We start from the raw sequence: 141371 nt of genomic DNA on the forward strand, positions 1-141371 counted from the left end.
GGGTGATGGAAAGGAACAACTATCACTGCCCGGCCATCCTGTGTTCCCATAGCGAGCATTAATATCAGAATGACCGGTAAATGCATTTACAAGCATATTTTTGGGGGGGTTACCAGGTGCCTATTTTCAATCACCAGTTGCACAACATGCGTATCCATCAGAATATTTTAAACAGTCCATAAAGCACTCAGGACGGACCCCATAGATAGAGGGCCGTAGTAGGGTACTCCCATAGCGGGCATGGACAATAGGAGTCCCGGTAAATGCATTTACAACCATATTTTTATTTTTGGGTTACCAGTTGCACAACAATGCACGTGCATTTGCAATATGATTCTATAGTGAAAAAACATCACCAAATGGACATGATGAAATCAACACAACGAGTGATGGAAAGGAACAACTATCACTGCCAGGCCATCCTGTGTTCATCAGGCCAGTCAATTTCACATTCCTGCAGGATTTTTATAGCATGACAAATTCGTGATGGTACCTGCCCATTGAACCATATTGCAAATGCACAGTGACTTTGCAAAAGTGAGAAAACGTAAACAAATGGACATGATGAAATCAACACAACGAGTGATGGAAATGTACAACTATCACTGCTCAGCCATCATGTGTCCATCATACCAGTCAATTTTGCATTTTTGAGCATGTCAAATTTCATATGGTAAATGCACATTGAAACATATTGTAAATGCACGTGCACTTACAATATGATTCTATAGTGAAAAAAAATCACCTAACGGAGATAATGAAATCAACACAACGAGTGATGGAAATGTACAACTATCACTGCTCGGCCATCCTGTGTTCATCAGACCAGTCAATTTTGCATTTTTGAGCATGTCAAATTTCATATGGTAAATGCACATTGAAACATATTGCAAATGCACGTGCACTTACAATATGATTATATAGTGAAAAAACATCACCTAATGGACATGATGAAATCAACACAACGAGTGATGGAAATGTACAACTATCACTGCTCGGCCATCCTGTGTTCATCAGACCAGTCAATTTTGCATTTTTGAGCATGTCAAATTTCATATGGTAAATGCACATTGAAACATATTGCAAATGCACGTGCACTTACAATATGATTCTATAGTGAAAAAACATCACCTAATGGAGATGATGAAATCAACACAATGAGTGATGGAAATGTACAACTATCACTGCTCGGCCATCCTGTGTTCATCAGGCCAGTCAATTTTGCATTTTTGAGCATGTCAAATTTCATATGGTAAATGCACATTGAAACATATTGCAAATGCACGTGCACTTACAATATGATACTATAGTGAAAAAACATCACCTAATGGACATGATGAAATCAACACAACGAGTGATGGAAAGGTACAACTATCACTGCCCGGCCATCCTGTGTTCCCATAGCGGGCATTAATATCAGAATGACCGGTAAATGCATTCACAACCATATTTTCATTTTTGGGTTACCAGGTGCCTATTTTCAATCACCAGTTGCACAACAATGCGTATCCATCAGAATATTTTAAACAGTCCATAAAGCACTCAGGACTGCCCCCATAGATAGAGGGCCGTAGTAGGGTACTCCCATAGTGGGCTTGGACAATAGGAGTCCCGGTAAATGCATTTACAACCATATTTTTATTTTGGGGTTACCAGTTGCACAACAATGCACGTGCATTTGCAATATGATTCTATAGTGAAAAAACATCACCAAATGGACATGATGAAATCAACACAACGAGTGATGGAAAGGTACAACTATCACGGCTCGGCCATCCTGTGTTCATCAGGCCAGTCAATTTTGCATTCCTGCAGCATTTTTATAGCATGACAAAATCGTGATGGTACATGCCCATTGAACCATATTGCAAATGCACAGTGACTTTGCAAAAGTGAGAAAACATAAACAAATGGACATGATGAAATCAACACAACGAGTGATGGAAAGGAACAACTATCACTGCCCGGCCATCCCGAGTTCATCAGGCCAGTCAATTTTGCATTTCTGCAGGATTTTTGAGCATGTCAAATTTCTTATGGCATTTGGCCCACAAAAAAATTCCTTATACACAATTTAAAAAAGAAAAAAAAATATGATAATAAAATCGAAAGAATTTCAAAAAACGGTCCAGAAAGCACTTTTTTAAGGGTGTGTGAAGTTTTAAAGTGTTCAACGCCGAAAACAATGGCTTTTTACATTTAAAATAAAAAATAAAAACACAAAATGTGTTTCACACCAGTATAAAAAACAACATTGCCACTTTGCATGAATCAACGCCGAATTGGGTGGTAATTGGCCAATGTGTATATGGTTTGTCCGATGCCAATGACTTGCCATTCATTTTTGTCAAATACAGGGGGGTATTCCCTTACAGGGATTGAACGCATGTTCTTCAGATTAAAAGACCAAATTATTTAGCACATCTCTGTTTCCTGCTTAGAATTTCAACATTCTGGAAAGTAGAAGTTGGGTCTTTGCAAAAAAACATGGAGAAGCTAGGGATTGAACCCAGGACCTCATATATGCAAAGCATGCACTCTACCACTGAGCTACAACCCCTATCTGCAAAAGAAGAAATTGTTTCTTATTTTCTTAAATTTCTCCTTTATTATAGCAGGTAAGCCAGTTAAGAACAAGTTCTCATACACAACTGCGACCTGGCCAAGGTAAAGCAAAGCAGTGCAATTCATTTGCAGTCTGGATGTGGAGGGGTGAACATCTCCTGCTCTGACTGCAGCTGGAAGGGACTGCTGCGAGAGGACTAGGCCGCCTGTGATTGCCTTGATAAGGCGGAGCTTTACCTAGTATAGACTTACAGATGACCTGGAGCCAGTGGTTCTGGCGACGAGTTACACATGGAACAAACTAGCTCACAGTCAATAACAAAATAGAAGGGATTTTAAAAAAGGCAATAAATATGCCATAGTACTGAAGTAGTCACAATTTAGCAAATGAACACTGGAGTGATAGATGAGCAGATGATGATGTGCAATGTAAAGAATTGCTATTTCTTATGCAGGTGACCAACCTACTGCTAAATACATGGCTACAACTCACAGTAAAGCCTGTGGGGTCCCCTACAGGATAGCTCCCACATTACACACTAACTACCGAGGACATACAGATAAGACTCCTACACACATTGGCAGGGAGAAACAGAATAGGGAGAGACAACCTTGACTTGGAGACAAACCAGCGCACACACATAACCTCCTTTTTCTAGCTGAACATTGTGTGACTGAGAACAGGCATGGAGGGATTCTACGATGACGGACAGACAACTGAGCCAATGACGGAAGACTACACCCCAGCTTGAGCCTGAACCAATCCAAAGATCCGATCTTCCAGAATCAACCTACTTTCTGTTCTGTATATTAGTGGTGTACTGAATACAAACGCTCTCTTTTCCTGCTGTTCTGTGCGAGCGAACGGGAGAGCCGTAATTACGCTGTACTAGATATCTTCACTCTGAATAAACTGTCGCTTGTCATAACAATTTACCACTTTGTCTGAATCGATCCTTGACCGGCTCACCCATCTACATATCCTATTATCAACAGAAACTTGGTAGCAGGAGGATGGTTGAATAACGATCCAGTCGAAGTGAGTTGATTTGGGTGTGAGAGGGGCGAGTGGGTGAAAGGACGATTCTAAGAGGACGGGTGAAGACATTCAGGGGAGGACAACAATTCTGCTCAACTCGGGAAACTGATCTAAAAGGTGCACCATAAACAAGGTAAGCAAAACCTGTTAAATCAAACTTTGCATATTGTCGTATAGTCTGTCTAAATTTTGATCAGTATTTCCGAGTAAGTATGAATTCTTGTGTAAATTTATCATTTGCTGACGAGTCGAAAAGAACAGTGAAGTGAACATATGTAGTAACAAGCCGGCAACGGCCGGTGTGATATAAATCATTGATGAGATATCAGTAAGGGGATAGTTAATTACTATTCATTAAATCTGGCGCCGAGGGGATAAATTGTAATTTTGTCCCGCGACCCGGTCAGCACAGTCTGATAGCTTTCAATGATGAGAGATCACTTTAAGGCCTAGATAGTTCCGATAGGGGTCAGGAATAGAGATCAGTAAGGGGATAGTTAATTACTATTCATTAAATCTGGCGCCGAGGGGAGAAATTGTAATTTTGTCCCGCGACCCGGTACGGCTCAGTCTGATAGAGATTCTGATAGGGGTCGGACATGTGTAATAATTCTGTTATGGGTCAGCTCGATAGGGATCAGGAATAGAGATCAGTAAGGGGATAGTTAACTACTATTCATTAAACATAGCGCCGAGGGGAGAAATTGTAATTTTGTCCCGTGACCCGGTCGAGGATAGTCTGATAGAGGTTCACTGATAAGGACCGGCTTTCAGGGGTCAGAGATATAACGTGTTGTTTTGTCTTGTTTTGTCTATTTGTAACTGTTTATATTAAAATGCAATGTGGGTTAAGAGAGACGTTGCAGGAAGCTAGAGAGAAAGAGGCAGAAAAGAACAAAAATCACGTATAAGAAAGAAGGGTCAGATACGAAGGGAGCGAGATTAATGAGAATCCTAATTGAGGGAAAACTTTGGGCGTTTAAATTAGTGCTATTTTCTGTTGTTCAGATGCCGGAGTAACAAATACAGATAACTGAAAATTGGGTCTATTTGCGGAGAATCACAGTTCCGTAGCATTGGTGGTTCAGTGGTAGAATTCTCATCTGCCATGTGGGAGCCCAGGGTTCGGTTCCCAGCTGAGGTGTAAAAATAATTATATATGTCTGAGTTTTTGGTTGTAATTAAACTAATTGCTTTGCAGAGAAAGTTGTAGTCACTAGTATTGGTATAAGATATAAACTGAACTTTTAAATAGTTTGTTTGGTTCAAATTGAAAGACTAATTCATTCAACTTAATATAAGAACGGAGATTTTGATGCAAGGCGATGTCTGTTCACTAAATTATTTGTTGGGAATAATACATTGGGAAAAGAGTCGTAATTAAAATGCTAATTCAAAGACGAGACAGTAACTTAAATCAAATTAATTCTGAATAATAACGGGGGAACAATTACGATAGATTTGTGTCCATCGAAATGTTTTTATAAGATTAGCGAATTGAGAGATGTTGATTGATGTTGTAAACTCTAATTCAGGATTCAACAGATGTGATAAATTAGGTTTGGTTTATCGAACCCGAAATACTGTTGTTGCAGACAGCCAACCATTATTTACAATGAGTTGAAAATCGTTGCGAAATGAGTCAAGATTGAGCGCTTGTTGATGACATCACTCGCGAGGTTTCCGTCGCCACGGAAATGATGTCTTGACTGGGGGTGACAGAGAAAATGGTTAGTGTCTTTTAGAAGGAAATGCGTGCATTATTGTTGAGTCACTTTTCAGAAGTTGATAAACATTTCGAAATACATTTTTAAAAGGAGTATGTAAATCGTCAGGAAAGATGCTAAAAACTAGCAGCTGATTCGCTGGGTGGGTATCATTGATTTGTGGCGTTTATTTGGACTGTAAGTAGGCCATGAGAAAGATAGATTGAATGTCTGAATCATAAAACATCGTGATAATGGATTCTGATGGTTATTGATTATTGGTTTGATCGTTTAAATAACACCAGTGAATTTGAGCACTGTTTCCATTATGTGGAACGGTGTCAGGGTATTAATGGTGAAAAGCAACCTCTATAGTAAACCATAATTGTACATGTTTTGGTAAACTAGCTAGGTTGAATTTGGTTATTTGAGTATTTCCCTTGATACGTAGACATACGTAACAGGGGCAAGTTGTTTTTCCTTGAGGAACACGCAGATGGTGTTTTGTTTTATTGAGATGTAAATGTGAGTTGAAGGAGCCAAGGGAAAATACGTTATTTTTATTAAATATCAGGGGTTATAATCTTGGGGAAAATGAGGCCATAAACGACCAAATTGGAAAGGCCTGGAAGTTTTGATTAATCATTAAGGTTTGCAAATATATACACATAGAACATTTGTTAGGACCATTTGTTTTTGTGCAAAGGTATTTTAAAGAGACACGCTCAAATATGGAACTTTATGAGTTTTTATTTTATGAGTTTTAAATTACACAAGTGAATTTGGATTTTAAGGATAAAGGGTTCTTTAATATGTCTAATGTAGTATAGAACTGGACTATAAATGGGTGGGTTGACTTATTGACCTTATCATGACTGTCTTCTAAGGTCTGATCAGCCTTAGGGGAGAGTCATTGGTATAATGAATGTGGTCATAATGAGTGACTAGTTTTAAGGTAAATTCATTATAAAGGAGTTTAGGTTAGGAGGTTAGAATTATGAGAAAGTGGTTCAGGATTCTGTTTTATAACACTAGCTGTGAAGTTTTTGAATGGGCTATTGTAGTAACGAGTGATCACCAAAGTGCGAATAGAAAGTCATATGATGCGAACGTGATGCATTAGGCATGGCCAAGTGTGAATGACGGATATTTAAATTGATAACTCGGACTTGAGACCGATTTAGCCTTCGGGAAAGGGTCTCTCTAAGGTCCTAACAAAGCATAAGTGTGTGTGAAGTACATTGGGTAGTGAAGTAAGGGTGAAAATCCGGGGGACACTAGACTTCTTAATACCCTAGGGGACCCACAGTGCATAATTGAGTTCTTACTTTAGACCTAATTGGGGGCCGATTTAGCCGCAGGGAAAGGGTATCACTTGGGTTTCAGTAAAGGCATGGGTTGTTGGCAGTATTGTAGTGTACATGGAATATCGTTGGAAATGGAAAAGGTGTTGAGAACGCTGAAGTCCACTCTAGGATTAAATAAAGGCAGAGAGGGCAAGGAGTGGAGGAGACTGGGTGAAAAGCTGTACAGAGAATGGACAGAAGGTGGGGCTATTGCATCTCCTACTGGTCTGCTTGCTGGGGAGAATGAAGATTTGTGTGTGTCTGGTGTAAATTGAAGTTTACTGGCGTAAATTAAGATTTGTGAGACTCAAATCGTGTGCATGAAATACGCTTGATATTCAGTCGGGGACTAATATCGGTATGAATGAGGTCAGGGACCGAGTGAGTGTGGTACATTAGGTATTTCAGTTGGAGCTGGTACCGGTGAGAATGTTGAAAAAGACGCAGGCTTGCTGATGAGAGTAATATCATAGAATATTGAGGGGGTGTGCATGACTGTTGGAAAAGGTGTTAAACTCTATTAACGTAAAATTATGTGTGTAGAGTTATATTATGAGGTTTGAACTATACTAATATTGTGGAATTACATAATCAACATCTGAACATACTTACGATAAACATTAATTGAGCCACTGAGTAATAGATAAGATATACACTAGGTACGGGGCGACGGGTGTGGTTGATGTAAGACGGGAGTGGTGTTCTAACCAAGTGCTGAGAAATAAGGTAGATTTATTTTGTTCTTTTAATTAATTTACACAAGTACTCCCCGGTTATTGATTTTGGTTTGATTGTTCAGATAACACCACTGAAATTAAACAGGAGGTTAAGGTAGACTAACATTAGAATCTGTTTTCATTATGGGGAACAATGAAAGGCCCGCAGAGGGGATTGCAGGCTGAGGTTTTTATGTTAAAGGGACAGTGCACATTTATCACAGTTGTGTGTGTGTCTAATGGCTGGGGATTTAAGAAGTATTTTTGGGGAGACAATTTGGAGAAACACGAATAAAACATGAAACACCGAGACAAATTATTTGAGTTTGAGGGGATTATCATAATTATTAGGTTTTGTTTTTGTAGTAAACGTTTGGGTTAAGGGGATTTTCACGTTCCCAGAGACATGGTATTTTACAGATAGGGGAAAAGGCAGACGGAGGGGCCCTCCCCCGCACTGCAGAGACCTTGAAAGTTGGAGAGAAGAGAGGAGAGGTTTTTGGAAAGGGGGGGGGGGGTAGGACAGGCAAAGATAGCAGTTGCTGAATGGAGACAGGGGGGAGAGTTGGACATGTGGAAAATGAAGGGGGCGCTCCTACAGGATAATGTCAGAACATAAGGATACTATACTAATCTTACCTAAGTCATTATTTAGAGTAGGTAAGGTTGATACCTGGGCAGAGTCAGGTATCAAAAGGGGGATGGGTAAATTGTGGTCTAGGATAGGATGGGGCCTATTGGATAAGAAACTAATAATTTAAAAAATGTAAGCTAACAATTGGGCCTAGAAGTTAAAGATATAATCAGATAAAACATATGAGAAATTGTTTGTTTAACCAAGCCTGTATGTCCAGGATTTTATGCATTACAGGTGAACTACAGGTGAAGTTACTCAATCCAGTCCCAGAGGCTTGGGGACCATAGAAGACCCCTGGTGACAGCTAGCTGAAAGAGCTACCCAGATTCATATCGCACGGCGGAAGGGTAAGACACTTTTTCACTGTCAGACAATAAACAGAGTTCGGGAGAAGAACTGGAATTAACAGAATTCCGGGGGCCAACTCTCGAATGAAGTAACCCTCCCTGTCCTATCACCCCTGTTTTTGTTCATAGAAGTGAGGATGTATCTGGCTCTGGCTAAGTGATGTGTATTTTGTTCCAAAATGAACATAAGAGATCCCTAGATCTGGGTAGACAGGAAGTTAGAGTAGAGATTACATGATAACCGACTTCGGACTGTTCTAGGATTGGAGAAGAGGGTATCCTTATAGCATAGAGGATCCCACAAAGGTGGATAGGTTTTCCATGATATGGGGAAACCTGGGAGCAATGTTGAACTTTGTAAAGGTGATGAAATCCTACTAACCATAAAAAATATTAAGCTCTCTGATGCAGGCACTCACACCCTCGGACTACAAAGGACGAGGACAGACATGATGGGTGTGTTTTCTATTAAGGTACTGCCAAGACCAGAGGTAACCGGACACACTCCTCTACCACCACTGTGTTAAAAATACCATTCAGGTAATTACATTTACATTTACATTTAAGTCATTTAGCAGACGCTCTTATCCAGAGCGACTTACAAATTGGTGCATTCACCTTATGACATCCAGTGGAACAGTCACTTTACAATAGTGCATCTAAATCTTAAAGGGGGGGGGTGAGAAGGATTACTTATCCTATCCTAGATATTCCTTAAAGAGGTGGGGTTTCAGGTGTCACCGGAAGGTGGTGATTGACTCCGCTGTCCTGGCGTCGTGAGGGAGTTTGTTCCACCATTGGGGGGCCAGCGCAGCATGTTAGAGACTATTCGGCTATTGATCAATTAGGAACTGGGACTGGTTTTGATGGTAGGGACAATTTGTGGCTGTCTTATATGAGGTACACAGCTAAAACCCTGAGAAGAAAGGACTGCATTATTTGTAGTCATGCTAGACCTGTTCTGGCTACACACCCATTTGCTGTAGGTGAAGGAGAGGGGTGGTTGTGTATTCTGAGAAGTTTTTACCAGGTTAAGCCCAATTCAACCCGCTGTTCCTCTTTGAGCCTTGTGTTTCCTGCAGTACCTCCTCATCGGGCCTCTTGGGTTGTTGAGGCATATGGGGGCAATTACAGTTGCATCACGGGTACAGGTAATGGCATTGATTATGGGAGATTGCCTGAAGCTGATTGCAGTAGTAACATAACCATTAATTCCACTTGGCCAGTTACAGGCCTAAACCAAACTAGTGGTCTGGCTGATGTGTGGAGCCAAAAGAGTGCTGAGACCCATTCTTAGAGGAGAATGGCAAGGTACGTGTGGTCTGACCAGTGATAATTCCACTGACGATTGTTGATGTTGCTGCTGAACAGCTGCTGAGTTCTGTAACCAGGGGACCTGAAAACATTCCATCCCATGGGAGACATAGATGTAGTGCTCCATGGACAGAGGATGTAGTTGACATACACACTAACCTGTTGGGAGTGCCAGTGGGGGTTCCTCATGAGTTTCAGGCCTTGAGTAGGAATGATGGACTCTGGCACTTACTACCTATTATGGGTCCAGCCATGGTGGATGCTAGACAGACTGCATGGATTAATTATTTCTACTATAATCAACAGCGTTTTGTGAATTACTCCCGTGATGCACTCACTGGTATGTCTGAACAGCTTGAGGCCACATTTGGGGTTTCCAAACAGAATAGACTTGCCTTGGATATGCTTCTTGCCAGTCAGGGGGACGTCTGCAAGATGTTCGGTAAACAATGTTGCACGTATATTCCTAATAATACCAGTCCAGATGGTGGTATATCTAAGGCGGGCTTGATGCACTATCTGCTAAGATGAGGTCCACGGGGGGAGGGGTGGAGGAGTCTGTTCTCTTGGCCTGGTTTGGTAAGTACACTGGTATGGTGGTTACTGGATTTCTGACCCTAATTCTTGTATTATTTGTTATTGATGTGATGTGCTGCTTGCATCATACCGTGTTTTAAGAAGTCTGTTACAGATGTGATGAAGGCTTCAGGGAGGATGGGACTGACTGAGGATGACACATGGTATGCTGTGGGTGAGGTAGTAGAATACATTTTACACCACCACAGTTCCTTGTTATACATTTTTATGATTTCTTTCCAGTATGTTTGTTCTCCCTGTTGTGAAGGTTTAGAGTCCCTGGGTGGCAAGGAGCCCACCTGATACAGGATAGGAGTAGCTGAGAGGACCAGATGGTTTCTAATAATTCTTTACTCTGTTTTCCATGACCAAAGTTTTATCCTACATCTTACATGTCAATAACAATAAAGTTTTATCCTGTTTTTGATAAGTGACACCCTTGGGGGTGACAAAAGGGGGAAACAAAAGCATACAACAAAGGAATATATCACTTGTTATTAATAATAAACTTTTTATTATTTTCATGAAATGCTATGACTGCTGAAATAAAGGATAATGAGTGACACCCTAGCGGGTGTCAAAAGGGGGACTTAAATTTCACACTATTTTCTTTTGTTCTGTTTTTGAATGAGCTGTTCTCTTTTGACATGAAGGTAGTTTAAACTTTGTAACTGTTATATGATTCATTGCTGAATTTTTGTTCACACCCTTGGGGTTATTTTACAATATAGCCATTACCATATATAAGATTGAATATTATCTGCTGTTGCCTTGTGTGGATGTATGTATGTGTTATGCTACCTAGCTGATTTGAAACATTGTTAAAAGTATCAGGGCCATGGAACTTTCTCATGCTGGAAAAATACAGAAGGGAGGGCACATTCAGAGCGTGGGGTTGCGAGAACAAGCGGTCTTTTTGTTAGATAACAGGAGCCAGGTGCGAGATAACGGTATGGAGCATGAGACCCATCTTTCAGTTTTTGCAGCCATTTTAGGAGGGGGATCCAGTTGCTTTTATTGATTAAGCTTCTCCATTGTATGTCGTGTCCCATCTGGGATGGGAAGAGGGGGAAATGATTTTTTCTTTGTGGGCCATTTCCGTATAGACTTACCTTGTTTTGGCTATTTTTCCTTTTTGGATTATGTTTTCGTTTTTGCTTGGAGTAATGTATCTGGACTATATCACATCTCTTAGGAGATGTGAAGAGAGGGAATCACAACTTTTTCCTGCTGGAAAAAGTTGGCTTATGTGGACAATCATTTTACTTTTATTTTGAGCTGTTCTCCGCTCTGTTAAATGAGGGTTGTAAGTTCCTAGGTGGCTGGTAGCCAACTTAGTACATAGTGGGATTGAATGGAGAACATGATGGCAATACATATATCTATTTCTGTTTAATACCGTGCCTTATTTCATAGTCCCTTTGGGAGAAGTTTCTCTTTGTGTCTGGATCTAGTTAGTTTGTGTCACGTCCCTGGTGAGACGTGAAGAGAGGGTTTTGTAAAGAATTGCTATTTCTTATGCAGGTGACCAACCTACTGCTAAATACATGGCTACAACTCACAGTAAAGCCTGTGGGGTCCCCTACAGGATAGCTCCCACATTACACACTAACTACCGAGGACATACAGATAAGACTCCTACACACATTGGCAGGGAGAAACAGAATAGGGAGAGACAACCTTGACTTGGAGACAAACCAGCGCGCACACATAACCTCCTTTTTCTAGCTGAACATTGTGTGACTGAGAACAGGCATGGAGGGATTCTCCGATGACGGATAGACAACTGAGCCAATGACGGAAGACTACACCCCAGCTTGAGCCTGAACCAATCCAAAGATCCGATCTTCCAGAATCAACCTACTTTCTGTTCTGTATATTAGTGGTGTACTGAATACAAACGCTCTCTTTTCCTGCTGTTCTGTGCGAGCGAACGGGAGAGCCGTAATTACGCTGTACTAGATATCTTCACTCTGAATAAACTGTAGCTTGTCATAACAATTTACCACTTTGTCTGAATCGATCCTTGACCGGCTCACCCATCTACATATCCTATTATCAACAGCAAGTAGAAATACTGGTGTGCAAAAGTGCAGAAAGTAAATAAAAACAATATGGCGATGAGGTAGGTAGATTGGGTGGGCTATTTACAGATGGGCATGCCACTTCTGTTCTATAAATGTACTAACAGGGATTGAATGCATGTTCTTCAGATTAAAAGACCAAATTATTTAGCACATCTCTGTTTCCTGCTTAGAATTTCAACATTCTGGAAAGTAGAAGTTGGGTCTTTGCAAAAAACATAGGGAAGCTGGGGATTGAACCCAGGACCTCATACATGAAAAGCATGCACTCTACCACTGAGCTAAACCCCATTTCTGGGAAAGAAAAAACTGTTTCTTATTTTCTTAAATTTCTCCTTTATTATAGCAGGTAAGCCAGTTAAGAACAAGTTCTCATACACAACTGCGACCTGACCAAGGTAAAGCAAAGCAGTGCAATTCATTTGAAGTCTGGACGCGGAGGGGTGAACATCTCCTGCTCTGACTGCAGCTGGAAGGGACTGCTGCGAGAGGACTAGGCCGCCTGTGATTGCCTTGATAAGGCGGAGCTTTACCTAGCATAGACTTACAGATGACCTGGAATCAGTGGTTCTGGCGACGAGTTACACATGGAACAAACTAGCGCACAGTCAATAACAAAATAGAAGGGATTTTTTTTAAAGGCAATAAATATGCCATAGTACCGAAGTAATCACAATTTAGCAAATGAACACTGGAGTGATAGATGAGCAGATGATGTGCAAGTAGAAATACTGGTGTGCAAAAGTGCAGAAAGTAAATAAAAACAATATGGCGATGAGGTAGGTAGATTGGGTGGGCTATTTACAGATGGGCATCTCCTGCTCTGACTGCAGCTGGAAGGGACTGCTGCGCAAGGACTAGGCCGCCTATGAGTGCTTTGATAAGGCGGAGCTTTACCTAGCATAGACTTACAGATGACCTGGAGCCAGTGGTTCTGGCGACGAGTTACACATGGAACAAACAAGCGCACAGTCAATAACAAAATAGCCAGTGGTTCTGGCGACGAATATGTAGCGAGGGCCAGCCGACTAGAGCATACAGGTCGCAGTGGCCATATCAAGACAATTTACCTTTTCTTTACACTGTTGTGATGAAAGTACATTTCCATAATATCAGCTATCTACCATAAACGTCGAACAGGGATTGAACCCATGTGCTTCAGTAAACAAAAACAGATGGCTTTGCGCATCTATTTCATTTTTAGAATGTCAACATTGTAGAAAGTGGGAGTTGTGCAAAATCTAATTTAACAAGTGAATACTCTCAAAAGACAAGTTGGGGAATACTGTAGGACAGAAACCATGTAAAGCGGCTCTATCGTAGAGATACTTCCCCTTAATATAATAGTTGTGTTCAAATATTGATACAACATGATTTTTCTACAAAGTACTCCAATTAATGTAAATTTCCATGGAATTTAAAGCATTTTCTATAAAGGTACGGATGGGATTTGAACCCATGGTCTTCAGTTTACGAGACCGACACCTTACCACTTGGCCACCAACTGAGCTATTCCGGCAATTCACTCAACATGATTCTGTGGCACCCTTGACAATACACATGCATGTGACTCATAATTTTGACACTCAAAATGTACATAATAGCCAGTATGGGGATCGAACCCATGACCTTGGCGTTAAGCAACACACTCTAACCAACTGAGCTAACCGGCCATTTGCTATTTTGCTCAATTGTTGAAATGCACCGAGCCTCTGCAAGTTCTGGCACGTCAACAAACAAGTCCACCAACAGCATAGCCTGACAAGACTGGACCCTCTTGGTTGCTTCTTGCGGAAATTCCAAACGGCTGGGGAATTAGCTCAAATGCTTTGCACGCGTGAGGTAGTGGGATCGATGCCCACATTCTCCAAAAGCACATTGTTTTATGGATCCAAGAAAACTCCAGTTCACACTTCATGCAGCCTTGTCTTACGACAACCTACTGTCATGTAAACAATGACAAGAAACTGTCATGTAACAATGACAAGAAACTCTCATGTAACACTGATGTCACAATGTCAGATGAAAAAGAAAGACATTACTTACTTTCAGAGAGCAGCGTATCACACACTCTAACCAACTGAGCTAACCAGCCGCTGGCTACAGAGCACAATTGTTGAGATGCACCGAGCCTCTGCAAGTGCTGGAGCGCAAACTAACAAGTCCACCAACAGCATAGCCTGACAAGACTGGACACTCTTGGTTGCTCCTTGTGGCAATTCCAAACAGCTGGGGAATTTGATCAATTGGTATTGTGTTTGCTTAGCATGCTATAGGTAGTGGGATCGATGCCCACATTCCCCAAATACACATTTTTTTGTGGATCCAAGAAAGCTGCAGTTCACACTTCATGCAGCCTTGTCTTATGGCAACCTACTGTCATGTAGCAATGACAAGCAACTTTAATGTAACACTGATGTCAAAATGTCAGATGAAAAAGCAAGACATTACTTAATTTCAGAGGAGCAGCGTAGCACACAACATTGAGGCCCACAAACAAAGCTGTGGAAAGTTTCCTTGAAGCCAGAGCATGAAGAAAGAATAAATACAGAAGCCCGGGATCAAACCAGGGATCTTTATATATTCAGTCTAACGCTCTCCAAACTGAGCTATTCCGGTAATTCACTCAATATAATTCCGTGGCACCCTTGACAATTCACATGCATGTGACTCATAATTTTGACACTCAAAATGTACATAATAGCCACTATGGGGATCGAACCCATGCAATTGGCGTTATTAGCACCACTCTCTAACTAACTGAGCTAACCGGCCATTTGCTATTTTGCTCAATTGTTGAAATGCACCGAGCCTCTGTAAGTGCTGGCACGTCAACAAACAAGTCCACCAACAGCATAGCCTGACAAGACTGGACCCTCTTGGTTGCTTCTTGCGGAAATTCCAAACGGCTGGGGAATTATCTCAAATGCTTTGCACGCGTGAGGTAGTGGGATTGATGCCCACATTCTCCAAAAGCACATTGGTTTATGGATCCAAGAAAACTCCAGTTCACACTTCATGCAGCCTTGTCTTACGACAACCTACTGTCATGTAAACAATGACAAGAAACTGTCATGTAACAATGACAAGAAACTCTCATGTAACACTGATGTCACAATGTTAGATGAAAAAGAAAGACATTACTTACTTTCAGAGAGCAGCGTATCACACACTCTAACCAACTGAGCTAACCGGCCGCTGGCTACAGAGCACAATTGTTGAGATGCACCGAGCCTCTGCAAGTGCAGGAGCGCAAACTAACAAGTCCACCATCAGCATAACCTGACAAGACTGGACACTCTTGGTTGGGACTTGTGGCAATTCCAAACAGCTGGGGAATTTGATCAATTGGTATTGTGTTTTCTTAGCATGCTATAGGTACTGGGATCGATGCCCGCATTCCCCAAAAACACATTTTTTTGTGGATCCAAGAAAGCTGCAGTTCACACTTCATGTAGCCTTGTCTTACGACAACCTACTGTCATGTAGCAATGACAAGCAACTTTAATGTAACACTGATGTCAAAATGTCAGATGAAAAAGCAAGAAATTACTTACTTTCAGAGGAGCAGAGTAGCACACACCATTGAGGCCCACAAACAAAGCTGTGGAAAGTTTCCTTGAAGCCAGAACATAAAGAAAGAACAAATACAGATGCCAAAACCCGGGATGGAAACAGGGAGCTTTAGATCTTCAGTTTTAACGCTCTCCCAACAGAGCTATTCCGGCAATTCACTTAACCTAATTCTGTGGCACCCTTGACAATTCACATGAATGTGACTCATAATTTTGACACTCAAAATGTACATAATAGCCACTATGGGAATCGAAACCATGACCTTGGCGTTATTAGCAGCACACTATAACCAACTGATCTAACCGGCCATTTGCTATTTTCCTCAATTTTTGAAATTCACCGAGCCTCTGCAAGTGCTGGCACGTCAACAAACAAGTCCACCAACAGCATAGCCTGACAAGACTGGACCCTCTTGGTTGCTTCTTGTGGAAATTCCAAACGGCTGGGGAATTAGCTCAAATGCTTTGCACGCGTGAGGTAGTGGGATCGATGCCCGCATGCTCCAAAATCACATAGTTTTATGGATCCAAGAAAACTCCAGTTCACACTTCATGCAGCCTTGTCTTACGACAACCTTCTGTCATGTAAACAATGACAAGAAACTGTCATGTAACAATGACAAGAAACTCTCATGTAACACTGATGTCACAATGTCAGATGAAAAAGATAGAAATTACTTACTTTCAGAGAGCAGCGTATCACACACTCTAACCAACTGAGCTAACCGGCCACTGTCTACAGAGCGCAATTGTTGAGATGCACCGAGCCTCTGCAAGTGCTGGAGCGCAAACTAACAAGTCCACCAACAGCATAGCCTGACAAGACTGGACACTGCCCCAGGACAACCTGACATGATGACTCCTTGATGTCCCCAGTCCACCTGACTGTGCTGCTGCTCCAGTTTCAACTGTTCTGCCTTGTTATTATTTGACCATGCTGGTCATTTATGAACATTTGAACATCTTGGCCATGTTCTGTTATAATCTCCACCCGGCACAGCCAGAAGAGGACTGGCCACCCCACATAGCCTGGTTCCTCTCTAGGTTTCTTCCTAGGTTTTGGCCTTCTAGGGAGTTTTTCCTAGACACTGTGCTTCTACACCTGCATTGCTTGCAGTTTGGGGTTTTAGGCTGGGTTTCTGTACAGCACTTTGAGATATCAGCTGATGTACGAAGGGCTATATAAATAAAATTTGATTGATTGATTGACTCTTGGTTGCTCCTTGTGGCAATTCCAAACAGCTGGGGAATTTGATCAATTGGTATTGTGTTTGCTTAGCATGCAATAGGTAGTGGGATCGATGCCCGCATTCCCCAAAAACACATTTTTTTGTGGATCCAAGAAAACTGGAGTTCACACTTCATGCAGCCTTGTCTTACGACAACCTACTGTCATGTAGCAATGACAAGCAACTTTAATGTAACATTGATGTCAAAATGTCAGATAAAAAAGCAAGAAATGACTTACTTTCAGAGGAGCAGCGTAGCACACACCATTGAGGCCCACAAACAAAGCTGTGGAAAGTTTCCTTGAAGCCAGAACATAAAGAAAGAACAAATACAGATGCAGAAGCCCTGGATCGAACCAGGGATCTTTAGATATTCAGTCTAACGCTCTCCCAACTGAGCTATTCCGGCAATTCACTCAACATAATTCTGTGGCACCCTTGACAATTTACATGCATGTGACTCATAATTTTGACACTCAAAATGTACATAATAGCTAGTATGGGGATCTAACCCATGACCTTAGCGTTATTAGCACCACACTGTAACCAACTGAGCTAACCGGCCATTTGCTATTTTGCTCAATTGTTGAAATGCACTGAGCCTCTGCAAGTGCTGGCATGTCAACAAACAAGTCCACCAACAGCATAGCCTTACATACCTTAAGGGAAGATTTCGGCAGTACCTGTATGGTTAGTGAGAAAGTCCATATTGCAAATGTACGGTCCCTTACTAGACGTCCGAAATCGTTTCTAAAATTCGCGGACGGCGTCGGGCCGAGCGGCAGGGCCGGACCTACCAGGAAGTCATCAAATGAACTTTGTCGGACATTCGGTTTCCGTTTTACAAAAATAATAAGATTTAGGTCATTTTTCCGATGTCCCGGAAATTCCCACAAGAGGGCATAAGCAATCATATTGCTATTGGACAAAACATCACGATTCACGACGGGGCCTTATCTCGAAAACTGAATATATTTAGAAGCCGAAACTCGGTGAGCGTAGGGGCGGCATAATGGGCAGTTGGCCCCGAACAAGATGGCGTCTAGGCCTCAACGGTTTTTGAGTTATGGCCATTTATCTGGGATTAAAGGTCCAAAATGAAAATAGAGAAATTATTTTTCCACTTCACGTCAAAGTCAAGGAGCCTCCGGTGTCAATAAAAAAAGAACCAGCCATTTATCTATCGTCATTTAAGAGAAATCGTACAACGACACCTTGGTGATGTTCACGGATAGGTGTTTTTTTCAGTTGCAGGGTGTTCTTACGAATCTTTTTAAAGTGTGCTGCGGAGCTCTGCGAGATTTCTGTGATTTTCTATGATTTTCTGAAATAACACACACTCACTAAACCAGTTGCAGGGTGTTCTTACGAATCTTTTTAAAGTGTGCTGCGGAGCTCTGCGAGATTTCTGTGATTTTCTATGATTTTCTGAAATAACACACACTCACTAAACCCTCCGTAAATAACTCAGTTCTTAACGTAAAGACTTAAAACTCAGGATTCTGTAAAGGCATACCCCAATCATGATATGAGTTTATTTATAGCTTCCTGTGCCAACCGGAAGTGCCTTTAATGGTGTCACAGTGGCAGTTTCCATGGGTTAAAAATGTCAGATCTTTTCAAAACTTCATATGTGTGACTAGGTAACCCTCATGAACTGTAAATCAGTCATTTCTCCCAACAGATGTCAAAGAAAATCTCTCACACGCACACACAGCAAGGATGGAGTGAAAAGTGCGGTTCTCAAAGACACAGAGAGCAGGCAATGGCATAAACATAATAATCTCTAGGCCGTGCCGAGTTCAACGAGATATCCCGCTTGACCGTAGCTCGCTCGGTCTAAGCGCAGCGACCATTAGAAAATTAGGCCCAAAATGAAGCCTGCCCTACAACGTCATTTGCTTTTGGGTGACAGTGAGAGAACCGTTAGGGTGAGAAGCACAATTCGACCTCAGGTACGTTCCTAAGGTCCTTCCGATCCGTGCAAGCCTAACCTTGACCGTGTGGCATTAACCCTTAATAGTTAAAAGAAGGTGTTTACTTCAAAGAGTTTGCATTGACTTCTCTCCCCATAGGAATACATTTACATTTACATTTAAGAATACATTGCCTTTACCCCTAAATTCAACCTGAAGTCTATATGGGTTATGAATGCCGTATGAACCTGTCTTTGGTAACAGTCCATCAGGCCAGTATGAGGTCTACCTGTGTTGATTCTAAGCTTCCTGGACCAACCGGAAGTGGTTAAAATCACCCTAAAAGTGTTTTTCCATTACCTGCCTGCAGTTTGATAGACATAGTGCATTCAACCCTGTGTAAATCAGTCAATTCTTAACGTAAGGACTTAAAACTCAGGATTCTGTAAAAGCATAGCCCAGTGAGGATATGTGTTGACTTATAGCTTCCTGTGCCAACCGGAAGTGCCTTAATTGGTGTCTCAGGGGCTGTTTCGAGGGGTTAAAAAAGTCAGATCTGTCCAAAACTTCATATGTGTGATTAGGCAACCCCCATGAACTGTAAATCAGTCATTTTTCCCATAAAATTTCAAAGGAAAACTAAATCACACAGACACACAACTTGGAAAGAGGGACGTATTGGGGTTTGTAGAGACAGACAGTGCCTCCAATAGTTAGCTTTGTTCGAGCTAAAAAGAACCGTCAGACCTAGAGTTCCGAAACTTTAGAAACCTGTTCTAGACCTCGGGTCGATAGTGCGTGGTGAGTTAGGTGGCTCTAGAAGCTCTAGAAGGTTCTCGGACCGAGAAATAGCCTCGTACATTTGCAATGACTTCAATTCATTTTGACCATTACGAAAATGGCGACATTTAGAAAAGTCTCAGAGACACAAGACTAGGTGCATTGAAACCGGCTCGGCCCATAGAGACGGACCCCAACGTTTCGGTCCGATAGCTCATTCAAGGACCCCATAGCAAGGCATGGAAAAAGTGGATTTTCAGCACCAATTAGGGTTTTACTCGGGCACCGAAGGACCTATCGAGCCGAAACTCGGGATTCGGGGTCGCCTCACATAGGCCTTCACATAATGTCCGACCTGGACCCGCAGCTAGAACGTAACTATGTGTTTTACGTTTTTATTATGTTTTAAACTAAAGGCGCTGTGAATTATGGGCCTGCTCTGACATATATGATAGTTGGCTTCTAAATGAGTTGGAAAAAGTGGGTTTGGTGTCAATTGGTATCAGTTTGGTGTCAAAATGACATCTAATTGACTGATGGACACTGACTTGCTAGTTGACTTTTGTACATTTGCAATATGTTTAAACGGAGAGGGACCATCACCAAAATGGCATTCTGAAATCAACACAAAAATGGCATCACCATAGTCTCCAGACTGTGCCGAGTTCAACGAGACGCCCCGCTTGACCGTAGCTCGCTCTGAGTGCAGTGACCTTGAAAAAAAGCAGAACCAAAATGAAGCCTGGCCCTCAATGTCATTTGCTTTTGGGTGACAGTGAGAGAACCGTTAGGGTGAGAAGCACAATTCGACCTCGGGTACGTTCCTAAGGTCCTCCCGATCCGTGCAAGCCTAACGTTGACCGTGTGGCATTAACCCTTAATAGTTAAAAGAAGGTGTTTACTTCAAAGAGTTTGCATTGACTTCTCTCCCCATAGGAATACATTGCCTTTACCCCTAAATTCAACCTGAAGTCTATATGGGTTATGAATGCCGTATGAACCTGTCTTTGGTAACAGTCCATCAGGCCAGTATGAGGTCTACCTGTGTTGATTCTAAGCTTCCTGGACCAACCGGAAGTGGTTAAAATCACCCTAAAAGTGTTTTTCCATTACCTGCCTGCAGTTTGATAGACATAGTGCATTCAACCCTGTGTAAATCAGTCAATTCTTAACGTAAGGACTTAAAACTCAGGATTCTGTAAAAGCATAGCCCAGTGAGGATATGTGTTGACTTATAGCTTCCTGTGCCAACCGGAAGTGCCTTAATTGGTGTCTCAGGGGCTGTTTCGAGGGGTTAAAAAAGTCAGATCTGTCCAAAACTTCATATGTGTGATTAGGCAACCCCCATGAACTGTAAATCAGTCATTTTTCCCATAAAATTTCAAAGGAAAACTAAATCACACAAACACACAACTTGGAAGGAGGGACGTATTGGGGTTTGTAGAGACAGACAGTGCCTCCAATAGTTAGCTTTGTTCGAGCTAAAAAGAACCGTCAGACCTAGAGTTCCGAAACTTTAGAAACCTGTTCTAGACCTCGGGTCGATAGTGCGTGGTGAGTTAGGTGGCTCTAGAAGGTTCTCGGACCGAGAAATAGCCTCGTACATTTGCAATGACTTCAATTCATTTTGACCATTACGAAAATGGCGACATTTAGAAAAGTCTCAGAGACACAAGACTAGGTGCATTGAAACCGGCTCGGCCCATAGAGACGGACCCCAACGTTTCGGTCCGATAGCTCATTCAAGGACCCCATAGCAAGGCATGGAAAAAGTGGATTTTCAGCACCAATTAGGGTTTTACTCGGGCACCGAAGGACCTATCGAGCCGAAACTCGGGATTCGGGGTCGCCTCACATAGGCCTTCACATAATGTCCGACCTGGACCCGCAGCTAGAACGTAACTATGTGTTTTACGTTTTTATTATGTTTTAAACTAAAGGCGCTGTGAATTATGGGCCTGCTCTGACATATATGATAGTTGGCTTCTAAATGAGTTGGAAAAAGTGGGTTTGGTGTCAATTGGTATCAGTTTGGTGTCAAAATGACATCTAATTGACTGATGGACACTGACTTGCTAGTTGACTTTTGTACATTTGCAATATGTTTAAACGGAGAGGGACCATCACCAAAATGGCATTCTGAAATCAACACAAAAAATGGCATCACCATAGTCTCCAGACTGTGCCGAGTTCAACGAGACGCCCCGCTTGACCGTAGCTCGCTCTGAGTGCAGTGACCTTGAAAAAAAGCAGAACCAAAATGAAGCCTGGCCCTCAATGTCATTTGCTTTTGGGTGACAGTGAGAGAACCGTTAGGGTGAGAAGCACAATTCGACCTCGGGTACGTTCCTAAGGTCCTCCCGATCCGTGCAAGCCTAACGTTGACCGTGTGGCATTAACCCTTAATAGTTAAAAGAAGGTGTTTACTTCAAAGAGTTTGCATTGACTTCTCTCCCCATAGGAATACATTGCCTTTACCCCTAAATTCAACCTGAAGTCTATATGGGTTATGAATGCCGTATGAACCTGTCTTTGGTAACAGTCCATCAGGCCAGTATGAGGTCTACCTGTGTTGATTCTAAGCTTCCTGGACCAACCGGAAGTGGTTAAAATCACCCTAAAAGTGTTTTTCCATTACCTGCCTGCAGTTTGATAGACATAGTGCATTCAACCCTGTGTAAATCAGTCAATTCTTAACGTAAGGACTTAAAACTCAGGATTCTGTAAAAGCATAGCCCAGTGAGGATATGTGTTGACTTATAGCTTCCTGTGCCAACCGGAAGTGCCTTAATTGGTGTCTCAGGGGCTGTTTCGAGGGGTTAAAAAAGTCAGATCTGTCCAAAACTTCATATGTGTGATTAGGCAACCCCCATGAACTGTAAATCAGTCATTTTTCCCATAAAATTTCAAAGGAAAACTAAATCACACAGACACACAACTTGGAAGGAGGGACGTATTGGGGTTTGTAGAGACAGACAGTGCCTCCAATAGTTAGCTTTGTTCGAGCTAAAAAGAACCGTCAGACCTAGAGTTCCGAAACTTTAGAAACCTGTTCTAGACCTCGGGTCGATAGTGCGTGGTGAGTTAGGTGGCTCTAGAAGGTTCTCGGACCGAGAAATAGCCTCGTACATTTGCAATGACTTCAATTCATTTTGACCATTACGAAAATGGCGACATTTAGAAAAGTCTCAGAGACACAAGACTAGGTGCATTGAAACCGGCTCGGCCCATAGAGACGGACCCCAACGTTTCGGTCCGATAGCTCATTCAAGGACCCCATAGCAAGGCATGGAAAAAAGTGGATTTTCAGCACCAATTAGGGTTTTACTCGGGCACCGAAGGACCTATCGAGCCGAAACTCGGGATTCGGGGTCGCCTCACATAGGCCTTCACATAATGTCCGACCTGGACCCGCAGCTAGAACGTAACTATGTGTTTTACGTTTTTATTATGTTTTAAACTAAAGGCGCTGTGAATTATGGGCCTGCTCTGACATATATGATAGTTGGCTTCTAAATGAGTTGGAAAAAGTGGGTTTGGTGTCAATTGGTATCAGTTTGGTGTCAAAATGACATCTAATTGACTGATGGACACTGACTTGCTAGTTGACTTTTGTACATTTGCAATATGTTTAAACGGAGAGGGACCATCACCAAAATGGCATTCTGAAATCAACACAAAAAATGGCATCACCATAGTCTCCAGACTGTGCCGAGTTCAACGAGACACCCCGCTTGACCGTAGCTCGCTCTGAGTGCAGTGACCTTGAAAAAAAGCAGAACCAAAATGAAGCCTGGCCCTCAATGTCATTTGCTTTTGGGTGACAGTGAGAGAACCGTTAGGGTGAGAAGCACAATTCGACCTCGGGTACGTTCCTAAGGTCCTCCCGATCCGTGCAAGCCTAACGTTGACCGTGTGGCATTAACCCTTAATAGTTAAAAGAAGGTGTTTACTTCAAAGAGTTTGCATTGACTTCTCTCCCCATAGGAATACATTGCCTTTACCCCTAAATTCAACCTGAAGTCTATATGGGTTATGAATGCCGTATGAACCTGTCTTTGGTAACAGTCCATCAGGCCAGTATGAGGTCTACCTGTGTTGATTCTAAGCTTCCTGGACCAACCGGAAGTGGTTAAAATCACCCTAAAAGTGTTTTTCCATTACCTGCCTGCAGTTTGATAGACATAGTGCATTCAACCCTGTGTAAATCAGTCAATTCTTAACGTAAGGACTTAAAACTCAGGATTCTGTAAAAGCATAGCCCAGTGAGGATATGTGTTGACTTATAGCTTCCTGTGCCAACCGGAAGTGCCTTAATTGGTGTCTCAGGGGCTGTTTCGAGGGGTTAAAAAGTCAGATCTGTCCAAAACTTCATATGTGTGATTAGGCAACCCCCATGAACTGTAAATCAGTCATTTTTCCCATAAAATTTCAAAGGAAAACTAAATCACACAGACACACAACTTGGAAGGAGGGACGTATTGGGGTTTGTAGAGACAGACAGTGCCTCCAATAGTTAGCTTTGTTCGAGCTAAAAAGAACCGTCAGACCTAGAGTTCCGTTCCGAAACTTTAGAAACCTGTTCTAGACCTCGGGTCGATAGTGCGTGGTGAGTTAGGTGGCTCTAGAAGGTTCTCGGACCGAGAAATAGCCTCGTACATTTGCAATGACTTCAATTCATTTTGACCATTACGAAAATGGCGACATTTAGAAAAGTCTCAGAGACACAAGACTAGGTGCATTGAAACCGGCTCGGCCCATAGAGACGGACCCCAACGTTTCGGTCCGATAGCTCATTCAAGGACCCCATAGCAAGGCATGGAAAAAAGTGGATTTTCAGCACCAATTAGGGTTTTACTCGGGCACCGAAGGACCTATCGAGCCGAAACTCGGGATTCGGGGTCGCCTCACATAGGCCTTCACATAATGTCCGACCTGGACCCGCAGCTAGAACGTAACTATGTGTTTTACGTTTTTATTATGTTTTAAACTAAAGGCGCTGTGAATTATGGGCCTGCTCTGACATATATGATAGTTGGCTTCTAAATGAGTTGGAAAAAGTGGGTTTGGTGTCAATTGGTATCAGTTTGGTGTCAAAATGACATCTAATTGACTGATGGACACTGACTTGCTAGTTGACTTTTGTACATTTGCAATATGTTTAAACGGAGAGGGACCATCACCAAAATGGCATTCTGAAATCAACACAAAAATGGCATCACCATAGTCTCCAGACTGTGCCGAGTTCAACGAGACGCCCCGCTTGACCGTAGCTCGCTCTGAGTGCAGTGACCTTGAAAAAAGCAGAACCAAAATGAAGCCTGGCCCTCAATGTCATTTGCTTTTGGGTGACAGTGAGAGAACCGTTAGGGTGAGAAGCACAATTCGACCTCGGTACGTTCCTAAGGTCCTCCCGATCCGTGCAAGCCTAACGTTGACCGTGTGGCATTAACCCTTAATAGTTAAAAGAAGGTGTTTACTTCAAAGAGTTTGCATTGACTTCTCTCCCCATAGGAATACATTGCCTTTACCCCTAAATTCAACCTGAAGTCTATATGGGTTATGAATGCCGTATGAACCTGTCTTTGGTAACAGTCCATCAGGCCAGTATGAGGTCTACCTGTGTTGATTCTAAGCTTCCTGGACCAACCGGAAGTGGTTAAAATCACCCTAAAAGTGTTTTTCCATTACCTGCCTGCAGTTTGATAGACATAGTGCATTCAACCCTGTGTAAATCAGTCAATTCTTAACGTAAGGACTTAAAACTCAGGATTCTGTAAAAGCATAGCCCAGTGAGGATATGTGTTGACTTATAGCTTCCTGTGCCAACCGGAAGTGCCTTAATTGGTGTCTCAGGGGCTGTTTCGAGGGTTAAAAAAGTCAGATCTGTCCAAAACTTCATATGTGTGATTAGGCAACCCCCATGAACTGTAAATCAGTCATTTTTCCCATAAAATTTCAAAGGAAAACTAAATCACACAGACACACAACTTGGAAGGAGGGACGTATTGGGGTTTGTAGAGACAGACAGTGCCTCCAATAGTTAGCTTTGTTCGAGCTAAAAAGAACCGTCAGACCTAGAGTTCCGAAACTTTAGAAACCTGTTCTAGACCTCGGGTCGATAGTGCGTGGTGAGTTAGGTGGCTCTAGAAGGTTCTCGGACCGAGAAATAGCCTCGTACATTTGCAATGACTTCAATTCATTTTGACCATTACGAAAATGGCGACATTTAGAAAAGTCTCAGAGACACAAGACTAGGTGCATTGAAACCGGCTCGGCCCATAGAGACGGACCCCAACGTTTCGGTCCGATAGCTCATTCAAGGACCCCATAGCAAGGCATGGAAAAAGTGGATTTTCAGCACCAATTAGGGTTTTACTCGGGCACCGAAGGACCTATCGAGCCGAAACTCGGGATTCGGGGTCGCCTCACATAGGCCTTCACATAATGTCCGACCTGGACCCGCAGCTAGAACGTAACTATGTGTTTTACGTTTTTATTATGTTTTAAACTAAAGGCGCTGTGAATTATGGGCCTGCTCTGACATATATGATAGTTGGCTTCTAAATGAGTTGGAAAAAGTGGGTTTGGTGTCAATTGGTATCAGTTTGGTGTCAAAATGACATCTAATTGACTGATGGACACTGACTTGCTAGTTGACTTTTGTACATTTGCAATATGTTTAAACGGAGAGGGACCATCACCAAAATGGCATTCTGAAATCAACACAAAAAATGGCATCACCATAGTCTCCAGACTGTGCCGAGTTCAACGAGACGCCCCGCTTGACCGTAGCTCGCTCTGAGTGCAGTGACCTTGAAAAAAAGCAGAACCAAAATGAAGCCTGGCCCTCAATGTCATTTGCTTTTGGGTGACAGTGAGAGAACCGTTAGGGTGAGAAGCACAATTCGACCTCGGGTACGTTCCTAAGGTCCTCCCGATCCGTGCAAGCCTAACGTTGACCGTGTGGCATTAACCCTTAATAGTTAAAAGAAGGTGTTTACTTCAAAGAGTTTGCATTGACTTCTCTCCCCATAGGAATACATTGCCTTTACCCCTAAATTCAACCTGAAGTCTATATGGGTTATGAATGCCGTATGAACCTGTCTTTGGTAACAGTCCATCAGGCCAGTATGAGGTCTACCTGTGTTGATTCTAAGCTTCCTGGACCAACCGGAAGTGGTTAAAATCACCCTAAAAGTGTTTTTCCATTACCTGCCTGCAGTTTGATAGACATAGTGCATTCAACCCTGTGTAAATCAGTCAATTCTTAACGTAAGGACTTAAAACTCAGGATTCTGTAAAAGCATAGCCCAGTGAGGATATGTGTTGACTTATAGCTTCCTGTGCCAACCGGAAGTGCCTTAATTGGTGTCTCAGGGGCTGTTTCGAGGGGTTAAAAAAGTCAGATCTGTCCAAAACTTCATATGTGTGATTAGGCAACCCCATGAACTGTAAATCAGTCATTTTTCCCATAAAATTTCAAAGGAAAACTAAATCACACAGACACACAACTTGGAAGGAGGGACGTATTGGGGTTTGTAGAGACAGACAGTGCCTCCAATAGTTAGCTTTGTTCGAGCTAAAAAAGAACCGTCAGACCTAGAGTTCCGAAACTTTAGAAACCTGTTCTAGACCTCGGGTCGATAGTGCGTGGTGAGTTAGGTGGCTCTAGAAGGTTCTCGGACCGAGAAATAGCCTCGTACATTTGCAATGACTTCAATTCATTTTGACCATTACGAAAATGGCGACATTTAGAAATGTCTCAGAGACACAAGACTGGGTGCATTGCGACCGTGTCGGCCCATATAGACAGACCCCAACGTTTCTGTCTGATAGCTCATTCAAGGACCCCGTAGCAAGTCATGGAAAAAAGTGGATTTTCAGCACCAATTAGGGTTTTGCTCGGACACCAAATGACCGATCGAGCCGAAACTTGGGATTCGGGGTCGCCTCAGCTAGGCCTACACGTAACATAAGAAATGGACCTGCAGCTAGAACGTAACTATGTGTTTTATGGTTTTTTCATGGTTTGAACCAAAGGCGTTGTGAATTTTGGGCCAGCTCTGAAGTGTGTGATAGTTGGCTACTAAACAGGTTGGAAAAAGTGGGTTTAGTGTCAGTTTGTATCAGTTTGGTGTCAGAATGATATCTAATTGACTGATGGACGGTGACTTGCTGGTGACTCTTGTCCATTTGCAATATGTTTAAACAGTGAGGTACCATCACCAAAAGTGACATTCTGAAATCAACCCTAACGAGCCATTGAGATGAACCAGAATCACTGCCCAGCCATCCCGAGTTCATCGGGCCAGTCAATTTCACATTCCTGCAGGATTTTTATAGCATGACAAATTCGTGATGGTACCTGCCCATTGAACCATATTGCAAATGCACAGTGACTTTGCAAAAGTGAGAAAACATAAACAAATGGACATGATGAAATCAACACAACGAGTGATGGAATGGAACAACTATCACTGCCCGGCCATCCTGTGTTCCCATAGCGGGCATTAATATCAGAATGACCGGTAAATGCATTCACAACCATATTTTCATTTTGGGTTACCAGGTGCCTATTTTCAATCACCAGTTGCACAACAATGCGTATCCATCAGAATATTTTAAACAGTCCATAAAGTACTCAGGACTGCCCCCATAGATAGAGGGCCGTAGTAGGGTACTCCCATAGCGGGCATGGATAATAGGAGTCCCGGTAAATGCATTTACAACCATATTTTAATTTTTGGGTTACCAGTTGCACAACAATGCACGTGCATTTGCAATATGATTCTATAGTGAAAAAACATCACCTAATGGACATGATGAAATCAACACAACGAGTGATGGAAAGGAACAACTATCACTGCCAGGCCATCCTGTGTTCATCAGGCCAGTCAATTTCGCATTCCTGCAGGATTTTTATAGCATGACAAATTCGTGATGGTACCTGCCCATTGAACCATATTGCAAATGCACAGGGACTTTGCAAAAGTGAGAAAACATAAACAAATGGACATGATGAAATCAACACAACGAGTGATGGAAATGTACAACTATCACTGCTCGGCCATCCTGTGTTCATCAGACCAGTCAATTTTGCATTTTTGAGCAAGGTCAAATTTCATATGGTAAATGCACATTGAAACATATTGCAAATGCACGTGCACTTACAATATGATACTATAGTGAAAAAACATCACCTAATGGACATGATGAAATCAACACAACGAGTGATGGAAATGTACAACTATCACTGCTCGGCCATCCTGTGTTCATCAGACCAGTCAATTTAGCATTTTTGAGCATGTCAAATTTCATATGGTAAATGCACATTGAAACATATTGCAAATGCACGTGCACTTACAATATGATTCTATAGTGAAAAAACATCACCTAATGGACACGATGAAATCAACACAACGAGTGATGGAAATGTACAACTATCACTGCTCAGCCATCCTGTGTTCATCAGACCAGTCAATTTTGCATTTTTGAGCATGTCAAATTTCATATGGTAAATGCACATTGAAACATATTGCAAATGCACGTGCACTTACAATATGATTCTATAGTGAAAAAACATCACCTAACGGAGATGATGAAATCAACACAATGAGTGATGGAAATGTACAACTATCACTGCTCGGCCATCCTGTGTTCATCAGACCAGTCAATTTTGCATTTTTGAGCATGTCAAATTTCATATGGTAAATGCACATTGAAACATATTGCAAATGCACGTGCACTTACAATATGATTCTATAGTGAAAAAACATCACCTAATGGACATGATGAAATCAACACAACGAGTGATGGAAAGGAACAACTATCACTGCCCGGCCATCCTGTGTTCCCATAGCGGGCATTAATATCAGAATGACCGGTAAATGCATTCACAACCATATTTTCATTTTTGGGTTACCAGGTGCCTATTTTCAATCACCAGTTGCACAACAATGCGTATCCATCAGAATATTTTAAACAGTCCATAAAGCACTCAGGACTGCCCCCATAGATAGAGGGCCGTAGTAGGGTACTCCCATAGCGGGCATGGATAATAGGAGTCCCGGTAAATGCATTTACAACCATATTTTAATTGTTGGGTTACCAGTTGCACAACAATGCACGTGCATTTGCAATATGATTCTATAGTGAAAAAACATCACCTAATGGACATGATGAAATCAACACAACGAGTGATGGAAAGGAACAACTATCACTGCCAGGCCATCCTGTGTTCATCAGGCCAGTCAATTTCGCATTCCTGCAGGATTTTTATAGCATGACAAATTCGTGATGGTACCTGCCCATTGAACCATATTGCAAATGCACAGGGACTTTGCAAAAGTGAGAAAACATAAACAAATGGACATGATGAAATCAACACAACGAGTGATGGAAATGTACAACTATCACTGCTCGGCCATCCTGTGTTCATCAGACCAGTCAATTTTGCATTTTTGAGCAAGGTCAAATTTCATATGGTAAATGCACATTGAAACATATTGCAAATGCACGTGCACTTGCAATATGATTATATAGTGAAAAAACATCACAAAATGGACATGATGAAGTCAACACAACGAGTGATGGAAAGGAGCAACTATCACTGTCAGGCCATCCCAAGTTCATCTGGCCAGTCAATTTTGCATTTCTGCAGGATTTTTGAGCATGTCAAATTTCATATAGTAATTGTCCATTGAACCATATTGCAAATGCACGTGCACTTGCAATATGATTATATAGTGAAAAAACATCACAAAATGGACATGATGAAGTCAACACAACGAGTGATGGAAAGGAACAACTATCACTGCCCGGCCATCCCGAGTTCATCAGGCCAGTCAATTTTGCATTTCTGCAGGATTTTTGAGCATGTCAAATATCTTATGTCATTTGGCCCACAAAAAAATTCCTTATGCACAATTTAAAAAAATATATAAAAAAATATGATAATAAAATTGGTCAAAAGTATATTCATACAGTTCTTACACATGTGTAATTGACAAAAAAAATGAAAGAATTTCAAAAAACGGTCCAGAAAGCACTTTTTAAGGGTGTGTGAAGTTTTTTACAAAATTTTGACATTTTTGACTTTTGACATTTAACTTCCTATGAAATCATATTGAAATTGGACAAAACATATTCCTTATGCGCATGTAAAAAAAAAAAATTATGATAATAAAATTGGACAAAAGTATATTCATACAGTTCTTACACATGTGTAGTTGACAAAAAAAATCGAAAGAATTTCTAAAAACGGTCCAGAAAGCACTTTTTTAAGGGTGTGTGAAGTTTTTGACAAAAATTTCATTTTTTCAAAATTTTACTTTTGGACGTTGACTTGGGTTACATTTCCAATATGAACAACCCCGGTGGAGCGCATTCGCCCCCTGTTGAATTTTTAAAGTGTTACAACTGGCAATTGCCATATGGCATTTGCAATACACTTTGCATGAATCAACGCCGAATTGGGTGGTATTGGCCAATGTGTATATGGTTTGTCCGATGCCAATGACTTGCCATTCATTTTTGTCCAATACAGAGGGGACTTCCCTTACAAGACTGGACCCTCTCGGTTGCTTCTTGCGGAAATTCCAAACGGCTGGAGAATTAGCACAAATGCTTTGCACGCGTGAGGTAGTGGGATCGATGCCCACATTCTCCAAAAGCACATTGTTTTATGGATCCAAGAAAACTCCAGTTCACAATTCATGCAGCCTTGTCTTACGACAACCTACTGTCATGTAAACAATGACAAGAAACTGTCATGTAACAATGACAAGAAACTCTCATGTAACACTGATGTCACAATGTCAGATGAAAAAGAAAGACATTACTTACTTTCAGAGAGCAGCGTATCACACACTCTAACCAACTGAGCTAACCGGCCGCTGGCTACAGAGCACAATTGTTGAGATGCACCGAGCCTCTGCAAGTGCTGGAGCGCAAACTAACAAGTCCAACATCAGCATAGCCTGACAAGACTGGACACTCTTGGTTGCTCCTTGTGGCAATTCCAAACAGCTGGGGAATTTGATCAATTGGTATTGTGTTTGCTTAGCTTGCTATAGGTAGTGGGATCGATGCCCGTATTCTCCAAAAGCACATTGTTTTATGGATCCAAGAAAGCTGCAGTTCACACTTCATGCAGCCTTGTCTTACGACAACCTACTGTCATGTAGCAATGACAAGCAACTTTAATGTAACACTGATGTCAAAATGTCAGATGAAAAAGCAAGACATTACTTACTTTCAGAGGAGCAGCGTAGCACACACCATTGAGGCCCACAAACAAAGCTGTGGAAAGTTTCCTTGAAGCCAGAGCATAAAGAAAGAACAAATACAGATGCCAAAACCCAGGATCGAACCAGGGACCTTTAGATCTTCAATCTAAAGCTCTCCCAACTAAGCTATTCCGGCAATTCACTTAAACTAATTCCGTGGCACCCTTGACAATTCACATGCATGTGACTCATAATTTTGACACTCAAAATCTACATAATAGCCAGTATGGGGATCGAACCCATGACTTTGGCGTTATTAGCACCACACTCTAACAAACTGAGCTAACCGTCCATTTGCTATTTTGCTCAATTGTTGAAATGCACCGAACATCTGCAAGTGCTGGCACGTCAACAAACAAGTCCACCAACAGCATAGCCTGACAAGACTGGAACCTCTTGGTTGCTTCTTGCGGAAATTCCAAACGGCTGGGGAATTAGTTCAAATGCTTTGTACGCGTGAGGTAGTGGGATCGATGCCCACATTGTCCAAAAGCACATTGTTTTATGGATCCAAGAAAACTCCAGTTCACACTTCATGCAGCCTTGTCTTACGACAACCTACTGTCATGTAAACAATGACAAGCAACTTTCATGTAACAATAACAAGAAACTCTCATGTAACATTGATGTCACAATGTCAGATGAAAAAGAAAGACATTACTTACTTTCAGAGAGCAGCGTATCACACACTCTAACCAACTGAGCTAACCGGCCACTGGCTACAGAGCACAATTGTTGAGATGCACCGAGCCTCTGCAAGTGCTGGAGCGCAAACTAACAATTCCACCAACAGCATAGCCTGACAAGACTGGACACTCTTGGTTGCTCCTTGTGGCAATTCCAAACAGCTGGGGAATTTGATCAATTGGTATTGTGTTTGCTTAGCATGCTATAGGTAGTGGGATCGATGCCTGCATTCCCCAAAAACACATTTTTTTGTTGATACAAGAAAGCTGCAGTTCACACTTCATGCAGCCTTGTCTTACGACAACCTACTGTCATGTTGCAATGACAAGCAACTTTAATGTAACACTGATGTCAAAATGTCAGATGAAAAAGCAAGACATTACTTACTTTCAGAGGAGCAGCGTAGCACACACCATTGAGGCCCTCAAACAAGGCTGTGGAAAGTTTCCTTGAAGCCAGAGCATAAAGAAAGAACAAATACAGATGCCGAAACCCAGGACCGAAACAAGAACCTTCAGATGTTAAGTCTAACGCTCACCCAAATGAGCTATTCCGACAACTCTGTCAACATAATTCTGTGGCACCCTTGACAAATCACATGCATGTGACTCATAATTTTGACACTCAAAATGTAGATAATAACCAGTATGGGGATCGAACCCATGACCTTGGCGTTATTAGCACCATACTCTAACCAACTGAGCTAACCGGCCATTTGCTATTTTGCTCAATTGTTGAAATGCACCGAGCCTCTGCAAGTGCTGGCACGTCAACAAACAAGTCCACCAACAGGATAGCCTGACAAGACTGGACCCTCTTGGTTGCTTCTTGCGGAAATTCCAAACGGCTCTGGAATTAGCTCAAATGCTTTGCACGCGTGAGGTAGTGGGATCGATGCTCACATTCTCCAAAAGCACATTGTTTTATGGATCCAAGAAAACTCCAGTTCACACTTCATGCAGCCTTGTCTTAAACCTACTGTCATGTAAACAATGACAAGAAACTCATGTAACAATGACAAGAAACTCTCATGTAACACTGATGTCACAATGTCAGATGAAAAAGAAAGAGATTACTTACTTTCAGAGAGCAGCGTATCACACACTCTAACCAACTGAGCTAACCGGCCGCTGGCTACAGAGCACAATTGTTGAGATGCACCGAGCCTCTGCAAGTGCTGGAGCGCAAACTAACAAGTCCACCAACAGCATAGCCTGACAAGACTGGACACTCTTGGTTGCTCCTTGTGGCAATTCCAAACAGCTGGGGAATTTTATCAATTGGTATTGTGTTTGCTTAGCATGCTATAGGTAGTGGGATCGATGCCCGCATTCCCCAAAAACACATTATTTTGTGGATCCAAGAAAGCTGCAGTTCACACTTCATGCAGCCTTGTCTTACGGCAACCTACTGTCATGTAGCAATGACAAGCAACTTTAATGTAACACTGATGTCAAAATGTCAGATGAAAAAGCAAGACATTACTTACTTTCAGAGGAGCAGCGAAGCACACACCATTGAGGCCCACAAACAAAGCTGTGGAAAGTTTCCTTGAAGCCAGAGCATAATGAAAGAACAAATACAGATGCCGAAACCCGGGATCGAACCAGGGACCATTAGATCTTCAGTCTAACGCTCTCCCAACTGAGCTAATCCGGCAAATCACTCAAAACAATTCAGTGGCACCCTTGACAATTCACATGCATGTGACTCATAATTTTGACACTCAAAATGTACATAATAGCCAGTATGGTGATCGAACCCATGACCTTGGCGTTATTAGCACCACACTCTAACCAACTGAGCTAACCGGCCATTTGCTATTTTGCTCAATTGTTGAAATGCACCGAGCCTCTGCAAGTGCTGGCACGTCAACAAACAAGTCCACCAACAGCATAGCCTGACAAGACTGGACCCTCTTGGTTGCTTCTTGCGGAAATTCCAAACGGCTGGGGAATTAGCTCAAATGCTTTGCACGCGTGAGGTAGTGGGATCGATGCCCACATTCTCCAAAAGCACATTGTTTTATGGATCCAAGAAAACTCCAGTTCACACTTCATGCAGCCTTGTCTTAAGACAACCTACTGTCATGTAAACAATGACAAGAAACTCTCATGTAACACTAATGTCACAATGTCAGATGAAAAAGAAAGACATTACTTACTTTCAGAGAGCAGCGTATCACACACTCTAACCAACTGAGCTAACCGGCCGCTGGCTACAGAGCACAATTGTTGAGATGCACCGAGCCTCTGCAAGTGCTGGAGCGCAAACTAACAAGTCCACCAACAGCATAGCCTGACAAGACTGGACACTCTTGGTTGCTCCTTGTGGCAATTCCAAACAGCTGGGGAATTTGATCAATTGGTATTGTGTTTGCTTAGCATGCTATAGGTAGTGGGATCGATGCCCGCATTCCCCAAAAACACATTATTTTGTGGATCCAAGAAAGCTGCAGTTCACACTTCATGCAGCCTTGTCTTACGACAACCTACTGTCATGTAGCAATGACAAGCAACTTTAATGTAACACTGATGTCAAAATGTCAGATGAAAAAGCAAGACATTACTTACTTTCAGAGGAGCAGCGTAGCACACACCATTGAGGACCACAAACAAAGCTGTGGAAAGTTTCCTTGAAGCCAGAGCATAAAGAAAGAACGAATACAGATGCCGAAACCCGGGATCGAACCAGGGAGCTTTAGATCTTCAGTCTAACGCTCTCCCAACTGAGCTATTCCGGCAAATCACTCAACCAAATTCCGTGGCACCCTTGACAATTCACATGCATGTGACTCATAATTTTGACACTCAAAATGTACATAATAGCCAGTATGGGGATCGAACCCATGACCTTGGCGTTATTAGCACCACACTCTAACCAACTGAGCTAACCGGCCATTTGCTATTTTGCTCAATTGTTGAAATGCACCGAGCCTCTGCAAGTGCTGGCACGTCAACAAACAAGTCCACCAACAGCATAGCCTGACAAGACTGGACCCTCTTGGTTGCTTCTTGCGGAAATTCCAAACGGCTGGGGAATTAGCTCAAATGCTTTGCACGCGTGAGGTAGTGGGATCGATGCCCACATTCTCCAAAAGCACATTGTTTTATGGATCCAAGAAAACTCCAGTTCACACTTCATGCAGCCTTGTCTTAAGACAACCTACTGTCATGTAAACAATGACAAGAAACTGTCATGTAACAATGACAAGAAGCTCTCATGTAACACTTATGTCACAATGTCAGATGAAAAAGAAAGACATTACTTACTTTCAGAGAGCAGCGTATCACACACTCTAACCAACTGAGCTAACCGGCCGCTGGCTACAGAGCACAATTGTTGAGATGCACCGAGCCTCTGCAAGTGCTGGAGCGCAAACTAACAAGTCCACCAACAGCATAGCCTGACAAGACTGGACACTCTTGGTTGCTCTTTGTGGCAATTCCAAACAGCTGGGGAATTTGATCAATTGGTATTGTGTTTGCTTAGCATGCTATAGGTAGTGGGATCGATGCCCGCATTCCCAAAAACACATTTTTTTGTGGATCCAAGAAAGCTGCAGTTCACACTTCATGCAGCCTTGTCTTACGACAACCTACTGTCATGTAGCAATGACAAGCAACTTTAATGTAACACTGATGTCAAAATGTCAGATGAAAAAGCAAGACATTACTTACTTTCAGAGGAGCAGCGTAGCACACACCATTGAGGCCCACAAACAAAGCTGTGGAAAGTTTCCTTGAAGCCAGAGCATAAAGAAAGAACAAATACAGATGCCGAAACCCAGGATCGAACCAGGGACCTTTAGATCTTCAGTCTAACGCTCTCCCAACTGAGCTATTCCGGCAATTCACTCAACATAATTCTGTGGCACCCTTGACAATTCACATGCATGTGACTCATAATTTTGACACTCAAAATGTACATAATAGCCAGTATGGGGATCGAACCCATGACCTTGGCGTTATTAGCACCACACTCTAACCAACTGAGCTAACCGGCCATTTGCTATTTTGCTCAATTGTTGAAATGCACCGAGCCTCTGCAAGTGCTGGCACGTCAACAAACAAGTCCACCAACAGCATAGCCTGACAAGACTGGACCCTCTTGGTTGCTTCTTGCGGAAATTCCAAACGGCTGGGGAATTAGCTCAAATGCTTTGCACGCGTGAGGTAGTGGGATCGATGCCCACATTCTCCAAAAGCACATTGTTTTATGGATCCAAGAAAACTCCAGTTCACACTTCATGCAGCCTTGTCTTAAGACAACCTACTGTCATGTAAACAATGACAAGAAACTGTCATGTAACAATGACAAGAAACTCTCATGTAACACTGATGTCACAATGTCAGATGAAAAAGAAAGACATTACTTACTTTCAGAGAGCAGCGTATCACACACTCTAACCAACTGAGCTAACCGGCCGCTGGCTACAGAGCACAATTGTTGAGATGCACCGAGCCTCTGCAAGTGCTGGAGCGCAAACTAACAAGTCCACCAACAGCATAGCCTGACAAGACTGGACACTCTTGGTTGCTCCTTGTGGCAATTCCAAACAGCTGGGGAATTTGATCAATTGGTGTTGTGTTTGCTTAGCATGCTATAGGTAGTGGGATCGATGCCCGCATTCCCAAAAAACACATTTTTTTGTGAATCCAAGAAAGCTGCAGTTCACACTTCATGCAGCCTTGTCTTACGACAACCTACTGTCATGTAGCAATGACAAGCAACTTTAATGTAACACTGATGTCAAAATGTCAGATGAAAAAGCAAGACATGACTTACTTTCAGAGGAGCAGCGTAGCACACACCATTGAGGCCCTTAAACAAAGCTGTGGAAAGTTTCCTTGAAGCCAGAGCATAAAGAAAGAACAAATACAGATGTCAAAAGCCGGGATCAAACCAGGGACCTTTAGATCTTCAGTCTAGCACTCTCCCAAATGAGCTATTCCGGCAATTCACTCAACATAATTCTGTGGCACCCTTGACAATTCACATGCATGTGACTCATAATTTTGACACTCAAAATGTACATGATAGCCAGTATGGGGATCGAACCCATGACCTTGGCGTTATTAGCACCATACTCTAACCAACTGAGCTAACTGGCCATTTGCTATTTTGCTCAATTGTTGGAATGCACCAAGCCTCTGCAAGTGCTGGCACGTCAACAAACAAGTCCACCAACAGCATAGCCTGACAAGACTGGACCCTCTTGGTTGCTTCTTGCGGAAATTCCAAACGGCTGGGGAATTAGCTCAAATGCTTTGCACGCGTGAGGTAGTGGGATCGATGCCCACATTCTCCAAAAGCACATTGTTTTATGGATCCAAGAAAACTCCAGTTCACACTTCATGCAGCCTTGTCTTACGACAACCTACTGTCATGTAAACAATGACAAGAAACTTTAATGTAACACTGATGTCAAAATGTCAGATGAAAAAGAAAGACATTACTTACTTTCAGAGAGCAGCGTATCACACACTCTAACCAACTGAGCTAACCGGCCGCTGGCTACAGAGCACAATTGTTGAGATGCACCGAGCCTCTGCAAGTGCTGGAGCGCAAACTAACAAGTCCACCAACAGCATAGCCTGACAAGACTGGACACTCTTGGTTGCTCCTTGTGGCAATTCCAAACAGCTGGGGAATTTGATCAATTGGTATTGTGTTTGCTTAGCATGCTATAGGTAGTGGGATCGATGCCCGCATTCCCCAAAAACACATTTTTTTGTGGATCCAAGAAAGCTGCAGTTCACACTTCATGCAGCCTTGTCTTACGACAACCTACTGTCATGTAGCAATGACAAGCAACTTTAATGTAACACTGATGTCAAAATGTCAGATGAAAAAGCAAGACATTACTTACTTTCAGAGGAGCAGCGTAGCACACACCATTGAGGCCCACAAACAAAGCTGTGGAAAGTTTCCTTGAAGCCAGAGCATAAAGAAAGAACAAATACAGATGCCGAAACCCAGGATCGAACCAGGGACCTTTAGATCTTCAGTCTAACGCTCTCCCAACTGAGCTATTCCGGCAATTAACTCAACATAATTCTGTGGCACCCTTGACAATTCACATGCATGTGACTCATAATTTTGACACTCAAAATGTACATAATAGCCAGTATGGGGATCGAACCCATGACCTTGGCGTTATTAGCAGCACACTCTAACCAACTGAGCTAACCATCCATTTGCTATTTTGCTCAATTGTTGAAATGCACCGAGCCTCTGCAAGTGCTGGCACGTCAACAAACAAGTCCACCAACAGCATAGCCTGACAAGACTGGAACCTCTTGGTTGCTTCTTGCGGAAATTCCAAATGGCTGGGGAATTAGCTCAAATGCTTTGTACGCGTGAGGTAGTGGGATCGATGCCCACATTGTCCAAAAGCACATTGTTTTATGGATCCAAGAAAACTCCAGTTCACACTTCATGCAGCCTTGTCTTACGACAACCTACTGTCATGTAAACAATGACAAGAAACTGTCATGTAACAATGACAAGAAACTCTCATGTAACACTGATGTCACAATGTCAGATGAAAAAGAAAGACATTACTTACTTTCAGAGAGCAGCGTATCACACACTCTAACCAACTGAGCTAACCGGCCGCTGGCTACAGAGCACAATTGTTGAGATGCACCGAGCCTCTGCAAGTGCTGGAGCGCAAACTAACAAGTCCACCAACAGCATAGCCTGACAAGACTGGACACTATTGGTTGCTCCTTGTGGCAATTCCAAACAGCTGGGGATTTGATCAATTGGTATTGTGTTTGCTTAGCATGCTATAGGTAGTGGGATCGATGCCCGCATTCCCCAAAAACACATTTTTTTGTGGATCCAAGGAAGCTGCAGTTCACACTTCATGCAGCCTTGTCTTACGACAACCTACTGTCATGTAGCAATGACAAGCAACTTTAATGTAACACTGATGTCAAAATGTGAGATGAAAAAGCAAGACATTACTTACTTTCAGAGGAGCAGCGTAGCACACACCATTGAGGCCCACAAACAAAGCTGTGGAAAGTTTCCTTGAAGCCAGAGCATAAAGAAAGAACAAATACAGATGCCGAAACCCAGGATCAAACCAGGGACCTTCAGATCTTCAGTCTAACGCTCTCCCAAACTGAGCTATTCCGGCAATTCACTCAACATAATTCTGTGGCACCCTTGACAATTCACATGCATGTGACTCATAATTTTGACACTCAAAATGTACATAATAGCCAGTATGGGGATCGAACCCATGACCTTGGCGTTATTAGCACCACACTCTAACCAACTGAGCTAACCGGCCATTTGCTATTTTGCTCAATTGTTGAAATGCACCGAGCCTCTGCAAGTGCTGGCACGTCAACAAACAAGTCCACCAACAGCATAGCCTGACAAGACTGGACCCTCTTGGTTGCTTCTTGCGGAAATTCCAAACGGCTGGGGAATTAGCTCAAATGCTTTGCACGCGTGAGGTAGTGGGATCGATGCCCACATTCTCCAAAAGCACATTGTTTTATGGATCCAAGAAAACTCCAGTTCACACTTCATGCAGCCTTGTCTTACGACAACCTACTGTCATGTAAACAATGACAAGAAACTGTCATGTAACAATGACAAGAAACTCTCATGTAACACTGATGTCACAATGTCAGATGAAAAAGAAAGACATTACTTACTTTCAGAGAGCAGCGTATCACACACTCTAACCAACTGAGCTAACCGGCCGCTGGCTACAGAGCACAATTGTTGAGATGCACCGAGCCTCTGCAAGTGCTGGAGCGCAAACTAACAAGTCCACCAACAGCATAGCCTGACAAGACTGGACACTCTTGGTTGCTCCTTGTGGCAATTCCAAACAGCTGGGGAATTTGATCAATTGGTATTGTGTTTGCTTAGCATGCTATAGGTAGTGGGATCGATGCCCGCATTCCCAAAAAACACATTTTTTTGTGAATCCAAGAAAGCTGCAGTTCACACTTCATGCAGCCTTGTCTTACGACAACCTACTGTCATGTAGCAATGACAAGCAACTTTAATGTAACACTGATGTCAAAATGTCAGATGAAAAAGCAAGACATGACTTACTTTCAGAGGAGCAGCGTAGCACACACCATTGAGGCCCTTAAACAAAGCTTTGGAAAGTTTCCTTGAAGCCAGAGCATAAAGAAAGAACAAATACAGATGTCAAAACCCAGGATCGAACCAGGGACCTTTAGATCTTCAGTCTAGCACTCTCCCAAATGAGCTATTCCGGCAATTCAATCAACATAATTCTGTGGCACCCTTGACAATTCACATGCATGTGACTCATAATTTTGACACTCAAAATGTACATAATAGCCAGTATGGGGATCGAACCCATGACCTTGGCGTTATTAGCACCACACTCTAACCAACTGAGCTAACCGGCCATTTGCTATTTTGCTCAATTGTTGAAATGCACCGAGCCTCTGCAAGTGCTGGCACGTCAACAAACAAGTCCACCAACAGCATAGCCTGACAAGACTGGACCCTCTTGGTTGCTTCTTGCGGAAATTCCAAACGGCTGGGGAATTAGCTCAAATGCTTTGCACGCGTGAGGTAGTGGGATCGATGCCCACATTCTCCAAAAGCACATTGTTTTATGGATCCAAGAAAACTCCAGTTCACACTTCATGCAGCCTTGTCTTACGACAACCTACTGTCATGTAAACAATGACAAGAAACTGTCATGTAACAATGACAAGAAACTCTCATGTAACACTGATGTCACAATGTCAGATGAAAAAGAAAGACATTACTTACTTTCAGAGAGCAGCGTATCACACACTCTAACCAACTGAGCTAACCGGCCGCTGGCTACAGAGCACAATTGTTGAGATGCACCGAGCCTCTGCAAGTGCTGGAGCGCAAACTAACAAGTCCACCAACAGCATAGCCTGACAAGACTGGACACTCTTGGTTGCTCCTTGTGGCAATTCCAAACAGCTGGGGAATTTGATCAATTGGTATTGTGTTTGCTTAGCATGCTATAGGTAGTGGGATCGATGCCCGCATTCCCCAAAAACACATTTTTTATGGATCCAAGAAAGCTGCAGTTCACACTTCATGCAGCCTTGTCTTACGACAACCTACTGTCATGTAGCAATGACAAGCAACTTTAATGTAACACTGATGTCAAAATGTCAGATGAAAAAGCAAGACATTACTTACTTTCAGAGGAGCAGCGTAGCACACACCATTGAGGCCCACAAACAAAGCTGTGGAAAGTTTCCTTGAAGCCAGAGCATAAAGAAAGAACAAATACAGATGCCGAAACCCGGGATCGAACCAGGGACCTTTAGATCTTCAGTCTAACGCTCTCCCAACTGAGCTATTCCGGCAATTCACTCAACATAATTCTGTGGCACCCTTGACAATTCACATGCATGTGACTCATAATTTTGACACTCAAAATGTACATAATAGCCAGTATGGGGATCGAACCCATGACCTTGGCGTTATTAGCACCACACTCTAACCAACTGAGCTAACCGGCCATTTGCTATTTTGCTCAATTGTTGAAATGCACCGAGCCTCTGCAAGTGCTGGCACGTCAACAAACAAGTCCACCAACAGCATAGCCTGACAAGACTGGACCCTCTTGGTTGCTTCTTGCGGAAATTCCAAACGGCTGGGAATTAGCTCAAATGCTTTGCACGCGTGAGGTAGTGGGATCGATGCCCACATTCTCCAAAAGCACATTGTTTTATGGATCCAAGAAAACTCCAGTTCACACTTCATGCAGCCTTGTCTTACGACAACCTACTGTCATGTAAACAATGACAAGAAACTGTCATGTAACAATGACAAGAAACTCTCATGTAACACTGATGTCACAATGTCAGATGAAAAAGAAAGACATTACTTACTTTCAGAGAGCAGCGTATCACACACTCTAACCAACTGAGCTAACCGGCCGCTGGCTACAGAGCACAATTGTTGAGATGCACCGAGCCTCTGCAAGTGCTGGAGCGCAAACTAACAAGTCCACCAACAGCATAGCCTGACAAGACTGGACACTCTTGGTTGCTCCTTGTGGCAATTCCAAACAGCTGGGGAATTTGATCAATTGGTGTTGTGTTTGCTTAGCATGCTATAGGTAGTGGGATCGATGCCCGCATTCCCCAAAAACACATTTTTTATGGATCCAAGAAAGCTGCAGTTCACACTTCATGCAGCCTTGTCTTACGACAACCTACTGTCATGTAGCAATGACAAGCAACTTTAATGTAACACTGATGTCAAAATGTCAGATGAAAAAGCAAGACATTACTTACTTTCAGAGGAGCAGCGTAGCACACACCATTGAGGCCCACAAACAAAGCTGTGGAAAGTTTCCTTGAAGCCAGAGCATAAAGAAAGAACAAATACAGATGCCAAAACCCGGGATCAAACCAGGGACCTTTAGATCTTCAGTCTAACTCTCCCAACTGAGCTATTCCGGCAATTCACTCAACATAATTCTGTGGCACCCTTGACAATTCACATGCATGTGACTCATAATTTTGACACTCAAAATGTACATAATAGCCAGTATGGGGATCGAACCCATGACCTTGGCGTTATTAGCACCACACTCTAACCAACTGAGCTAACCGGCCATTTGCTATTTTGCTCAATTGTTGAAATGCACCGAGCCTCTGCAAGTGCTGGCACGTCAACAAACAAGTCCACCAACAGCATAGCCTGACAAGACTGGACCCTCTTGGTTGCTTCTTGCGGAAATTCCAAACGGCTGGGGAATTAGCTCAAATGCTTTGCACGCGTGAGGTAGTGGGATCGATGCCCACATTCTCCAAAAGCACATTGTTTTATGGATCCAAGAAAACTCCAGTTCACACTTCATGCAGCCTTGTCTTACGACAACCTACTGTCATGTAGCAATGACAAGCAACTTTAATGTAACACTGATGTCAAAATGTCAGATGAAAAAGCAAGACATTACTTACTTTCAGAGAGCAGCGTATCACACACTCTAACCAACTGAGCTAACCGGCCGCTGGCTACAGAGCACAATTGTTGAGATGCACCGAGCCTCTGCAAGTGCTGGAGCGCAAACTAACAAGTCCACCAACAGCATAGCCTGACAAGACTGGACACTCTTGGTTGCTCCTTGTGGCAATTCCAAACAGCTGGGGAATTTGATCAATTGGTATTGTGTTTGCTTAGCATGCTATAGGTAGTGGGATCGATGCCGCATTCCCCAAAAACACATTTTTTATGGATCCAAGAAAGCTGCAGTTCACACTTCATGCAGCCTTGTCTTACGACAACCTACTGTCATGTAGCAATGACAAGCAACTTTAATGTAACACTGATGTCAAAATGTCAGATGAAAAAGCAAGACATTACTTACTTTCAGAGGAGCAGCGTAGCACACACCATTGAGGCCCACAAACAAAGCTGTGGAAAGTTTCCTTGAAGCCAGAGCATAAAGAAAGAACAAATACAGATGCCGAAACCCAGGATCGAACCAGGGACCTTTAGATCTTCAGTCTAACGCTCTCCCAACTGAGCTATTCCGGCAATTCACTCAACATAATTCTGTGGCACCCTTGACAATTCACATGCATGTGACTCATAATTTTGACACTCAAAATGTACATAATAGCCAGTATGGGGATCGAACCCATGACCTTGGCGTTATTAGCACCACACTCTAACCAACTGAGCTAACCGGCCATTTGCTATTTTGCTCAATTGTTGAAATGCACCGAGCCTCTGCAAGTGCTGGCACGTCAACAAACAAGTCCACCAACAGCATAGCCTGACAAGACTGGACCCTCTTGGTTGCTTCTTGCGGAAATTCCAAACGGCTGGGGAATTAGCTCAAATGCTTTGCACGCGTGAGGTAGTGGGATCGATGCCCACATTCTCCAAAAGCACATTGTTTTATGGATCCAAGAAAACTCCAGTTCACACTTCATGCAGCCTTGTCTTACGACAACCTACTGTCATGTAAACAATGACAAGAAACTGTCATGTAACAATGACAAGAAACTCTCATGTAACACTGATGTCACAATGTCAGATGAAAAAGAAAGACATTACTTACTTTCAGAGAGCAGCGTATCACACACTCTAACCAACTGAGCTAACCGGCCGCTGGCTACAGAGCACAATTGTTGAGATGCACCGAGCCTCTGCAAGTGCTGGAGCGCAAACTAACAAGTCCACCAACAGCATAGCCTGACAAGACTGGACACTCTTGGTTGCTCCTTGTGGCAATTCCAAACAGCTGGGGAATTTGATCAATTGGTATTGTGTTTGCTTAGCATGCTATAGGTAGTGGGATCGATGCCCGCATTCCCCAAAAACACATTTTTTATGGATCCAAGAAAACTGCAGTTCACACTTCATGCAGCCTTGTCTTACGACAACCTACTGTCATGTAGCAATGACAAGCAACTTTAATGTAACACTGATGTCAAAATGTCAGATGAAAAAGCAAGACATTACTTACTTTCAGAGGAGCAGCGTAGCACACACCATTGAGGCCCACAAACAAAGCTGTGGAAAGTTTCCTTGAAGCCAGAGCATAAAGAAAGAACAAATACAGATGCCGAAACCCAGGATCAAACCAGGGACCTTTAGATCTTCAGTCTAACGCTCTCCCAACTGAGCTATTCCGGCAATTCACTCAACATAATTCTGTGGCACCCTTGACAATTCACATGCATGTGACTCATAATTTTGACACTCAAAATGTACATAATAGCCAGTATGGGGATCGAACCCATGACCTTGGCGTTATTAGCACCACACTCTAACCAACTGAGCTAACCGGCCATTTGCTATTTTGCTCAATTGTTGAAATGCACCGAGCCTCTGCAAGTGCTGGCACGTCAACAAACAAGTCCACCAACAGCATAGCCTGACAAGACTGGACCCTCTTGGTTGCTTCTTGCGGAAATTCCAAACGGCTGGGGAATTAGCTCAAATGCTTTGCACGCGTGAGGTAGTGGGATCGATGCCCACATTCTCCAAAAGCACATTGTTTTATGGATCCAAGAAAACTCCAGTTCACACTTCATGCAGCCTTGTCTTACGACAACCTACTGTCATGTAAACAATGACAAGAAACTGATGTAACAATGACAAGAAACTCTCATGTAACACTGATGTCACAATGTCAGATGAAAAAGAAAGACATTACTTACTTTCAGAGAGCAGCGTATCACACACTCTAACCAACTGAGCTAACCGGCCGCTGGCTACAGAGCACAATTGTTGAGATGCACCGAGCCTCTGCAAGTGCTGGAGCGCAAACTAACAAGTCCACCAACAGCATAGCCTGACAAGACTGGACACTCTTGGTTGCTCCTTGTGGCAATTCCAAACAGCTGGGGAATTTGATCAATTGGTATTGTGTTTGCTTAGCATGCTATAGGTAGTGGGATCGATGCCCGCATTCCCAAAAACACATTTTTTATGGATCCAAGAAAACTGCAGTTCACACTTCATGCAGCCTTGTCTTACGACAACCTACTGTCATGTAGCAATGACAAGCAACTTTAATGTAACACTGATGTCAAAATGTCAGATGAAAAAGCAAGACATTACTTACTTTCAGAGGAGCAGCGTAGCACACACCATTGAGGCCCACAAACAAAGCTGTGGAAAGTTTCCTTGAAGCCAGAGCATAAAGAAAGAACAAATACAGATGTCAAAACCCAGATCGAACCAGGGACCTTTAGATCTTCAGTCTAACGCTCCCAACTGAGCTATTCCGGCAATTCACTCAACATAATTCTGTGGCACCCTTGACAATTCACATGCATGTGACTCATAATTTTGACACTCAAAATGTACATAATAGCCAGTATGGGGATCGAACCCATGACCTTGGCGTTATTAGCACCACACTCTAACCAACTGAGCTAACCGGCCATTTGCTATTTTGCTCAATTGTTGAAATGCACCGAGCCTCTGCAAGTGCTGGCACGTCAACAAACAAGTCCACCAACAGCATAGCCTGACAAGACTGGACCCTCTTGGTTGCTTCTTGCGGAAATTCCAAATGGCTGGGGAATTAGCTCAAATGCTTTGCACGCGTGAGGTAGTGGGATCGATGCCCACATTCTCCAAAAGCACATTGTTTTATGGATCCAAGAAAACTCCAGTTCACACTTCATGCAGCCTTGTCTTACGACAACCTACTGTCATGTAAACAATGACAAGAAACTGTCATGTAACAATGACAAGAAACTCTCATGTAACACTGATGTCACAATGTCAGATGAAAAAGAAAGACATTACTTACTTTCAGAGAGCAGCGTATCACACACTCTAACCAACTGAGCTAACCGGCCGCTGGCTACAGAGCACAATTGTTGAGATGCACCGAGCCTCTGCAAGTGCTGGAGCGCAAACTAACAAGTCCACCAACAGCATAGCCTGACAAGACTGGACACTCTTGGTTGCTCCTTGTGGCAATTCCAAACAGCTGGGGAATTTGATCAATTGGTATTGTGTTTGCTTAGCATGCTATAGGTAGTGGGATCGATGCCCGCATTCCCCAAAAACACATTTTTTATGGATCCAAGAAAACTGCAGTTCACACTTCATGCAGCCTTGTCTTACGACAACCTACTGTCATGTAGCAATGACAAGCAACTTTAATGTAACACTGATGTCAAAATGTCAGATGAAAAAGCAAGACATTACTTACTTCAGAGGAGCAGCGTAGCACACACCATTGAGGCCCACAAACAAAGCTGTGGAAAGTTTCCTTGAAGCCAGAGCATAAAGAAAGAACAAATACAGATGCCGAAACCCAGGATCGAACCAGGGACCTTTAGATCTTCAGTCTAACGCTCTCCCAACTGAGCTATTCCGGCAAATCACTCAACATAATTCTGTGGCACCCTTGACAATTCACATGCATGTGACTCATAATTTTGACACTCAAAATGTACATAATAGCCAGTATGGGGATCGAACCCATGACCTTGGCGTTATTAGCACCACACTCTAACCAACTGAGCTAACCGGCCATTTGCTATTTTGCTCAATTGTTGAAATGCACCGAGCCTCTGCAAGTGCTGGCACGTCAACAAACAAGTCCACCAACAGCATAGCCTGACAAGACTGGACCCTCTTGGTTGCTTCTTGCGGAAATTCCAAACGGCTGGGGAATTAGCTCAAATGCTTTGCACGCGTGAGGTAGTGGGATCGATGCCCACATTCTCCAAAAGCACATTGTTTTATGGATCCAAGAAAACTCCAGTTCACACTTCATGCAGCCTTGTCTTACGACAACCTACTGTCATGTAAACAATGACAAGAAACTGTCATGTAACAATGACAAGAAACTCTCATGTAACACTGATGTCACAATGTCAGATGAAAAAGAAAGACATTACTTACTTTCAGAGAGCAGCGTATCACACACTCTAACCAACTGAGCTAACCGGCCGCTGGCTACAGAGCACAATTGTTGAGATGCACCGAGCCTCTGCAAGTGCTGGAGCGCAAACTAACAAGTCCACCAACAGCATAGCCTGACAAGACTGGACACTCTTGGTTGCTCCTTGTGGCAATTCCAAACAGCTGGGGAATTTGATCAATTGGTATTGTGTTTGCTTAGCATGCTATAGGTAGTGGGATCGATGCCCGCATTCCCAAAAACACATTTTTTTATGGATCCAAGAAAACTGCAGTTCACACTTCATGCAGCCTTGTCTTACGACAACCTACTGTCATGTAGCAATGACAAGCAACTTTAATGTAACACTGATGTCAAAATGTCAGATGAAAAAGCAAGACATTACTTACTTTCAGAGGAGCAGCGTAGCACACACCATTGAGGCCCACAAACAAAGCTGTGGAAAGTTTCCTTGAAGCCAGAGCATAAAGAAAGAACAAATACAGATGTCAAAACCGGGATCAAACCAGGGACCTTTAGATCTTCAGTCTAACGCTCTCCCAACTGAGCTATTCCGGCAATTCACTCAACATAATTCTGTGGCACCCTTGACAATTCACATGCATGTGACTCATAATTTTGACACTCAAAATGTACATAATAGCCAGTATGGGGATCGAACCCATGACCTTGGCGTTATTAGCACCACACTCTAACCAACTGAGCTAACCGGCCATTTGCTATTTTGCTCAATTGTTGAAATGCACCGAGCCTCTGCAAGTGCTGGCACGTCAACAAACAAGTCCACCAACAGCATAGCCTGACAAGACTGGACCCTCTTGGTTGCTTCTTGCGGAAATTCCAAACGGCTGGGGAATTAGCTCAAATGCTTTGCACGCGTGAGGTAGTGGGATCGATGCCCACATTCTCCAAAAGCACATTGTTTTATGGATCCAAGAAAACTCCAGTTCACACTTCATGCAGCCTTGTCTTACGACAACCTACTGTCATGTAAACAATGACAAGAAACTTCATGTAACAATGACAAGAAACTCTCATGTAACACTGATGTCACAATGTCAGATGAAAAAGAAAGACATTACTTACTTTCAGAGAGCAGCGTATCACACACTCTAACCAACTGAGCTAACCGGCCGCTGGCTACAGAGCACAATTGTTGAGATGCACCGAGCCTCTGCAAGTGCTGGAGCGCAAACTAACAAGTCCACCAACAGCATAGCCTGACAAGACTGGACACTCTTGGTTGCTCCTTGTGGCAATTCCAAACAGCTGGGGAATTTGATCAATTGGTATTGTGTTTGCTTAGCATGCTATAGGTAGTGGGATCGATGCCCGCATTCCCCAAAAACACATTTTTTATGGATCCAAGAAAGCTGCAGTTCACACTTCATGCAGCCTTGTCTTACGACAACATACTGTCATGTAGCAATGACAAGCAACTTTAATGTAACACTGATGTCAAAATGTCAGATGAAAAAGCAAGACATTACTTACTTTCAGAGGAGCAGCGTAGCACACACCATTGAGGCCCACAAACAAAGCTGTGGAAAGTTTCCTTGAAGCCAGAGCATAAAGAAAGAACAAATACAGATGCAAACCCAGGATCGAACCAGGGACCTTTAGATCTTCAGTCTAAAACTCTCCCAACTGAGCTATTCCGGCAATTCACTCAACTTAATTCTGTGGCACCCTTGACAATTCACATGCATGTGACTCATAATTTTGACACTCAAAATGTACATAATAGCCAGTATGGGGATCGAACCCATGACCTTGGCGTTATTAGCACCACACTCTAACCAACTGAGCTAACCATCCATTTGCTATTTTGCTCAATTGTTGAAATGCACCGAGCCTCTGCAAGTGCTGGCACGTCAACAAACAAGTCCACCAACAGCATAGCCTGACAAGACTGGACCCTCTTGGTTGCTTCTTGCGGAAATTCCAAACGGCTGGGGAATTAGCTCAAATGCTTTGCACGCGTGAGGTAGTGGGATCGATGCCCACATTCTCCAAAAGCACATTGTTTTATGGATCCAAGAAAACTCCAGTTCACACTTCATGCAGCCTTGTCTTACGACAACCTACTGTCATGTAAACAATGACAAGAAACTGTCATGTAACAATGACAAGAAACTCTCATGTAACACTGATGTCACAATGTCAGATGAAAAAGAAAGACATTACTTACTTTCAGAGAGCAGCGTATCACACACTCTAACCAACTGAGCTAACCGGCCGCTGGCTACAGAGCACAATTGTTGAGATGCACCGAGCCTCTGCAAGTGCTGGAGCGCAAACTAACAAGTCCACCAACAGCATAGCCTGACAAGACTGGACACTCTTGGTTGCTCCTTGTGGCAATTCCAAACAGCTGGGGAATTTGATCAATTGGTATTGTGTTTGCTTAGCATGCTATAGGTAGTGGGATCGATGCCCGCATTCCCCAAAAACACATTTTTTATGGATCCAAGAAAACTCCAGTTCACACTTCATGCAGCCTTGTCTTACGACAACCTACTGTCATGTAGCAATGACAAGCAACTTTAATGTAACACTGATGTCAAAATGTCAGATGAAAAAGCAAGACATTACTTACTTTCAGAGGAGCAGCGTAGCACACACCATTGAGGCCCACAAACAAAGCTGTGGAAAGTTTCCTTGAAGCCAGAGCATAAAGAAAGAACAAATACAGATGCCGAAACCCAGGATCAAACCAGGGACCTTTAGATCTTCAGTCTAACGCTCTCCCAACTGAGCTATTCCGGCAATTCACTCAACATAATTCTGTGGCACCCTTGACAATTCACATGCATGTGACTCATAATTTTGACACTCAAAATGTACATAATAGCCAGTATGGGGATCGAACCCATGACCTTGGCGTTATTAGCACCACACTCTAACCAACTGAGCTAACCGGCCATTTGCTATTTTGCTCAATTGTTGAAATGCACCGAGCCTCTGCAAGTGCTGGCACGTCAACAAACAAGTCCACCAACAGCATAGCCTGACAAGACTGGACCCTCTTGGTTGCTTCTTGCGGAAATTCCAAACGGCTGGGGAATTAGCTCAAATGCTTTGCACGCGTGAGGTAGTGGGATCGATGCCCACATTCTCCAAAAGCACATTGTTTTATGGATCCAAGAAAACTCCAGTTCACACTTCATGCAGCCTTGTCTTAAGACAACCTACTGTCATGTAAACAATGACAAGAAACTGTCATGTAACAATGACAAGAAACTCTCATGTAACACTGATGTCACAATGTCAGATGAAAAAGAAAGACATTACTTACTTTCAGAGAGCAGCGTATCACACACTCTAACCAACTGAGCTAACCGGCCGCTGGCTACAGAGCACAATTGTTGAGATGCACCGAGCCTCTGCAAGTGCTGGAGCGCAAACTAACAAGTCCACCAACAGCATAGCCTGACAAGACTGGACACTCTTGGTTGCTCCTTGTGGCAATTCCAAACAGCTGGGGAATTTGATCAATTGGTATTGTGTTTGCTTAGCATGCTATAGGTAGTGGGATCGATGCCCGCATTCCCCAAAAACACATTTTTTATGGATCCAAGAAAACTCTGCAGTTCACACTTCATGCAGCCTTGTCTTACGACAACCTACTGTCATGTAGCAATGACAAGCAACTTTAATGTAACACTGATGTCAAAATGTCAGATGAAAAAGCAAGACATTACTTACTTTCAGAGGAGCAGCGTAGCACACACCATTGAGGCCCACAAACAAAGCTGTGGAAAGTTTCCTTGAAGCCAGAGCATAAAGAAAGAACAAATACAGATGCCGAAACCCAGGATCGAACCAGGGACCTTTAGATCTTCAGTCTAAAACTCTCCCAACTGAGCTATTCCGGCAATTAAACCAAAATAATTCTGTGGCACCCTTGACAATTCACATGCATGTGACTCATAATTTTGACACTCAAATTGTACATAATAGCCAGTATGGGGATCAAACCCATGACCTTGGCGTTATTAGCACCACACTCTAACCAACTGAGCTAACCATCCATTTGCTATTTTGCTCAATTGTTGAAATGCACCGAGCCTCTGCAAGTGCTGGCACGTCAACAAACAAGTCCACCAACAGCATAGCCTGACAAGACTGGACCCTCTTGGTTGCTTCTTGCGGAAATTCCAAACGGCTGGGGAATTAGCTCAAATGCTTTGCACGCGTGAGGTAGTGGGATCGATGCCCACATTCTCCAAAAGCACATTGTTTTATGGATCCAAGAAAACTCCAGTTCACACTTCATGCAGCCTTGTCTTACGACAACCTACTGTCATGTAAACAATGACAAGAAACTGTCATGTAACAATGACAAGAAACTCTCATGTAACACTGATGTCACAATGTCAGATGAAAAAGAAAGACATTACTTACTTTCAGAGAGCAGCGTATCACACACTCTAACCAACTGAGCTAACCGGCCGCTGGCTACAGAGCACAATTGTTGAGATGCACCGAGCCTCTGCAAGTGCTGGAGCGCAAACTAACAAGTCCACCAACAGCATAGCCTGACAAGACTGGACACTCTTGGTTGCTCCTTGTGGCAATTCCAAACAGCTGGGGAATTTGATCAATTGGTATTGTGTTTGCTTAGCATGCTATAGGTAGTGGGATCGATGCCCGCATTCCCCAAAAACACATTTTTTTATGGATCCAAGAAAACTGCAGTTCACACTTCATGCAGCCTTGTCTTACGACAACCTACTGTCATGTAGCAATGACAAGCAACTTTAATGTAACACTGATGTCAAAATGTCAGATGAAAAAGCAAGACATTACTTACTTTCAGAGGAGCAGCGTAGCACACACCATTGAGGCCCACAAACAAAGCTGTGGAAAGTTTCCTTGAAGCCAGAGCATAAAGAAAGAACAAATACAGATGCCGAAAACCGGGATCGAACCAGGGACCTTTAGATCTTCAGTCTAACGCTCTCCCAACTGAGCTATTCCGGCAATTAACTCAACATAATTCTGTGGCACCCTTGACAATTCACATGCATGTGACTCATAATTTTGACACTCAAAATGTACATAATAGCCAGTATGGGGATCGAACCCATGACCTTGGCGTTATTAGCACCACACTCTAACCAACTGAGCTAACCGGCCATTTGCTATTTTGCTCAATTGTTGAAATGCACCGAGCCTCTGCAAGTGCTGGCACGTCAACAAACAAGTCCACCAACAGCATAGCCTGACAAGACTGGACCCTCTTGGTTGCTTCTTGCGGAAATTCCAAACGGCTGGGGAATTAGCTCAAATGCTTTGCACGCGTGAGGTAGTGGGATCGATGCCCACATTCTCCAAAAGCACATTGTTTTATGGATCCAAGAAAACTCCAGTTCACACTTCATGCAGCCTTGTCTTACGACAACCTACTGTCATGTAAACAATGACAAGAAACTGTCATGTAACAATGACAAGAAACTCTCATGTAACACTGATGTCACAATGTCAGATGAAAAAGAAAGACATTACTTACTTTCAGAGAGCAGCGTATCACACACTCTAACCAACTGAGCTAACCGGCCGCTGGCTACAGAGCACAATTGTTGAGATGCACCGAGCCTCTGCAAGTGCTGGAGCGCAAACTAACAAGTCCACCAACAGCATAGCCTGACAAGACTGGACACTCTTGGTTGCTCCTTGTGGCAATTCCAAACAGCTGGGGAATTTGATCAATTGGTATTGTGTTTGCTTAGCATGCTATAGGTAGTGGGATCGATGCCCGCATTCCCCAAAAACACATTTTTTTATGGATCCAAGAAAGCTGCAGTTCACACTTCATGCAGCCTTGTCTTACGACAACCTACTGTCATGTAGCAATGACAAGCAACTTTAATGTAACACTGATGTCAAAATGTCAGATGAAAAAGCAAGACATTACTTACTTTCAGAGGAGCAGCGTAGCACACACCATTGAGGCCCACAAACAAAGCTGTGGAAAGTTTCCTTGAAGCCAGAGCATAAAGAAAGAACAAATACAGATGCCGAAACCCAGGATCGAACCAGGGACCTTTAGATCTTCAGTCTAACGCTCTCCCAACTGAGCTATTCCGGCAATTCACTCAAAATAATTCTGTGGCACCCTTGACAATTCACATGCATGTGACTCATAATTTTGACACTCAAAATGTACATAATAGCCAGTATGGGGATCGAACCCATGACCTTGGCGTTATTAGCACCACACTCTAACCAACTGAGCTAACCATCCATTTGCTATTTTGCTCAATTGTTGAAATGCACCGAGCCTCTGCAAGTGCTGGCACGTCAACAAACAAGTCCACCAACAGCATAGCCTGACAAGACTGGACCCTCTTGGTTGCTTCTTGCGGAAATTCCAAACGGCTGGGGAATTAGCTCAAATGCTTTGCACGCGTGAGGTAGTGGGATCGATGCCCACATTCTCCAAAAGCACATTGTTTTATGGATCCAAGAAAACTCCAGTTCACACTTCATGCAGCCTTGTCTTACGACAACCTACTGTCATGTAAACAATGACAAGAAACTGTCATGTAACAATGACAAGAAACTCTCATGTAACACTGATGTCACAATGTCAGATGAAAAAGAAAGACATTACTTACTTTCAGAGAGCAGCGTATCACACACTCTAACCAACTGAGCTAACCGGCCGCTGGCTACAGAGCACAATTGTTGAGATGCACCGAGCCTCTGCAAGTGCTGGAGCGCAAACTAACAAGTCCACCAACAGCATAGCCTGACAAGACTGGACACTCTTGGTTGCTCCTTGTGGCAATTCCAAACAGCTGGGGAATTTGATCAATTGGTATTGTGTTTGCTTAGCATGCTATAGGTAGTGGGATCGATGCCCGCATTCCCCAAAAACACATTTTTTATGGATCCAAGAAAACTGCAGTTCACACTTCATGCAGCCTTGTCTTACGACAACCTACTGTCATGTAGCAATGACAAGCAACTTTAATGTAACACTGATGTCAAAATGTCAGATGAAAAAGCAAGACATTACTTACTTTCAGAGGAGCAGCGTAGCACACACCATTGAGGCCCACAAACAAAGCTGTGGAAAGTTTCCTTGAAGCCAGAGCATAAAGAAAGAACAAATACAGATGCAAAACCGGGATCGAACCAGGGACCTTTAGATCTTCAGTCTAACGCTCTCCCAACTGAGCTATTCCGGCAATTCACTCAACATAATTCTGTGGCACCCTTGACAATTCACATGCATGTGACTCATAATTTTGACACTCAAAATGTACATAATAGCCAGTATGGGGATCGAACCCATGACCTTGGCGTTATTAGCACCACACTCTAACCAACTGAGCTAACCAACTGAGCTATTTGCTATTTTGCTCAATTGTTGAAATGCACCGAGCCTCTGCAAGTGCTGGCACTTCAACAAACAAGTCCAACAACAGCATAGCCTGACAAGACTGGACCCTCTTGGTTGCTTCTTGCGGAAATTCCAAACGGCTGGGGAATTAGCTCAAATGCTTTGCACGCGTGAGGTAGTGGGATCGATGCCCACATTCTCCAAAAGCACATTGTTTTATGGATCCAAGAAAACTCCAGTTCACACTTCATGCAGCCTTGTCTTACGACAACCTACTGTCATGTAGCAATGACAAGCAACTTTAATGTAACACTGATGTCAAAATGTCAGATGAAAAAGCAAGACATTACTTACTTTCAGAGGAGCAGCGTAGCACACACCATTGAGGCCCACAAACAAAGCTGTGGAAAGTTTCCTTGAAGCCAGAGCATAAAGAAAGAACAAATACAGATGCCAAAACCCAGGATCGAACCAGGGACCTTTAGATCTTCAGTCTAACGCTCTCCCAACTGAGCTATTCCGGCAATTCACTCAACATAATTCTGTGGCACCCTTGACAATTCACATGCATGTGACTCATAATTTTGACACTCAAAATGTACATAATAGCCAGTATGGGGATCGAACCCATGACCTTGGCGTTATTAGCACCACACTCTAACCAACTGAGCTAACCGGCCATTTGCTATTTTGCTCAATTGTTGAAATGCACCGAGCCTCTGCAAGTGCTGGCACGTCAACAAACAAGTCCACCAACAGCATAGCCTGACAAGACTGGACCCTCTTGGTTGCTTCTTGCGGAAATTCCAAACGGCTGGGGAATTAGCTCAAATGCTTTGCACGCGTGAGGTAGTGGGATCGATGCCCACATTCTCCAAAAGCACATTGTTTTATGGATCCAAGAAAACTCCAGTTCACACTTCATGCAGCCTTGTCTTACGACAACCTACTGTCATGTAAACAATGACAAGAAACTGTCATGTAACAATGACAAGAAACTCTCATGTAACACTGATGTCACAATGTCAGATGAAAAAGAAAGACATTACTTACTTTCAGAGAGCAGCGTATCACACACTCTAACCAACTGAGCTAACCGGCCGCTGGCTACAGAGCACAATTGTTGAGATGCACCGAGCCTCTGCAAGTGCTGGAGCGCAAACTAACAAGTCCACCAACAGCATAGCCTGACAAGACTGGACACTCTTGGTTGCTCCTTGTGGCAATTCCAAACAGCTGGGGAATTTGATCAATTGGTATTGTGTTTGCTTAGCATGCTATAGGTAGTGGGATCGATGCCCGCATTCCCCAAAAACACATTTTTTTATGGATCCAAGAAAGCTGCAGTTCACACTTCATGCAGCCTTGTCTTACGACAACCTACTGTCATGTAGCAATGACAAGCAACTTTAATGTAACACTGATGTCAAAATGTCAGATGAAAAAGCAAGACGTTACTTACTTTCAGAGGAGCAGCATAGCACACACCATTGAGGCCCACAAACAAAGCTGTGGAAAGTTTCCTTGAAGCCAGAGCATAAAGAAAGAACAAATACCGAACCCCCGGATCGAACCAGGGACCTTTAGATCTTCAGTCTAAAACTCTCCCAACTGAGCTATTCCGGCAATTCACTCAACATAATTCTGTGGCACCCTTGACAATTCACATGCATGTGACTCATAATTTTGACACTCAAATTGTACATAATAGCCAGTATGGGGATCAAACCCATGAACTTGGTGTTATTAGCAGCACACTCTAACCAACTGAGCTAACCATCCATTTGCTATTTTGCTCAATTGTTGAAATGCACCGAGCCTCTGCAAGTGCTGGCACGTCAACAAACAAGTCCACCAACAGCATAGCCTGACAAGACTGGAACCTCTTGGTTGCTTCTTGCGGAAATTCCAAATGGCTGGGGAATTAGCTCAAATGCTTTGTACGCGTGAGGTAGTGGGATCGATGCCCACATTGTCCAAAAGCACATTGTTTTATGGATCCAAGAAAACTCCAGTTCACACTTCATGCAGCCTTGTCTTACGACAACCTACTGTCATGTAAACAATGACAAGCAACTTTCATGTAACACTGACTGCCCGTTCCATGATCTTTCGCCATCAAAAACCAACTGACAACTCCATTTGTCCTCCTCCCAGAGCGCAAGAACCTTGGCGTGATCCTGACAAACAAAGCTAACATGCAAGTGGCTTCCTGATGCTCACAACAAACAGAGTCCCCTGCCTCACACAACAGCCTAATCCAGGCACTTGTCAAGACTGGATTACTGCAATCTTTGGCTGGGCTCCCTGCCTGTGCCATTAAACCCCTTCAACTCATCCAGAATAATTGGGGTGTTCAACCTTCCCAAGTTCTCTCACGTCACCCCGCTCCTCCGTTCTCTCCATGGCTTCCAGTTGAAGCTCGCATCCGCTAGCTAAAACACATTGTTTTAAGACCATGGTGCTTGCCTACGGAGCTGTAGGGGACCAACTGAGTACCTCCATTTCTGATCAGGCCCTAACCCAAAAAGGGCACTGCGTTCATCCACCTCTGGCCTGCTCGCCTCCCTACCAAGGAAGTCCACCAACAGCAAGCCCAGTCAAAACTGTTCACTCTTGGCCCCCAATGGTGGAAAAACTCCCTTGGCTGCCAGGACATTAGTCAATCACCACCTTCCGGAGACACCTGAAACCCCACATCTTTAAGGAATACCTAGGATGGTTAAGTAATCCCTCTCAAGAAAACTCCAAGTTTTAGATGCACTATTGTTAAGTCCCACTGGATGTCAAACCAATTTGTCATGTATAACAATGACAAATGTAAATGTAATGTAAATGTAATGACAAGAAACTCTCATGTAACACTGATGTCACAATGTCAGATGAAAAAGAAAGACATTACTTACTTTCAGAGAGCAGCGTATCACACACTCTAACCAACTGAGCTAACCGGCCGCTGGCTACAGAGCACAATTGTTGAGATGCACCGAGCCTCTGCAAGTGCTGGAGCGCAAACTAACAAGTCCACCAACAGCATAGCCTGACAAGACTGGACACGCTTGGTTGCTCCTTGTGACAATTCCAAACAGCTGGGGAATTTGATCAATTGGTATTGTGTTTGCTTAGCATGCTATAGGTAGTGGGATCGATGCCCGCATTCCCCAAAACACATTTTTTATGGATCCAAGAAAACTGCAGTTCACACTTCATGCAGCCTTGTCTTACGACAACCTACTGTCATGTAGCAATGACAAGCAACTTTAATGTAACACTGATGTCAAAATGTCAGATGAAAAAGCAAGACATTACTTACTTTCAGAGGAGCAGCGTAGCACACACCATTGAGGCCCACAAACAAAGCTGTGGAAAGTTTCCTTGAAGCCAGAGCATAAAGAAAGAACAAATACAGATGCCGAAACCCAGGATCAAACCAGGGACCTTTAGATCTTCAGTCTAACGCTCTCCCAACTGAGCTATTCCGGCAATTCACTCAACATAATTCTGTGGCACCCTTGACAATTCACATGCATGTGACTCATAATTTTGACACTCAAAATGTACATAATAGCCAGTATGGGGATCGAACCCATGACCTTGGCGTTATTAGCACCACACTCTAACCAACTGAGCTAACCGGCCATTTGCTATTTTGCTCAATTGTTGAAATGCACCGAGCCTCTGCAAGTGCTGGCACGTCAACAAACAAGTCCACCAACAGCATAGCCTGACAAGACTGGACCCTCTTGGTTGCTTCTTGCGGAAATTCCAAATGGCTGGGGAATTAGCTCAAATGCTTTGCACGCGTGAGGTAGTGGGATCGATGCCCACATTCTCCAAAAGCACATTGTTTTATGGATCCAAGAAAACTCCAGTTCACACTTCATGCAGCCTTGTCTTACGACAACCTACTGTCATGTAAACAATGACAAGAAACTGTCATGTAACAATGACAAGAAACTCTCATGTAACACTGATGTCACAATGTCAGATGAAAAAGAAAGACATTACTTACTTTCAGAGAGCAGCGTATCACACACTCTAACCAACTGAGCTAACCGGCCGCTGGCTACAGAGCACAATTGTTGAGATGCACCGAGCCTCTGCAAGTGCTGGAGCGCAAACTAACAAGTCCACCAACAGCATAGCCTGACAAGACTGGACACTCTTGGTTGCTCCTTGTGGCAATTCCAAACAGCTGGGGAATTTGATCAATTGGTATTGTGTTTGCTTAGCATGCTATAGGTAGTGGGATCGATGCCCGCATTCCCCAAAAACACATTTTTTATGGATCCAAGAAAGCTGCAGTTCACACTTCATGCAGCCTTGTCTTACGACAACCTACTGTCATGTAGCAATGACAAGCAACTTTAATGTAACACTGATGTCAAAATGTCAGATGAAAAAGCAAGACATTACTTACTTTCAGAGGAGCAGCGTAGCACACACCATTGAGGCCCACAAACAAAGCTGTGGAAAGTTTCCTTGAAGCCAGAGCATAAAGAAAGAACAAATACAGATGCCGAAACCCAGGATCAAACCAGGGACCTTTAGATCTTCAGTCTAACGCTCTCCCAACTGAGCTATTCCGGCAAATCACTCAACATAATTCTGTGGCACCCTTGACAATTCACATGCATGTGACTCATAATTTTGACACTCAAAATGTACATAATAGCCAGTATGGGGATCGAACCCATGACCTTGGCGTTATTAGCACCACACTCTAACCAACTGAGCTAACCGGCCATTTGCTATTTTGCTCAATTGTTGAAATGCACCGAGCCTCTGCAAGTGCTGGCACGTCAACAAACAAGTCCACCAACAGCATAGCCTGACAAGACTGGACCCTCTTGGTTGCTTCTTGCGGAAATTCCAAACGGCTGGGGAATTAGCTCAAATGCTTTGCACGCGTGAGGTAGTGGGATCGATGCCCACATTCTCCAAAAGCACATTGTTTTATGGATCCAAGAAAACTCCAGTTCACACTTCATGCAGCCTTGTCTTAAGACAACCTACTGTCATGTAAACAATGACAAGAAACTGTCATGTAACAATGACAAGAAACTCTCATGTAACACTGATGTCAAAATGTCAGATGAAAAAGAAAGACATTACTTACTTTCAGAGAGCAGCGTATCACACACTCTAACCAACTGAGCTAACCGGCCGCTGGCTACAGAGCACAATTGTTGAGATGCACCGAGCCTCTGCAAGTGCTGGAGCGCAAACTAACAAGTCCACCAACAGCATAGCCTGACAAGACTGGACACTCTTGGTTGCTCCTTGTGGCAATTCCAAACAGCTGGGGAATTTGATCAATTGGTATTGTGTTTGCTTAGCATGCTATAGGTAGTGGGATCGATGCCCGCATTCCCCAAAAACACATTTTTTTATGGATCCAAGAAAGCTGCAGTTCACACTTCATGCAGCCTTGTCTTACGACAACCTACTGTCATGTAGCAATGACAAGCAACTTTAATGTAACACTGATGTCAAAATGTCAGATGAAAAAGCAAGACATTACTTACTTTCAGAGGAGCAGCGTAGCACACACCATTGAGGCCCACAAACAAAGCTGTGGAAAGTTTCCTTGAAGCCAGAGCATAAAGAAAGAACAAATACAGATGCCGAAACCCGGGATCGAACCAGGGACCTTTAGATCTTCAGTCTAACGCTCTCCCAACTGAGCTATTCCGGCAATTCACTCAACATAATTCTGTGGCACCCTTGACAATTCACATGCATGTGACTCATAATTTTGACACTCAAAATGTACATAATAGCCAGTATGGGGATCGAACCCATGACCTTGGCGTTATTAGCACCACACTCTAACCAACTGAGCTAACCGGCCATTTGCTATTTTACTCAATTGTTGAAATGCACCAAGCCTCTGCAAGTGCTGGCACATCAACAAACAAGTCCACCAACAGCATAGCCTGACAAGACTGGACCCTCTTGGTTGCTTCTTGCGGAAATTCCAAACGGCTGGGGAATTAGCTCAAATGCTTTGCACGCGTGAGGTAGTGGGATCGATGCCCACATTCTCCAAAAGCACATTGTTATATGGATCCAAGAAAACTCCAGTTCACACTTCATGCAGCCTTGTCTTACGACAACCTACTGTCATGTAAACAATGACAAGAAACTGTCATGTAACAATGACAAGAAACTCTCATGTAACACTGATGTCACAATGTCAGATGAAAAAGAAAGACATTACTTACTTTCAGAGAGCAGCGTATCACACACTCTAACCAACTGAGCTAACCGGCCGCTGGCTACAGAGCACAATTGTTGAGATGCACCGAGCCTCTGCAAGTGCTGGAGCGCAAACTAACAAGTCCACCAACAGCATAGCCTGACAAGACTGGACACTCTTGGTTGCTCCTTGTGGCAATTCCAAACAGCTGGGGAATTTGATCAATTGGTATTGTGTTTGCTTAGCATGCTATAGGTAGTGGGATCGATGCCCGCATTCCCCAAAAACACATTTTTTTATGGATCCAAGAAAGCTGCAGTTCACACTTCATGCAGCCTTGTCTTACGACAACCTACTGTCATGTAGCAATGACAAGCAACTTTAATGTAACACTGATGTCAAAATGTCAGATGAAAAAGCAAGACATTACTTACTTTCAGAGGAGCAGCGTAGCACACACCATTGAGGCCCACAAACAAAGCTGTGGAAAGTTTCCTTGAAGCCAGAGCATAAAGAAAGAACAAATACAGATGCCGAACCCGGGATCGAACCAGGGACCTTTAGATCTTCAGTCTAAAACTCTCCCAACTGAGCTATTCCGGCAATTCAAACCAATAATTCTGTGGCACCCTTGACAATTCACATGCATGTGACTCATAATTTTGACACTCAAATTGTACATAATAGCCAGTATGGGGATCAAACCCATGAACTTGGTGTTATTAGCAGCACACTCTAACCAACTGAGCTAACCATCCATTTGCTATTTTGCTCAATTGTTGAAATGCACCAAGCCTCTGCAAGTGCTGGCACGTCAACAAACAAGTCCACCAACAGCATAGCCTGACAAGACTGGACCCTCTTGGTTGCTTCTTGCGGAAATTCCAAATGGCTGGGGAATTAGCTCAAATGCTTTGTACGCGTGAGTTAGTGGGATCGATGCCCACATTCTCCAAAAGCACATTGTTTTATGGATCCAAGAAAACTCCAGTTCACACTTCATGCAGCCTTGTCTTACGACAACCTACTGTCATGTAAACAATGACAAGAAACTCTCATGTAACACTGATGTCACAATGTCAGATGAAAAAGAAAGACATTACTTACTTTCAGAGAGCAGCGTATCACACACTCTAACCAACTGAGCTAACCGGCCGCTGGCTACAGAGCACAATTGTTGAGATGCACCGAGCCTCTGCAAGTGCTGGAGCGCAAACTAACAAGTCCACCAACAGCATAGCCTGACAAGACTGGACACTCTTGGTTGCTCCTTGTGGCAATTCCAAACAGCTGGGGAATTTGATCAATTGGTATTGTGTTTGCTTAGCATGCTATAGGTAGTGGGATCGATGCCCGCATTCCCCAAAAACACATTTTTTTGTGGATCCAAGAAAGCTGCAGTTCACACTTCATGCAGCCTTGTCTTACGACAACCTACTGTCATGTAGCAATGACAAGCAACTTTAATGTAACACTGATGTCAAAATGTGAGATGAAAAAGCAAGACTTTACTTACTTTCAGAGGAGCAGCGTAGCACACACCATTGAGGCCCACAAACAAAGCTGTGGAAAGTTTCCTTGAAGCCAGAACATAAAGAAAGAACAAATACAGATGCCGAAGCCCAGGATCGAACAAGGGACCATTAGATCTTCAGTCTAAAACTCTCCCAACTGAGCTATTCCGGCAATTAAACCAACATAATTCTGTGGCACCCTTGACAATTCACATGCATGTGACTCATAATTTTGACACTCAAATTGTACATAATAGCCAGTATGGGGATCAAACCCATGAACTTGGTGTTATTAGCAGCACACTCTAACCAACTGAGCTAACCATCCATTTGCTATTTTGCTCAATTGTTGAAATGCACCGAGCCTCTGCAAGTGCTGGCACGTCAACAAACAAGTCCACCAACAGCATAGCCTGACAAGACTGGAACCTCTTGGTTGCTTCTTGTGGAAATTCCAAATGGCTGGGGAATTAGCTCAAATGCTTTGTACGCGTGAGGTAGTGGGATCGATGCCCACATTGTCCAAAAGCACATTGTTTTATGGATCCAAGAAAACTCCAGTTCACACTTCATGCAGCCTTGTCTTACGACAACCTACTGTCATGTAAACAATGACAAGAAACTTTCATGTAACAATGACAAGAAACTCTCATGTAACACTGATGTCACAATGTCAGATGAAAAAGAAAGACATTACTTACTTTCAGAGAGCAGCGTATCACACACTCTAACCAACTGAGCTAACCGGCCGCTGGCTACAGAGCACAATTGTTGAGATGCACCGAGCCTCTGCAAGTGCTGGAGCGCAAACTAACAAGTCCACCAACAGCATAGCCTGACAAGACTGGACACTCTTGGTTGCTCCTTGTGGCAATTCCAAACAGCTGGGGAATTTGATCAATTGGTATTGTGTTTGCTTAGCATGCTATAGGTAGTGGGATCGATGCCCGCATTCCCCAAAAACACATTTTTTTGGTGGATCCAAGAAAGCTGCAGTTCACACTTCATGCAGCCTTGTCTTACGACAACCTACTGTCATGTAGCAATGACAAGCAACTTTAATGTAACACTGATGTCAAAATGTCAGATGAAAAAGCAAGACATTACTTACTTTCAGAGGAGCAGCGTAGCACACACCATTAAGGCCCACAAACAAAGCTGTGGAAAATTTCCTTGAAGCCAGAGCATAAAGAAAGAACAAATACAGATGCCGAAACCCAGGATCAAACCAGGGACCTTTAGATCTTCAGTCTAACGCTCTCCCAACTGAGCTATTCCGGCAATCACTCAACATAATTCTGTGGCACCCTTGACAATTCACATGCATGTGACTCATAATTTTGACACTCAAAATGTACATAATAGCCAGTATGGGGATCGAACCCATGACCTTGGCGTTATTAGCACCACACTCTAACCAACTGAGCTAACCGGCCATTTGCTATTTTGCTCAATTGTTGAAATGCACCAAGCCTCTGCAAGTGCTGGCACGTCAACAAACAAGTCCACCAACAGCATAGCCTGACAAGACTGGACCCTCTTGGTTGCTTCTTGCGGAAATTCCAAACGGCTGGGGAATTAGCTCAAATGCTTTGCACGCGTGAGGTAGTGGGATCGATGCCCACATTGTCCAAAAGCACATTGTTTTATGGATCCAAGAAAACTCCAGTTCACACTTCATGCAGCCTTGTCTTACGACAACCTACTGTCATGTAAACAATGACAAGCAACTTTCATGTAACAATGACAAGAAACTCTCATGTAACACTGATGTCACAATGTCAGATGAAAAAGAAAGACATTACTTACTTTCAGAGAGCAGCGTATCACACACTCTAACCAACTGAGCTAACCGGCCGCTGGCTACAGAGCACAATTGTTGAGATGCACCGAGCCTCTGCAAGTGCTGGAGCGCAAACTAACAAGTCCACCAACAGCATAGCCTGACAAGACTGGACACTCTTGGTTGCTCCTTGTGGCAATTCCAAACAGCTGGGGAATTTGATCAATTGGTATTGTGTTTGCTTAGCATGCTATAGGTAGTGGGATCGATGCCCGCATTCCCCAAAAACACATTTTTTTGTGGATCCAAGAAAGCTGCAGTTCACACTTCATGCAGCCTTGTCTTACGACAACCTACTGTCATGTAGCAATGACAAGCAACTTTAATGTAACACTGATGTCAAAATGTCAGATGAAAAAGCAAGACATTACTTACTTTCAGAGGAGCAGCGTAGCACACACCATTGAGGCCCACAAACAAAGCTGTGGAAAGTTTCCTTGAAGCCAGAGCATAAAGAAAGAACAAATACAGATGCAAACCCAGGATCAAACCAGGGACCTTTAGATCTTCAGTCTAACGCTCTCCCAACTGAGCTATTCCGGCAATCACTCAACATAATTCTGTGGCACCCTTGACAATTCACATGCATGTGACTCATAATTTTGACACTCAAAATGTACATAATAGCCAGTATGGGGATCGAACCCATGACCTTGGCGTTATTAGCACCACACTCTAACCAACTGAGCTAACCGGCCATTTGCTATTTTGCTCAATTGTTGAAATGCACCGAGCCTCTGCAAGTGCTGGCACGTCAACAAACAAGTCCACCAACAGCATAGCCTGACAAGACTGGACCCTCTTGGTTGCTTCTTGCGGAAATTCCAAACGGCTGGGGAATTAGCTCAAATGCTTTGCACGCGTGAGGTAGTGGGATCGATGCCCACATTCTCCAAAAGCACATTGTTTTATGGATCCAAGAAAACTCCAGTTCACACTTCATGCAGCCTTGTCTTAAGACAACCTACTGTCATGTAAACAATGACAAGAAACTGTCATGTAACAATGACAAGAAACTCTCATGTAACACTGATGTCAAAATGTCAGATGAAAAAGAAAGACATTACTTACTTTCAGAGAGCAGCGTATCACACACTCTAACCAACTGAGCTAACCGGCCGCTGGCTACAGAGCACAATTGTTGAGATGCACCGAGCCTCTGCAAGTGCTGGAGCGCAAACTAACAAGTCCACCAACAGCATAGCCTGACAAGACTGGACACTCTTGGTTGCTCCTTGTGGCAATTCCAAACAGCTGGGGAATTTGATCAATTGGTATTGTGTTTGCTTAGCATGCTATAGGTAGTGGGATCGATGCCCGCATTCCCCAAAAACACATTTTTTTGTCCAAGAAAGCTGCAGTTCACACTTCATGCAGCCTTGTCTTACGACAACCTACTGTCATGTAGCAATGACAAGCAACTTTAATGTAACACTGATGTCAAAATGTCAGATGAAAAAGCAAGACATTACTTACTTTCAGAGGAGCAGCGTAGCACACACCATTGAGGCCCAAAAACAAAGCTGTGGAAAGTTTCCTTGAAGCCAGAGCATAAAGAAAGAACAAATACAGATGCCGAAACCCGGGATCGAAACAGGGACCTTTAGATCTTCAGTCTAACGCTCTCCCAACTGAGCTATTCCGGCAATTCACTCAACATAATTCTGTGGCACCCTTGACAATTCACATGCATGTGACTCATAATTTTGACACTCAAAATGTACATAATAGCCAGTATGGGGATCGAACCCGTGACCTTGGCGTTATTTGCACCACACTCTAACCAATTGAGCTAACCGGACATTTGCTATTTTGCTCAATTGTTGGAATGCACCGAGCCTCTGCAAGTGCTGGCACGTCAACAAACAAGTCCACCAACAGCATAGCCTGACAAGACTGGACCCTCTTGGTTGCTTCTTGCGGAAATTCCAAACGGCTGGGGAATTAGCTCAAATGCTTTGCACGCGTGAGGTAGTGGGATCGATGCCCACATTCTCCAAAAGCACATTGTTTTATGGATCCAAGAAAACTCCAGTTCACACTTCATGCAGCCTTGTCTTAAGACAACCTACTGTCATGTAAACAATGACAAGAAACTGTCATGTAACAATGACAAGAAACTCTCATGTAACACTGATGTCAAAATGTCAGATGAAAAAGAAAGACATTACTTACTTTCAGAGAGCAGCGTATCACACACTCTAACCAACTGAGCTAACCGGCCGCTGGCTACAGAGCACAATTGTTGAGATGCACCGAGCCTCTGCAAGTGCTGGAGCGCAAACTAACAAGTCCACCAACAGCATAGCCTGACAAGACTGGACACTCTTGGTTGCTCCTTGTGGCAATTCCAAACAGCTGGGGAATTTGATCAATTGGTATTGTGTTTTCTTAGCATGCTATAGGTAGTGGGATCGATGCCCGCATTCCCCAAAAACACATTTTTTTGTGGATCCAAGAAAGCTGCAGTTCACACTTCATGCAGCCTTGTCTTACGACAACCTACTGTCATGTAGCAATGACAAGCAACTTTAATGTAACACTGATGTCAAAATGTCAGATGAAAAAGCAAGACATTACTTACTTTCAGAGGAGCAGCGTAGCACACACCATTGAGGCCCACAAACAAAGCTGTGGAAAGTTTCCTTGAAGCCAGAGCATAAAGAAAGAACAAATACAGATGCCGAAACCCAGGATCGAACCAGGGACCTTCAGATCTTCAGTCTAACGCTCTCCCAAATGAGCTATTCCGGCAACTCTGTCAACATAATTCTGTGGCACCCTTGACAATTCACATGCATGTGACTCATAATTTTGACACTCAAAATGTACATAATAGCCAGTATGGGGATCGAACCCATGACCTTGGCGTTATTAGCACCACACTCTAACCAACTGAGCTAACCGGCCATTTGCTATTTTACTCAATTGTTGAAATGCACCAAGCCTCTGCAAGTGCTGGCACATCAACAAACAAGTCCACCAACAGCATAGCCTGACAAGACTGGACCCTCTTGGTTGCTTCTTGCGGAAATTCCAAACGGCTGGGGAATTAGCTCAAATGCTTTGCACGCGTGAGGTAGTGGGATCGATGCCCACATTCTCCAAAAGCACATTGTTATATGGATCCAAGAAAACTCCAGTTCACACTTCATGCAGCCTTGTCTTACGACAACCTACTGTCATGTAAACAATGACAAGAAACTGTCATGTAACAATGACAAGAAACTCTCATGTAACACTGATGTCACAATGTCAGATGAAAAAGAAAGACATTACTTACTTTCAGAGAGCAGCGTATCACACACTCTAACCAACTGAGCTAACCGGCCGCTGGCTACAGAGCACAATTGTTGAGATGCACCGAGCCTCTGCAAGTGCTGGAGCGCAAACTAACAAGTCCACCAACAGCATAGCCTGACAAGACTGGACACTCTTGGTTGCTCCTTGTGACAATTCCAAACAGCTGGGGAATTTGATCAATTGGTATTGTGTTTGCTTAGCATGCTATAGGTAGTGGGATCGATGCCCGCATTCCCCAACAACACATTTTTTTGGTGGATCCAAGAAAGCTGCAGTTCACACTTCATGCAGCCTTGTCTTACGACAACCTACTGTCATGTAGCAATGACAAGCAACTTTAATGTAACACTGATGTCAAAATGTCAGATGAAAAAGCAAGACATTACTTACTTTCAGAGGAGCAGCGTAGCACACACCATTGAGGCCCACAAACAAAGCTGTGGAAAGTTTCCTTGAAGCCAGAGCATAAAGAAAGAACAAATACAGATGCCGAAACCCGGGATCGAACCAGGGACCTTTAGATCTTCAGTCTAACGCTCTCCCAACTGAGCTATTCCAGCAATTCACTCAACAAAATTCTGTGGCACCCTTGACAATTCACATGCATGTGACTCATAATTTTGACACTCAAAATGTACATAATAGCCAGTATGGGGATCGAACCCATGACCTTGGCGTTATTAGCACCACACTCTAACCAACTGAGCTAACCGGCCATTTGCTATTTTGCTCAATTGTTGAAATGCACCGAGCCTCTGCAAGTGCTGGCACGTCAACAAACAAGTCCACCAACAGCATAGCCTGACAAGACTGGACCCTCTTGGTTGCTTCTTGCGGAAATTCCAAACGGCTGGGGAATTAGCTCAAATGCTTTGCACGCGTGAGGTAGTGGGATCGATGCCCACATTCTCCAAAAGCACATTGTTTTATGGATCCAAGAAAACTCCAGTTCACACTTCATGCAGCCTTGTCTTACGACAACCTACTGTCATGTAAACAATGACAAGAAACTCTCATGTAACACTGATGTCAAAATGTCAGATGAAAAATCAAGACATTACTTACTTTCAGAGGAGCAGCGTAGCACACACCATTGAGGCCCACCAACAAAGCTGTGGAAAGTTTCCTTGAAGCCAGAGCATAAAGAAAGAACAAATAAAGATGACGAAACCCGAGATCAAACCAGGGACCTTTAGATCTTCAGTCTAACGCTCTCCCAACAGAGCTATTCCGGCAATTCACTCAACATAATTCTGTGGCACCCTTGACAATTCACATGCATGTGACTCATAATTTTGACAATCAAAATGTACTTAATAGCCAGTATGGGGATCGAACTAATGACATTGGCGTTATTAGCACCACACTCTAACCAACTGAGCTAACCGGCCATTTGCTATTTTGCTCAATTGTTGAAATGCACCGAGCCTCTGCAAGTGCTGGCACGTCAACAAACAAGTCCACCAACAGCATAGCCTGACAAGACTGGAACCTCTTGGTTGCTTCTTGCGGAAATTCCAAACGGCTGGGGAATTAGCTCAAATGCTTTGCACGTGTGAGGTAGTGGGATCGATGCCCACATTCTCCAAAAGCACAATTGTTTTATGGATCCAAGAAAACTCCAGTTCACACTTCATGCAGCCTTGTCTTACGACAACCTACTGTCATGTAAACAATGACAAGAAACTGTCATGTAACAATGACAAGAAACTCTCATGTAACACTGATGTCACAATGTCAGATGAAAAAGAAAGACATTACTTACTTTCAGAGAGCAGCGTATCACACACTCCAACCAACTGAGCTAACCGGCAACTGGCTACAGAGCACAATTGTTGAGATGCACCGAGCCTCTGCAAGTGCTGGAGCACAAACTAACAAGTCCACCAACAGCATAGCCTGACAAGACTGGACACTCTTGGTTGCTCCTTGTGGCAATTCCAAACAGCTGGGGAATTTGATCAATTGGTATTGTGTTTGCTTAGCATGCTATAGGTAGTGGGATCGATGCCTGCATTCCCCAAAAACACATTTTTTTGTGGATCCAAGAAAGCTGCAGTTCACACTTCATGCAGCCTTGTCTTACGCAACCTATTGTCATGTAGGAATGACAAGCAACTTTAATGTAACACTGATGTCAAAATGTCAGATGAAAAAGCAAGACATTACTTACTTTCAGAGGAGCAGCGTAGCACACACCATTGAGGCCCACAAACAAAGCTGTGGAAAGTTTCCTTGAAGCCAGAGCATAAAGAAAGAACAAATAAAGATGACGAAACCCGGGATCGAACCAGGGACCTTTAGATCTTCAGTCTAACGCTCTCCCAACAGAGCTATTCCGGCAATTCACTCAACATAATTCTGTGGCACCCTTGACAATTCACATGCATGTGACTCATAATTTTGACAATCAAAATGTACATAATAGCCAGTATGGGGATCGAACCGATGACCTTGGCGTTATTAGCACCAGACTCTAACCAACTGAGCTAACCAGCCATTTGCTACTTTGCTCAATTGTTGAAATACACCGAGCCTCTGCAAGTGCTGGCACGTCAACAAACAAGTCCACCAACAGCATAGCCTGACAAGACTGGAACCTCTTGGTTGCTTTTTGCGGAAATTCCAAACGGCTGGGGAATTAGCTCAAATGCTTTGCACGCGTGAGGTAGTGGGATTGATGCCCACATTCTCCAAAAGCACATTGTTTTATGGATCCAAGAAAACTCCAGTTCACACTTCATACAGCCTTGTCTTACGACAACCTACTGTCATGTAAACAATGTCAAGAAACTCTCATGTAACACTGATGTCACAATGTCAGATGAAAAAGAAAGACATTACTTACTTTCAGAGAGCAGCGTATCACACACTCCAACCAACTGAGCTAACCGGCAGCTGGCTACAGAGCACAATTGTTGAGATGCACCGAGCCTCTGCAAGTGCTGGAGCACAAACTAACAAGTCCACCAACAGCATAGCCTGACAAGACTGGACACTCTTGGTTGCTCCTTGTGGCAATTCCAAACAGCTGGGGAATTTGATCAATTGGTATTGTGTTTGCTTAGCATGCTATAGGTAGTGGGATCGATGCCTGCATTCCCCAAAAACACATTTTTTTGTGGATCCAAGAAAGCTGCAGTTCACACTTCATGCAGCCTTGTCTTACGACAACCTACTGTCATGTAAGGGAAGACCCCCCTGTATTGGACAAAAATGAATGGCAAGTCATTGGCATCGGACAATCCATATACACATTGTCCAATACCACCCAATTCGGCGTTGATTCATGCAAAGTGTATTGCAAATGCCATATGGCAATTGCCAGTTGTAACACTTTAAAAATTCAACAGGTGGCGAATCCGCTCCACCGTGGTTTTTCAAATTGGAAATGTAACCCAAGTCAACGTCCAAAAGCAAAATTTTGGACGTCCAAAAGCAAAAAAACGTTTTTCAAAATTCTTTCGATTTTTTTGTCAATTACACATGTGTAAGAACTGTATGAATATACTTTTGTCCAATTTTATTGTCATATATATTTTTTTCATGCGCATAAGTAATATGTTTTCTTTCGAATTTTGTGTCAATTACACACGTATAAGAACTGTATCAACATACTTTAGTCGTATTTTATTATCATAATTATTATTTTTTTTTTTTACTTGTTCATCAGGATTTTTTGGGGGGACCAAATGCCATAAGAATTTTGACATGCTCAAAAATCCTGCAGAAATGCAAAATTGACTGGCCTGATGAACTCGGGATGGCCGGGCAGTGATAGTTGTTCCTTTCCAATACTCGTTGTGTTGATTTCATCATGTCCATTTGGTGATGTTTTTTTCACTATAGAATCATATTGCAAATGCACGTGCATTTGCAATATGTTTCAATGGGCATTTACCATATGAAATTTGACATGCTCAAAAATGCAAAGTTGATTGGTCTGATGAACACAGGATGGCCGAGCAGTGATAGTTGTACCTTTCCATCACTCGTTGTGTTGATTTCATCAGGTCCATTTGGTGATGTTTTTTCACTTTTGCAAAGTCACTATGCATTTGCAATATGGTTCAATGGGCATGTACCATCACGATTTTGTCATGCTATAAAAATCCTGCAGGAATGCAAAATTGACTGGCCAGATGAACTCGGGATGGCCTGACAGTGATAGTTGCTCCTTTCCATCGCTCGTTATGTTGACTTCATCGTGTCCATTTTGTGATGTTTTTTCACTGTTGAATCATATTGCAAGTGCACGTGCATTTGCATTAGGGTTCAATTGGCATTTGATAGAGGAAAATATGTTTAAAATGACTAATTATGTATACATTCCAATCAGAAACTGACTAGTCCAAATGCTATAATGTACTGTCCCTCTTGCTCCCTTTCACAATTGTATATAATGTAGTCAGGAAGTTAAGTAACAATGAAGGTCTGTTCTTTAAGTTCATTCAGTTGTACAAATCTCCAGGTGGTGGGAACGGGCCATCTCCAAAATGGTCGGGAATGTTGATTTATGCTGACTGGCCTTGACTTCGTGCTGATAACGCGGAGGCTTGAGAATTAGAGGGGCCCTCTGTTTGTGAAACGGAACATTTGGAAAACGCTGACGTCATTTTCAGTTTATAACCTGTGGTAATGTGTGTGAGCATTCAGTACTCATCGAGAATAAATGCTGAACTTGTTTTTTAAGACTGGTCTCTTGCTAATTCATGCAAATGATAAACTTACAACTTATCCTGAATTAGAAATGAGTGCAAATTTAATTGGTTTTGGCAATAAAACATAAGGGAATTAAAAATTCCTCTATCAATTTGGTCCTTCGAAGCCGGATCTAAATATCTTTATCTGTTATCTGAAGGTAATACGCTGAAAATCGTGCACGGACGAGTTTGACTCGTTTTACTAAAGACCTGACCTCTGAATTGAGGTTAATTTAAACAGGCCTGCGTATTATCACAGAGAACAGAGAGAGTGACTAGATACAACGAACATTGCTTTCCCAGTCGGCGATAAGGTCAGTATGTTTTATTCTTGATTAAGGGGGAATGATTTAAATTATCATAGAGTGATTTAAGTTGTTCTCAGTTTAAAAGTCAACTCTACAAATAGGCTATGCTTGGAGCGACATTGTAGTTCAAAGTCCTATAGAGAACAGGGATTACTGTATAGTCCTACAGTGATCACTGTATACGGGTGAAAACTAATGTCAGATTGAGCGATGAATGGACGGGGGGGGGTCTTTCCCGGTTTTTAGTAGTCGGTGTTCTTGATAGTGAAAAGTGATCGTGTGGTTGAGGTTCCGTGGGAAGAAACGGAACAGGTGATTTTATGCCATCAGCTTTCAAGAATAGACACTGCAGGATTGGTTTTGGGACTGGCCTCGGTCCATTTGTTTTCGGTCAACTTTACAAGTAGGCTATGTTTGGAGCGACATAGTTTAAGTTAAAAGTCCTAAAGGAACGAGGATTACTGTATACGGGTGAGTTAAATGTCAGATTGAACAATGTATCCAGCGGAGAGACGGAACAAGTGACCCCATAGATATATAGATCTTGGAAATAGACACTGCAGGTTGGTGGTCCTTATTTTTTAGATTATGGGGAACAATTGAGTTGCTTTTCCGTTGGTCATTTTCAATCAACTCTACAGATTAAGCTATATTTGGGGCGATATTTTAAGTTCAAAGTCCTATAGGAACAGTGATCGCTGTATACGGGTGAAAACTAGTATCAGATTGAACGACGAGTGGACGGAGACTCTTGAGACTCGGTCTATTTGTCTTCGGTCAACCCTACAAGTAGGCTGATTTGGAGCGACAATCTTAGCAAAAGTCCTAAAGGAACAGTAATGTATCGTATACGGGTGAGACTTAATGTCAGACTTTAGTAGATGAGGATCCCAATAAAAGAGATATTAACCATAAGGTGTTAAATATTGGAATTATTAGGCGTAAGTAGATAAGGATTCCAATAAAGAGAAATTAACATAAAGGGTTGGAGATTGGAATTATTTTGGGGCAGGAATGTATTATAATGGGTAGTAACCCTTCTAAACTGCTTTCTGAAGAGACGGAAGATTACCGTTATATGAAACAAAAAAGATAGAAGGAATGTAGATTTCTGTCCTAAATGGGGAAAAGGGTATGGTTTTGACGGACGCCTAGATGTCGAAAAGTTAGAATTCCTGGTAAAACAAATACATAAGGAATGTGGTAATAATGTGAAAAAGAAAAATACAAGATGTTTTAATTGTAACAAAATTGGGAGTGTAACACTCCACGAAAAAATCATCAACAGGTTGTAATTTAACTGTGGGGAAGTCAGAGGCGACAATCGAGTAAAGAAAGGGAACTGAGGGAAAACATTGGGCGTTCAAATTTATTTTCTGTTGTCTAGATGTCGGAGTAACAAATACAATTAACTGTGAAAAAGGGGATAACGGGGAGATACAATACAATTCCAGCCTGCCTGGACGTTATGGCTATTTATGAATCAATTGACATGAGAAGTTTAACACAAAAACAGGGTACGTTAAATGTTAGGGTAAATTTGTTATGCAGGTGAATGAGGACCCAAAAGCGACTTGGCGAAAACAGAGTCTTTAATCCAGTTAAAGGAAATAGCAATACTCCTAGACAAATCGGAGCGGTAAATAAAGCATAAAAAACAATTCCACTCGTAATCACGAGAACTGACTGGAGACTCGATAATAAACTGCAGGTTGCCTCGGGAAGGCACTTGACCGTAGCAGACTCAGACACCTGCTCACCACGCAGCATCTGAGGGAAACACGACACGACAGGGCGATACAAAGACACAGCACGGTGAACAATATACAAGGATCCGACAGGGCAGAAACGGAAAACAAGGGGAGAAATAGGGATTCTAATCAGGGGAAAAGATAGGGAACAGGTGTGGGAAGACTAAATGATTGATTAGGGGAATAGGAACAGCTGGGAGCAGGAACGGAACGATAGAGAGAAGAGAGAGAGGGAGGGAGAGAGAAAAAGGGAACGAACCTAAAAAGACCAGCAGGGGGAAAACGAACAGAAGGAAAAGCAAAATGACAAGACAATATAAGACAAAACATGACAGTACCCCCACTCACCGAGCGCCTCCTGGCGCACTCGAGGAGGAATCCTGGCGGCAACGGAGGAAATCATCAATCAGTGAACGGTCCAGCACGTCCCGAGACGGAACCCAACTCCTCTCCTCAGGACCGTAACCCTCCCAATCCACTAAGTATTGGTGACCCCGTCCCCGAGAACGCATGTCCATGATCCTACGTACCTTGTAAATAGGTGCGCTCTCGACAAGGACGGGAGGGGGGAGGGAAGACGAACGGGGTGCGAAGAAAGGGCTTGACACAGGAGACATGGAAGACAGGATGGACGCGACGAAGATGTCGCGGAAGAAGCAGTCGCACAGCGACAGGATTGACGACCTGGGAGACACGGAACGGACCAATGAACCGCGGAGTCAACTTACGAGAAGCTGTCGTAAGAGGAAGGTTGCGAGTGGAAAGCCACACTCTCTGGCCGCAACAATACCTTGGACTCTTAATCCTACGTTTATTGGCGGCTCTCACAGTCTGTGCCCTGTAACGGCAAAGTGCAGACCTCACCCTCCTCCAGGTGCGCTGACAACGTTGGACAAACGCTTGAGCGGAGGGAACGCTGGACTCGGCAAGCTGGGATGAGAACAGAGGAGGCTGGTAACCCAGACTACTCTGAAACGGAGATAACCCGGTAGCAGACGAAGGAAGCGAGTTGTGAGCGTATTCTGCCCAGGGGAGCTGTTCTGCCCAAGACGCAGGGTTTCTGAAAGAAAGGCTGTGTAGTATGCGACCAATCGTCTGATTGGCCCTCTCTGCTTGACCGTTAGACTGGGGATGAAACCCGGAAGAGAGACTGACGGACGCACCAATCAAACGACAGAACTCCCTCCAAAACTGTGACGTGAATTGCGGACCTCTGTCTGAAACGGCGTCTAACGGGAGGCCATGAATTCTGAACACATTCTCGATGATGATTTGTGCCGTCTCCTTAGCGGAAGGAAGTTTAGCGAGAGGAATGAAATGTGCCGCCTTAGAGAACCTATCGACAACCGTAAGAATCACAGTCTTCCCCGCAGACAAAGGCAGACCGGTAATGAAGTCTAGGGCGATGTGAGACCATGGTCGAGAAGGAATGGGGAGCGGTCTGAGACGACCGGCAGGAGGAGAGTTACCTGACTTAGTCTGCGCGCAGTCCGAACAAGCAGCCACGAAACGGCGCGTGTCACGCTCCTGAGTCGGCCACCAAAAGCGCTGGCGAATAGAAGCAAGAGTGCCTCGAACACCGGGATGACCAGCTAACTTGGCAGAGTGAGCCCACTGAAGAACAGCCAGACGAGTGGAAACAGGAACGAAAAGAAGGTTACTAGGACAAGCGCGCGGCGACGCAGTGTGCGTGAGTGCTTGCTTAACCTGTCTTTCAATTCCCCAGACTGTCAACCCGACAACACGCCCATAAGGAAGAATCCCCTCGGGATCAGTAGAAGCCACAGAAGAACTAAAAAGACGGGATAAGGCATCAGGCTTGGTGTTCTTGCTACCCGGACGGTAAGAAATCACAAACTCGAAACGAGCGAAAAATAACGCCCAACGAGCTTGACGAGCATTAAGTCGTTTGGCAGAACGGATGTACTCAAGGTTCTTATGGTCAGTCCAAACGACAAAAGGAACGGTCGCCCCCTCCAACCACTGTCGCCATTCGCCTAGGGCTAAGCGGATGGCGAGCAGTTCGCGGTTACCCACATCATAGTTGCGTTCAGATGGCGACAGGCGATGAGAAAAATAAGCGCAAGGATGAACCTTATCGTCAGACTGGAAGCGCTGGGATAGAATGGCTCCCACGCCTACCTCTGAAGCGTCAACCTCGACAATGAATTGTCTAGTGACGTCAGGAGTAACGAGGATAGGAGCGGACGTAAAACGTTCTTTTAGAAGATCAAAAGCTCCCTGGGCGGAACCGGACCACTTAAAACACGTCTTGACAGAAGTAAGAGCTGTGAGAGGGGCAGCAACTTGACCGAAATTACGAATGAAACGCCGATAGAAATTAGCGAAACCTAGAAAGCGCTGCAACTCGACACGTGACCTTGGAACGGGCCACTCACTGACAGCTTGGACCTTAGCGGAATCCATCTGAATGCCTTCAGCGGAAATAACGGAACCGAGAAAAGTAACGGAGGAGACATGAAAAGAGCACTTCTCAGCCTTCACGTAGAGACAATTCTCTAAAAGGCGCTGGAGAACACGTCGAACGTGCTGAACATGAATCTCGAGTGACGGTGAAAAAATCAGGATATCGTCAAGGTAGACAAAAACAAAGATGTTCAGCATGTCTCTCAGAACATCATTAACTAATGCCTGAAAAACAGCTGGCGCATTGGCGAGACCAAACGGCAGAACCCGGTACTCAAAATGCCCTAACGGAGTGTTAAACGCCGTTTTCCACTCGTCCCCCTCTCTGATGCGCACGAGATGGTAAGCGTTACGAAGGTCCAACTTAGTAAAGCACCTGGCTCCCTGCAGAATCTCGAAGGCTGATGACATAAGGGGAAGCGGATAACGATTCTTAACCGTTATGTCATTCAGCCCTCGATAATCCACGCAGGGGCGCAGAGTACCGTCCTTTTTCTTAACAAAAAAAACCCCGCCCCGGCCGGAGAGGAAGAAGGCACTATGGTACCGGCGTCAAGAGACACAGACAAATAATCCTCGAGAGCCTTACGTTCGGGAGCCGACAGAGAGTATAGTCTACCCCGAGGAGGAGTGGTCCCCGGAAGGAGATCAATACTACAATCATACGACCGGTGAGGAGGAAGGGAGTTGGCTCGGGACCGACTGAAGACCGTGCGCAGATCATGATATTCCTCCGGCACTCCTGTCAAATCGCCAGGTTCCTCCTGAGAAGTGGGGACAGAAGAAATGGGAGGGATGGCAGACATTAAACACTTCACATGACAAGAAACGTTCCAGGATAGGATAGAATTACTAGACCAATTAATAGAAGGATTATGACATACTAGCCAGGGATGACCCAAAACAACAGGTGTAAAAGGTGAACGAAAAATCAAAAAAGAAATAGTCTCACTGTGGTTACCAGATACTGTGAGGGTTAAAGGTAGTGTCTCAAATCTGATACAGGGAAGATGACTACCATCTAAGGCGAACATGGGCGTAGGCTTGTCTAACTGTCTGAAAGGAATGTCATGTTTCCGAGCCCATGCTTCGTCCATGAAACAACCCTCAGCCCCAGAGTCTATCAAGGCACTGCATGTAGCACCCGAACCGGTCCAGCGTAGATGGACCGACATAGTAGTACAGGATCTAGATGGAGAGACCTGAGTAGTAGCGCTCACCAGTAGCCCTCCGCTTACTGATGAGCTCTGGCTTTACTGGACATGAATTGACAAAATGTCCATCAAATCCGCAATAGAGGCACAGGCGGTTGGTGATCCTCCGTTCCCTCTCCTTAGTCGAGATGCGAATACCTCCCAGCTGCATGGGCTCAGTCTCTGAGCCAGAGGAGGGAGATGGTTGCGATGCGGAGCAGGGAAACACCGTTGACACGAGCTCTCTTCCACGAGCTTGGTGACGAAGATCTACCCGTCGTTCTATGCGGATGGCGAGAGCAATCAAAGAGTCCACACTGGAAGGAACCTCCCGGGAGAGAATCTCATCTTTAACCACTGCGTGGAGTCCCTCCAGAAAACGAGCGAGCAGCGCCGGCTCGTTCCAGTCACTAGAGGCAGCAAGAGTGCGAAACTCTATAGAGTAATCCGTTATGGATCGATCACCTTGGCATAGGGAAGCCAGGGCCCTAGAAGCCTCCCTACCAAAAACTGAACGGTCAAAAACCCGAATCATCTCCTCTTTAAAGTTCTGGTAATTGTTTGAACAATCAGCCCTTGCCTCCCAGATAGCTGTGCCCCACTCTCGAGCCCGGCCAGTAAGGAGTGAAATGACGTAAGCAACCCGAGCTCTCTCTCTAGAGTATGTGTTGGGTTGGAGAGAGAACACAATATCACACTGGGTGAGAAAGGAGCGGCACTCCTTGGGCTGCCCGGAGTAGCAAGGTGGGTTACTAACCCTAGGTTCCGGAGGCTCGGCAGACCAGGAAGTAACAGGTGGCACGAGACGAAGACTCTGGAACTGTCCAGAGAGGTCGGAAACCTGAGCGGCCAGGTTCTCCATGGCATGACGAGCAGCAGACAATTCCTGCTCGTGTCTGCCGAGCATGGCTCCTTGGATCTCGACGGCAGTGTTACGAGCGTCTGTAGTCGCTGGGTCCATTCTTTGGTCGGATCCTTCTGTTATGCAGGTGAATGAGGACCCAAAAGCGACTTGGCGAAAACAGAGTCTTTAATCCAGTTAAAGGAAATAGCAATACTCCTAGACAAATCGGAGCGGTAAATAAAGCATGAAAAACAATTCCACTCGTAATCACGAGAACTGACTGGAGACTCGATAATAAACTGCAGGTTGCCTCGGGAAGGCACTTGACCGTAGCAGACTCAGACACCTGCTCACCACGCAGCATCTGAGGGAAACACGACACGACAGGGCGATACAAAGACACAGCACGGTGAACAATATACAAGGATCCGACAGGGCAGAAACGGAAAACAAGGGGAGAAATAGGGACTCTAATCAGGGGAAAAGATAGGGAACAGGTGTGGGAAGACTAAATGATTGATTAGGGGAATAGGAACAGCTGGGAGCAGGAACGGAACGATAGAGAGAAGAGAGAGAGGGAGGGAGAGAGAAAAAGGGGAACGAACCTAAAAAGACCAGCAGGGGGAAAACGAACAGAAGGAAAAGCAAAATGACAAGACAATATAAGACAAAACATGACAAAATTAAATTGAGAAGTTCGGTTGGGTTTACTCTGATTATAATTTAAAACTGAACTCAATCGGAATAGGGAATATATATTTTACAAAGGCGGGCAGATTTGTGGCTATAGCCAAGCAACGGAATTGCTAGACACTCAAATGGGGCTATATAGTGCAACGCTTTTGACTATAAATTAGGTAAGAATACTTTAATTGTAAGAAGTTGTGATTGTTTTTCTGATTATTGATGTTTGGTTAAGGTAACGCCAGTGAATTTGAACAAAAAAGTAACGTATTCTAAAAACGATCTGGTTTCCGTTCTCATTGTGGGGAACAAAGGAAAAGTCTTATCTTAAAGGGACAGTGCACGGCAATCACAGTGGTTTGAGTGTATGACAGTGGAAAAAAATATATATATATATTGTGGGACGACAATTCGAAGGGAGAAAAATAAGTTACATGATACATCAAGAGATGTAAAACGAACGACGTGAAGGGATCATAAGAATTATTGGGTGTCGTTGTAGGAGTAAATGTTTGGGTTAAGGGGACTTCCCTGTTCCCAGAGACAAGGCATTTTAAAGGCTTACACTCACTAATGCTGGTCTGAGTTGTAATTAGACAAGTGAATAACGTATTGGGAATAGAGTTGTAATTAAAATACTAAGTCAAAGACGAGACAGGTATTTAGAGCAAAATGGATTCTAAATGATAACAAAGAGACAATTATGATTTATGCCCATCAAAAAGCTTTTATAAAATTGGCGAATTTGGAGATGATTCGTTGGGGTGGTAAATTATAATTCAGGATTTGAACAGATGTGAAAAATTAGGTTTGGTTAATCGAACAAGAATTATTTACAATTCATTTGAAGTCGCTACGAATTGGCAGATTGAGCGCTTGATGATGACGTCACTAGCGCGACACTTTTGTCACCAGAAAACTGGCAATAACGGAGCAAACTGTATGGCTATTAGAGTGTGTATCGAGGCTTCGAGTAAACCTTTCAGAAGTTGAGATAAAAGTTTTTGTTTATTTGTTTATTGGTTATAGTCAATTTTTGGGTTGGATTTAACTTAGTTGAACAGTGTTTTCTGGCGGGTTTAGGTAGAACTCTTTGTTCCGGAACGGATGAAAGTTACCCAAGATAAGTAAATTAAAGGAGCCATGAGAGAATGCGAATGCATATTTATTAAATATCGGGGATTAAATTACTTACACTGTGAAATGTATGACATTTGCTGCAGAGAGAAAAAGTAATTAATTGGATAATAATGTTATCGGGTTAATTGTATCTAAAGGTAGCATGGTCATTTAAGTAAACATATCCGTAGACGATGTTTAAAACTTATGATTAATGATTTGAGTCAAAGGGGAATTATCATTAGGTTTAGTTATAGTTCACCTATTGAGTTTCTGATTCGAAATAGCATTAGGGAATGATAGTTAGGGGTGAGGTGGCTCACTTTAGAGGCCTCCTGGGATTATAACTTTGGGGAGAGATAAGCTTTAAAAAGGTCTGCAAATTATACACATGGAACAACTGTTAGAAATGTTTGTTTAGTGCAAGGGTATTTTAGAGGCAGGCTCACATATGGAACCTTATGAGATGTTTTTTTTATGGGTTTGAATTATACAGGTGACTATTTCTATTCAAAAGATAAAGGGTTCTTTATGCCTAATATGGTATGGCCTTTTGACCTTATCATGACTGGCTCCCAAGGTCTGATCAGCCTCGGGGGAGAGTCATTTGTATAATGAATGGGGTCATATTGAGTTACTAGTATTAAGGTAAATTCATTAGAAATGAAGCAGTTTTGGTTGAGGGTTAGAATTACTGTTTGAACCGCAAATGAGAAAGTGGTTCAGGATTCTGTCTTATAACATTAGCTGTGAAGTTTTTTGAATGGGCTATTAGGGATTTGGTATTGTAACAGAGAGAAAGTCATATTTATCATTGAGAATAAATAGTGGAAGATAACATATTTAGAGCCAACAGGGCAGGGAAGAAATTGAGATATTTTTGTTTGGTTTTAACACTCGGTTACAGGAGTGTCAAAAGACGGGAGACATTACCTGTGTAATAGGGGAGGGTGTCCGTATGATAACCAACTTGGGACAGTTTTGGGACTGGAGAAAGGGGATCCCACAAAGGTGGATAGGCTTTCCATGATATGGGGAAACCTGGGAGCACTGTTGAACTTTGTAAAGGTGATGAAATCCTACTAATCATCAAAACTATTAAGCTCTCTGATGCAGGCACTTGCACCCCGGACTACAAAGGACCGGGACAGACACGGTGGGTGTGTTTTCTATTAAGGTACTGCCAAAACCGGAGGTCTCAGACGGACCGGGGCCAGACACACTCCTCTATCACCCCTGGACCGAACCTGTCACCACTATGCTAAAAATTCCATTCAGGTAATTAATGTTAGACTATTCAGCTATTGATCAATGAGGCACGGAGACTGGTTTTGATGGTAGGGACAATTTGTGGCTGTCTTATACAGAATGGACTTGCTTAGAATATGCTTCTTGCTAGTCAGGGGGGAGTCTACAAAATGTTCAGTGAACAATGTTGTACGTATATCCCTAATAACACCAGTCCAGATGGTAGTATATCTAAGGCCCTTAAATGGGCTTGATGCACTATCTGCTGAGATGAGGACCATGGCGGGGGTAGAGGAGTCTGACTGTCCACCCTGGTTGGGAGACTGGTTTGGTAAGTATACCGGTATGGTGGTTACTGGATTTCTGACCCTAATTCCTGTAATATTTACTGACTGAGGATGACCCATGTATGTTTGTTCTCCCTGTCGTGAAGGGTGGCATGGTGCCCACCTGATGCTGGATAAGAATAGCTGAGAGGACCAGATGGGTTATAAGAATGCTTTGTTCTGCTTTACTCTGTTTTCCAGGACCAAAGTTTTATTCCACACTTTGCAACACATATTAAACCCATGTTATTGTCAGATAGAATACTGAGGGTCCCCAAGGAGAGGGCTTGTTAGTGTAGGAAGGATTTTTAATATGGTTAGCATCTATTAGATTATAAGTTTTTAAATAGTATTATATTTAACAGGAATATAGGACATCTATGAGGAGTTAGGATTATTGTTGGGATTAAGATAGATTGATTCAGGAATTTGGAGAAAAGCCGCTCATAAACATTTTTTTTTCTAAAAGAGGGTCCATGGGTTTGTAGTTCCCATGTAGTTCAAATTTGGAAAACATGAGAAACATACAGAGGAGCCCTCCCACGCACCGCAGAGACCTTGAAGGTGGGAGAGCAGAGAAGTTAGAGGGGGGCCAGGAAGAGCAAAGATAACATAGTGGGTAAATACGTTTCTAAATGGGTCAGAATGGGAGCTGTAGATAGAGGAGGTATTTGGCATAAAGGGAATCTACCTGTTTTACCTAAGTCACTGTTTAAATATGCTGCTGTATTGATACATGGGCAAAGCCATGTATCAACAGGGGGATGGTAGGAATGGTTAAACAGCACTTTGTAGCATATGGAATAACTAACTATTTTAAAAACTTTTGCTCACGGTGTACTATATTGAATTAACTAAGAGTGAAAACAAGAAGTGGTGTTTAACAATAATTGATAAATATACCAAATGGGTAGAAGTGTTTCCTACATCCTCAGCAGACGCAGAAACAGTGGCTAGAGCATTATGTCAGGAGATAATTCCGCGATTTGGATTACCAGAAGTAATTGAGCATATAGGTCAGAAATTGGATATAAATTTGAAGAAACATAGTTCTTATCACCCCCAAAGCGCTGGCCTTATCGAGAACATGAATCGATCGGTAAAAGGTTGATTAAGGAAAACACACCTAAGTACTGGAATGAACGGGATAAAATGCCTGCCCATAGTGTTAATGACTATTAGAATAACCCCTGATAGGGAGGGGCTATCTCCATTTGAGAAGGTTTTTGGTAGACCCTATAGAATGCCACAATTAGGGCGATTGGAGGAAGCAAATGTAGAAATAGAAAGCAGTATGGTGGAACACATGAGGAGGTTGTTCATTAATCAAACACGTATGTCAAAAGTTTTATGCCCAGCAGGAGAATTAGAGGGAGGTGGCACACGAGATTCAACCAGGAGACTGGATCTGGATCCAATCATTGAAGAAAAAAAACTGGAAGCAGCCTCGGTGGGAGGGATCCATTCCAAGTACTACTGGTGACTGCCTTCGCGGTGAGAATAGCCGAAAGAGCTACCTGGGTACATGTCACACATTGTAAGAGGGCGGGTCATACTGGCACTGTCGAGCGGTCGCAGGAGTAGGAGAGGAACCGTGACCCATATGGAACGGGGGTCAAACTCCTTCTGAAGATTCCCTATACCTGACCTTTCCCCAGCTGTGAGCGTTCATAGAAGTGGAGTGATGGCTTGGCCTCTTGCTGTTAATATGTTCCCGGGGAGAGGGTGGGGTTTCACGTGTGCACTGACCGTCCTGAGCTGTTTTATTGTGGGGGCCATATTCCTGATTCACCATGATCCCCCGGAAAGTGTCAAAGAGGATCATTTGACTCATGTGCTAGATGAGGGAAATGGGATGTTACCTAAGATTCTCTGAAGGTCACTGAAACAAAATAGTAAGGAAGTGAGGGTGGAATTGGGCAAGGATCTCTCAGTAAAATTTTGTGTAGATCAATTGGGGTCATTCACCCCTTGGCAGTCTAGAACCATGGGACTCTATGGGAAGTATTTGTGTAAATCACCGTGTAAGTCGTGGAGCCAGGTCATAGCTCACACTGAAAGAGATGGCTATATAAACCCATACACTCAATTTGGGACCAGGTGGAGTATAGTAACGGTTGTCGTTTTGGACTGTGTTCCCAAACAGAGGAAGTATTGTATAAAGGTGCGAATTAACATTAAGGCGGTCAATACTCAGGATCTCGGGTTATGGTATGTGGGCTTCGACCAGTTTTCAACTGACACTATGGTACCGTTCCAGGTGGCAGAAGTTAGAGTTGATAAGGAGAATATGATTGGCCGAAGTTCAACCAATCCCTCTAACACAACGGCTATTCCTAGTGTAATCATCCAGGGTAAAGGAGCAGTACGAATAGTTCAGACCAAAGACCTTAAAGAAGTTATAGAGGTGGAGACTGGTTTTGGGGAGTCCAACTTAATGATAGCTGTATTGATTTACACTATTTACATCCCCAGGTTCCATTTAAATCAAGACTTCCTCCCTTTACCGTGACGAGAGGAGAATATTACTGTTTGGCCAGATACAGTACACACGGGAAATACGTGGGGGAACTTGGTACCTGCAATAAGACAGAGAGAATGACCACCGATGAGACCATGTCTGAATTGACAGGCTGGTTGAACTCTGGGGATTTCAATGAAATAAAATGGGCCCGTGTCGCCATCTGGTGGTTGTGCGGGGGAATGAGTTTGACTGATTGGACGGGTTAGGAATGCCTTTTACACTCATACAACACCAAGACGTGAAGTTAGCCAAAACGAGAGAGATGCTCCATCTGGGTCTTTTGACGACAGAGTATATATTGATAACATTGGGGTTCCACGAGGTGTGTGATTATAGTTATGGTAATCAACAGCGCTTTAGCAGGAATACCAAAGGTGTTGTTAAAGGTTTTGTAGAACAGACTGAAGCAACCAGCTGGAAGACCTGACAGAATAGAATTGCATTAGATAAAAGGAGGAAGTGGGCGTGATAATCAGGACCATGTCTTACATCCCAGGTAGCACAGCTCCGGACGAATCAGTGCCTGAAGCCTCAGCTGGTTTGACCACCCTAGCTCACGGGTTGGCAGAAACTCTGGGGTGGATACTTCTCTGAACTAAATTGGGTAGACAGTATTTATGGAAAAATTTGGTGTTTTGGGCTGTATCAACCTGTATGACTGTTTTAATTTTATGCGCTGTCTAATTCCCTGTGTGCGAGGCCTTGTTTCCAGGACTCTGGAAAGATCAATGACCCAACGGATGGTGCGTTATGGGCCGATTCCAGATTCTGACCTGTGGAGGACTGGAGGCATGTCTACAGAGGAAGTGGATGAATCCGGATCTGTCATTTGTGGGGAATTTATGTTTGATGAGAATAGTGTTGAGATGAAGGGGAATTAGATTGTAATTTGTTTCAATGATTAAACTGTTTTTTGATAAAGATTGTAAAAAGAAAAACAAAAAAAGAATCCTGGAAGGAAGAGTTATGATTCTGATGTAGATTTAAAAACAGTTGGAGTTAAGGTTAGAATTGATTAATGAAATGTGGAGAGTTGGATAAACATTTATAATTGATTTGTTGATTATTTGTCTATTCATATGATAATCTGATAAACCTCTATAAAAAGGTTAGATAAGTTCGTTTATACTTTCATTTTTTATGATTAAATAAAACTAGATGTAGAATTGAATGTATAATATTTGATCAAAGGGAGGATTGATAGAGGAAAATATGTTTGAAATGACTAATTATGTATACATTCCAATCAGAAACTGACTAGTCCAAATGCTATAATGTACTGTCCCTCTTGCTCCCTTTCACAATTGTATATAATGTAGTCAGGAAGTTAAGTAACAATGAAGGTCTGTTCTTTAAGTTCATTCAGTTGTACAAATCTCCAGGTGGTGGGAACGGGCCATCTCCAAAATGGTCGGGAATGTTGATTTATGCTGACTGGCCTTGACTTCGTGCTGATAACGCGGAGGCTTGAGAATTAGAGGGGCCCTCTGTTTGTGAAACGGAACATTTGGAAAACGCTGACGTCATTTTCAGTTTATAACCTGTGGTAATGTGTGTGAGCATTCAGTACTCATCGAGAATAAATGCTGAACTTGTTTTTTAAGACTGGTCTCTTGCTAATTCATGCAAATGATAAACTTACAACTTATCCTGAATTAGAAATGACTGCGAATTTAATTGGTTTTGGCAATAAAACATAAGGGAATTAAAAATTCCTCTATCACATTTACCATATGAAATTTGACATGCTCAAAAATGCTAAATTGACTGGCCTGATGAACACAGGATGGCCGAGCAGTGATAGTTGCACCTTTCCATTACTCGTTGTGTTGATTTCATCATGTCCATTTGTTTATGTTTTCTCACTTTTGCAAAGTCACTGTGCATTTGCAATATGGTTCAATGGGCAGGTACCATCACGAATTTGTCATGCTATAAAAATCCTGCAGGAATGTGAAATTGACTGGCCCGATGAACTCGGGATGGCTGGGCAGTGATTCTGGTTCATCTCAATGGCTCGTTAGGGTTGATTTCAGAATGTCACTTTTGGTGATGGTACCTCACTGTTTAAACATATTGCAAATGGACAAGAGTCACCAGTAAGTCACCGTCCATCAGTCAATTAGATATCATTCTGACACCAAACTGATACAAACTGACACTAAACCCACTTTTTCCAACTCGTTTAGTAGCCAACTATCACATACTTCAGAGTTGGCCCAAAATTCACAACGCCTTTGGTTCAAACCTATAAAAAACATAAAACACGTAGTTACGTTCTAGCTGCGGGTCCATTTCTTATGTTACGTGTAGACCTTGCTGAGGCGACCCCGAATCCCAAGTTTCGGCTCGATCGGTCATTTGGTGTCCGAGCAAAACCCTAATTGGTGCTGAAAATCCACTTTTTTCCATGACTTGCTACGGGGTCCTTGAATGAGCTATCGGACAGAAACGTTGGGGTCTGTCTATATGGGACGAGACGGTCGCAATGCACCTAGTCTTTGGGACATTTCTAAATGTCGCCATCTTCGTGATGCAAAAATGAATAGAAGTGATTGAAAATGTATGAAGCTGTTTCTCGGTCCGAGAACTATCTAGAGCCACGTAACTCACCACGCACTATAGACCGGAAGTCTAGAACAGGATTCTAAAGTTTCGGAACTCTAGGTCCGACGGTTCTTTAAAAGATCCAACAAGGTTAATTAATGCAGGCAGTGTATGTCTCTACGCACCCCAATGGGTCCCTACTTCCAAGCTGTGTGTGTGTGTGATTTAGTTTTCCTTTGAAATTTTACGGGGAAAATGACTGATTTACAGTTCATGGGGGATGCCTAATCACATATATGAAGTTTTGGAAAGATCTGACTTTTTTAACCCCTCGAAACAGGCCAAGAGACACCAATTATGGCACTTCCGGTTGGCACAGGAAGCTGTAAGTCAACACATATCCTCATTGGGGTATGCTTTTACAGAATCCTGAGTTTTAAGTCCTTACGTTAAGAATTGACTGATTTACACAGGGTTGAATGCACTATGTCTATCAAACTGCAGGCAGGGTATGGATAAACACTTTTAGGGTGATTTTAACCACTTCCGGTTGGTCCAGGAAGTTTAGAATCGACACAGGTAGACCTCATACTGGTCTGATGGACTGTTACCAAAAACAGGTTCATACGGCATTCATAACCCATATAGGCTTCAGGTTGAATTTAGGGGTGCAGGCAATGTATTCCTAAGGGGAGAGAAGTCAATCCAAACTCTTTGAAGTAAACACCTTCTTTTAACTGTTAAGGGTTAATGCCACAGGGTCAAGGTTAGGCTTGCACGGGTTGGGAGGACCTTGGGAACGTACCTGAGGTCGAATTGTGCTTCTCACCCTAAAGGTTCTGTCACTGTCAACCAAAAGCAAATGACATTGAGGGCCAGCCTTCATTTTGGGCCTACTTTTCTAATGGTCGCTGTGCTTAGACCGAGCGAGCTACGGTCAAGTGGGGCATCTTGTTGAACTCGGCACGGCCTAGAGAATATGTAAATGCCATTGTAGGCTTTGTGTGTCTTTAAGCACCACACTTTGTCACTCCATCCTTGCTGTGTGTGTGTTTTTGTGTGTGTGTGAGAGAGAGCTTTTCTTTGACATCTGTTGAGAGAAATGACTGACTTACAGTTTATGGGGGTTGCCTAATCACACATATGAAGTTTTGAAAAGATCTGACCTTTTTAACCCTTGGAAACTGCCACTGTGACACCATTTAAGGCACTTCCGGTTGGCATAGGAAGCTATAAATAAACTCATATCCTGATTGGGGTATGCCTTTACAGAATCCTGAGTTTTAAGTTTTTAAGTTAAGAACTGAGTTATTTACGGAGGGTTTAGTGAGTGTGTGTTATTTCAGAAAATCATAGAAAATCACACAAATCTCGCAGAGCTCCGCAGCACACTTTAAAAAGATTCGTAAGAACACCCTGCAACTGGATCTGTAACTGTTGAAAAAAAAACACCTATCCGTGAACATCACCAATCTGTCGTTGTACGATTTCTCTTAAATGACGATAGATAAATGGCTGGTTCTTTTTTTATTGACACCGGAGGCTCCTTGACTTTGACGTGAAGTGGAAAAATAATTTCTCTATTTTCATTTTGGACCTTTAATCCCAGATAAATGGCCATGACTCAAAAACCGTTGAGGCCTAGACGCCATCTTGTTCGGGGCCAACTGCCCATTATGCCAAACATACGCTCACCGAGTTTCGGCTTCAAAATATTTTCCGTTTTCGAGATAATGCCCCGTCGTGAATCGTGATGTTTTGTCCAATAGCAATATGATTGCTTATGCCCTCTTGTGGGATATTCCGGGACAGCGGAAAAATGACCAAAAACGTATTATTTTTGTAAAACGGAAACCGAATGTCCGACAAAGTTCATTTGATGACTTCCTGGTAGGTCCGGCCCTGCCGCTCGGCCCGACGCCGTCCGCAAATTTTACAAACGATTTCGGACGTCTAGTAAGGGACCGTACATTTGCAATATGGACTTTCTCACTAACCATACAGCAACTGCCGAAATCTTCCCTTAATGTATGACAGGAAACATGTAAAGTGGCTCTATCGTAGAGATACTTCCCCTTAATATAATATAGTTTTGTTCAAATATTGATACAACATGATGTTTCTACAAAGTCCTCCAATTAATGTAAATTTCCATGGAATTTGAAGCCTTTTCTATAAAGGATACGGATGGGATTTGAACCCATGGTCTTCGGTTTAAGAGACCAACGACTTACCACTTGGCCACCATGCCACTCTATACTGCAATATATATATATATATATATATATATATATATATATATATATATATATATATATATATATATATATATATATATATATATATATATATATATATATATATATATATATATATATATATATCAACATTCTGGAAAGTAGTAGTTGTGCAAATGTGAATTTGGCACACAAACTCAGTGGAGAAAGGACCTCATACATATATAGCATGCACTCCCCTCTGAGCTTCCATCCCATTTAATTTGCAGATAAAACACAATATCAATACACTGTACTTTATATATACACCACTCCATTGAAACTACAATGAAATGATAGCAGCAATTCTTAAAACAGGTACGGACAGGGATCGAAAACATGAACTTCAGTTTTTGAAAATGATGCCATAAAAGTTGGCAACCATGCCACTTCTGTTCTATAAATGTACTAACAGGGATTGAACGCATGTTCTTCAGATTAAAAGACCAAATTATTTAGCACATCTCTGTTTCCTGCATAGAATTTCAACATTCTGGAAAGTAGAAGTTGGGTCTTTGCAAAAAAAAATGGAGAAGCTGGGGATTGAACCCAGGACCTCACACATGCAAAGCATGCACTCTACCACTGAGCTACAACCCCTTTCCGGGAAAGAAGAAATTGTTTCTTTTTTTCTTAAATTTCTCCTTTATTATAGCAGGTAAGCCAGTTAAGAACAAGTTCTCATACACAATTGCGACCTGGCCAAGGTAAAGCAAAGCAGTGCAATTCATTTGCAGTCTGGATGCGGAGGGGTGAACATCTCCTGCTCTGACTGCAGCTGGAAGGGACTGCTGCGAGAGGACTAGGCCGCCTGTGATTGCCTTGATAAGGCGGAGCTTTACCTAGCATAGACTTACAGATGACCTGGAACCAGTGGTTCTGGCGACGAGTTACACATGGAACAAACTAGCGCACAGTCAATAACAAAATAGAAGGGATTTTTTTTTAAAGGCAATAAATATGCCATAGTACCGAAGTAATCACAATTTAGCAAATGAACACTGGAGTGATAGATGAGCAGATGATGATGTGCAATGTAAAGAATTGCTATTTCTTATGCAGGTGACCAACCTACTGCTAAATACATGGCTACAACTCACAGTAAAGCCTGTGGGGTCCCCTACAGGATAGCTCCCACATTACACACTAACTACCGAGGACATACAGATAAGACTCCTACACACATTGGCAGGGAGAAACAGAATAGGGAGAGACAACCTTGACTTGGAGACAAACCAGCGCACACACATAACCTCCTTTTTCTAGCTGAACATTGTGTGACTGAGAACAGGCATGGAGGGATTCTACGATGACGGACAGACAACTGAGCCAATGACGGAAGACTACACCCCAGCTTGAGCCTGAACCAATCCAAAGATCCGATCTTCCAGAATCAACCTACTTTCTGTTCTGTATATTAGTGGTGTACTGAATACAAACGCTCTCTTTTCCTGCAGTTCTGTGCGAGCGAACGGGAGAGCCGTAATTACGCTGTACTAGATATCTTCACTCTGAATAAACTGTCGCTTGTCATAACAATTTACCACTTTGTCTGAATCGATCCTTGACCGGCTCACCCATCTACATATCCTATTATCAACAGAAACTTGGTAGCAGGAGGATGGTTGAATAACGATCCAGTCGAAGTGAGTTGATTTGGGTGTGAGAGGGGCGAGTGGGTGAAAGGACGATTCTAAGAGGATGGGTGAAGACATTCAGGGGAGGACAACAATTCTGCTCAACTCGGGAAACTGATCTAAAAGGTGCACCATAAACAAGGTAAGCAAAACCTGTTAAATCAAACTTTGCATATTGTCGTATAGTCTGTCTAAATTTTGATCAGTATTTCCGAGTAAGTATGAATTCTTTTGTAAATTTATAATTTGCTGACGAGTCGAAAAGAACAGTGAAGTGAACATATGTAGTAACAAGCCGGCGACGGCCGGTGTGATATAAATCATTGATGAGATATCAGTAAGGGGATAGTTAATTACTATTCATTAACCTGTTAAGACTCTAGGGGCAGTATTTCATTTTTGGATAAATTTACGTGCCCGTTTTTAGCGCAATATTTTGTCACGAAAAGATGCTCGACTATGCTTGGAATTGATAGTTTTGGAAAGAAGACACTCTGACGTTTCCAGAACTGCAAAGATTTTCACTGTGAGTGCCTTAGAACAAAACCTACAGGTAAAACCAAGATGTTTGAGCGACCAGGAAATCAACAGGATTTCTGATGGCACGTTTTCCATGATCGCCTTATATGGCTGTGAATGCGACAGGAATGAACGGACACTTCCTATCGTTTCCCCATGGTGTCTGCAGCATTGTGACGTATTTGTAGGCATATCATTGGAAGATTGACTATAAGAGACTACATTTACCAGGGGTCCCGCACGGTGTCTGTGTGGAAATTGGTGCGCAAAAGTCACCTACCAGTATTTTTCCATCCGAATCTGAGAACAATGCAGGCTTCCAGGAATGGCATTTCAATGAAGAGATATATGACAAAACACCTTGAGGATGGATTCAAACAACGTTTTCCATGTTTCAGTCGATATTATGGAGTTAATTCGGAAAAAGTTTGACGTGTAGGTGACTGAATTTTCGGTTAGTTTCGGTAGCCAAATGCATAGTAACAAAACGGAACGTTGTGTCCTACACAAGCATCTTTCAGGAAAAACTGGACATCTGCTATGTAACTGAGAGTCTCCTCATTGAAACATCTGAAGTTCTTCAAAGGTAAATTATTTTATTTGATCCCTTTGCTGGTTTTTGTGAATATGTTGCGTGCTAAATGCTAACGCTAAATGCTAAGCTAGCTATCACCACTCTTACACAAATTATTGATTTTCTCTGGTTCTAAAGCATATTTTGAAAATCTGAGACGACAGGATTGTTAAGAAAAGGATAAGCTTGAGAACAGGCATATTTATTTCATTTCATTTGCGATTTTTAGAAATCGCTAACGTTGCGTTATGGTAATGAGCTTGAGGCTATGATTACGCGACCGAATACGGTGTGGGTAGGACTAAGAGGTTAAATCTGGCGCCGAGGGGATAAATTGTCATTTTGTCCCGTGACCCGGTCAGCACAGTCTGATAGCTTTCAATGATGAGAGATCACTTTAAGGCCTGGATAGTTCCGATAGGGGTCAGGAATAGAGATCAGTAAGGGGATAGTTAATTACTATTCATTAAATCTGGCGCCGAGGGGAGAAATTGTAATTTTGTCCCGCGACCCGGTACGGCTCAGTCTGATAGAGATTCTGATAGGGGTCGGACATGTGTAATAATTCTGTTAGGGGTCAGCTCGATAGGGATCAGGAATAGAGATCAGTAAGGGGATAGTTAACTACTATTCATTAAACCTAGCGCCGAGGGGAGAAATTGTAATTTTGTCCCGTGACCCGGTCGAGGCTAGTCTGATAGAGGTTCACTGATAAGGATCGGCTTTCAGGGGTCAGAGATATAACGTGTTGTTTTGTCTTGTTTTGTCTATTTGTAACTGTTTATATTAAAATGCAATGTGGGTTAAGAGAGACGTTGCAGGAAGCTAGAGAGAAAGAGGCAGAAAAGAACAAAAAAAATCACGTATAAGAAAGAAGGGTCAGATACGAAGGGAGCGGGATTAATGAGAATCCTAATTGAGGGAAAACTTTGGGCGTTTAAATTAGTGCTATTTTCTGTTGTTCAGATGCCGGAGTAACAAATACAGATAACTGAAAATTGGGTGTATTTGCCGAGAATCTCAGTTCCGTAGCATTGGTGGTTCATTGGTAGAATTCTCGTCTGCCACGCGCGAAGCCAGGGTTCGGTTCCCAGCTGAGGCGTAAAATAATTATGTATGTCTTAGTTTTTGGTTGGAATTAAACTAATTGCTTTGCAGAGAAAGTTATAGTCACTAGTATTGGTATAAGATATAAACTGAACTTTTTAAATAGTTTGTTTGGTTCAAATTGAAAGACTAATTCATTCAACTTAATATAAGAACGGAGATTTTGATGCAAGGCGATGTCTGTTCACTAAATTATTTGTTGGGAATAATACATTGGGAAAAGAGTCGTAATTAAAATGCTAATTCAAAGACGAGACAGTAACTTAAATCAAATTAATTCTGAATAATAACGGGGGAACAATTATGATAGATTTGTGTCCATCGAAATGTTTTTATAAGATTAGCGAATTGAGAGATGTTGATTGATGTTGTAAACTCTAATTCAGGATTCAACAGATGTGATAAATTAGGTTTGGTTTATCGAACCCGAAATACTGTTGTTGCAGACAGCCAACCATTATTTACAATGAGTTGAAAATCGTTGCGAAATGAGTCAAGATTGAGCGCTTGTTGATGACATCACTCGCGAGGTTTCCGTCGCCACGGAAATGATGTCTTGACTGGGGGTGACAGAGAAAATGGTTAGTGTCTTTTAGAAGGAAATGCGTGCATTATTGTTGAGTCACTTTTCAGAAGTTGATAAACATTTCGAAATACATTTTTAAAAGGAGTATGTAAATCGTCAGGAAAGATGCTAAAAACTAGCAGCTGATTCGCTGGGTGGGTATCATTGATTTGTGGCGTTTATTTGGACTGTAATTAGGCCATGAGAAAGATAGATTGAATGTCTGAATCATAAAACATCGTGATAATGGATTCTGATGGTTATTGATTCTTGGTTTGATCGTTTAAATAACACCAGTGAATTTGAGCACTGTTTCCATTATGTGGAACGGTGTCAGGGTATTAATGGTGAAAAGCAACCTCTATAGTAAAACATAATTGTACATGTTTTGGTAAACTAGCTAGGTTGAATTTGGTTATTTGAGCATTTCCCTTGATACGTAGACATACGTAACAGGGGCAAGTTGTTTTTCCTTGAGGAACACGCAGATGGTGTTTTGTTTTATTGAGATGTAAATGTGAGTTGAAGGAGCCAAGGGAAAATACGTTATTTTTATTAAATATCAGGGGTTATAATCTTGGGGAAAATGAGGCCATAAACGACCAAATTGGAAAGGCCTGGAAGTTTTGATTAATCATTAAGGTTTGCAAATATATACACATAGAACATTTGTTAGGACCATTTGTTTTTGTGCAAAGGTATTTTAAAGAGACACGCTCAAATATGGAACTTTATGAGTTTTTATTTTATGAGTTTTAAATTACACAAGTGAATTTGGATTTTAAGGATAAAGGGTTCTTTAATATGTCTAATGTAGTAAGAACTGGACTATAAATGGGTGGGTTGACTTATTGACCTTATCATGACTGTCTTCTAAGGTCTGATCAGCCTTAGGGGAGAGTCATTGGTATAATGAATGTGGTCATAATGAGTGACTAGTTTTAAGGTAAATTCATTATAAAGGAGTTTAGGTTAGGAGGTTAGAATTATTGTTTGAACTGCAAATGAGAAAGTGGTTCAGGATTCTGTTTTACAACACTAGCTGTGAAGTTTTTGAATGGGCTATTGTAGTAACGAGTGATCACCAAAGTGCGAATAGAAAGTCATATGATGCGAACGTGATGTATTAGGCAGGGCCAAGTGTGAATGACGGACACATGACTGTAAGTCGCTTTGGATAAAAGCGTCTGCTAAATGGCATATATTATTATTATTATTATTATTATATTTAAATTGATTACTCGGACTTGAGACCGATTTAGCCTTCGGGAAAGGGTCTCTCTAAGGTCCTAACAAAGCATAAGTGTGTGTGAAGTACATTGGGTAGTGAAGTAAAGGTGATAATCCGGGGGACACTAGACTTCTTAATATCCTAGGGGACCCACAGTGCATAATTGAGTTCTTACTTTAGACCTAATTGGGGGCCGATTTAGCCGCAGGGAAAGGGTATCACTTGGGTTTCAGTAAAAGCATGGGTTGTTGGCAGTATTGTAGTGTACATGGAATATCGTTGGAAATGGAAAAGGTGTTGAGAACGCTGAAGTCCACTCTAGGATTAAATAAAGGCAGAGAGGGCAAGGAGTGGAGGAGACTGGGTGAGAAGCTGTACAGAGAATGGACAGAAGGTGGGGCTATTGCATCTCCTACTGGTCTGCTTGCTGGGGAGAATGAAGATTTGTGTGTGTCTGGTGTAAATTGAAGTTTACTGGCGTAAATGAAGATTTGTGAGACTCAAATCGTGTGCATGAAATACGCTTGATATTCAGTCGGGGACTAATATCGGTATGAATGAGGTCGGGGACCGAGTGAGTGTGGTACATTAGGTATTTCGGTTGGAGCTGGTACCGGTGAGAATGTTGAAAAAGACGCAGGCTTGCTGATGAGAGTAATATCATAGAATATTGAGGGGGTGTGCATGACTGTTGGAAAAGGTGTTAAACTCTATTAACGTAAAATTCTGTGTGTAGGGGGTGATATTATGAGGTTTGAACTATACTAATATTGTGGAATTACATAATCAACATCTGAACATACTTACGATAAACATTAATTGAGCCACTGAGTAATAGATAAGATATACACTAGGTACGGGGCGACGGGTGCGGTCGATGTAAGACGGGAGTGGTGTTCTAACCAAGTGCTGAGAAATAAGGTAGATTTATTTTGTTCTTTTAATTAATTTACACAAGTACTCCCCGGTTATTGATTTTGGTTTGATTGTTCAGATAACACCACTGAAATTAAACAGGAGGTTAAGGTAGACTAACATTAGAATCTGTTTTCATTATGGGGAACAATGAAAGGCCCGCAGAGGGGATTGCAGGCTGAGGTTTTTATGTTAAAGGAACAGTGCACATTTATCACAGTTGTGTGTGTGTCTAATGGCTGGGGATTTAAGGGGTATTTTTGGGGAGACAATTTGGAGAAACACGAATAAAACATGAAACACCGAGACAAATTATTTGAGTTTGAGGGGATTATCATAATTATTAGGTTTTGTTTTTGTAGTAAACGTTTGGGTTAAGGGGATTTTCACGTTCCCAGAGACATGGTATTTTACAGATAGGGGAAAAGGCAGACGGAGGGGCCCTCCCCGCACTGCAGAGACCTTGAAAGTTGGAGAGAAGAGAGGAGAGGTTTTTGGAAAGGGGGGGGGTAGGACAGGCAAAGATAGCAGTTGCTGAATGGAGACAGGGGGAGAGTTGGACATGTGGAAAATGAAGGGGCGCTCCTACAGGATAATGTCAGAACATAAGGATACTATACTAATCTTACCTAAGTCATTATTTAGAGTAGGTAAGGTTGATACCTGGGCAGAGTCAGGTATCAAAAGGGGGATGGGTAAATTGTGGTCTAGGATAGGATGGGGCCTATTGGATAAGAAACTAATAATTTAAAAAATGTAAGCTAACAATTGGGCATAGAAGTTAAAGATATAATCAGATAAAACATATGAGAAATTGTTTGTTAACCAAGCCTGTATGTCCAGGATTTTATGCATTACAGGTGAACTACAGGTGAAGTCACTCAATCCAGTCCCAGAGGCTTGGGGACCATAGAAGATCCCTGGTGACAGCTAGCTGAAAGAGCTACCCAGATTCATATCGCACGGCGGAAGGGTAAGACACTTTTTCACTGTCGGACAATAAACAGAGTTCGGGAGAAGAACTGGAATTAACAGAATTCCGGGGGCCAACTCTCGAATGAAGTAACCCTCCCTGTCCTATCACCCCTGTTTTTGTTCATAGAAGTGAGGATGTGTCTGACTCTGGCTAAGTGATGTGTATTTTGTTCCAAAATGAACATAAGAGATCCCTAGATCTGGGTAGACAGGAAGGTAGAGTAGAGATTACATGATAACCGACTTCGGACTGTTCTAGGATTGGAGAAGAGGGTATCCTTATAGCATAGAGGATCCCACAAAGGTGGATAGGTTTTCCATGATATGGGGAAACCTGGGAGCAATGTTGAACTTAGTAAAGGTGATGAAATCCTACTAACCATAAAAAATATTAAGCTCTCTGATGCAGGCACTCACACCCTCGGACTACAAAGGGCGAGGACAGACATGATGGGTGTGTTTTCTATTAAGGTACTGCCAAGACCAGAGGTAACCGGACACACTTCTCTACCACCACTGTGTTAAAAATACCATTCAGGTAATTAATGTTAGAGACTATTCGGCTATTGATCAATTAGGAACTGGGACTGGTTTTGATGGTAGGGACAATTTGTGGCTGTCTTATATGAGGTACACAGCTAAAACCCTGAGAAGAAAGGACTGCATTATTTGTAGTCATGCTAGACCTGTTCTGGCTACACACCCATTTGCTGTAGGAGAAGGAGAGGGGTGGTTGTGTATTCTGAGAAGTTTTTACCAGGTTAAGCCCAATTCAACCCGCTGTTCCTCTTTGAGCCTTGTGTTTCCTGCAGTACCTCCTCATCAGGCCTCTTGGGGTGTTGATGCATATGGGGGCAATTACAGTTGCATCACGGGTACAGGTAATGGCATTGATTATGGGAGATTGCCTGAAGCTGATTGCAGTAGTAACATAACCATTAATTCCACTTGGCCAGTTACAGGCCTAAACCAAACTAGTGGTCTGGCTGATGTGTGGAGCCAAAAGAGTGCTGAGACCCATTCTTAGAGGAGAATGGCAAGGTACGTGTGGTCTGACCAGTGATAATTCCACTGACGATTGTTGATGTTGCTGCTGAACAGCTGCTGAGTTCTGTAACCAGGGGACCTGAAAACATTCCATCCCATGGGAGACATAGATGTAGTGCTCCATGGACAGAGGATGTAGTTGACATACACACTAACCTGTTGGGAGTGCCAGTGGGGGTTCCTCATGAGTTTCAGGCCTTGAGTAGGAATGATGGACTCTGGCACTTACTACCTATTATGGGTCCAGCCATGGTGGATGCTAGACAGACTGCATGGATTAATTATTTCTACTATAATCAACAGCGTTTTGTGAATTACTCCCGTGATGCACTCACTGGTATGTCTGAACAGCTTGAGGCCACATTTGGGGTTTCCAGACAGAATAGACTTGCCTTGGATATGCTTCTTGCCAGTCAGGGAGACGTCTGCAAGATGTTCGGTAAACAATGTTGCACGTATATTCCTAATAATACCAGTCCAGATGGTGGTATATCTAAGGCGGGCCTTTTGCACTATCTGCTAAGATGAGGTCCACGGGGGGAGGGGTGGAGGAGTTCTCTTGGCCTGGTTTGGTAAGTACACTGGTATGGTGGTTACTGGATTTCTGACCCTAATTATTGTATTATTTGTTATTGATGTGATGTGCTGCTTGCATCATACCGTGTTTTAAGAAGTCTGTTACAGATATGATGAAGGCTTCAGGGAGGATGGGACTGACTGAGGATGACACATGGTATGCTGTGGGTGAGGTAGTAGAATACATTTTACACCACCACAGTTCCTTGTTATACATTTTTATGATAGGTTTTCTTTCCAGTATGTTTGTTCTCCCTGTTGTGAAGGTTTAGAGTCCCTGGGTGGCAAGGAGCCCACCTGATACAGGATAGGAGTAGCTGAGAGGACCAGATGGTTTCTAATAATTCTTTACTCTGTTTTCCATGACCAAAGTTTTATCCTACATCTTACATGTCAATAACAATAAAGTTTTATCCTGTTTTTGATAAGTGACACCCTTGGGGGTGACAAAAGGGGGAAACAAAAGCATACAACAAAGGCATATATCACTTGTTATTAATAATAAACATTTTATTATTTTCATGAAATGCTATGACTGCTGAAATAAAGGATAATGAGTGACACCCTAGCGGGTGTCAAAAGGGGGACTTAAATTTCACACTATTTTCTTTTGTTCTGTTTCTGAATGAGCTGTTCTCTTTTGACATGAAGGTAGTTTAAACTTTGTAACTGTTATATGATTCATTGCTGAATTTTTGTTCACACCCTTGGGGTTATTTTACATTATAGCCATTACCATATATAAGATTGAATATTATCTGCTGTTGCCTTGTGTGGATGTATGTATGTGTTATGCTACCTAGCTGATTTGAAACATTGTTAAAAGTATCAGGGCCATGGAACTTTCTCATGCTGGAAAAATACAGAAGGGAGGGCACATTCAGAGTGTGGAGTTGCGAGGACAAGCGGTCTTTTTGTTAGATAACAGGAGCCAGGTGCGAGATAACGGTATGGAGCATGAGACCCATCTTTCAGTTTTTGCAGCCATTTTAGGAGGGGGATCCAGTTGCTTTTATTGATTAAGCTTCTCCATTGTATGTCGTGTCCCATCTGGGATAGGAAGAGGGGGAAATGATTTTTTCTTTGTGGGCCATTTCCGTATAGACTTACCTTGTTTTGGCTATTTTTACTTTTTGGATTATGTTTTCGTTTTTGCTTGGAGTAATGTATCTGGACTATATCACATCTCTTAGGAGATGTGAAGAGAGGGAATCACAACTTTTTCCTGCTGGAAAAAGTTGGCTTATGTGGACAATCATTTTACTTTTATATTGAGCTGTTCTCCGCTCTGTTAAATGAGGGTTGTAAGTTCCTAGGTGGCTGGTAGCCAACTTAGTACATAGTGGGATTGAATGGAGAACATGATGGCAATACATATATCTATTTCTGTTTAATACCTTATTTCATAGTCCCTTTGGGAGACGTTTCTCTTTGTGTCTGTATCTAGTTAGGTTGTGTCACGTCTCTGGTGAGACGTGAAGAGAGGGTTTTGTAAAGAATTGCTATTTCTTATGCAGGTGACCGACCTACTGCTAAATACATGGCTACAACTCACAGTAAAGCCTGTGGGGTCCCCTACAGGATAGCTCCCACATTACACACTAACTACCGAGGACATACAGATAAGACTCCTACACACATTGGCAGGGAGAAACAGAATAGGGAGAGACAACCTTGACTTGGAGACAAACCAGCGCACACACATAACCTCCTTTTTCTAGCTGAACATTGTGTGACTGAGAACAGGCATGGAGGGATTCTACGATGACGGACAGACAACTGAGCCAATGACGGAAGACTACACCCCAGCTTGAGCCTGAACCAATCCAAAGATCCGATCTTCCAGAATCAACCTACTTTCTGTTCTGTATATTAGTGGTGTACTGAATACAAACGCTCTCTTTTCCTGCTGTTCTGTGTGAGCGAACGGGAGAGTCGTAATTACGCTGTACGAGATATCTTCACTCTGAATAAACTGTCGCTTGTCATAACAATTTACCACTTTGTCTGAATCGATCCTTGACCGGCTCACCCATCTACATATCCTATTATCAACAGCAAGTAGAAATACTGGTGTGCAAAAGTGCAGAAAGTAAATAAAAACAATATGGCGATGAGGTAGGTAGATTGGGTGGGCTATTTACAGATGGGCATGCCACTTCTGTTCTATAAATGTACTAACAGGGATTGAATGCATGTTCTTCAGATTAAAAGACCAAATTATTTAGCACATCTATGTTTCCTACTTAGAATTTCAACATTCTGGAAAGTAGAAGTTGGGTCTTTGCAAAAAAACATGGGGAAGCTGGGGATTAAACCCAGGACCTCATACATGCAAAGCATGCACTCTACCACTGAGCTACACCCCATTTCTGGGAAGGAAAAAACTGTTTCTTATTTTCTTAAATTTCTCCTTTATTATAGCAGGTAAGCCAGTTAAGAACAAGTTCTCATACACAACTGCGACCTGACCAAGGTAAAGCAAAGCAGTGCAATTCATTTGCAGTCTGGACGCGGAGGGGTGAACATCTCCTGCTCTGACTGCAGCTGGAAGGGACTGCTGCGAGAGGACTAGGCCGCCTGTGATTGCCTTGATAAGGCGGAGCTTTACCTAGCATAGACTTACAGATGACCTGGAGCCAGTGGTTCCGGCGACGAGTTACACATGGAACAAACTAGCTCACAGTCAATAACAAAATAGAAGGGATTTTAAAAAAAGGCAATAAATATGCCATAGTACTGAAGTAGTCACAATTTAGCAAATGAACACTGGAGTGATAGATGAGCAGATGATGTTGTGCAAGTAGAAATACTGGTGTGCAAAAGTGCAGAAAGTAAATAAAAACAATATGGCGATGAGGTAGGTAGATTGGGTGGGTTATTTACAGATGGGCATCTCCTGCTCTGACTGCAGCTGGAAGGGACTGCTGCTCAAGGACTAGGCCGCCTGTGATTGCCTTGATAAGGTGGAGTATAGACTTACAGATGACCTGGAGCCAGTGGTTCTGGCGATGAATATGTAGCGAGGGCCAGCCGACTAGAGCATACAGGTCGCAGTGGCCATATCAAGACAATTGACCTTTTCTTTACACTGTTGTGATGAAAGTACATTTCCATAATATCAGCTATCTACCATAAATGTCGAACAGGGATTGAACCCATGTGCTTCACTTAACAAAAACAGATGGCTTTGCTCATCTATTTCATTCTTAGAATGTCAACATTGTGCAAAGTGGGAGTTGTGCAAAAGCTAATTTAACAAGTGAATACTCTCAAAAGACAAGTTGGGGAATACTGTAGGTAAGGGAATACCCCCTGTATTGGACAAAAATGAATGGGAAGTCATTGGCATCGGACAAACCATATACACATTGTCCAATACCACCCAATTCGGCGTTGATTCATGCAAAGTGTATTGCAAATGCCATATGGCAATTGCCAGTTGTAACACTTTAAAAATCCAACAGGTGGCGAATCCGCTCCACCTTGGTTTTTCATATTGGAAATGTAACCCAAGTCAACGTCCAAAAGCAACATTTTGAAAAAATGATTTTTTTGTCAAAAACTTATCACCCCTTAAAAAAGTGCTTTCTGGACCGTTTTTCGAAATTCTTTCAATTTTTTTGTCAATTACACATGTGTAAGAACTGTATGAATATACTTTTGTCCAATTTTATTATCATATATATATTTATTTTTTTACATGCGCATAAGTAATATGTTTTGTCCATTTTCAATATGATTTCATAGGAAGTCAAAAGTCAAAAGTCAAAAATGTCAAAATTTTGTAAAAAACTTCACACACCCTTAATAAAGTGCTTTCTGGACCGTTTTTTTCGAAATTCTTTCAGATTCTGTGTCAATTACACACATATAAGAACTGTATCAACATACTTTAGTTGTATTTTATTATCATTTAAAAAAATAATTTAAACTTGTGCATAAGGAATATGATTTGTCCATTTACAATATGATTTCATCGGAAGTCAAAAGTCAAAGTCAAAAGTCACTTTTTTGGGGGCCAAATGCCATAAGAAATTTGACATGCTCGAAAATCCTGCAGAAATGCAAAATTGACAGGCCTGATGAACTCGGGATGGCCGGGCAGTGATAGTTGTTCCTTTCCATCACTCGTTGTGTTGATTTCATCATGTCCATTTTGTGATGTTTTTTCACTATAGAAACATATTGCAAATGCACGTGCAACTAGTAACCCAAATATAAAAATATGGTTGTAAATGCATTTACCAGGACTCCTATTGTCCATGCCCGCTATGGGAGTACCCTACTACGGCCCTCTATCTATGGGGGCCGTCCTGAGTGCTTTATGGACTGTTTAAAATATTCTGATGGATACGCATTGTTGTGCAACTGCTGATTGAAAATAGGCACCTGGTAACCCAAAAAAAAAAATATGGTTGTAAATGCATTTACCGGTCATTCTGATATTAATGCCCGCTATGGGAACACAGGATGGCCGGGCAGTGATAGTTGTTCCGTTCCATCACTCGTTGTGTTGATTTCATCATGTCCATTTGTTTATATTTTCTCACTTTTGCAAAGTCACTGTGCATTTGCAATATGGTTCAATGGGCAGGTACCATCACAAATTTGTCATGCTATAAAAATCCTGCAGGAATGTGAAATTGACTGGCCCGATGAACTCGGGATGGCTGGGCAGTGATTCTGGTTCATCTCAATGGCTCATTAGGGTTGATTTCAGAATGTCACTTTTGGTGATGGAACCTCACTGTTTAAACATATTGCAAATGGACAAGAGTCACCAGCAAGTCACCGTCCATCAGTCAATTAGATATCATTCTGACACCAAACTGATACCAATTGACACCAAACCCACTTTTTCCAACTCGTTTTGTAGCCAACTATCACATACTTCAGAGCTGGCCCAAAATTCACAACGCCTTCGGTTCAAATCATAAAAAAACATAAAACACGTAGTTACGTTCTAGCTGCGGGTCCATTTCTTATGTTACGTGTAGACCTTGCTGAGGCGACCCCGAATCCCAAGTTTCGGCTCGATCGGTCATTTGGTGTCCGAGCAAAACCCTAATTGGTGCTGAAAATCCACTTTTTCCATGACTTGCTACGGGGTCCTTGAATGAGCTATCGGACAGAAACGTTGGGGTCTGTCTATATGGGACGAGACGGTCGCAATGCACCTAGTCTTGCGACTCTGGGACATTTCTAAATGTCGCCATTTTCGTGATGCAAAAATGAATAGAAGTCATTGCAAATGTATGAAGCTGTTTCTCGGTCCGAGAACTGTCTAGAGCCACGTAACTCACCACGCACTATCGACCGGAGGTCTAGAACAGGATTCTAAAGTTTCGGAACTCTAGGTCCGACGGTTCTTTAAAAGTTACAACAAGGTTAATTAATGCAGGCAGTGTATGTCTCTACAAACCCCAATGGGTCCCTACTTCCAAGCTGTGTGTGTGTGTGATTTAGTTTTCCTTTGAAATTTTACGGGGAAAATGACTGATTTACAGTTCATGGGGGTTGCCTAATCACATATATGAAGTTTTGGAAAGATCGGACTTTTTTAACCCCTCGAAACAGCCCAAGAGACACCAATTATGGCACTTCCGGTTGGCACAGGAAGCTGTAAGTCAAAACATATCCTCATTGGGGTATGCTTTTACAGAATCCTGAGTTTTAAGTCCTTACGTTAAGAATTGACTGATATACACAGGGTTGAATGCACTATGTCTATCAAACTGCAGGCAGGGTATGGATAAACACTTTTAGGGTGATTTTAACCACTTCCGGTTGGTCCAGGAAGCTTAGAATCAACACAGGTAGACCTCATAGTGGTCTGATGGACTGTCATAGAAGACAGGTTCATTAGGCATTCATAGCCCACATAGGCTTCAGGTTGAATTTAGAGGTGCAGGCAATGTATTCCTATGGGGAGAGAAGTCAATGCAAACTCTTTGATGTAAACACCTTCTTTTAACTATTAAGTGTTAATGCCACACGGTCAAGGTTAGGCTTGCACGGATTGGGAGGACCTTAGGAACGTACCTGAGGTCGAATTGTGCTTCTCACCCTAACAGTTCTCTCACTGTCACCCAAAAGCAAATAACGTTGTGGGGCAGGCTTCATTTTAGGCCTATTTTTCTAATGGTCGCTGCACTTAGACCGAGCGAGCTACGGTCAAGCGGGTTATCTCGTTGAACTCGGCACGGCCTAGAGATTATTTTTATGCCATTGCCTGCTCTCTGTGTCTTTGAGCACCGCACTTTATCACTCCATCCTTGCTGTGTGTGTATGTGAGAGCTTTTCTTTGACATCTGCTGGGAGAAATGACTGATTTACAGTTTAGGAGGGTTACCTAGTCACACATATGAAGTTTTGGAGAGATGTGACTTTTCTAACCCTTCAAAACAGACAATGTGACCCAATTAAAGGCACTTCCGGTTGGCACAGGAAGCTATAAGTAAACACATGTCTTGATTGACATAGAAACTTACAGAATCCTGAGTTTTAAGTCTTTAAGTTAAGAATTGACTGATCTACGATCTACACAGGGTTGAATGTAGTCATTTTCACCTTTGAAGGTTATGTACATCAAAACACCTTTTGGGTCAATTTAACCACTTCCGGTTGCTCCAGGAAGCTTAGAATCGACACAGGTAGACCTCATAGTGGTCTGATGGACTGTCATAGACGACAGGTTCATAAGGCATTCATAACCTACATAGGGTTCAGGTTGAATTTAGAGGTGCAGGCAATGTATTCCTATGGGGAGAGAAGTCAATGCAAACTGTTTGATGTAAACACCTTCTTTTAACTGGTATGGGTTAATGCCACACGGTCAAGGTTAGGCTTGCACGGATCGGGAGGACCTCAGGTACGTTCCTGAGGTCGATTTGTGCTTCTCACCTTAACGGTTCTCTCACTGTCACCCAAAAGCAAATGACATTGAGGGCCAGCCTTCATTTTGGGCCTACTTTTCTAATGGTCGCTGTGCTTAGACCGAGCGAGCTACGGTCAAGCGGGGCATCTTGTTGAACTCGGCACGGCATAGAGAATATGTAAATGCCATTGTAGGCTTTGTGTGTCTTTAAGCACCGCACTTTGTCACTCCATCCTTGCTGTGTGTGTGTTTCTGTGTGTGTGTGTGTGAGAGAGAGCTTTTCTTTGACATCTGTTGGGAGAAATGACTGACTTACAGTTTATGGGGGTTGCTTAATCACACATATGAAGTTTTGAAAAGATCTGACCTTTTTAACCCTTGGAAACTGCCACTGTGACACCATTTAAGGCACTTCCGGTTGGCACAGGAAGCTATAAATAAACTCATATCCTGATTGGGGTATGCCTTTACAGAATTCTGAGTTTTAAGTCTTTACGTTAAGAACTGAGTTATTTATGGAGGGTTTAGTGAGTGTGTGTTATTTCAGAAAATCATAGAAAATCACAGAAATCTCGCAGAACTCCGCAGCACGCTTTAAAAAGATTCGTAAGAACACCCTGCAACTGGATCTGTAACCGTTGAAAAACAAACACCTATCCATGAACATCACCAATCTGTCGTTGTACGATTTCTCTTAAATGACGATAGATAAATGGCTGGTTCTTTTTTTATTGACACCGGAGGCTCCTTGACTTTGACGTGAAGTGGAAAAATAATTTCTCTATTTTCATTTTGGACCTTTAATCCCAGATAAATGGCCATAACTCAAAAACAGTTGAGGCCTAGACGCCATTTTGTTCGGGGCCAACTGGCTCTACTTCCCCTTAATATAATAGTTGTGTTCAAATATTGATACAACATGATTCTTCTACAAAGTCCTCCAATTAATGTAAATTTCCATGGAATTTGAAGCCTTTTCTATAAAGGCACGGATGGGATTTGAACCCACGGTCTTCGGTTTACGAGACCGACGCCTTACCACTTGGCCACCATGCCACACTATACTGCAACATATATATATATATATATATAAACATATACATACATATACATACATATACATACATATACATCCCCTCTGAGATTCCATCCCATTTAATTTGCAGATAAAACGCAATATCAATACACTGTACTTTATATATACATCACTCCATTGAAACTACAATGAAATGATAGCAGCAATTCTTAAAACAGGTACGGACAGGGATCGAAAACATGAACTTCAGTTTTTGAAAATGATGCCATAAAAGTTTGCAACCATGCCACTTCTGTTCTATAAATGTACTAACATACCTTAAGGGAAGATTTCGGCAGTACCTGTATGGTTAGTGAAGAAGTCCATATTGCAAACGTACGGTCCCTTACTAGACGTCCGAAATCGTTTCTAAAATTCGCGGACGGCGTCGGGCCGAGCGGCAGGGCCGGACCTACCAGGAAGTCATCAAATGAACTTTGTCGGACATTAGGTTTCCGTTTTACAAAAATAATACGTTTTTGGTCATTTTTCCGCTGTCCCGGAATATCCCACAAGAGGGCATAAGCAATCATATTGCTATTGGACAAAACATCACGATTCACGACGGGGCCTTATCTCGAAAACGGAAAATATTTCGAAGCCGAAACTCGGTGAGCGTATGTTTGGCATAATGGGCAGTTGGCCCCGAACAAGATGGCGTCTAGGCCTCAACTGTTTTTGAGTTATGGCCATTTATCTGGGATTAAAGGTCCAAAATGAAAATAGAGAAATTATTTTTCCACTTCACGTCAAAGTCAAGGAGCCTCCGGTGTCAACAAAAAAAGAACCAGCCATTTATCTATCGTCATTTAAGAGAAATCGTACAACGACACCTTGGTGATGTTCACGGATAGGTGTTTTTTTTCAACGGTTACAGATCCAGTTGCATGGTGTTCTTACGAATCTTTTTAAAGTGTGCTGCGGAGCTCTGCGAGATTTCTGTGATTTTCTATGATTTTCTGAAATAACACACACTCACTAAACCCTCCGTAAATAACTCAATTCTTAACGTAAAGACTTAAAACTCAGGATTCTGTAAAGGCATACCCCAATCAGGATATGAGTTTATTTATAGCTTCCTGTGCCAACCGGAAGTGCCTTAAATGGTGTCACAGTGGCAGTTTCCAAGGGTTAAAAAGGTCAGATCTTTTCAAAACTTCATATGTGTGATTAGGCAACCCCCATAAACTGTAAGTCAGTCATTTCTCCCAACAGATGTCAAAGAAAAGCTCTCTCTCACACACACACACAGAAACACACACACAGCAAGGATGGAGTGACAAAGTGCGGTGCTTAAAGACACACAAAGCCTAAAAAGTGTGTTTGGTGTCAGTTGGTATCAGTTAGGTGTCAGAATGACATCTAATTGACTGATGGACACTGACTTGCTAGTTGACTTTTGTACATTAGCAATATGTTTAAACGGAGAGGGACCATCACCAAAATGGCATTCTGAAATCAACACAAAAAATGGCATCACCATAGTCTCCAGACTGTGCCAAGTTCAACGAGATGCCCCGCTTGACCGTAGCTCGCTCTGAGTGGAGTGACCTTGAAAAAAAGCAGAACCAAAATGAAACATGGCCCTCAATGTCATTTGCTTTTGGGTGACAGTGAGAGAACCGTTAGGGTGAGAAGCACAATTCGACCTCAGGTACGTTCCTAAGGTCCTCCCGATCCGTGCAAGCCTAACGTTGACCGTGTGGCATTAACCCTTAACAGTTAAAAGAAGGTGTTTACATCAAAGAGTTTGCATTGACTTCTCTCCCCATAGGAATACATTGCCTGCACCTCTAAATTCAACCTGAAGCCTATGTGGGTTATGAATGCCTAATGAACCTGTCTTCTATGACAGTCCATCAGACCACTATGAGGTCTACCTGTGTCGATTCTAAGCTTCCTGGAGCAACCGGGAGTGTTTAAATTGACCCAAAAGGAGTTTTGATGTACATAACCTTCAAAGGTGAAAATGACTGCATTCAACATTGTGTAGATCGTAGGTCAGTCAATTCTTAACTTAAAGACTTAAAACTCAGGATTCTGTAAGTGTTTATGTCAATCAAGACATGTGTTTACTTATAGCTTCCTGTGCCAACCGGAAGTGCCTTTAATTGGGTCACACTGTCTGTTTTGAAGGGTTAGAAAAGTCACATCTCTCCAAAACTTCATATGTGTGACCAGGTAACCCTCCTAAACTGTAAATCAGTCATTTCTCCCAGCAGATGTCAAAGAAAAGCTCTCACACGCACACACAGCAAGGATGGAGTTAAAAAGTGCGGTGCTTAAAGACACAGAGAGCAGGCAATGGCATTGCCATAATCTCTAGGCCATGCCGAGTTCAACAAGATATCCCGCTTGACCGTAGCTCGCTCGGTCTGAGCGCAGCGACCATTAGAAAAGTAGGCCCAAAATTAAGCCTGCCCCACAACGTCATTTGCTTTTGGGTGACAGTGAGAGAACCTTTAGGGTGAGAAGCACAATTCGACCTCAGGTATGTTCCTAAGGTCCTTCCGATCCGTGCAAGTCTAACGTTGACCGTGTGGCATTAACCCTTAATAGTTAAAAGAAGGTGTTTACTTCAAAGAGTTTGCATTGACTTCTCTCCCCATAGGAATACATTGCCTGCACCCCTAAATTCAACCTGAAGCCTATATGGGTTATGAATGCCGTATGAACCTGTCTTTGGTAACAGTCCGTCAGGCCAGTATGAGGTCTACCTGTGTTGATTCTAAGCTTCCTGGACCAACCGGAAGTGGTTAAAATCACCCTAAAAGTGTTTTTCCATTACCTGCCTGCAGTTTGATAGACATAGTGCATTCAACCCTGTGTAAATCAGTCAATTCTTAACGTAAGGACTTAAAACTCAGGATTCTGTAAAAGCATACCCCAGTGAGGATATATGTTGACTTATAGCTTCCTGTGCCAACCGGATGTGCCTTAATTGGTGTCTCAAGGGCTGTTTTGAGGGGTTAAAAAAGTCAGATCTGTCCAAAACTTCATATGTGTGATTAGGCAACCCCCATGAACTGTAAATCAGTCATTTGTCCCATAAAATTTCAAAGGAAAACTAAATCACACAGACACACAACTTGGAAGGAGGGACGTATTGGGGTTTGTAGAGACAGACAGTGCCTCCAATAGTTAGCTTTGTTCGAGCTAAAAAAGAACCGTCAGACCTAGAGTTCCGAAACTTTAGAAACCTGTTCTAGACCGCGGGTCGATAGTGCGTGGTGAGTTAGGTGGCTCTAGAAGGTTCTCGGACCGAGAAATAGCCTCGTACATTTGCAATGACTTCAATTCATTTTGACCATTACGAAAATGGCGACATTTAGAAAAGTCTCAGAGACACAAGACTAGGTGCATTGAAACCGGCTCGGCCCATAGAGACGGACCCCAACGTTTCGGTCCGATAGCTCATTCAAGGACCCCATAGTAATGCATTGAAAAAATTGGATTTTCAGCACCAATTAGGGTTTTACTCGGGCACCGAAGGACCTATCGAGCCGAATCTCGGGATTCGGGGTCGCCTCACATAGGCCTTCACATAATGTCCGACCTGGACCCGCAGCTAGAACGTAACTATGTGTTTTACGTTTTTATTATGTTTTAAACTAAAGGCGCTGTGAATTATGGGCCTGCTCTGACATATGTGATAGTTGGCTTCTAAATGAGTTGGAAAAAGTGGGTTTGGTGTCAATTGGTATCAGTTTGGTGTCAGAATGACATCTAATTGACTGATGGACACTGATTTGCTAGTTGACTTTTCTACATTAGCAATATGTTTAAACGGAGAGGGACCATCACCAAAATGCCATTCTGAAATCAACACAAAAAATGGCATCACCATAGTCTCCAGACTGTGCCGAGTTCAACGAGACGCCCCGCTTGACCGTAGCTCGCTCTGAGTGCATTGACCTTGAAAAAAAGCAGAACCAAAATGAAGCCTGGCCCTTAATGTCATTTGGTTTTGGGTGACAGTGAGAGAACCGTTAGGGTGAGAAGCACAATTCGACCTCAGGTACGTTTCTAAGGTCCTCCCGATCCGTGCAAGCCTAACCTTGACCCTGTGGCATTAACCCTTAACAGTTAAAATAAGGTGTTTACATCAAAGAGTTTGCATTGACTTCTCTCCCCATAGGAATACATTGCCTGCACCTCTAAATTCAACCTGAAGCCTATGTGGGTTATGAATGCCTAATGAACCTGTCTTCTATGACAGTCCATCAGACCACTATGAGGTCTACCTGTGTCGATTATAAGCTTCCTGGAGCAAACGGAAGTGGTTAAATTGACCCAAAAGGTGTTTTGATGTACATAACCTTCAAAGGTGAAAATGACTACATTCAACACTGTGTAGATCGTAGATCAGTCAATTCTTAATTTAAAGACTTAAAACTCAGGATTCTGTAAGTTTCTATGTCAATCAAGACATGGGTTTACTTATAGCTTCCTGTGCCAACCGGAAGTGCCTTTAATGGTGTCACAGTGGCAGTTTCCAAGGGTTAAAAAGGTCATATCTTTTCAAAACTTCATATGTGTGACTAGGTAACCCTCATGAACTGTAAATCAGTCATTTTTCCCATAAAATTTCAAAGGAAAACTAAATCACACATACACACAGCTTGGAAGTAGGGACCCATTGAGGTGCGTACAGACATACACTGCCTGCATTAGTTAACCTTGTTGGAACTTTTAAAGAACCGTCAGACCTATAGTTCCGAAACTTTAGAATCCTGTTCTAGACCTCAGGTCGATAGTGCGTGGTGAGTTACGTGGCTCTAGACGGTTCTCGGACCGAGAAACAGCTTCGTACATTTGCAATGACTTCAATTCATTTTGACCATTACGAAAATGGCGACATTTAGAAATGTCTCAGAGACACAAGACTAGGTGCATTGCGACCGTCTCGGCCCATATAGACAGACCCCAACGTTTCTGTCCGATAGCTCATTCAAGGACCCCGTAGCAAGTCATGGAAAAAAGTGGATTTTCAGCACCAATTAGGGTTTTGACACCAAATGACCGATCGAGCCGAAACTTGGGATTCGGGGTCGCCTCAGCTAGGCCTACACGTAACATAAGAAATGGACCCGCAGCTAGAACGTAACTATGTGTTTTATGTTTTTTTAATGGTTTGAACAAAAGGCGTTGTGAATTTTGGGCCAGCTCTGAAGTATGTGATAGTTGGCTACTAAACAGGTTGGAAAAAGTGGGTGTCAGTTTAGTGTCAGTTTGTAAGAAATTTGACATGCTCGAAAATCCTGCAGAAATGCAAAATTGACAGGCCTGATGAACTCGGGATGGCCGGGCAGTGATAATTGTTCCTTTCCATCACTCGTTGTGTTGATTTCATCATGTCCATTTGTTTATGTTTTCTCACTTTTGCAAAGTCACTGTGCATTTGCAATGTGGTTCAATGGGCATGTACCATCACGATTTTGTCATGCTATAAAAATCCTGCAGGAATGCAAAATTGACTGGCCTGATGAACACAGGATGGCCTGGCAGAGATAGTTGTTCCTTTCCATCACTCGTTGTGTTGATTTCATCATGTCCATTTTGTGATGTTTTTTCACTATAGAATCATATTGCAAATGCACGTGCAACTAGTAACCCAAATATAAAAATATGGTTGTAAATGCATTTACCAGGACTCCTATTGTCCATGCCCGCTATGGGAGTACCCTACTACGGCCCTCTATCTATGGGGGCCGTCCTGAGTGCTTTATGGACTGTTTAAAATATTCTGATGGATACGCATTGTTGTGCAACTGGTGATTGAAAATAGGCACCTGGTAACCCAAAAATAAAAATATGGTTGTAAATGCATTCACCGGTCATTCTGATATTAATGCCCGCTATGGGAACACAGGATGGCCGGGCAGTGATAGTTGTTCCATTCCATCACTCGTTGTGTTGATTTCATCATGTCCATTTGGTGATGTTTTTTCACTATGCAATCATATTGCAAGTGCACGTGCATTTGCAATATGATTCAATGGGCATTTACCATATGAAATTTGACATGCTCAAAAATGCAAAATTGACTGGCCTGATGGACACAGGATGGCCGAGCAGTGAGAGTTGTACCTTTCCATCACTCGTTGTGTTGATTTCATCATGTCCATTTGTTTATGTTTTCTCACTTTTGCAAAGTCACTGTGCATTTGCAATATGGTTCAATGGGCAGGTACCATCACGAATTTGTCATGCTATAAAAATCCTGCAGGAATGTGAAATTGACTGGCCGGATGAACTCGGGATGGCTGGGCAGTGATTCTGGTTCATCTCAATGGCTCATTAGGGTTGATTTCAGAATGTCACTTTTGGTGATGGTACCTCACTGTTTAAACATATTGCAAATGGACAAGAGTCACCAGCAAGTCACCGTCCATCAGTCAATTAGATATCATTCTGACACCAAACTGATACCAATTGACACCAAACCCACTTTTTCCAACTCGTTTTGTAGCCAACTATCACATACTTCAGAGCTGGCCCAAAATTCACAACGCCTTCGGTTCAAACCATAAGAAAACCATAAAACACGTAGTTACGTTCTAGCTGCGGGTCCATTTCTTATGTTACGTGTAGACCTTGCTGAGGCGACCCCGAATCCCACGTTTCGGCTCGATCGGTCATTTGGTGTCCGAGCAAAACCCTTAATTGGTGCTGAAAATCCACTTTTTTCCATGACTTGCTACGGGGTCCTTGAATGAGCTATCGGACAGAAACGTTGGGGTCTGTCTATATGGGACGAGACGGTCGCAATGCACCTAGTCTTGCGACTCTGGGACATTTCTAAATGTCGCCATTTTCGTGATGCAAAAATGAATAGAAGTCATTGCAAATGTATGAAGCTGTTTCTCGGTCCGAGAACTGTCTAGAGCCACGTAACTCACCACGCACTATCGACCGGAGGTCTAGAACAGGATTCTAAAGTTCCGGAACTCTAGGTCCGACGGTTCTTTAAAAGTTCCAACAAGGTTAATTAATGCAGGCAGTGTATGTCTCTACAAACCCCAATGGGTCCCTACTTCCAAGCTGTGTGTGTGTGTGATTTAGGTTTCCTTTGAAAATTTACGGGGAAAATGACTGATTTACAGTTCATGGGGGTTGCCTAATCACATATATGAAGTTTTGGAAAGATCGGACTTTTTTAACCCCTCGAAACAGCCCAAGAGACACCAATTATGGCACTTCCGGTTGGCACAGGAAGCTGTAAGTCAAAACATATCCCCATTGGGGTATGCTTTTACAGAATCCTGAGTTTTAAGTCCTTACGTTAAGAATTGACTGATTTACACAGGGTTGAATGCACTATGTCTATCAAACTGCAGGCAGGGTATGGATAAACACTTTTAGGGTGATTTTAACCACTTCCGGTTGGTCCAGGAAGCTTAGAATCAACACAGGTAGACCTCATCGTGGTCTGATGGACTGTCATAGAAGACAGGTTCATTAGGCATTCATAGCCCACATAGGCTTCAGGTTGAATTTAGAGGTGCAGGCAATGTATTCCTATGGGGAGAGAAGTCAATGCAAACTCTTTGATGTAAACACCTTCTTTTAACTATTAAGGGTTAATGCCACACGGTCAAGGTTAGGCTTGCACGGATTGGGAGGACCTTAGGAATGTACCTGAGGTCGAATTGTGCTTCTCACCCTAACAGTTCTCTCACTGTCACCCAAAAGCAAATAACGTTGTGGGGCAGGCTTCATTTTAGGCCTATTTTTCTAATGGTCGCTGCGCTTAGACCAAGCGAGCTACGGTCAAGCGGGTTATCTCGTTGAACTCGGCACGGCCTAGAGATTATGTTTATGCCATTGCCTGCTCTCTGTGTCTTTGAGCACCGCACTTTATCACTCCATCCTTGCTGTGTGTGTGTGTGAGAGCTTTTCTTTGACATCTGCTGGGAGAAATGACTGATTTACAGTTTAGGAGGGTTACCTAGTCACACATATGAAGTTTTGGAGAGATGTGACTTTTCTAACCCTTCAAAACAGACAATGTGACCCAATTAAAGGCACTTCCGGTTGGCACAGGAAGCTATAAGTAAACACATGTCTTGATTGACATAGAAACTTACAGAATCCTGAGTTTTAAGTCTTTAAGTTAAGAATTGACTGATCTACGATCTACACAGGGTTGAATGTAGTCATTTTCACCTTTGAAGGTTATGTACATCAAAACACCTTTTGGGTCAATTTAACCACTTCCGGTTGCTCCAGGAAGCTTAGAATCGACACAGGTAGACCTCATAGTGGTCTGATGGACTGTCATAGACGACAGGTTCATAAGGCATTCATAACCTACATAGGGTTCAGGTTGAATTTAGAGGTGCAGGCAATGTATTCCTATGGGGAGAGAAGTCAATGCAAACTGTTTGATGTAAACACCTTCTTTTAACTGGTATGGGTTAATGCCACACGGTCAAGGTTAGGCTTGCACGGATCGGGAGGACCTCAGGTACGTTCCTGAGGTCGATTTGTGCTTCTCACCTTAACGGTTCTCTCACTGTCACCCAAAAGCAAATGACATTGAGGGCCAGCCTTCATTTTGGGCCTACTTTTCTAATGGTCGCTGTGCTTAGACCGAGCGAGCTACGGTCAAGCGGGGCATCTTGTTGAACTCGGCACGGCCTAGAGAATATGTAAATGCCATTGTAGGCTTTGTGTGTCTTTAAGCACCGCACTTTGTCACTCCATCCTTGCTGTGTGTGTGTTTCTGTGTGTGTGTGTGAGAGAGAGAGCTTTTCTTTGACATCTGTTGGGAGAAATGACTGACTTACAGTTTATGGGGGTTGCTTAATCACACATATGAAGTTTTGAAAAGATCTGACCTTTTTAACCCTTGGAAACTGCCACTGTGACACCATTTAAGGCACTTCCGGTTGGCACAGGAAGCTATAAATAAACTCATATCCTGATTGGGGTATGCCTTTACAGAATTCTGAGTTTTAAGTCTTTACGTTAAGAATTGAGTTATTTACGGAGGGTTTAGTGAGTGTGTGTTATTTCAGAAAATCATAGAAAATCACAGAAATCTCGCAGAGCTCCGCAGCACACTTTAAAAAGATTCGTAAGAACACCATGCAACTGGATCTGTAACCGTTGAAAAAAAACACCTATCCGTGAACATCACCAATCTGTCGTTGTACGATTTCTCTTAAATGACGATAGATAAATGGCTGGTTCTTTTTTTATTGACACCGGAGGCTCCTTGACTTTGGCGTGAAGTGGAAAAATAATTTCTCTATTTTCATTTTGGACCTTTAATCCCAGATAAATGGCCATAACTCAAAAACAGTTGAGGCCTAGACGCCATTTTGTTCGGGGCCAACTGGCTCTACTTCCCCTTAATATAATAGTTGTGTTCAAATATTGATACAACATGATTCTTCTACAAAGTCCTCCAATTAATGTAAATTTCCATGGAATTTGAAGCCTTTTCTATAAAGGCACGGATGGGATTTGAACCCACAGTCTTCGGTTTACGAGACCGACGCCTTACCACTTGGCCACCATGCCACACTATACTGCAACATATATATATATATATATATATATATATATATATATAAACATATACATACATATACATACATATACATACATATACATCCCCTCTGAGATTCCATCCCATTTAATTTGCAGATAAACGCAATATCAATACACTGTACTTTATATATACACCACTCCATTGAAACTACAATGAAATGATAGCAGCAATTCTTAAAACAGGTACGGACAGGGATCGAAAACATGAACTTCAGTTTTTGAAAATGATGCCATAAAAGTTTGCAACCATGCCACTTCTGTTCTATAAATGTACTAACATACCTTAAGGGAAGATTTCGGCAGTACCTGTATGGTTAGTGAAGAAGTCCATATTGCAAATGTACGGTCCCTTACTAGACGTCCGAAATCGTTTCTAAAATTCGCGGACGGCGTCGGGCCGAGCGGCAGGGCCGGACCTACCAGGAAGTCATCAAATGAACTTTGTCGGACATTCGGTTTCCGTTTTACAAAAATAATACGTTTTTGGTCATTTTTCCGCTGTCCCGGAATATCCCACAAGAGGGCATAAGCAATCATATTGCTATTGGACAAAACATCACGATTCACGACGGGGCCTTATCTCGAAAACTGAAAATATTTCGAAGCCGAAACTCGGTGAGCGTATGTTTGGCATAATGGGCAGTTGGCCCCGAACAAGATGGCGTCTAGGCCTCAACTGTTTTTGAGTTATGGCCATTTATCTGGGATTAAAGGTCCAAAATGAAAATAGAGAAATTATTTTTCCACTTCACGTCAAAGTCAAGGAGCCTCCGGTGTCAACAAAAAAGAACCAGCCATTTATCTATCGTCATTTAAGAGAAATCGTACAACGACACCTTGGTGATGTTCACGGATAGGTGTTTTTTTTCAACGGTTACAGATCCAGTTGCATGGTGTTCTTACGAATCTTTTTAAAGTGTGCTGCGGAGCTCTGCGAGATTTCTGTGATTTTCTATGATTTTCTGAAATAACACACACTCACTAAACCCTCCGTAAATAACTCAATTCTTAACGTAAAGACTTAAAACTCAGGATTCTGTAAAGGCATACCCCAATCAGGATATGAGTTTATTTATAGCTTCCTGTGCCAACCGGAAGTGCCTTAAATGGTGTCACAGTGGCAGTTTCCAAGGGTTAAAAAGGTCAGATCTTTTCAAAACTTCATATGTGTGATTAGGCAACCCCCATAAACTGTAAGTCAGTCATTTCTCCCAACAGATGTCAAAGAAAAGCTCTCTCTCTCACACACACACAGAAACACACACACAGCAAGGATGGAGTGACAAAGTGCGGTGCTTAAAGACACACAAAGCCTAAAAAGTGTGTTTGGTGTCAGTTGGTATCAGTTTGGTGTCAGAATGACATCTAATTGACTGATGGACACTGACTTGCTAGTTGACTTTTGTACATTAGCAATATGTTTAAACGGAGAGGGACCATCACCAAAATGGCATTCTGAAATCAACACAAAAAATGGCATCACCATAGTCTCCAGACTGTGCCAAGTTCAACGAGATGCCCCGCTTGACCGTAGCTCGCTCTGAGTGCAGTGACCTTGAAAAAAAGCAGAACCAAAATGAAACATGGCCCTCAATGTCATTTGCTTTTGGGTGACAGTGAGAGAACCGTTAGGGTGAGAAGCACAATTCGACCTCAGGTACGTTCCTAAGGTCCTCCCGATCCGTGCAAGCCTAACCTTGACCCTGTGGCATTAACCCTTAACAGTTAAAAGAAGGTGTTTACATCAAAGAGTTTGCATTGACTTCTCTCCCCATAGGAATACATTGCCTGCACCTCTAAATTCAACCTGAAGCCTATGTGGGTTATGAATGCCTAATGAACCTGTCTTCTATGACAGTCCATCAGACCACTATGAGGTCTATCTGTGTCGATTCTAAGCTTCCTGGAGCAACCGGAAGTGTTTAAATTGACCCAAAAGGAGTTTTGATGTACATAACCTTCAAAGGTGAAAATGACTGCATTCAACATTGTGTAGATCGTAGGTCAGTCAATTCTTAACTTAAAGACTTAAAACTCAGGATTCTGTAAGTGTTTATGTCAATCAAGACATGTGTTTACTTATAGCTTCCTGTGCCAACCGGAAGTGCCTTTAATTGGGTCACACTGTCTGTTTTGAAGGGTTAGAAAAGTCACATCTCTCCAAAACTTCATATGTGTGACCAGGTAACCCTCCTAAACTGTAAATCAGTCATTTCTCCCAGCAGATGTCAAAGAAAAGCTCTCACACGCACACACAGCAAGGATGGAGTTAAAAAGTGCGGTGCTTAAAGACACAGAGAGCAGGCAATGGCATTGCCATAATCTCTAGGCCATGCTGAGTTCAACGAGATATCCCGCTTGACCGTAGCTCGCTCGGTCTGAGCGCAGCGACCATTAGAAAAGTAGGCCCAAAATTAAGCCTGCCCCACAACGTCATTTGCTTTTGGGTGACAGTGAGAGAACCTTTAGGGTGAGAAGCACAATTCGACCTCAGGTATGTTCCTAAGGTCCTTCCGATCCGTGCAAGTCTAACGTTGACCGTGTGGCATTAACCCTTAATAGTTAAAAGAAGGTGTTTACTTCAAAGAGTTTGCATTGACTTCTCTCCCCATAGGAATACATTGCCTGCACCCCTAAATTCAACCTGAAGCCTATATGGGTTATGAATGCCGTATGAACCTGTCTTTGGTAACAGTCCATCAGGCCAGTATGAGGTCTACCTGTGTTGATTCTAAGCTTCCTGGACCAACCGGAAGTGGTTAAAATCACCCTAAAAGTGTTTTTCCATTACCTGCCTGCAGTTTGATAGACATAGTGCATTCAACCCTGTGTAAATCAGTCAATTCTTAACGTAAGGACTTAAAACTCAGGATTCTGTAAAAGCATAGCCCAGTGAGGATATGTGTTGACTTATAGCTTCCTGTGCCAACCGGAAGTGCCTTAATTGGTGTCTCAAGGGCTGTTTTGAGGGGTTAAAAAAGTCAGATATGTCCAAAACTTCATATGTGTGATTAGGCAACCCCCATGAACTGTAAATCAGTCATTTGTCCCATAAAATTTCAAAGGAAAACTAAATCACACAGACACACAACTTGGAAGGAGGGACGTATTGGGGTTTGTAGAGACAGACAGTGCCTCCAATAGTTAGCTTTGTTCGAGCTAAAAAAGAACCGTCAGACCTAGAGTTCAAACTTTAGAAACCTGTTCTAGACTGCGGGTCGATAGTGCGTGGTGAGTTAGGTGGCTCTAGAAGGTTCTCGGACCGAGAAATAGCCTCGTACATTTGCAATGACTTCAATTCATTTTGACCATTACGAAAATGGCGACATTTAGAAAAGTCTCAGAGACACAAGACTAGGTGCATTGAAACCGGCTCGGCCCATAGAGACGGACCCCAACGTTTCGGTCCGATAGCTCATTCAAGGACCCCATAGTAATGCATTGAAAAAAGTGGATTTTCAGCACCAATTAGGGTTTTACTCGGGCACCGAAGGACCTATCGAGCCGAATCTCGGGATTCGGGGTCGCCTCACATAGGCCTTCACATAATGTCCGACCTGGACCCGCAGCTAGAACGTAACTATGTGTTTTACGTTTTTATTATGTTTTAAACTAAAGGCGCTGTGAATTATGGGCCTGCTCTGACATATGTGATAGTTGGCTTCTAAATGAGTTGGAAAAAGTGGGTTTGGTGTCAATTGGTATCAGTTTGGTGTCAGAATGACATCTAATTGACTGATGGACACTGATTTGCTAGTTGACTTTTCTACATTAGCAATATGTTTAAACGGAGAGGGACCATCACCAAAATGCCATTCTGAAATCAACACAAAAAATGGCATCACCATAGTCTCCAGACTGTGCCGAGTTCAACGAGACGCCCCGCTTGACCGTAGCTCGCTCTGAGTGCATTGACCTTGAAAAAAAGCAGAACCAAAATGAAGCCTGGCCCTTAATGTCAGTTGGTTTTGGGTGACAGTGAGAGAACCGTTAGGGTGAGAAGCACAATTCGACCTCAGGTACGTTTCTAAGGTCCTCCCGATCCGTGCAAGCCTAACCTTGACCCTGTGGCATTAACCCTTAACAGTTAAAATAAGGTGTTTACATCAAAGAGTTTGCATTGACTTCTCTCCCCATAGGAATACATTGCCTGCACCTCTAAATTCAACCTGAAGCCTATGTGGGTTATGAATGCCTAATGAACCTGTCTTCTATGACAGTCCATCAGACCACTATGAGGTCTACCTGTGTCGATTTATAAGCTTCCTGGAGCAAACGGAAGTGGTTAAATTGACCCAAAAGGTGTTTTGATGTACATAACCTTCAAAGGTGAAAATGACTACATTCAACACTGTGTAGATCGTAGATCAGTCAATTCTTAATTTAAAGACTTAAAACTCAGGATTCTGTAAGTTTCTATGTCAATCAAGACATGGGTTTACTTATAGCTTCCTGTGCCAAACGGAAGTGCCTTTAATGGTGTCACAGTGGCAGTTTCCAAGGGTTAAAAAGGTCATATCTTTTCAAAACTTCATATGTGTGACTAGGTAACCCTCATGAACTGTAAATCAGTCATTTTTCCCATAAAATTTCAAAGGAAAACTAAATCACACATACACACAGCTTGGAAGTAGGGACCCATTGAGGTGCGTACAGACATACACTGCCTGCATTAGTTAACCTTGTTGGAACTTTTAAAGAACCGTCAGACCTATAGTTCCGAAACTTTAGAATCCTGTTCTAGACCTCAGGTCGATAGTGCGTGGTGAGTTACGTGGCTCTAGACGGTTCTCGGACCGAGAAACAGCTTCGTACATTTGCAATGACTTCAATTCATTTTGACCATTACGAAAATGGCGACATTTAGAAATGTCTCAGAGACACAAGACTAGGTGCATTGCGACCGTCTCGGCCCATATAGACAGACCCCAACATTTCTGTCCGATAGCTCATTCAAGGACCCCGTAGCAAGTCATGGAAAAAAGTGGATTTTCAGCACCAATTAGGGTTTTGACACCAAATGACCGATCGAGCCGAAACTTGGGATTCGGGGTCGCCTCAGCTAGGCCTACACGTAACATAAGAAATGGACCCGCAGCTAGAACGTAACTATGTGTTTTATGTTTTTTTAATGGTTTGAACAAAAGGCGTTGTGAATTTTGGGCCAGCTCTGAAGTATGTGATAGTTGGCTACTAAACAGGTTGGAAAAAGTGGGTGTCAGTTTAGTGTCAGTTTGTATCAGTTTGGTGTCAGAATGATATCTAATTGATTGATGGACGGTGACTTGCTGGTGACTCTTGTCCATTTGCAATATGTTTAAACAGTGAGGTACCATCACCAAAAGTGACATTCTGAAATCAACCCTAACGAGCCATTGAGATGAACCAGAATCACTGCCCAGCCATCCCGAGTTCATCGGGCCAGTCAATTTCACATTCCTGCAGGATTTTTATAGCATGACAAATTTGTGATGGTACCTGCCCATTGAACCATATTGCAAATGCACAGTGACTTTGCAAAAGTGAGAAAACATAAACAAATGGACATGATGAAATCAACACAACGAGTGATGGAAAGGTACAACTCTCACTGCTCGGCCATCCTGTGTTCATCAGGCCAGTCAATTTTGCATTTTTGAGCATGTCAAATTTCATATGGTAAATGCACATTGAAACATATTGCAAATGCACGTGCATTTGCAATATGATTCAACAGTGAAAAAACATCACAAAATGGACATGATGAAGTCAACACAATGAGCGATGGAAAGGAGCAACTATCACTGTCAGGCCATCCCGAGTTCATCTGGCCAGTCAATTTTGCATTTCTGCAGGATTTTTGAGCATGTCAAATTTCATATGGTAATTGTCCATTGAACCATATTGCAAATGCACGTGCACTTGCAATATGATTCTATAGTGAAAAAACATCACCAAATGGACATGATGAAATCAACACAACGAGTGATGGAAAGGTACAACTATCACTGCCCGGCCATCCTGTGTTCCCATAGCGGGCATTAATATCAGAATGACCGGTAAATGCATTCACAACCATATTTTTATTTTTGGGTTACCAGGTGCCTATTTTCAATCACCAGTTGCACAACAATGCGTATCCATCAGAATATTTTAAACAGTCCATAAAGCACTCAGGACTGCCCCCATAGATAGAGGGCCGTAGTAGGGTACTCCCATAGTGGGCTTGGACAATAGGAGTCCCGGTAAATGCATTTACAACCATATTTTTATTTTGGGGTTACCAGTTGCACAACAATGCACGTGCATTTGCAATATGATTCTATAGTGAAAAAACATCACCAAATAAATGGACATGATGACATCAACACAACGAGTGATGGAAAGGTACAACTATCACTGCTCGGCCATCCTGTGTTCATCAGGCCAGTCAATTTTGCATTCCTGCAGCATTTTTATAGCATGACAAAATCGTGATGGTACATGCCCATTGAACCATATTGCAAATGCACAGTGACTTTGCAAAAGTGAGAAAACATAAACAAATGGACATGATGAAATCAACACAACGAGTGATGGAAAGGAACAACTATCACTGCCCGGCCATCCCGAGTTCATCAGGCCAGTCAATTTTGCATTTCTGCAGGATTTTTGAGCATGTCAAATTTCTTATGGCATTTGGCCCGCAAAAAAATTCCTTATGCACAATTTTAAAAGAAATATAAAAAATATGATAATAAAATCGAAAGAATTTCAAAAAACGGTCCAGAAAGCACTTTTTTAAGGGTGTGTGAAGTTTTAAAGTGTTACAACTGGCAATTGCCATATTGCATTTGCAATACACTTTGCATGAATCAACGCCGAATTGGGTGGTATTGGCCAATGTGTATATGGTTTGTCCGATGCCAATGACTTGCCATTCATTTTTGTCCAATACAGGGGGGTATTCCCTTACAGGGATTGAACGCATGTTCTTCAGATTAAAAGACCAAATTATTTAGCACATCTCTGTTTCCTGCTTAGAAATTCAACATTCTGGAAAGTAGAAGTTGGGTCTTTGCAAAAAAACATGGAGAAGCTGGGGATTGAACCCAGGACCTCATACATGCAAAGCATGCACTCTACCACTGAGCTACTACAATCCCTTTCTGGGAAAGAAGAAATTGTTTCTTATTTTCTTAAATTTCTCCTTTATTATAGCAGGTAAGCCAGTTAAGAACAAGTGCTCATACACAACTGCGACCTGGCCAAGGTAAAGCAAAGCAGTGCAATTCATTTGCAGTCTGGACGTGGAGGGGTGAACATCTCCTGCTCTGACTGCAGCTGGAAGGGACTGCTGCGAGAGGACTAGGCCGCCTGTGATTGCCTTGATAAGGTGGAGCTTTACCTAGTATAGACTTACAGATGACCTGGAGCCAGTGGTTCTGGCGACGAGTTACACATGGAACAAACTAGCTCACAGTCAATAACAAAATAGAAAGGATTTTAAAAAAAGGCAATAAATATGCCATAGTACTGAAGTAGTCACAATTTAGCAAATGAACACTGGAGTGATAGATGAGCAGATGATAATGTGCAAGTAGAAATACTGGTGTGCAGAAGTGCAGAAAGTAAATAAAAACAATATGGCGATGAGGTAGGTAGATTGGGTGGGCTATTTACAGATGGGCATCTCCTGCTCTGACTGCAGCTGGAAGGGACTGCTGCGCAAGGACTAGGCCGCCTGTGATTGCCTTGATAAGGTGGAGCTTTACCTAGTATAGACTTACAGATGACCTGGAGCCAGTGGTTCTGGCGACGAATATGTAGCGAGGGCCAGCCGACTAGAGCATACAGGTCGCAGTGGCCATATCAAGACAATTGACCTTTTCTTTACACTGTTGTGATGAAAGTACATTTCCATAATATCAGCTATCTACCATAAACGTCGAACAGGGATTGAACCCATGTGCTTCAGTTAACAAAAACAGATGGCTTTGCGCATCTATTTCATTCTTAGAATGTCAACATTGTGCAAAGTGGGAGTTGTGCAAAAGCTAATTTAACAAGTGAATACTCTCAAAAGACAAGTTGGGGAATACTGTAGGTAAGGGAATACCCCCCTGTATTGGACAAAAATGAATGGGAAGTCATTGGCATCGGACAATCCATATACACATTGTCCAATACCACCCAATTCGGCGTTGATTCATGCAAAGTGTATTGCAAATGCCATATGGCAATTGCCAGTTGTAACACTTTAAAAATCCAACAGGTGGCGAATCCGCTCCACCTTGGTTTTTCATATTGGAAATGTAACCCAAGTCAACGTCCAAAAGCAACATTTTGAAAAAATGATTTTTTTGTCAAAAACCTATCACCCCTTAAAAAAGTGCTTTCTGGACCGTTTTTCGAAATTCTTTCAATTTTTTGTCAATTACACATGTGTAAGAACTGTATGAATATACTTTTGTCCAATTTTATTATCATATATATATTTATTTTTTTACATGCGCATAAGTAATATGTTTTATCCATTTTCAATATGATTTCATAGGAAGTCAAAAGTCAAAAGTCAAAAATGTCAAAATTTTGTAAAAAACTTCACACACCCTTAATAAAGTGCTTTCTGGACCGTTTTTTCGAAATTCTTTCAAATTCTGTGTCAATTACACACATATAAGAACTGTATCAACATACTTTAGTTGTATTTTATTATCATTTAAAAAAAATGTTTTAACTTGTGCATAAGGAATATGATTTGTCCATTTACAATATGATTTCATCGGAAGTCAAAAGTCAAAGTCAAAAGTCACTTTTTAGGGGGCCAAATGCCATAAGAAATTTGACATGCTCGAAAATCCTGCAGAAATGCAAAATTGACAGGCCTGATGAACTCGGGATGGCCGGGCAGTGATAGTTGTTCCTTTCCATCACTCGTTGTGTTGATTTCATCATGTCCATTTTGTGATGTTTTTTCACTATAGAATCATATTGCAAATGCACGTGCAACTAGTAACCCAAATATAAAAATATGGTTGTAAATGCATTTACCAGGACTCCTATTGTCCATGCCCGCTATGGGAGTACCCTACTACGGCCCTCTATCTATGGGGGCCGTCCTGAGTGCTTTATGGACTGTTTAAAATATTCTGATGGATACGCATTGTTGTGCAACTGGTGATTGAAAATAGGCACCTGGTAACCCAAAAATAAAAATATGGTTGTAAATGCATTCACCGGTCATTCTGATATTAATGCCCGCTATGGGAACACAGGATGGCCGGGCAGTGATAGTTGTTCCATTCCATCACTCGTTGTGTTGATTTCATCATGTCCATTTGGTGATGTTTTTCACTATGCAATCATATTGCAAGTGCACGTGCATTTGCAATATGATTCAATGGGCATTTACCATATGAAATTTGACATGCTCAAAAATGCAAAATTGACTGGCCTGATGGACACAGGATGGCCGAGCAGTGAGAGTTGTACCTTTCCATCACTCGTTGTGTTGATTTCATCATGTCCATTTGTTTATGTTTTCTCACTTTTGCAAAGTCACTGTGCATTTGCAATATGGTTCAATGGGCAGGTACCATCACGAATTTGTCATGCTATAAAAATCCTGCAGGAATGTGAAATTGACTGGCCGGATGAACTCGGGATGGCTGGGCAGTGATTCTGGTTCATCTCAATGGCTCATTAGGGTTGATTTCAGAATGTCACTTTTGGTGATGGTACCTCACTGTTTAAACATATTGCAAATGGACAAGAGTCACCAGCAAGTCACCGTCCATCAGTCAATTAGATATCATTCTGACACCAAACTGATACCAATTGACACCAAACCCACTTTTTCCAACTCGTTTTGTAGCCAACTATCACATACTTCAGAGCTGGCCCAAAATTCACAACGCCTTCGGTTCAAACCATAAGAAAACCATAAAACACGTAGTTACGTTCTAGCTGCGGGTCCATTTCTTATGTTACGTGTAGACCTTGCTGAGGCGACCCCGAATCCCACGTTTCGGCTCGATCGGTCATTTGGTGTCCGAGCAAAACCCTAATTGGTGCTGAAAATCCAATTTTTTCCATGACTTGCTACGGGGTCCTTGAATGAGCTATCGGACAGAAACGTTGGGGTCTGTCTATATGGGACGAGACGGTCGCAATGCACCTAGTCTTGCGACTCTGGGACATTTCTAAATGTCGCCATTTTCGTGATGCAAAAATGAATAGAAGTCATTGCAAATGTATGAAGCTGTTTCTCGGTCCGAGAACTGTCTAGAGCCACGTAACTCACCACGCACTATCGACCGGAGGTCTAGAACAGGATTCTAAAGTTTCGGAACTCTAGATCCGACGGTTCTTTAAAAGTTCCAACAAGGTTAATTAATGCAGGCAGTGTATGTCTCTACAAACCCCAATGGGTCCCTACTTCCAAGCTGTGTGTGTGTGTGATTTAGTTTTCCTTTGAAATTTTACGGGGAAAATGACTGATTTACATTTCATGGGGGTTGCCTAATCACACATATGAAGTTTTGGGAAGATCTGACTTTTTTAACCCCTCGAAACAGCCCCTGAGACACCAATTATGGCACTTCCGGTTGGCACAGGAAGCTATAAGTCAACACATATCCTCACTGGGGTATGCTTTTACAGAATCCTGAGTTTTAATTCTTTACATTAAGAATTGACTGATTTACACAGGGTTGAATGCACTATGTCTATCAAACTGCAGGCAGGGTATGGATATACACTTTTAGGGTGATTTTAACCACTTCCGGTTGGTCCAGGAAGCTTAGAATCAACACAGGTAGACCTCATACTGGCCTGATGGACTGTTACCAAAGACAGGTTCATACGGCATTCATAACCCATATAGGCTTTAGGTTGAATTTAGGGGTGCAGGCAATGTATTCCTATGGGGAGAGAAGTCAATGCAAACTCTTTGAAGTAAACACCTTCTTTTAACTGTTAAGGGTTAATGCCACAGGGTCAATGTTGGGCTTGTACAGATCGGAAGGACCTTAGGAACATACCTGAGGTCGAATTGTGCTTCTCACCCTAACGGTTCTCTCACTGTCACCCAAAAGCAAATGACGTTGTGGGGCAGGCTTCATTTTGGGCCTACTTTTCTAATGTTCGCTGCGCTTAGACCGAGCGAGCTATGGTCAAGCGGGATATCTCGTTGAACTCGGCACGGCCTAGAGATTATGTTTATGCCATTGCCTGCTCTCTGTGTCTTTGAGCACCGCACTTTTTAACTCAATCCTTGCTGTATGTGCGTGTGAGAGCTTTTCTTTGACATCTGTTGGGAGAAATGACTGATTTACAGTTCATGAGGGTTACCTAGTCACACATATGAAGTTTAGGAAGGATGTGACTTTTTTAACCCTTCAAAATAGACAGTGTGACCCAATTAAAGGCACTTCCGGTTGGCACAGGAAGCTATAAGTAAACACATGTCTTGATTCACATGCCCACTTACAGAATCCTGAGTTTTAAGTCTTTAAGTTAAGAATTGACTGATCTACGATCTACACAGGGTTGAATGTAGTCATTTTCACCTTTGAAGGTTATGTACATCAAAACACCTTTTGGGTCAATTTAACCACTTCCGTTTGCTCCAGGAAGCTAGAATCGACACAGGTAGACCTCATAGTGGTCTGATGGACTGTCATAGAAGACAGGTTCATTCGGCATTCATAACCCACATAGGCTTCAGGTTGAATTTAGAGGTGCAGGCAATGTATTCCTATGGGGAGAGAAGTCAATGCAAACTCTTTGATGTAAACACCTTCTTTTAACTGTTAAGGGTTAATGACACAGGGTCAAGGTTAGGCTTGCACGGATCGGGAGGACCTTAGGAACGTACCTGAGGTCGAATTGTGCTTCTCACCCTAACAGTTCTCTCACTGTCACCCAAAACAAATGACATTTAGGGCTAGGCTTAATTTTGGGCCTACTTTTTCCCATGGTCACTGTACTTAGACCGAGCGAGATACGGTCAAGCGGGATATCTCGTTGAACTCGGCACAGCCTAGGGATTATGGTAATGTCATTGCCTGCTCTCTGTGTCTTTAAGCACCGCACTTTTTCACTCCATCCTTGCTGTGTGTGTGTGTGAGAGCTTTTATTTGACATCTGTTGGGAGAAATGACTGATTTACAGTTCAGGAGGGTTATCTATTCACACATATGAAGTTTTAAAAATATGTGACTTTTTTAACCCTTCAAAACAGACAGTGTGACCCAATTAAAGGCACTTCCGGTTGGCACAGGAAGCTATAAGTAAACACATGTCTTGATTCACATAGCCACTTACAGAATCCTGAGTTTTAAGTCTTTAAGTTAAGAATTAACTGATCTACACAGGGTTGAATGCACTATGTCTATCAAACTGCAGGCGATGTATGGATCAACACTGATAAGGTGTTTTCAACCACTTCCGGTTGCTCCAGGAAGCTTAGAATCGACACAGGTAGACCTCATAGTGGTCTGATGGACTGTCATAGACGACAGCTTCATAAGGCATTCATAACCCACATAGGCTTCAGGTTGAATTTAGAGGTGCAGGCAATGTATTCCTATGGGGAGAGAAGTCAATGCAAACTGTTTGATGTAAACATCTTCTTTTAACTGGCATGGGTTAATGCCACACAGTCAAGGTTAGGCTTGCACGGATCGGGAGGACCTCAGGTACGTTTCTGAGGTCGATTTGTGCTTCTCACCTTAACGGTTCTCTCACTGTCACCCAAAAGCAAATGACATTGAGGGCCAGCCTTCATTTTGGGCCTACTTTTCTAATGGTCGCTGTGCTTAGACCGAGCGAGCTACGGTCAAGCGGGGCATCTTGTTGAACTCGGCACGGCCTAGAGAATATGTAAATGCCATTGTAGGCTTTGTGTGTCTTTAAGCACCACACTTTGTCACGCCATCCTTGCTGTGTGTGTGTTTCTGTGTGTGTGTGAGAGAGAGAGCTTTTCTTTGACATCTGTTGGGAGAAATGACTGACTTACAGTTTATGGGGGTTGCCTAATCACACATATGAAGTTTTGAAAAGATCTGACCTTTTTAACCCTTGGAAACTGCCACTGTGACACCATTTAAGGCACTTCCGGTTGGCACAGGAAGCTATAAATAAACTCATATCCTGATTGGGGTATGCCTTTACAGAATCCTGAGTTTTAAGTCTTTACGTTAAGAATTGAGTTATTTACGGAGGGTTTAGTGAGTGTGTGTTATTTCATAAAATCATAGAAAATCACAGAAATCTCGCAGAGCTCCGCAGCACGCTTTAAAAAGATTCGTAAGAACACCATGCAACTGGATCTGTAACCATTGAAAAAAAACACCTATCCGTGAACATCACCAAGGTGTCGTTGTACGATTTCTCTTAAATGACGATAGATAAATGGCTGGTTCTTTTTTTGTTGACATCGGAGGCTCCTTGACTTTGACGTGAAGTGGAAAAATAATTTCTCTATTTTCATTTTGGACCTTTAATCCCAGATAAATGGCCATAACTCAAAAACAGTTGAGGCCTAGACGCCATCTTGTTCGGGGCCAACTGCCCATTATGCCAAACATACGCTCACCGAGTTTCGGCTTCAAAATATTTTCCGTTTTCGAGATAAGGCCCCGTCGTGAATCGTGATGTTTTGTCCAATAGCAATATGATTGCTTATGCCCTCTTGTGGGATATTCCGGGACAGCGGAAAAATGACCAAAAACGTATTATTTTTGTAAAACGGAAACCGAATGTCCGACAAAGTTCATTTGATGACTTCCTGGTAGGTCCGGCCCTGCCGCTCGGCCCGACGCCGTCCGCGAATTTTACAAACGATTTCGGACGTCTAGTAAGGGACCGTACATTTGCAATATGGACTTCCTCACTAACCATACAGGTACTGCCAAAATCTTCCCTTAATGTATGTAAGTAATGTCTTGCTTTTTCATCTGACATTTTGACATCAGTGTTACATTAAAGTTGCTTACATTAAAGTGGCATCGATCCCACTACCTATAGCATGCTAAGCAAACACAATACCAATTGATCAAATTCCCCAGCTGTTTGGAATTGCCACAAGGAGCAACCAAGAGTGTCCAGTCTTGTCAGGCTATGCTGTTCGTGGACTTGTTAGTTTGCGCTCCAGCACTTGCAGAGGCTCGGTGCATCTCAACAATTGTGCTCTGTAGCCAGCGGCCGGTTAGCTCAGTTGGTTAGAGTGTGTGATACGCTGCTCTCTGAAAGTAAGTAATGTCTTCCTTTTTCATCTGACATTGTGACATCAGTGTTACATGAGATTTTCTTGTCATTGTTACATGACAGTTTCTTGTCATTGTTTACATGACAGTAGGTCGTCGTAAGACAAGGCCGCATGAAGTGTGAACTGGAGTTTTCTTGGATCCATAAAACAATGTGCTTTTGGACAATGTGGGCATCGATCCCACTACCCCACTAATTCCCCCACAAAGCATTTGAGCTAATTCCCCAGCCGTTTGGAATTTCCAAAAGAAGCAACCAAGAGGTTCCAGTCTTGTCAGGCTATGCTGTTGGTGGACTTGTTTGTTGACGTGCCAGCACTTGCAGAGGCTCGGTGCATTTCAACAATTGAGCAAAATTGCAAATGGCCGGTTAGCTCAGTTGGTTAGAGTGTGGTGCTAATAACGCCAAGGTCATGGGTTCTATCCCCATACTTTCTATTATGCACATTTTGAGTGTCAAAATTATGAGTCACATGCATGTGAATTGTCAAGGGTGCCACAGAATTAGGTTGAGTGAATTGCCGGAATAGCTCAGTTGGGAGAGTGTTAGACTGAAGATCTAAAGGTCTCTGGTTCGATCCCGGGTTGTGGTATTTTTTCTTTCTTTATGCTCTGGCTTCAAGGAAACTTTCCACAGCTTTGTTTGTGGGCCTCAATGGTGTGTGCTACGCTGCTCCTCTGAAAGTAAGTAATGTCTTGCTTTTTCATCTGACATTTTGACATCACTTCTTCCAAGATGGCGTAGCAGTCGGACGTGTGTTTTTGTCTTGTCCCGTCCTGTGTAAATATAGTTTTCCTCATTTTTTTTCTGTATATATTTCGTACATATTTTAATCTCACTTTCCAACTATTGGCTGAATATACTCTCCTGCAACCTGCATCACCCAAAATGTGGTACGGATCTGCTTTTTCTACACTTTAGAACCGGAACCCCCATCAGAAGCTAGCCAGCTAACTAGCTACTAGCTAGTACTCAGTTAGCCACTGCTAGCGGTCTTCAAAGCTAACTAGGACACCAGCGCGACATCAACCCAGAGCATATCAGACTGCTTTTTCTCTTCCACATCTCCGGATTCCTACCGCAAGCTCTGAACCTTTACACCGGATCATCGCAACTAGCTCGCTACAATCCGTGTGGTTACTCCCTGCTAACATCTCTGCCCCAAAGCAAGCACCAGTTAGCCTTGAGCTAGCCTTGAGCTAAGCCCATCTCCCGACTAGCCGAAGAGGTCCAACATTACCTCTCTTGCCAATTGGCCTGGACCCTTTACTGCCGACACGGAGCCCCGCCGATCCATCACGACTGGTCCGCCGACATAATCGTCCGAGGTGGTTTCAACAGGCTTTTCCGTTGCGACATCGCCAAAGATCCATCTGCTGGCCAAGGCCCGCGAGCTTTCTGAAACGCTGTGTCTCCAGCTCACCTAGCGTACTAGAGCACCTGTAGCATACTCCTGGGCTACAATTACCCGGGCCCACGACCGGTCTGTCGATGTCACTGCATGAAGAGGAATAAACAGACTCACCCCATCGCGACGTCCCTCAAAGGTTAACTCTCTAGCCCTCGCTATCTCCCTGCTTGCTAATTCAGCCTGCTAATGGCTAGCTTGTCTAGCCCGGGCCTACGAACTGTTAGCTTGATAGCACAGGCCTGCTAACCGTTTGAAACACCGCGTCCCAAACACTCTCTGAACCCATTTACTTTCTATCTCTTTTTTATTTTTATTTTGTTTATACCTTCCGGAAACCTGCCTCACCCACTGTAATACGGAATCGCTCTTACTTTTAATTTTAATTTTATGACTCACTCAAGAACCTCCAGACGCTAACCAGCTAACTAGCTACAAGCTATTTAGTCATTGTTAGTTTCTTTTTAAACCTGGATAACACTCGCCAGTCCAGCTTCCCTGCCCATCCACCGCTTCCCCCTGGACACTGATCTCTTGGCTACATAGCTGACGCACACTGGACTGTCCATTAATCACGGTACTCCATTCTGCTTGTTTGTTTTATCTGTCGGCCCAGTTGCCTAGTCAACGCCATTTTACCTGCTGTTTGTTATGCTAGCTGATTAGCCTCGCCTACTATTTTTAGCTAGCTTTCCCAATTCAACACCTGTGATTACTGTATGCCTCGCTGTATGTCTCTCTCAAATGTCAATATGCCTTGTATACTGTTGTTCAGGTTAGTTATCATTGTTTTAGTTCACAATGGAGCCCCTAGATCCACTCTGCATACCCCTGTTACCTCCTTTGTCCCACCTCCCACACATGCGGTGACCTCACCCATTACAACCAGCATGTCCAGAGATACAACCTCTCTCATCATCACCCAGTGCCTGGGCTTACCTCCGCTGTACCCGCACCCCACCATACCCCTGTCTGCGCATTATGCCCTGAATATATTCTACCATGCCCAGAAACCTGCTCCTCTTATCCTCTGCCCCCAACGCTCTAGGCGACCAATTTTGATAGCCTTTAGCCGCACCCTCATACTACTCCTTCTCTGTTCCGCGGGTGATGTGGAGGTAAACCCAGGTCCTACATGTCCCCAGGTACCCTCATTTGTTGACTTCTGTGATCGAAAAAGCCTTGGTTTTATGCATGTCAACATCAGAAGCCTCCTCCCTAAGTTTGTTTTACTCACTGCTTTAGCACACTCTGCTAACCCCGATGTCCTTGCCGTGTCTGAATCCTGGCTCAGGAAGGCCACCAAAAATTCAGAGATTTCCATACCCAACTATAACATCTTCCGTCAAGATAGAACTGCCAAAGGGGGCGGAGTCGCAGTCTACTGCAGAGATAGCCTGCAAAGTAATGTCATACTTTCCAGGTCCATACCCAAACAGTTTGAACTAATAATTTTGAAAATTACTCTCTCCAGAAATAAGTCTCTCACTGTTGCCGCCTGCTACCGACCACCCTCAGCTCCCAGCTGTGCCCTGGATACCATTTGTGAATTGATCGCCCCCCATCTAGCTTCAGAGTGTGTTCTGTTACGTGACCTAAACTGGGATATGCTTAACACCCCGGCAGTCCTACAATCTAAGCTAGATGCCCTCAATCTCACTCAAATCATCAAGGAACCCACCAGGTACAACCCTAACTCTGTAAACAAGGGCACCCTCATAGACGTCATCCTGACCAACTGGCCCTCCAAATACACCTCCGCTGTCTTCAACCAGGATCTCAGCGACCACTGCCTGTATCCGCCACGGAGCCGCAGTCAAACGACCACCCCTCATCACTGTCAAACGCTCCCTAAAACACTTCTGTGAGCAGGCCTTTCTAATTGACCTGTCCCGGGTATCCTGGAAGGACATTGACCTCATCCCGTCAGTTGAGGATGCCTGGTCATTCTTTAAAAGTAACTTCCTCACCATTTTAGATAAGCATGCTCCGTTCAAAAAATGCAGAACCAAGAACAGATACAGCCCTTGGTTCACTCCAGACCTGACTGCCCTCGATCAGCACAAAAACATCCTGTGGCGGACTGCAATAGCATCGAATAGCCCCGTGATATGCAACTGTTCAGGGAAGTCAGGAACCAATACACGCAGTCAGTCAGGAAAGCTAAGGCCAGCTTCTTCAGGCAGAAGTTTGCATCCTGTAGCTCCAACTCCAAAAAGTTCTGGGACACTGTGAAGTCCATGGAGAACAAGAGCACCTCCTCCCAGCTGCCCACTGCACTGAGGCTAGGTAACACGGTCTCCACCGATAAATCCATGATTATCGAAAACTTCAATAAGCACTTCTCAACGGCTGGCCATGCCTTCCGCCTGGCTACTCCAACCTCGGCCAACAGCTCTGCCCCCCCGCAGCTCCTCGCCCAAGCCTCTCCAGGTTCTCCTTTACCCAAATCCAGATAGCAGATGTTCTGAAAGAGCTGCAAAACCTGGACCCGTACAAATCAACTGGGCTTGACAATCTGGACCCTCTATTTCTGAAACTATCTGCCGCCATTGTCGCAACCCCTATTTACCAGCCTGTTCAACCTCTCTTTCATATCGTCTGAGATCCCCAAGGATTGGAAAGCTGCCGCAGTCATCCCCCTCTTCAAAGGGGGAGACACCCTGGACCCAAACTGTTATAGACCTATATCCATCCTGCCCTGCCTATCTAAGGTCTTCGAAAGCCAAGTCAACAAACAGGTCACTGACCATCTCGAATTCCACCGTACCTTCTCCGCTGTGCAATCTGGTTTCCGAGCCGGTCACGGGTGCACCTCAGCTACACTCAAGGTACTAAACGATATCATAACCGCCATCGATAAAAGACAGTACTGTGCAGCCGTCTTCATCGACCTCGCCAAGGCTTTCGACTCTGTCAATCACCATATTCTTATCGGCAGACTCAATAGCCTCGGTTTTTCGGATGACTGCCTTGCCTGGTTCACCAATTACTTTGCAGACAGAGTTCAGTGTGTCAAATCGGAGGGCATCCTGTCCGGTCCTCTGGCAGTCTCTATGGGGGTGCCACAGGGTTCAATTCTCGGGCCGACTCTTTTCTCTGTATATATCAATGATGTTGCTCTTGCTGCGGGCGATTCCCTGATCCACCTCTACGCAGACGACACCATTCTATATACTTTTGGCCCGTCATTGGACACTGTGCTATCTAACCTCCAAACGAGCTTCAATGCCATACAGCACTCCTTCCGTGGCCTCCAACTGCTCTTAAACGAGAGTAAAACCAAATGCATGCTTTTCAACCGATCGCTGCCTGCACCCGCATGCCCGACTAGCATCACCACCCTGGATGGTTCCGACCTTGAATATGTGGACACCTATAAGTACCTAGGTGTCTGGCTAGACTGCAAACTCTCCTTCCAGACTCACATCAAACATCTCCAATTGAAAATCAAATCAAGAGTCGGCTTTCTATTCCGCAACAAAGCCTCCTTCACTCACGCCGCCAAGCTTACCCTAGTAAAACTGACTATCCTACCAATCCTCGACTTCAGCGATGTCATCTACAAAATGGCTTCCAACACTCTACTCAGCAAACTGGATGCAGTCTATCACAGTGCCATCCGTTTTGTCACTAAAGCACCTTATACCACCCACCACTGCGACTTGTATGCTCTAGTCGTCTGGCCCTCACTACATATTCGTCGCCAGACCCACTGGCTCCAGGTCATCTACAAGTCCATGCTAGGTAAAGCTCCGCCTTATCTCAGTTCACTGGTCACGATGGCAACACCCATCCGTAGCACGCGCTCCAGCAGGTGTATCTCACTGATCATCCCTAAAGCCAACACCTCATTTGGCCGCCTTTCGTTCCAGTACTCTGCTGCCTGTGACTGGAACGAACTGCAAAAATCGCTGAAGTTGGAGACTTTTATCTCCCTCACCAACTTCAAACATCAGCTATCCGAGCAGCTAACCGATCGCTGCAGCTGTACATAGTCTATTGGTAAATAGCCCACCCATTTTCACCTACCTCATCCCCATACTGTTTTTATACTGTTTTTTATTTATTTACTTTTCTGCTCTTTTGCACACCAATATCTCTACCTGTACATGACCATCTGATCATTTATCACTCCAGTGTTAATCTGCAAAATTGTATTATTCGCCTACCTCCTCATGCCTGTTGCACACATTGTATATAGACTGCATTTTTTTCTACTGTGTTATTGACTTGTTAATTGTTTACTCCATGTGTAACTCTGTGTTGTCTGTTCACACTGCTATGCTTTATTTTGGCCAGGTCGCAGTTGCAAATGAGAACTTGTTCTCAACTAGCCTACCTGGTTAAATAAAGGTGAAAAAAAAAGAAAAAAAAATCAGTGTTACATTAAAGTTGGTTGTCATTGCTACATGACAGTAGGTTGTCGTAAGACAAGGCTGCATGAAGTGTGAACTGCAGTTTTCTTGGATCCACAAAAAAATGTGCTTTTGGGGAATGCGGGCATCGATCCCACTACCTATAGCATGCTAAGCAAACACAATACCAATTGATCAAATTCCCCAGCTGTTTGGAATTGCCACAAGGAGCAACCAAGAGTGTCCAGTCTTGTCAGGCTATGCTGTTGGTGGACTTGTTAGTTTGCGCTCCAGCACTTGCAGAGGCTCGGTGCATCTCAACAATTGTGCTCTGTAGCCAGCGGCCGGTTAGCTCAGTTGGTTAGATTGTGTGATACGCTGCTCTCTGAAAGTAAGTAATGTCTTCCTTTTTCATTTGACATTGTGACATCAGTGTTACATGAGAGTTTCTTGTCATTGTTACATGACAGTTTCTTGTCATTGTTTACATGACAGTAGGTTGTCATAAGACAAGGCTGCATGAAGTGTGAACTGGAGTTTTCTTGGATCCATAAAACACTGTGCTTTTGGAGAATGTGGGCATTGATCCCACTACCTCAAGCGTGCAAATCATTTGAGCTAATTCCCCAGCCGTTTGGAATTTCCACAAGAAGCAACCAAGAGGGTCCAGTCTTGTCAGGCTGTGCTGTTGGTGGACTTGTTTGTTGACGTGCCAGCACTTGCAGAGGCTTGGTGCATTTCAACAATTGAGGAAAATAGCACATGGCCGGTTAGCTCAGTTGGTTAGAGTGTGGTGCTAATAACCCCAAGGTCATGGGTTCGATCCCCATACTGACTATTATGTACATTTTGAGTGTCAAAATTATGAGTCACATGCATGTGTATTGTCAAGGGTGCCACAGAATCATGTTGAGTGAATTGCTGGAATAGCTCAGTTGGTGGCCAAGTGGTAAGGCATCGGTCTCGTAAATTGAAGACCATGGGTTCAAATCCCATCCGTATCTTTATAGAAAATGCTTTAAATTCCATGGAAATTTACATTAATTGGAGGACTTTGTAGAAAAATCATGTTGTATCATCATTTGAACACAACTATTATATTAAGGGGAAGTATCTCTACGATAGAGTCACTTGACATGTTTCCTGTCCTACAGTATTCCCCAACTTGTCTTTTGAGAGTATTCACTTGTTAAATGAGCTTTTGCACAACTCCCACTTTCCACAATGTTGACATTCTAAAAATGAAATAGATGCGCAAAGCCATCTGTTTTTGTTAACTGAAGCACATGGGTTCAATCCCTGTTCGATGTTTATGGTAGATAGCTGATATTATGGAAATGTACTTTCATCACAACAGTGTAAAGAAAAGGTAAATTGTCTTGATATGGCCACTACGAACTGTATGCTCTAGTCGGCTGGCCCTCGCTACATATTCGTCGCCAGAACCACTGGCTATTTTGTTATTGACTGTGCGCTTGTTTGTTCCATGTGTAACTCGTCGCCAGAACCACTGGCTCCAGGTCATCTGTAAATCTATGCTAGGTAAAGCTCCGCCTTATCAAAGCACTCACAGGCGGCCTAGTCCTTGCGCAGCAGTCCCTTCCAGCTGCAGTCAGAGCAGGAGATGCCCATCTGTAAATGGCCACCCAATCTACCTACCTCATCCCCATATTGTTTTTATTTACTTTCTGCACTTTTGCACACCAGTATTTCTACTTGCACATCATCATCTGCTCATCTATCACTCCAGTGTTCATTTGCTAAATTGTGATTCCTTCGGTACTATGGCTTATTTATTGCCTTTAAAAAAAAATCCCTTCTATTTTGTTACTGACTGTGCGCTAGTTTGTTCCACGTGTAACTCGTCGCCAGAACCACTGGTTCCAGGTCATCTGTAAGTCTATGCTAGGTAAAGCTCCGCCTTATCAAGGCAATCACAGGTGGCCTAGTCCTCTCGCAGCAGTCCCTTCCAGCTGCAGTCAGAGCAGGAGATGTTCACCCCTCTGCGTCCAGACTGCAAATGAATTGCACTGCTTTGCTTTACCTTGGCCAGATCGCAGTTGTGTATGAGAACTTGTTCTTAACTGGCCTACCTGCTACGATAAAGGAGAAATTTAAGAAAATAAGAAACAATTTTTTCTTTCCCAGAAAGGGGGTGTAGCTCAGTGGTAGAGCGCATGCTTTTCATGTATGAGGTCCTGGGTGCAATCCCCAGCTTCTCCATGTTTTTTTGCAAAGACCCAACTTCTACTTTCCAGAATGTTGAAATTCTAAGCAGGAAACAGAGATGTGCTAAATAATTTGGTCTTTTAATCTGAAGAACATGCGTTCAATCCCTGTTAGTACATTTATAGAACAGAAGTGGCATGGTTGCCAACTTTTATGGCATCATTTTCAAAAACTGAAGTTCATGTTTTCGATCCCTGTCCGTACCTGTTTTAAGAATTGCTGCTATCATTTCATTGTAGTTTCAATGGAGTGGTGTATATATAAAGTACAGTGTATTGATATTGCGTTTATCTGCAAATTAAATGGGATGGAAGCTCAGAGGGGAGTGCATGCTATATATGTATGAGGTCCTTTCTCCACTGAGTTTGTGTGCCAAATTCACATTTGCACAACTACTCCTTTCCAGAATGTTGATATATATATATATATATATATATATATATATATATATATATATATATATATATATATATATATATATATATATATATATATATATATATATATATATATATATATATATATATATATATATATATATATATATATATTGCCGTATAGAGTGGCATGGTGGCCAAGTCGTAAGGCGTCGGTCTCGTAAACCGAAGACCATGGGTTCAAATCCCATCCATGCCTTTATAGAAAAGGCTTCAAATTCCATGGAAATTTACATGAATTGGAGGACTTTGTAGAAAAATCATGTTGTATCAATATTTGAACACAGCTATTATATTAAGGGGAAGTATCTCTAGAGCCACTTTACATGTTTCCTGTCATACCTTAAGGGAAGATTTCGGCAGTACCTGTATGGTTAGTGAGAAAGTCCATATTGCAAATGTACGGTCCCTTACTAGACGTCCGAAATCTTTTGTAAAATTCGAGGACGGCGTCGGGCCGAGCGGAAGGGCCAGACCTACCAGGAAGTCATCAAATGAACTTTGTCGGACATTCGGTTTCCGTTTTACAAAAATAATAAGTTTTTGGTCATTTTTCCGATGTCCCGGAAATTCCCACAAGAGGGCATAAGCAATCATATTGCTATTGGACAAAACATCATGATTCCCGCTTGACCGTAGCTCGCTCGGTCTAAGCGCAGCGACCATTAGAAAATTAGGCCCAAAATGAAGCCTACCCCACAACGTCATTTGCTTTTGGGTGACAGTGAGAGAACCGTTAAGGTGAGAAGCACAATTCGACCTCAGGTACGTTCCTAAGGTCCTTCCGATCCGTGCAAGCCTAACGTTGACCGTGTGGCATTAACCCTTAATAGTTAAAAGAAGGTGTTTACTTCAAAGAGTTTGCATTGACTTCTCTCCCCATAGGAATACATTGCCTTTACCCCTAAATTCAACCTGAAGTTTATATGGGTTATGAATGCCGTATGAACCTGTCTTTGGTAACAGTCCATCAGGCCAGTATGAGGTCTACCTGTGTTGATTCTAAGCTTCCTGGACCAACCGGAAGTGGTTAAAATCACCCTAAAAGTGTTTTTCCATTACCTGCCTGCAGTTTGATAGACATAGTGCATTCAACCCTGTGTAAGGACTTAAAACTCAGGATTCTGTAAAAGCATAGCCCAGTGAGGATATGTGTTGACTTATAGCTATCTGTGCCAACCGGAAGTGCCTTAATTGGTGTCTCAGGGGCTGTTTCGAGGGGTTAAAAAAGTCAGATCTGTCCAAAACTTCATATGTGTGATTAGGCAACCCCCATGAACTGTAAATCAGTCATTTTTCCCATAAAATTTCAAAGGAAAACTAAATCACACAGACACACAACTTGGAAGGAGGGACGTATTGGGGTTTGTAGAGACAGACAGTGCCTCCAATAGTTAGCTTTGTTCGAGCTAAAAAAGAACCGTCAGACCTAGAGTTCCGAAACTTTAGAAACCTATTCTAGACCTCGGGTCAATAGTGCGTGGTGAGTTAGGTGGCTCTAGAAGGTTCTCGGACCGAGAAATAGCCTCGTACATTTGCAATGACTTCAATTCATTTTGACCATTACGAAAATGGCGACATTTAGAAAAGCCTCAGAGACACAAGACTAGGTGCATTGAAACCGGCTCGGCCCATAGAGACGGACCCCAACGTTTCGGTC

The 141371-nt window shown here is 42.9% G+C and overlaps 74 non-coding genes across 74 annotated transcripts; 3 read left to right on the forward strand and 71 right to left on the reverse strand.

Annotated features, from left to right (window-relative positions):
- Positions 1 to 2488: 2488 nt before the first annotated feature.
- On the reverse strand, positions 2489 to 2560 carry trnaa-ugc. Its single transcript has one exon. It is a non-coding gene; the product is annotated as a tRNA-Ala (tRNA).
- Positions 2561 to 17470: 14910 nt separating this feature from the next.
- trnaf-gaa lies at positions 17471 to 17543 on the reverse strand. The gene has a single exon. It is a non-coding gene; the product is annotated as a tRNA-Phe (tRNA).
- Positions 17544 to 17625: 82 nt separating this feature from the next.
- On the reverse strand, positions 17626 to 17699 carry trnai-aau. Its single transcript has one exon. It is a non-coding gene; the product is annotated as a tRNA-Ile (tRNA).
- Positions 17700 to 32183: 14484 nt separating this feature from the next.
- trnaf-gaa lies at positions 32184 to 32256 on the reverse strand. Its single transcript has one exon. It is a non-coding gene; the product is annotated as a tRNA-Phe (tRNA).
- Positions 32257 to 32338: 82 nt separating this feature from the next.
- Positions 32339 to 32412, reverse strand: trnai-aau. The gene has a single exon. It is a non-coding gene; the product is annotated as a tRNA-Ile (tRNA).
- A 1034-nt stretch (positions 32413 to 33446) lies between these two features.
- Positions 33447 to 33520, reverse strand: trnai-aau. The gene has a single exon. It is a non-coding gene; the product is annotated as a tRNA-Ile (tRNA).
- Positions 33521 to 34393: 873 nt separating this feature from the next.
- Positions 34394 to 34466, reverse strand: trnaf-gaa. The gene has a single exon. It is a non-coding gene; the product is annotated as a tRNA-Phe (tRNA).
- Positions 34467 to 34548: 82 nt separating this feature from the next.
- trnai-aau lies at positions 34549 to 34622 on the reverse strand. The gene has a single exon. It is a non-coding gene; the product is annotated as a tRNA-Ile (tRNA).
- Positions 34623 to 35477: 855 nt separating this feature from the next.
- Positions 35478 to 35550, reverse strand: trnaf-gaa. Its single transcript has one exon. It is a non-coding gene; the product is annotated as a tRNA-Phe (tRNA).
- Positions 35551 to 35632: 82 nt separating this feature from the next.
- On the reverse strand, positions 35633 to 35706 carry trnai-aau. The gene has a single exon. It is a non-coding gene; the product is annotated as a tRNA-Ile (tRNA).
- An 878-nt stretch (positions 35707 to 36584) lies between these two features.
- trnaf-gaa lies at positions 36585 to 36657 on the reverse strand. Its single transcript has one exon. It is a non-coding gene; the product is annotated as a tRNA-Phe (tRNA).
- An 82-nt stretch (positions 36658 to 36739) lies between these two features.
- trnai-aau lies at positions 36740 to 36813 on the reverse strand. The gene has a single exon. It is a non-coding gene; the product is annotated as a tRNA-Ile (tRNA).
- Positions 36814 to 37847: 1034 nt separating this feature from the next.
- trnai-aau lies at positions 37848 to 37921 on the reverse strand. The gene has a single exon. It is a non-coding gene; the product is annotated as a tRNA-Ile (tRNA).
- An 855-nt stretch (positions 37922 to 38776) lies between these two features.
- Positions 38777 to 38849, reverse strand: trnaf-gaa. Its single transcript has one exon. It is a non-coding gene; the product is annotated as a tRNA-Phe (tRNA).
- An 82-nt stretch (positions 38850 to 38931) lies between these two features.
- Positions 38932 to 39005, reverse strand: trnai-aau. Its single transcript has one exon. It is a non-coding gene; the product is annotated as a tRNA-Ile (tRNA).
- Positions 39006 to 39883: 878 nt separating this feature from the next.
- trnaf-gaa lies at positions 39884 to 39957 on the reverse strand. The gene has a single exon. It is a non-coding gene; the product is annotated as a tRNA-Phe (tRNA).
- Positions 39958 to 40039: 82 nt separating this feature from the next.
- On the reverse strand, positions 40040 to 40113 carry trnai-aau. The gene has a single exon. It is a non-coding gene; the product is annotated as a tRNA-Ile (tRNA).
- An 879-nt stretch (positions 40114 to 40992) lies between these two features.
- Positions 40993 to 41065, reverse strand: trnaf-gaa. The gene has a single exon. It is a non-coding gene; the product is annotated as a tRNA-Phe (tRNA).
- Positions 41066 to 41147: 82 nt separating this feature from the next.
- trnai-aau lies at positions 41148 to 41221 on the reverse strand. Its single transcript has one exon. It is a non-coding gene; the product is annotated as a tRNA-Ile (tRNA).
- An 878-nt stretch (positions 41222 to 42099) lies between these two features.
- trnaf-gaa lies at positions 42100 to 42172 on the reverse strand. Its single transcript has one exon. It is a non-coding gene; the product is annotated as a tRNA-Phe (tRNA).
- Positions 42173 to 42254: 82 nt separating this feature from the next.
- trnai-aau lies at positions 42255 to 42328 on the reverse strand. The gene has a single exon. It is a non-coding gene; the product is annotated as a tRNA-Ile (tRNA).
- Positions 42329 to 43205: 877 nt separating this feature from the next.
- Positions 43206 to 43276, reverse strand: trnaf-gaa. Its single transcript has one exon. It is a non-coding gene; the product is annotated as a tRNA-Phe (tRNA).
- Positions 43277 to 43358: 82 nt separating this feature from the next.
- trnai-aau lies at positions 43359 to 43432 on the reverse strand. Its single transcript has one exon. It is a non-coding gene; the product is annotated as a tRNA-Ile (tRNA).
- Positions 43433 to 44284: 852 nt separating this feature from the next.
- trnaf-gaa lies at positions 44285 to 44357 on the reverse strand. The gene has a single exon. It is a non-coding gene; the product is annotated as a tRNA-Phe (tRNA).
- An 82-nt stretch (positions 44358 to 44439) lies between these two features.
- Positions 44440 to 44513, reverse strand: trnai-aau. The gene has a single exon. It is a non-coding gene; the product is annotated as a tRNA-Ile (tRNA).
- An 878-nt stretch (positions 44514 to 45391) lies between these two features.
- On the reverse strand, positions 45392 to 45464 carry trnaf-gaa. Its single transcript has one exon. It is a non-coding gene; the product is annotated as a tRNA-Phe (tRNA).
- An 82-nt stretch (positions 45465 to 45546) lies between these two features.
- On the reverse strand, positions 45547 to 45620 carry trnai-aau. The gene has a single exon. It is a non-coding gene; the product is annotated as a tRNA-Ile (tRNA).
- A 1027-nt stretch (positions 45621 to 46647) lies between these two features.
- Positions 46648 to 46721, reverse strand: trnai-aau. The gene has a single exon. It is a non-coding gene; the product is annotated as a tRNA-Ile (tRNA).
- An 877-nt stretch (positions 46722 to 47598) lies between these two features.
- trnaf-gaa lies at positions 47599 to 47671 on the reverse strand. The gene has a single exon. It is a non-coding gene; the product is annotated as a tRNA-Phe (tRNA).
- Positions 47672 to 47753: 82 nt separating this feature from the next.
- Positions 47754 to 47827, reverse strand: trnai-aau. Its single transcript has one exon. It is a non-coding gene; the product is annotated as a tRNA-Ile (tRNA).
- An 878-nt stretch (positions 47828 to 48705) lies between these two features.
- trnaf-gaa lies at positions 48706 to 48777 on the reverse strand. The gene has a single exon. It is a non-coding gene; the product is annotated as a tRNA-Phe (tRNA).
- An 82-nt stretch (positions 48778 to 48859) lies between these two features.
- On the reverse strand, positions 48860 to 48933 carry trnai-aau. Its single transcript has one exon. It is a non-coding gene; the product is annotated as a tRNA-Ile (tRNA).
- Positions 48934 to 49963: 1030 nt separating this feature from the next.
- trnai-aau lies at positions 49964 to 50037 on the reverse strand. The gene has a single exon. It is a non-coding gene; the product is annotated as a tRNA-Ile (tRNA).
- An 878-nt stretch (positions 50038 to 50915) lies between these two features.
- Positions 50916 to 50988, reverse strand: trnaf-gaa. Its single transcript has one exon. It is a non-coding gene; the product is annotated as a tRNA-Phe (tRNA).
- An 82-nt stretch (positions 50989 to 51070) lies between these two features.
- Positions 51071 to 51144, reverse strand: trnai-aau. The gene has a single exon. It is a non-coding gene; the product is annotated as a tRNA-Ile (tRNA).
- An 880-nt stretch (positions 51145 to 52024) lies between these two features.
- Positions 52025 to 52097, reverse strand: trnaf-gaa. The gene has a single exon. It is a non-coding gene; the product is annotated as a tRNA-Phe (tRNA).
- Positions 52098 to 52179: 82 nt separating this feature from the next.
- Positions 52180 to 52253, reverse strand: trnai-aau. The gene has a single exon. It is a non-coding gene; the product is annotated as a tRNA-Ile (tRNA).
- Positions 52254 to 53132: 879 nt separating this feature from the next.
- trnaf-gaa lies at positions 53133 to 53205 on the reverse strand. Its single transcript has one exon. It is a non-coding gene; the product is annotated as a tRNA-Phe (tRNA).
- Positions 53206 to 53287: 82 nt separating this feature from the next.
- trnai-aau lies at positions 53288 to 53361 on the reverse strand. Its single transcript has one exon. It is a non-coding gene; the product is annotated as a tRNA-Ile (tRNA).
- An 879-nt stretch (positions 53362 to 54240) lies between these two features.
- Positions 54241 to 54313, reverse strand: trnaf-gaa. The gene has a single exon. It is a non-coding gene; the product is annotated as a tRNA-Phe (tRNA).
- An 82-nt stretch (positions 54314 to 54395) lies between these two features.
- On the reverse strand, positions 54396 to 54469 carry trnai-aau. Its single transcript has one exon. It is a non-coding gene; the product is annotated as a tRNA-Ile (tRNA).
- Positions 54470 to 55346: 877 nt separating this feature from the next.
- trnaf-gaa lies at positions 55347 to 55419 on the reverse strand. The gene has a single exon. It is a non-coding gene; the product is annotated as a tRNA-Phe (tRNA).
- Positions 55420 to 55500: 81 nt separating this feature from the next.
- Positions 55501 to 55574, reverse strand: trnai-aau. The gene has a single exon. It is a non-coding gene; the product is annotated as a tRNA-Ile (tRNA).
- A 450-nt stretch (positions 55575 to 56024) lies between these two features.
- On the reverse strand, positions 56025 to 56097 carry trnaf-gaa. Its single transcript has one exon. It is a non-coding gene; the product is annotated as a tRNA-Phe (tRNA).
- An 82-nt stretch (positions 56098 to 56179) lies between these two features.
- trnai-aau lies at positions 56180 to 56253 on the reverse strand. Its single transcript has one exon. It is a non-coding gene; the product is annotated as a tRNA-Ile (tRNA).
- An 873-nt stretch (positions 56254 to 57126) lies between these two features.
- On the reverse strand, positions 57127 to 57199 carry trnaf-gaa. The gene has a single exon. It is a non-coding gene; the product is annotated as a tRNA-Phe (tRNA).
- A 1784-nt stretch (positions 57200 to 58983) lies between these two features.
- On the reverse strand, positions 58984 to 59056 carry trnaf-gaa. Its single transcript has one exon. It is a non-coding gene; the product is annotated as a tRNA-Phe (tRNA).
- Positions 59057 to 59138: 82 nt separating this feature from the next.
- On the reverse strand, positions 59139 to 59212 carry trnai-aau. The gene has a single exon. It is a non-coding gene; the product is annotated as a tRNA-Ile (tRNA).
- Positions 59213 to 60090: 878 nt separating this feature from the next.
- trnaf-gaa lies at positions 60091 to 60163 on the reverse strand. Its single transcript has one exon. It is a non-coding gene; the product is annotated as a tRNA-Phe (tRNA).
- Positions 60164 to 60245: 82 nt separating this feature from the next.
- On the reverse strand, positions 60246 to 60319 carry trnai-aau. Its single transcript has one exon. It is a non-coding gene; the product is annotated as a tRNA-Ile (tRNA).
- Positions 60320 to 61198: 879 nt separating this feature from the next.
- trnaf-gaa lies at positions 61199 to 61271 on the reverse strand. The gene has a single exon. It is a non-coding gene; the product is annotated as a tRNA-Phe (tRNA).
- An 82-nt stretch (positions 61272 to 61353) lies between these two features.
- Positions 61354 to 61427, reverse strand: trnai-aau. Its single transcript has one exon. It is a non-coding gene; the product is annotated as a tRNA-Ile (tRNA).
- An 878-nt stretch (positions 61428 to 62305) lies between these two features.
- trnaf-gaa lies at positions 62306 to 62379 on the reverse strand. Its single transcript has one exon. It is a non-coding gene; the product is annotated as a tRNA-Phe (tRNA).
- A 1009-nt stretch (positions 62380 to 63388) lies between these two features.
- Positions 63389 to 63461, reverse strand: trnaf-gaa. The gene has a single exon. It is a non-coding gene; the product is annotated as a tRNA-Phe (tRNA).
- Positions 63462 to 64497: 1036 nt separating this feature from the next.
- trnaf-gaa lies at positions 64498 to 64570 on the reverse strand. The gene has a single exon. It is a non-coding gene; the product is annotated as a tRNA-Phe (tRNA).
- An 81-nt stretch (positions 64571 to 64651) lies between these two features.
- Positions 64652 to 64725, reverse strand: trnai-aau. The gene has a single exon. It is a non-coding gene; the product is annotated as a tRNA-Ile (tRNA).
- A 1031-nt stretch (positions 64726 to 65756) lies between these two features.
- trnai-aau lies at positions 65757 to 65830 on the reverse strand. Its single transcript has one exon. It is a non-coding gene; the product is annotated as a tRNA-Ile (tRNA).
- Positions 65831 to 66705: 875 nt separating this feature from the next.
- Positions 66706 to 66778, reverse strand: trnaf-gaa. The gene has a single exon. It is a non-coding gene; the product is annotated as a tRNA-Phe (tRNA).
- Positions 66779 to 67813: 1035 nt separating this feature from the next.
- trnaf-gaa lies at positions 67814 to 67886 on the reverse strand. The gene has a single exon. It is a non-coding gene; the product is annotated as a tRNA-Phe (tRNA).
- Positions 67887 to 67968: 82 nt separating this feature from the next.
- On the reverse strand, positions 67969 to 68042 carry trnai-aau. Its single transcript has one exon. It is a non-coding gene; the product is annotated as a tRNA-Ile (tRNA).
- Positions 68043 to 68922: 880 nt separating this feature from the next.
- Positions 68923 to 68995, reverse strand: trnaf-gaa. The gene has a single exon. It is a non-coding gene; the product is annotated as a tRNA-Phe (tRNA).
- An 82-nt stretch (positions 68996 to 69077) lies between these two features.
- trnai-aau lies at positions 69078 to 69151 on the reverse strand. The gene has a single exon. It is a non-coding gene; the product is annotated as a tRNA-Ile (tRNA).
- Positions 69152 to 69597: 446 nt separating this feature from the next.
- trnaf-gaa lies at positions 69598 to 69670 on the reverse strand. Its single transcript has one exon. It is a non-coding gene; the product is annotated as a tRNA-Phe (tRNA).
- Positions 69671 to 69752: 82 nt separating this feature from the next.
- On the reverse strand, positions 69753 to 69826 carry trnai-aau. Its single transcript has one exon. It is a non-coding gene; the product is annotated as a tRNA-Ile (tRNA).
- An 879-nt stretch (positions 69827 to 70705) lies between these two features.
- trnaf-gaa lies at positions 70706 to 70778 on the reverse strand. The gene has a single exon. It is a non-coding gene; the product is annotated as a tRNA-Phe (tRNA).
- An 82-nt stretch (positions 70779 to 70860) lies between these two features.
- Positions 70861 to 70934, reverse strand: trnai-aau. Its single transcript has one exon. It is a non-coding gene; the product is annotated as a tRNA-Ile (tRNA).
- Positions 70935 to 90913: 19979 nt separating this feature from the next.
- On the reverse strand, positions 90914 to 90985 carry trnaa-ugc. The gene has a single exon. It is a non-coding gene; the product is annotated as a tRNA-Ala (tRNA).
- A 10843-nt stretch (positions 90986 to 101828) lies between these two features.
- Positions 101829 to 101900, reverse strand: trnaa-ugc. Its single transcript has one exon. It is a non-coding gene; the product is annotated as a tRNA-Ala (tRNA).
- Positions 101901 to 107395: 5495 nt separating this feature from the next.
- Positions 107396 to 107467, reverse strand: trnat-cgu. Its single transcript has one exon. It is a non-coding gene; the product is annotated as a tRNA-Thr (tRNA).
- A 9478-nt stretch (positions 107468 to 116945) lies between these two features.
- trnat-cgu lies at positions 116946 to 117017 on the reverse strand. The gene has a single exon. It is a non-coding gene; the product is annotated as a tRNA-Thr (tRNA).
- Positions 117018 to 124096: 7079 nt separating this feature from the next.
- trnaa-ugc lies at positions 124097 to 124170 on the reverse strand. The gene has a single exon. It is a non-coding gene; the product is annotated as a tRNA-Ala (tRNA).
- A 7628-nt stretch (positions 124171 to 131798) lies between these two features.
- Positions 131799 to 131871, forward strand: trnaf-gaa. Its single transcript has one exon. It is a non-coding gene; the product is annotated as a tRNA-Phe (tRNA).
- Positions 131872 to 137809: 5938 nt separating this feature from the next.
- Positions 137810 to 137883, forward strand: trnai-aau. The gene has a single exon. It is a non-coding gene; the product is annotated as a tRNA-Ile (tRNA).
- A 1955-nt stretch (positions 137884 to 139838) lies between these two features.
- trnat-cgu lies at positions 139839 to 139910 on the forward strand. The gene has a single exon. It is a non-coding gene; the product is annotated as a tRNA-Thr (tRNA).
- Positions 139911 to 141371: the final 1461 nt, after the last annotated feature.

This window comes from Oncorhynchus gorbuscha, linkage group LG03 (genome assembly GCF_021184085.1).
Source record: "Oncorhynchus gorbuscha isolate QuinsamMale2020 ecotype Even-year linkage group LG03, OgorEven_v1.0, whole genome shotgun sequence".
Classification (NCBI taxonomy): Eukaryota; Metazoa; Chordata; class Actinopteri; order Salmoniformes; family Salmonidae; genus Oncorhynchus; species Oncorhynchus gorbuscha.